This window comes from Ascaphus truei, chromosome 8 (assembly GCF_040206685.1).
Source record: "Ascaphus truei isolate aAscTru1 chromosome 8, aAscTru1.hap1, whole genome shotgun sequence".
Taxonomy (NCBI): Eukaryota; Metazoa; Chordata; class Amphibia; order Anura; family Ascaphidae; genus Ascaphus; species Ascaphus truei.
The window spans coordinates 64171563-64315741 of NC_134490.1; the positions used below are offsets into that span (position 1 = coordinate 64171563).

The window sequence follows — 144179 nt, forward strand, 5'->3', positions numbered from 1 at the left end:
AGGCAGGGGGCACAGGAGGAAAAGTTTGCACACCACTGGTGTAGGAACTGCTGAACATAGAATTTGGCGCAATGATTCCCTCCCCAGTAGAGCTTAACATCTAATTTTGCTGTCTGACACAAGGAGATAAACGGACTGGCCCAAGGTCACAAGGATTCAAACCAGGCTACCCGGCTTCAAAGTCATTGTGTTCAGAGTAAACGCCTTTACTCACAGAGCCACTCCTTCAACCATGAGCTCTTAATATAAATATGGGAACAAAAATCAAGGGTCAGGTAAATTCTAAATTGTAGAAGCAGGAAGAATGTGCAGGAGACATAAGCAATGACTGAAACTTTTATTGATGTATTATCCCAGTGAGTACAATTTATTTTTCTTCCTTTTCCTTTATTACAATCCAACACACAGTACAGTATATCCAGTATATTAACAAACATTAAGAAATTGTTGATCCTCTGTATTGGGTTAAAGAAAAAAAAAAAAAAAAACTGCATTCTGTATCAGGACTTTAAATGCTTTAATGAGAGAATAAAACAACTTTATTAAAGACATGGTAATTTTTTTAAATATAAATATATGTAAAATGTAAAACTATTTTTCAATTAATTCATAAAATGCTACTGTTTTTGTCTCACATTCATAACCAGTTTTGTAGCCAGGGCACTAATCCCCTTAGCCTTAATACAACCTATTCAATCTATATATCGTTTTGTGGTCTGATTCATTTTAATTTAATGTTCAATGACCAAGTGAGCAGCAGAGAAAGCCACAAGCACATTTTGCGCTGTTTCTGCTATGTAGAGTGTATAGGGTGTGATGCTTTACTAACAGGAGTTATTCAAAAATTAATTTATAGTGTCCAATTTTCAAGTCCTCAAATGTCTCTTCTTCAAGGGTACAAATGTACAGTTCTGACTAATATGTACAGTAGAAGTGGGCAAGCATGAAAACTTGTGTGCGTGAGCGTACAGGTCTTTCTATGTAGCCGACTAGATTACAAGGTACGTAGATGGCAATGTGCCACACTATGAGATGACTCCAGCATATATTTTCCAGTAGTTTCTCAAATTAAAAGATCCCTAAATAGAAGTGCTAATGTATACTTAGTGGTATTAGAAATGCACTTTGGCGGTCACAAATAATCATGTTACATTGTTTATGTATTTTCCCCTTCTAAATCAATCCAGTATAGAAATAACAAATATAACAGAAATAAAACACAACAGATATTTACTTGGCAAAAGAGTTAAACATGAAACATTGGTTAGTACAATGATCTGAATCATTATTTTTCTAGTACAAAAAGATATGAAAAAAAACTAGTTAAACCCAAACCCCCCCCCCCCCTTTTAATCAAAATGTGCCAGCTGGAAGTATTATCTAGACCACAGGTGTACATCCAAACCTAGTCAATATGGTGAAAAGCAGGGTAATATTCAGTGCATTAACACCCATTCAAATTAGTGGACGTTAATGCACCGTTAACAGCACAGTACACCCTACTTGTCATATTACATAGGGATTTTGAGATATTGGGAGTAACTCATTAAATCAAGATATTACTGATCTAGAGACCTATCGCATAGAAACTCCCACTGGAGCCAGTTTAATGAATAACCCCTATTATATCCAGTCAAACATATCAGAGCCCACAGAACACCCACATCCGCCCATTTACACTGCCACAAAGAAAAACAAATGGAAAACATGTACATTTCTGAAAATAATGCCCACATTTAAAATGAGGGGAAAAACATTATAACAAAAATAATCTTTTAGTTTCCTTGGAAAAGACAAACTGATGCAGAGTACAGTATTTTCATTCTAAAAAGCATCACAATAAATATAATTTGTAATTATAATAAATAAAACCTTAGTGCTCATAACTTTTCCTAGAAAGTTCATTAGAGGTTAAGAGAAAATTAAAATAGTTAAAAAAAAACAAAAAAAAACACACACACACAACCACACACACACACACAACCACACACACACACACAACCACACACACACACACACACACACACACACACACACACACACACACACACACACACACACACACACACACACACACACACACACACGAGAGATCATTGATTCGTCCTAGTTTGATACAGATGTAGCAAACATTATTGCAACCCGGGGCGAACTCCTGCAGGTGAAATGGCGTGACGCCCCGCCCCCTTCTTGCTGACGGCCGATTCAAAAAACAATGGTCCCTTCTCCCGCTGTCGCCTTGTGTATTTCCCGCTGCAGCGCATCACGGGTTGCAATAACGATGGCTACATCTGTACATTGTCTATCTTTCCTGGGTAAGATTTAGACTTGCATATCTAAATTTCACGGAGTGCTGGAGGATTCACCCGTGTCCTTTGAGTAGCCATTAAAATCCAGTGTTACTTATAATATATTATATATTGTGCTTAACTCAAGTCATAAATACGCTTCTTCCATATATTACCTCTATGCGTTTCCTGGCACACACAGTTCAGGCAAGACATTTCCTCTTCCTCACTATTGACTGTAGATCGAGGGCAGTGTGATTGGCCAGTCAAGATACAGTTATGTTTAAAAGGCCTTGGGGTCCTAATCATCTATTATATTTATTAAAGGCAACAAAATAACCGAATGCCTTCACCTCATCAGCAACCATTGCACAAAGCCCCATTGCTTTGCATACGTAACTCTTTCAGGGAAGTGGCTGCTCATATGTAGCGCTATAATGCACAGGCTTCCACAGTGATACAAGTATTTAACAGGATATTTAAAAATGATTCATTAGGAAAAGTACTGATCACCAAAAGATATTACATTCACGTTAACAAGCAATACTGAAGGAAGCAAAGAACTTGTTAAAAGCCTAATTTCCTTCTATGGTATTTTCTAACCTTGTTAATGCTGCAGCCAAATCCTGTGGCACGGAAATGGTTAACTAATGAGCCATAGAAGTGCATGTCTGGTGCCAGCCAAACACCAACCCCTTGTCTCTCCTGAGCCTAACTATCCAAGTAGCAGGTCAGAGCGGTGACAGCTTCTCCAATAATTGCAGGTCACAGCCTGGGCTTTTGCTGCCCTTTTTCTTTTCCATCTTCTGCAATGTAACTGAAAAGCTATTAACTACCTGATGCTGATGCTTACAAGGCATCCGAGATCATGTTGTTGCACATTTGCAAAAGATGAATAGACTTGAATACACCAGCTTATAGGCTTAATCCTGCGCTAGCCGCTAACAGTGGGATCGGGTTTTCTCCCTATGACTCAATTTAACGGTCTATTTTCAATTTTTTTCATGTAAAGTCTGCCATAATAACCAGAATGCCACAAGTGCGCTGCCACAGTTCCACGGCAGAGGTGGCTGCATGACTGTGTCGGTAGTATAATTGCAAATCTCTTTTTTATAGTGTTGGAAGGGGTCTTCAAAAGGTCAACGTTATTCTTTTTAGGTAAATATAGGAGAAACCACATGATATTCTCCTTAGGCAAGTAAACAGCGAGAAGGTTATGGATGAATAAACCCAGAGAGGGTTATTAGTGTAAATACCACGCTCATACCAGAGATGTCATTTTCTATGGATGACTCTAAACGTAATTGGAGGATTGAGAAGATATTGAAGTTCTGTGTCCACAGAGATTATTAAAATCCTACTTGCTTAACGCCTGGTTGCAAACTGCACAAACAAACACGGTTTCTCTCTGTGCATCTGGAGCTGGGAAGAAAAACATATATATTTTTTTGTTTTACTTGCAGCATTGATCATATTATCCTCGTCATTGCCTATATAATATTACACTGAAGTATTTCAGACACCGTGTCTTACAAAATGAACGCGCGACAAATGGGTCAGAGCCCCAGATTATGAAACCCGAGTTTATAACAGGGGTGGCCAAGTCTAGCCCTCAAGGGCCACCAACAGGCCAGGTATTAGGGATATCCCTGCTTCAGCACAGGGGGCTCAATCAGAGCCACCAGTGCTGAAGCAGGGCTATCCTGAAAACCTGACCTGTTGGTGGCCTTTGAGGACTGGAGTTGGCCACCCCTGGTTTATCGCAGATAGGATGCCCTTAGCCCTTAACGCCATGCTCCCTTAAACAATGCAACATTGTTTTGATGACTACACTTATAATGCTAAAAAGTGCGATCGCACGGAAAGTCGCATTGAAGTCAATGTGGTTTGTCCATGCGAAGAGCCCGAGACTTAATTAACCTCATGTGTACTTTGTATACCGTACTTAGACAATGCATGGATTTAACATTTGCACCTATGAGCAGGGACCTGCTTACCTACAGTATCTGCATACGCTGTATAATAGTATTTTACAATGTATCCCTTCTGCGCATCACCCAGTGTACTACAACATAGAACATATTGGCAGCTTACAAATGAAAAAAATATATATTGATATCATTTCCATAAACTGGTGAATATTGTGTAAACAAATGAGTCAGAAGACTCATTGTTCAACATACAGCAACTCCGATTCCCTTCAGTAACCAATCTTTGCATGATGCTACATACCCTTTTCCCTTTTGTGCAGTGTTGGTACTATGATATGTTTACCAAGCACTGTCGTTTTGTTGCTTACATTCTGTAAAGCAGGGGTGCACAACTCCAGTCCTCAAGAACCCCTACAACAGGTCTGGGTTTTAAAGGAAATCTCTGCTTCAGCAGAAGGTGGCTCAATCAGTTGACTGAGCCACCTGTGCTGAAACAAGGATATTCCTAAAACTTGACCTGTTGGTGGCCCTTGAGAACTGGAGTCGAGCACTAGTGCTGTAAAGCCATGAGTTTACCTGGCACTGTACTGCAGCTGTACTGTACTCTGTACCGCAGCCAGGATTCACGTCTAGATCCCGGATTAAGAGTCATTGACTTTAATGGCAGTTTACGCCAGATCCATACAGCTAAATCGGTGCTCAGCGAATCTCCCATCATAGTCTCAAACTCTCTCCGCCATTTCTCTCTCACTTAACGTATGTACGTGATTTTAATTGTGGATTCTATTGGTCGCAATGTTTATATGTACATTTTGTACCCATAAAAACACAGGGTTTTTGTTTTACGGCAGTGTGGACATTATTTTTCATAAGGATAGAAAAGTTACCAGTTAAAACAACATGGTCACAGTCCTGCCTCACATGCAAATGTACTACACTGAATTTAGAAACAATTAACTTGCTATTTACCTCCGCACAATTAACCAGAGCTAATGAAAACATAAAAAAAAAGCTGTGTGTGCTGTGCACGCGCATAGTAAGTGAAACTTCTTTGACTTTTGTCACAGAAATTGTATTTGTATTGGTGATGTTTTAATTAAAAATCAAAATACAATTTCATTGACAAAACGCAAATAAATTTGACTTAGAACATGCGTACACATCCCTTGTATTTGCACTAAGCGTGAATTCCTCGTGTGTGCGTGACTGTGTGTGTGTGCGTGTGACTGTGTGTGTGCGTGTGACTGTGTGACTGTGCGACTGTGCGTGTGACTGTGCGACTGTGCGTGTGACTGTGCGACTGACTGTGCGTGTTACTGTGTGACTGTGTGTGACTGTGCGCGTGACAGTGCGTGTACGCGTGACAGTGCACGTGACAGTGCGTGTGCACGCGACTGACTGTGCGCGCGACTGACTGTGCGTGTGACTGTGTGTGTGTGCGTGTGACTGTGTGTGTGTGCGTGACCATGTGCGTGTGTGTGTGACCGTGTGCGTGCGTGTGACCGTGTGACGTATGCGCAGCCCCCCTGCACCTCACACATCCCCCTAACCTATTCACAGTCAGTGTGTGTATGTCAGTCAGTGTGTGTGTATGTCAGTCAGTGTGTGTGTATGTGTCAGTGTGTGTGCATGTGTGTCAGTCAGTGTGTGTGTATGTGTCAGTGTGTGTGCATGTGTGTCAGTCAGTGTGTGTGTATGTGTGTCAGTCAGTGTGTGTGTGTGTGTATGTGTGTCAGTCAGTGTGTGTGTCTGTGTGTGTGTATATATGTATGTGTGTGTGTCTGTCACTGTATGTGTGTCTCTCTTTCTGTGTCCTGCCCCCTCTCTCCTGACTCCTCCCCCCCCCTCACAGACAGGCAGAGCTGCGGACTCGCGGCGGCTCTGCCTGAGACTCTCCTCCTTCCCCCCCCCCCTCACAGACAGGCAGAGCTGCGGACCCGCGGCGGCTCTGCCTGAGACTCTCCTCCCTCCCCCCCCCCCTCACAGACAGGCAGAGCTGCGGACCCGCGGCGGCTCTGCCTGAGACTCTCCTCCCCCCCCCCCCCTCACAGACAGGCAGAGCTGCGGACCCGCGGCGGCTCTGCCTGAGACTCCTACTCCCCTCACAGACAGGCAGAGCTGCGGACCCGCGGCGGCTCTGCCTGAGTCTCTCCTCGCCCCCCCCACCCCCCGGCGAGACGCGGCCGCACCGGGCACCGGGCAGATACCTAATAAAGCCCCCCCCCCTCCGGAAGTGCTGCGTGGGCAGAGGCAGTGTCGGCGGGGAAGGGGGGCAGCGTGTCATCGTCAGCGGGAGCTGGCTTGGTGCTGTGGGGAACGTAGCTCACTCTACCCCCCCCCCCCCCCGTTCCATGCCTCGGCCGAGGGAGGTCAGCAGGAGTGGCGGCAATTAAATTTTGAGGGCTGCCGCCGCCGCATGTCAGCGGGTGGGGGGAGCAGAGCTCGTTATGAGCTGCGGCAGCGGATACCCTCCATGATCCCTGGGCTCCTCTCCTCGACCCCGGCGGCGCTGAGTCAGCGGGACGCAGGAAAGCGGAGGTAGGGAGGAGAGAGGCTGCGCAGCATGTCAGCGGCCGTTAGGAGCGGCGGCTATCGCCGCCGCATATGTCATGGTGTGTGGGGGGTGTGGGGCTGTGTGGGGGGTGATTAGGAGCGGCGCCGGCGGCTATCGCCGCCGCCGCATCTGATTTGTGGAGCGGGTGTGATGTCAGTGTTGGGGTCGGGCTGAGCCAGAACACAGGCCGGCCTCAACTGCCAGCACTGACGTCACATCCGTTTCATTTCTGTCTCCACAATTCTTTTTTGCCCCATCACGAATGAGGTGCCACTAAGGAAGTTTCACTTCAAAAACTCTGTCTCTCCCCCCCAACATGCAGGATGCTACTTTAATAGAAGAGTGCGCCCTGTCATGTCAAACAGGGAGGTGTCTGTATCCAGGACTAGCCACTATAACATTTATACATGCTGTATAAAAGATGAACTGGTCCATTTCAGGATATACCTTTAATGAGATTACTCAACCAAATCTGAATGTATGCGCTTGTTTTGCTGCAGGTACAAGTTCTGGAATACTGTCCCAAAGACATTCCATTCAGAACAGCAGCTGTCCAAAGATGCATGCTGCAATGCAGAGACAATTCCCTTTAACGGCCTGAAGTGGATACCCGAGGTGTTCTGATCTGGCAAACCACTATATTAAGCTGTACAAGGGCAGAATATTAGAATAGTTTGTTTCTCCCATCTTTCCTATGTAGGTTGCCATGCATAACATAGCAGGAAAAATGTGCAAAAAATACACACAGCAGCGCAATGCCCCCCAAAAAAGGGATACCGGTGATAAAAGTGAAAATGTATTGCCAAATCAAAATGACAAAAAAGGAGGACCCTCCTACGCGTTTCACACAAAAAGTGCTTTATCAAGTAAGTTCATGCCTTATCGTTTGGGCATTCTCCCTTTTAATAAATCCCCTATTATATTACAGATTTATGCTACGGAGCTTGCGCTTCTTTTTGTTTATTTTTCTGTAGGTATGTTTGTGGTTGGCTAAACCACATAAGAAGCTGCAGTCTGGCTCCAAGTGATCAGCTGTTTGGACTAATTACACCGGAATTTCCTCTCAGTTTATTACTATTCTGTGGTAGCTGGTTGTGGTTGTTGGGATTTAAGTAACCATCTTATTTTATTAACATTTATATTGTATTTATTTAGACTCATTGGCAATTGATTAATATTATTTATATCTATATTTTATTTCACATTGTCACATAGTGTTAATAGTTGACCTAGCACTACTTTGTGTGTGTGTGTGTGTGTGTGTGTGTGTGTGTGTGTGTGTGTGTGTGTGTGTGTATATGTATGTGTATGTGTGTGTATATGTGATTAGTTTGTTTAAGATACACTGATTGGCCGTGCAAATTACGTGATGCAGCCGTCGCTTGTGAAAAACAAAATCTCAAATCTCTTCATGAGACAGAAGATTTGCAGCACGTCGTGGCGCTACCGTCGCGATTGGTATGTGCGCTTTCATTGCATTTTATTGTATTGTTTTGAAGCTGCGTGGCGTCGCGTACGATTTCTGGTATAATCACGGGCTAAGTCAGGTTTGCTCAATTCCAGTTCCGCAAGCCCCCTCAACAGGTCAGGTTTTCAGGATATCCCTGCTTCGGGACAGGTGGCTCATTCAGTCCCTGCTTCAGCACAGGTGGCTTAGTCTTCGACTGGAGACTGAGCCTCCAATTAAGCCACCTGTGCTGAAGCTGGGATATCCTGAAAACCTGACCTGTTGAGGGGGCTTGGAGTTGAGGAACCCTGGCATAAGTAGCCAACACTCAAGTAAAAATGACATTGTTTATGCAGCATTTATATCAAAGGTGAATCAATGACATCTCATTAAACTGCTCGTTACTCACCTGTGGCTCCCATTACAGATTTTGGTACTTTATAACAGCAGCACCTTGAACAGAAGCTATTCCCACAGTTACTGCAGCTTCGCTGTTAGAAAGAAGGCATTATATAACATGTGATAAAAACAGGAGGCCTCACTTCTGGGAATGTCTGATGTTTCTGAATGTCAGATTCACCATTATTTTCTATTTGCAGTAACATCTGGAAAACAAGCTACAAATAATGTGGGCTACAGTTTCTCCGAGAGAGATATATTAGCCAATAGCAATATTAACATTACATTTTTCAGCATCTAGTAAAGCACACATTTGATTATCTTCCTGAAAAGATATATGTTTAAAATGTACAGTATGGTGGAAATCAAGTTAATGAATTAGTAATGTCAAGAAAGTCAGACATGCAACCACTTCAGCCTTTAGGACAGGGGTGTTCATCTCCAGTCTTCGAGTGCCACCAAGGTATCAGGTTTTCAGGATATCTCTGCTTCAGCACAGGTGGCTCAACCAGTGGCTCAGTCATTCTGATTGAGCAGGGTGATCATATTTGTCCCTGGACAAAATTTTGCGCATGGGCGGCCAGCACCGTTAAAAACCAGGACAGTGGCCAAAAAAGTCAGGACAAAGTCCAAAAAACCAGGACATCTGGTGACCCTATGATTGAGCCACCTGTGTTGAAGCAGGGATATCCTGAAAACCTGACCTGTTGGTGGCCCTTGAAGACTACAATTGGCCCACCCTTGGTTTAGGTTATTCAACCATATTTTACAATCCATTAAGAGCACATTTAATGGTATATACATAATAGCAGAACGCAAAGCGCACATACCCTCTTTTTCAGTACTGAGAAGGAAGCTCCGCAGCAGCTGCATGCACCTGCTAAACAAGAACACACAGGCCATAAGCAAAAGAAATGCAAGACACGCATTACAAAGCGTCACACGGCTCAAACGCTCAAGTTACAGAACAGTTCATTAACCTTCAGACACCGACTGCTCAGTGGCAAATCAGAACATCGAAATAATGCTCAAAAAGGGTCAAACTCTCTAAAACTCCCAATCATTCACATTGTAGATAACACGGAAATGTCCTAAAAATGAACTGAGGGAGAAGAGGGGCAGGCAATAAATGTATATTCCCCACATGCCTTACACCAGGGGTTCTCAACTCTAGACCCACCAACAGGTCAGGTTTTCAAGATGTCCCTGCTCCGGCACAGGTGGCTCAATCAGTACTTGTGCTGAAGCAGGGATTTCCTTAAAACCTGACCTGTGGGGGGAGCTTGAGAACCCCTTAACGCTACAAAGTGTGTCATGTATTGAAGAAAATGGTGGAACTAGCTCTGCAAGTGATCGTAAGTGTTTCAAAGGGATATTCTCAAGCACTTTCACATACATTTAGCGCAGCTCAACAGTGTGAATTGGGATTTGAAACAGTGAGCTGTTTGTTACTCTTGAACATTCAGCATGTCCTTATGTGAGTGGCAAAGACCTCCAAAGAGATCACTATTCTGTTAGTATTCTAATGTAACAATATAGTACATTGTTTTCAAAAATAACAGTACAGTTGTCCTCGCTATCCAACGTTTCACTTTACAAAGAATGGCATATCCAACGCTTTACAATGCAACCCTATGGGCCGTTTTTCGACGCCGGAATGCGTTATCCAACGCTCACCGCCACTTATTAACATGGGACTCACTTTACAACGGTTTCACTATCCAATGCTACTTCCAGAACGGACTCCGTTGGATAACCGAGGACTGCCTGTACTGTACTTTGCTACAATACAGTGACTTGTACTAGTGCAAAAGATTTTCTCTCTACAACCCTTTATTTGCCACTGTGATCCAGGCATTCACTTTTTACACCATGCCCATATAGCTTCATAGTGCGATTAGTTCTATTAAAAAAAAAATCACCATTCACTTTTTGGGTTAATTCAATTAGGTCACTCATTCTTAGCACAATATTTCTCGGTTAATATAAAACCCTCTCAGGTCAGTGTGGTTTTGATATCCATATAACGCAGTGTAGCCACTGATGGAGTTATATCATGCATTCTTATATTATAAATCATTTTTGGTAAAACACAGTTCAATGTCTTGTACCAAACTGCTCTTAGCTGTAAAGTTACTTTTAAAGTCTTACAACGAATGGTTTGTCATTAAAAGGCTGATCAGACCAGCCTTACAACCTTTATTCTTCCTCACGGCTGCACCTAAAACTAAAATGTAATGGTTCACCTTGTAGCAGTTGACTAGACGTACAGTGTGCCCTGAGACATCACCGGGGTGGCTATAGGGCAAGGAATGTGTCATTTAGTACATTTGTCACCCTTTTTCTGGCTTTTTTCATAGCCTCAAGCTGTTTGACAAGAATCCGACATATGGTTATATAGACAGGTTAAGACAAAGACCCCAAGAAAAAGTCCTCAACGCAAGATGTTCCATAGGCTGCTGGGTATAATAGCGGCCATTTAAAGTGGCAGCACCTCCTAGGGTGAAAATGAACAAATGGCTGTTGTGCTTAATGTGTTAATTAGTGGTGATTGACAATATATATTTTTTTAAATATCACAAGAATACATTTTTTGTAAATTACTTTTAATGTCTCCACGATAACCATGACCTTTACCCAATATATTTTCTGATTAGACTGTTTGTAATGTGTTGTATACTGTACACTGTTGGCCCAAAATTCGTTCCCTTTTGTTGTTCGTTTGAATCGAATTATGCAACCATTATTGGCCAACAACAAAAACCCAATAAAATCACCAGAAAGATAAAACCTCGAATTTTGCGAAGGAGGGAAACATTACTTTAAAGGTGATTGCGGCTGTGTGAATACCTCCGAGGTGTCAGGGTTCACCAATGTAGAATCAAAAACACAGCCAGCACATATAGAAACACAGAATTTGACGGCATATAGTCAGCTGTAAGACCTCAGTTCTAGCATGCCTCTTTCTTTGGAATATTCTACCCTCCTACATTTTATGGAATCCCTTAATAGATGTGAAAGTTTCTACCATATCCTCCCTCTCCTTTCTATCTTCCAAGTATACATGTTAAGGGCAAGCCCCCTCCCCCCACAAAAAAAAAAAAAACAGATGTTTTCAGGATATCCCTGCTTCAACACATGTAGTTCAATCAGTCCCTGCTTCAGCACAGGTGGCTCAATCTTCGACTCAGCCACTTGTGCTGATGTTGGGATATCCTGAAAACCGGACCTGTTGGGGAAGCTCAAAGACTGGAGTTGGCCACCTCTGCAGCGAAGATCTGGTAAGGTTAACGCACAGACTTATTATGTTAGTAAGGTTATAACTAAAAACGTGCTCTTTCTCGCACAAAGGACCCGGAAATATGGGGTTTGGAAGAGGGAGAGAAGGACCAACTGTGAATGCCTTTACAACCCAAGAAATAGACTAACTTGAATATGCAAAGAATATGCAACTGATTTCAAATTTGGTGTACTCAGTCATTTCTCTACATGTTGTATAAATAAATTAGTCAAGGTGCGTCAGGCTGACCAAAATGCACACTGAACAGCTGTATCAATGCCCCATGTTGGCATTCACTGCTCGCTATTTTAGCCTCAGAACCAAATTGTAAAACTTTTTCCCGTCTGATATATTTGACCCCATAGATTAGGGACACCTACGCCCCCCTCAGAGCTGCACACTTCTTGCATAAAAAAAAAAAGAAGGAAAAAGACACATTCACAAATAATAATATTGAAGTGTGTCGAGTGACTCCGTAAACCGCAAAACAGATGTGAATCCCTTGGATGCGTGACAGACATGAATGTCAATTAGAATAGAACAACCAGCCTGGGGCGGTCAGATATAGATTAAGTCAACTTTTAGTAAAATGTATTATTTTTAAATGTGACCTTAAAACTGAAAATGGTCTTTATTATACCTGTACCATTCTCTGTAATATTAAAAAAAAAAAAGTAACATGGTCCTATATATTTCTGCAGTGCCCAGACATCCCTAAAATACAAAAAATATAAATTAAACAACTTATATTCCCCCCCCCCCCCCAATATGAATGTAACATCAGAGAAAAATCCTGTGTGATTTCAACAGGTTTTTTTTCTTTGATATAAGTGGAGTTTTTTTGCCCCAGAATTGCACCACCTTTCGGTTGATACATATGGGCCATAAAGTTAAGACATTGACAGCAGCCAACACAATGTTCTTCACATTTAAATGTATAGATGATGTCATCACTTCTCCTCCCAGCCCCTGTATCAATCCCAAAACTGGAGTCATTTGCACGGATCGCCTGTTTGCTCAGCTGCATTATTAAAATAGACTGTTATACAGGTGCAGTTAACTCCAACTGACCATTGAACACCGGTTTATAATTATCATTAGTTTTAAACCAATTACAAGTATTAAAACAGAACAGTAAAAACAAATAAGAACATAGAACAGAAAAAGTGAAAAATCCCTCCTAATAAAAACCATCAACTCTGCATATATTTAATTAATAAATATAGTTATTATATGGTGCATCCCTCAGCAGTTCTAATGAGCTGGAAACATTGAGCTCTACAACCTATGAGAGCAGAATGGAGACAGTATTACTGTCTGCTCCGTATATTCCCCCCAACATGCAGGTGTGATAAAACCAGATGAGCGCAGAAATCGTCACGGTAAATGCTAATGTTCTTTAAACAGAATGGAGAAGGCAGGACCATGGTCTAGAAGTGGGGTGGCCAACTCCAGTCCTCAAGGGCCACCAACAGCTCGAGTGTTCAGGATATCCCAGATTCAGCAAATGTGGCTCAATCAGAACCTTCGACTGACCCTCTGATTGAGCCACCTGTGCTGAAGCTGGGATATCCTGAAAATCTGACCTGTTTTTAGGGGGGTGAGGGGGAGCTTGAGGACTAGCATTGAGCTCCCCTGATCTAGAACTGTAGACAAATCTGTGGCTAATTATTTTGTTTGTAGAGGTTACTGTAAATTAATTGCCTGTGGGTGGAATGAAAAAGATGTAGCCTTGTAATTCAGTATGTCCATGCTTTGTAAATTGGTATTGCTTTACATTTAAGGCAGAGGAGGCATGAATTGTTCACTTTCACGGATTGAACCACCTGTGCTGAAGCAGGGATATCCTTAAAACCAGAGTTGACTAGCCCTGCCGCAGAGAGTTTGAAGGGCTCTCTCTAAAGCCCAGATTGACAATAGCGTGCAACGTTTTAGCACACCATCTCTCCCATTCAAATGAATGGGGTAAAGGCGTGCTAAAGCTTAGCAACCTATTGTGGGTCTGGGCCCAAGAGTACTTTTCCTGCAGCTTTACAAGCCAGTTACATGGAGCTTTTTTCCCATTTAGAGGTTTTAAAGTAAGTTTACCACTGACGTATATGTTAGTAACAGTCAAAAGGGAATGGGACTCCCTTCAACACCAGGAATTATGAGCCCTTCTACTTCAGGGAAATCTGTGACTACGTATCGACAGAGAGAAGTGTGGTGTGTTTAGGGGCACGGCGTTGTTTCTTGGAGCAGAGTTGTGGTATATGCAAGAACAGTTTCTTACATCTGATGCAGAATGTAAGGCTGCGTCCATAGAAGCACCGTCAGCACTCCTCTGCGCTGACGCCGAGGCTCGCCTGCTCAATCAGGAGCGATTACATGGACTAGCAGGCGAGCGCGATCGGAGGCGGGGCACTGACATCACTGGGCCAATAGCCCGCGAAGCGCCTACGTCAACGTGACGGCGCCGACTTCGTCAGGCTGCTTTGCTCCGATTGGGTGTTTCAGCCGACAGTGCGCTCAGGAACAATTTCAGCTATCGGCTGAAAATCCCAGCGCTTCAGCGCACGTGGGGACACTCGCGGAAGCCCCTTCTGAAGATATCCTCATGGAGGATGATGGGGCTCATCGCGGAGCGAAATCACTGCTCAGCGCTCTTGGTGCTTCTATGGACGCAGCCTTAGACTTCCGCCACTTCAGACATGGAGGATTTTGAGGAGTAAATAAAAGGGGGGAAATAATGGTGCAGACACAGTCATCTCCATCATCATCTGTGCACCGCGTAACTCCCCAACTCCTCCTACTGACAGCTCCCAAGTCGCAAGCCAAGGCAGGTGGGGTAACATTGGAGCAAACGGCTTTGATACATAGGTGCAGAACCAAAATGCCCCGTGGTTCTTTTTACTTTTGACTAGAATCCATTATAGCAGGGAGGCCAACTCCAGTCTGCAAGGGCCACCAACAGGTCAGATTCTCACGACATCCTTGCTTCAGCACAGGTGGTTCAGTCAACGATAGCCACCACTGTTGGCCACCTCTACGTTACAGCAACTCTAATAACAATGGATAACTCGATGTCAGAATATGTACAGCCTTGCTTTCGGCCATTTCTGATCAACACTACTGGATGCTGTATAAGCAGACTTGAGGTTTTTAAAAGCAAACGCCATCTGTTTTAGTGGTAACCTCCCGGGAGACAAAGCAGGGGCTACAGTTCTATTTGTGTTATGTCTTCACTGCTCATATATACCCATTTCTTTCAATGACTTCGACACACAGTGAAAAGACAAACCAGGCTTCTGTTAATATGGACAATGGTAAATTGAGGTAATTCAGATTTTCTTCTGCTATACACACACCATGCCAATAGGAAAGTCTATCATTAGAAATTCAGTCTGTTTAGGACTTCTACAATTAGTTTTTTTCCAATCGTCATAGGTGTTGTCATGTTTGAGATTTTGGTTGGGATATTGGGAAGTTGAGAACTAGAACACAAAAGGTATTAACTTATATATCTGCAGTTTGAACACTGTGTTTGAGAGATTAGAGCAGGGTTAGAGGACCTGTGGGATGCACGGATATTGAAAGCTTCATGTTACAGTATTTCTGCCCTTTTGGCCCAGTATAAAACATATTCTGTTTGTCTACTGGTGACCAACTCAGATATTCTATGGTTATGTTCTATCTGGAGAAGGACTGATTTAAAAAGGCAAAATAACGGTCGAGTTGAATTAATTACACAAATAGGCCAATAATGTTCTAAAACGCAACTGTGTAAGGTCTCCACTCTATATGTCTTCTCCTTTATTTTTTGGTTCCTCTTTGGGACCCCTTTTCTCTGCCCAACGTTTGAATACCCTCTTTTTGCACTGACAAAAAAAAAAAATACATAAGAGTAGAATTTTAAAAGTGCTGCTGTATGGGAGATGTTCTCACGAGGTTCACACCTAAAAAACAAAACAAAAACATTACAAAAAACTATTACGTTTGCAATGACTAAACATACAGATTGAGAACAAAAATGTGATTTTTTTTTTTTAAATGTAGGTCACGTCCTGCAAAACATTTTTATGGAGTAATACAGATACTAGGCCACACGGACACACACACGGACACACACACGGACACACACACGGACACACACACGGACACTGCATCACACCTTACTCCCAGGCTGATGCGTAACTACCCATTCATGAAAAGGGCGGTGCTGAAAACCGAAATAAAACATTTTAATGCACTTTGTAATCCACAATTCCCTTCGTCGTCAATAAAAAAGGTCACACTTCTGGTCACCTCTGACAAGCGCGTTCATCACTGCAGTCTCTGGGACACCATAGATCACAATGCAGTATAGGAGCAAGGCTCCGACACCCAGCCTCTAGGGAGATCAGCTTTATAACACCAACACATTTGGAACACGAAATTCTGTTAAGGCCAATTTTCTACTGCTCAAAGATGTCAACTGCACAGCTTCCCTTAAGATCCAGTGCCGTGTTCTCCCAAATATGTAGAGAGATGGATGAGAGGCCGATCCAACGTCAATGGTCATTTATTAACTGCATTTTTACTCAAGTCAACCAGGATTGCAAAATAACAAAAATGTTGGCTGCAATTAATGCAAATACCCTGGGATTATAACATTGCTAAACAGAAAGAAAGAAAAAAACGGGGTTAAATAAAATGTCATTTCTGAAATATTGTGAGTCAAGAACAAAGAACATTTGAGTCCTGTTGGTAATGAGAAAAGCTAAGGGTAGGTCAGATAATTTATATTTGTTCTCTTGCTCACCAACTTACACAGCTGCTTTACATACAGTAGTTGTCAAAAATGTCTCATTCTCCATCTAGTGGGTTAGTTGCTCTAATTTTTTTTTTTTTTAGGTGCAGCCTCCAATACCCAAGCTTCTACCGATTGCTTGATCCCTTAACATGATGGCAACATTGGTCGTAAAGAAATGACACACAGAATGATGGAATCGTTTTATCGCGTGCGCAATAAAGCCGTGATTGCTCCAGTTTGGAGCTAACAGAGATGGACAATTCGAGTAGCAAGATGAGAAGCACGGTATGAATATATGAGTAGGAAGATAATCAACAGGGCCCATTTAATGCAATGACATATCGGGGTTTTGGAGACAGCAGAAGTGAACGTTATTGCTGTGTGAACAAGTAACTTAGGTGGCGAGAGGCTCTATAAATATACGGCAAGTAATCCAGTTACATTAACCCATTTTTTAATTTCATGTTTCTCTGCTGGCTAAAAAAGGACAAATATAGCACCTTCCCCCCCTTCCAACCCACACGCGTTTATGTATATATACAGTACTGTATACAGCATGTGTGAACACACAAACACACACTATTTAATGCCATGTGACTTTTCAGATTACTATTATAGACTTATTAGCCCATTTCACATTGATTACTGGTTTAACTTTGGACGTGTTGACAGCTTGTCATTGGGGTCTTTAGATATTGCTTTTTCATTGAAAAAGATGCCAGAGAAAGTAATTTCCGAGGTATCTTACAATTCAGTATTCTCCGCCATCACATCTGCATGCTTCCCTCTCCCGTTCTATTGTCTATATTTACATGGAGAGATCGCTACACCCGTACAGAAGGGTTTGCAATGTGTTTTTCTCAAATAGCCACATGCATACTATCCCCTGCCAGGAGAAAAATCGGTATTTTAAAAATGCAACATGTACAGATGTAACTAAAACCACACAACAGAAGGTGAAAATAAAGCGGCTACACATTGCTGAAGTGTAACTGAACTTCCTGCCTCAAGACGCCTCCTGATATTTCTCCAGCAGCTAAGAGGCAAAGTATAAACACAAACGCTGAATGTGATTTCCCCTGGACATAGAAGAATAATGAATGGACAGGAAGTATGTGTTATGTAACTTTTGGTAAAAGTTTTAGTTTTGACAGCTTTAAAAAAATATGGAATTGTTTCCTCACATCTGCACCAGGCCTGGCCACTTTCAATTCTACCCTGAAATGATGGGCAACATTAACTGCATCTGCTGAAGAAATGGTGACAGCACAGGTCAAATAATCAGCAAGGACAATACTGCCATAACAGAATGTAACAGGATGATCCACAACCACTTAAACATTGCGATTGCCTGCACTACTTTGAGTAAAACATTTATTTTGGTCTATTACTACAGGAAGCCTCAGCTTAATAAAACATACTCACGGCCTGCCATAAATACAATCCAAGCCATAAACACCACACATACTGTGCTCTCACTCACCTAAAGAAGACGTAAAACGAAATTTATGTTTAAGCATGTGTGTTTTTCTACCTGTGTACAAAAACTTTTGAATAAAACGGCAAATCTTATGCTCCTATTTAGTCACTACAAAAATAAAAACCATATTACACATTAGAAAATTAATTTCCAATAATTAAAAAGACCTGCTGTGGAAAAGGTTGAAAATAAATGTAACACATACAATATCTTGTATATTCTTCTGTGAATTTGCTGCTACCAAATAATAAACAGCGCTCTTCTGTGAAGAACTGTAAAAGGGCAAAGCATGTGCCAATAATGCAGAATAAAGCAGAATAAAGCAGGAATCCCGGCTATTTTTTTATTTTTTTTTAGGATATGAACCGGGCGGCCCACACCCAATGGCAGATGAATCTCAGGATAGTAGGAAGCCACAAGGATGCGTTTTTCTACAGAACGGCCTTATAAATGCCCCCGCAGGACATAGTGCCATCTTCACTGGTAAGATTCCGGGAAACAGGGTCAGTCCCCAGAAAGAATAATATTGCAGCTTAGCTCTGTTGGAAGTGGATTGGGGGGGATTCTGATGTTCTCCTGTCAAAACCCAGCTCCAAAGATACCACGACTAAGACTGAACCTACGCGTTTCACAGGATCACTCTGCTAATACTGTGGGTGGAAATCTTCCTCTATTTGGAGGAAGTCAAGAGTTTAACTGCACTATTGGTGGTCCGCTGTAATCTTATTTGGTCTTTTAAAAGACAAGCAATGCATGCAAAGTGCAAAACCCAGCCCTTCATTAACAATGAATGCTGCTCTGGACTCTTCAGTGCATAAACCCCAGGAGGTTTGTATCTGAGCGAGCTTCAAAAGCAAAAGCACACACAGAACAAAGCTGAATGCAAGCAATCAGGACTGTCCAATAGGTACGAACTAATAAAATAATAATGGAGACAAAGTGTTGTATCAATACAACGTATCAAAAAATCATTGATCATTTATAACCATCAAGTACAAATGTAGAGTAGAATCATTTCTGACATCTTTCTGTATTGAATGGTTTGCTCTATGCTAGGGTTATATTTCCCCAACACTTCCTCAGTGCCATCACAATAGGCATTAGGAGACGTGAAGAATCTTAGCGCACTATACAGTACATAGTCTTATTTTAAGCAACCTTAGTCACTGCATATAAAAACGCTAGGCCTCCTACTGCATAGGCGCTAGATACACATTGAATAGCAATGGAATAAAAGAATACACCGTAATCTTGATACTTTCACTTCTATTTTACTTCCACTGGTGTTTGGAAGGAGAACGCCGCCACACTTCTTTGGATTAAAGTTGCACGGTGATGCACTGCAAACCCCCAAGAGGTTAATTGCCAGGGTTGCCCGAAACCTAATTCTCTGTAGTACGGGGCTGCCACTTTAACCAGTACTTTGACCGTCTTCATGCGAACTGTACTGGTTACATTTATATGCGGTAATACATTTTGACCTCTGCTGAAAGTGAACAATTCATGCCTCCTCTGCCTTAAATGTAAAAGCAATACCAATTCACAAAGCATGGATATACCAGGCTACATGTTTTCACTCCACTCACAGGCGATTCATTTACAGGAACTGCCACAAACAAATTAGCCACAGATTTGTCTACAGCTCTGTATCAGGGGTGCTCAACTCCAGTTCTCAATCCCTCCCCGCCAATAGGTCAGGTTTTCTGGATATCCCTGCTTCAGCACAGGTGGCTCAATCAGAAGCTCAGTCAAAGACGGAGTCTCTGATTGAGCCACCCGTGCTGAAGCAGGGATATCCTGAAAACCTGACCTGTTGGTGGCCATTGATGACTGGGGTTGGCCTCCCCTGGTGTACACCGTCACTGCTATATAAGAAAATAAATATTAAACATCGGGATGAGCAGCTGTAGTTATTGGAAGTGGCCAAGGCTTTTTTAGGGAGCTTTCAATTCTCCAAGTAAATGATACTTACAGCACAGAGTAACAGCATTTACAGCACATACATCACAGAGTAATAGCACATACATCCTCATAAAGCACAGAGTAACAGCACATACATCCTCATACAGCACAGAGTAACAGCACATACATCCTCATACAGCACAGAATAACTTACATCCTCATACAGCAGAGTAACAGCACATACATCCTCATACAGCACAGAGTAAAAGCACATACATCCTCATACAGCACAGAGTAACAGCACATACATCCTCATACAGCAGAGTAACAGCACATACATCCTCATACAGCTCAGAGTAACAGCACATACATCCTCATACAGCACAGAGTAACAGCACATACATCCTCATACAGCACAGAGTAACAGCACATACATCCTCATACAGCACAGAGTAACAGCACATACATCCTCATACAGCAGAGTAACAGCACATACATCCTCATACAGCTCAGAGTAACAGCACATACATCCTCATACAGCACAGAGTAACAGCACATACATCCTCATACAGCACAGAGTAACAGCACATACATCCTCATACAGCACAGAGTAACAGCACATACATCCTCATACAGCACAGAGTAACAGAACAAGCGGTAAACCGCACACAACAACCTCGATTCACTTTAATTTAAGCTGATGCATTGCCATGTATTATCTTGCGTCTCAACAAACTGAATAAGGGTAAAAGTGTCTAGGGCAGAGGGTGGCCACTTCCTGTCCTCAAGAGCTACCAACAGGTCAGGTTTTCAGGATATCCCTGCTTCAGCACCGGTGGTTCAGTCTTCGACAGCCACCTGTGCTGAAGCATGGTTATCCTTAAAACCCGACCAGTTGGTAGCTGTTGCGGACTGGAGTTGGCCATGCCTGCTCTAGTTATTCTTGGCACTGCATTTTCTGAGCAGCACATTCAGGTCCCAAACAAGAGAGTTACAGATCATAGAAAAGATGGCAATTCTGATAACAAAATACAATATATTTTGCTACGTTTCTGCTCTGTGGTGGGTCCTGTAAAGTAGGAGAGATGTCAGGAGTTTGAGGCAGCAGCTGTGGCACAGCACAATTTGTACAACATTGAGGAGGGAGGAAAAGGATACATTTTCACTCCTGTCCAAGTAAGAAAATGAAAAGAAAACAAAACAAAAAAGTTTCTTGGGAAAATGTATCATTTGCAAACATTTTAGGTCCCACGGCAGGAAAACGCATGTTGTTGTAATGACTATTGCACTAAAATTAAATAAATAGGAAGTTGGCAGCCTGTATGATAAAATGTGTAAACTCTGACTGCACATACATACATACATACATACATTTTAAAGCTCCCTTCTGAAGTACAGTACTTGCATACAAAAAAAGGTAATTTATAGAAATAGAAATAAAACTTGCTGTGGAAGTAGGCACTGCAGGTTGATCTACAAAAGTCCTATACACCTCTCCTAGTTGTGTGTGCACACACACACACACACACGTCTTTTTAACACCTCTCCTAGTTCACTGGTCACAAACACCTCTCAGTTCACTGGTCCTATATTACACCTCTCCTGGTTCACATCTTTCCATTTGAAGATGTTAAAACAATGAAAATGTGCGAAAGAGCACAATAGTCAAAGTAGGTCAGATACAAATTGTTTACTTATTTGTTTTTCCTGTAGCCTTTCATGGCAGGACGTCTATGAGATGTCCCCTTCTCCCCGTCAGGGAGGCGATAGGGCACATTCTGTATCACGTATGGGAAAATTCTTAAACTTCTTACACTACCAAAGCCCCAGCAGATATCAAAATTAACATTATTATTATAATTACAATAAGCAGAAAACAGTGAAGCCTTGATAAGAAAATTGGTTCCAAGTCTCTGAGAAATGAAGGACTTTGCTCCCAGCAGCTCGTCACACAAGAGGCTCCAATAACCAAATAATTTTGCTAAATTATGGTATTTGGAAAAAAACACAGTGCAACACAGAGCTGGTATCACTAATAAAATGCCATCATTTTAAAAGCTTCTTGATGGTTACAAAGGCCTGCGAGAGACATTTTAGTCTTGAGACCTCTCGGTATCTGCAGTGGAGGGAGGCAGTGAGAGACTCTACATACTTTTGATCCAACAAGGTTTTGTATGACACTTGAGGAATCATCTTGGAATGTACAGTATGTCTTTACTTACAAGATAACAGAATACCTTTGCCAAAACTTCCATTAGGGCAGGAGCAATACCCCCCCCCCAAACACTATACTAATCTTCAATAATAAAATGTTGCCTTCCAACTTATTTTGAACAATCTTCCAGTACTTGATAGTTGGAGAACACTCTTCCAATGAAAGTAGTGATGAATGTTAAGCAACTGAAGATCACTTGCTGTTTGTAGCACTTCTCAGGAACCTGATGTGAAACCTTTAAACCAGGGGTGTCAAACATAAGACTGGCATGGCTGACTTTTGTCCGTCCCGCAGAGCCAGATCGGAGGTGCAGCATGTGGCGGAAGCTTAATCACCTGATTTTGCCCGGAGATATTCTAGAGCCAGCGTGGGGGAGGGGCCTGTGCTGCCTCGTCACCCTGCCACGCTGCTATCCCGTTAGACTTCAGCAGGAACTATCGCGAGGCTTGCCGGCCCACTAGTAGTACCCAGTTAGCCTTCACGTATCCCTGCTGCTGCGACACTGTAACACCACGTCTCGCATGGATTTCACCTCATCCCCTCTGCTCCTAATCAGCACAGCGGAATCTGCTCTGTGAGACACTGTTGTTGAGGGTAAGTAAGGCTTGGTCCCTGTTGCACGGGTGCTGCAGGGACAAGAGCCGCCCCTCAATGGGGCCGGACCCGCTACCCACCTTGCCCGCCGCATGACCAGATTTCTCTGAAGACAGGAAATCTGTGTTCACAACTTGAGACGGAGCTCTGGCCACGCCCCCCCCCCAGCGGTTAAGCCAATGAGGGTGAACCTGTCGGGAGACTTCATGGCTGCGCCCCCCGCCACGCCCCCTATCTTTTCCCCTGCAGCTCAATTCAGACTGGGGATCTCAGCAGCACGCGCCGCCAGCCTGGAAGGTCACACCGGGGCCTCAGCGCGAGAGGGGAGGTGTAACATGAAAGAGAAAGAGGGCGAGAGTCAAAAGGAGGGGGAGGATACGTAGAGGAGTAGCATGAGAGAACATGTAGGGGAGAAGCCGGGGGCAGAAGCTGGAGAAGAGCACGTGGGGGGGAAAAGATTGTTTAATGCCGACATCTAGCATACAACAATACTACTATGTATTATTGGCATATTTTGAAACTGTATGGTATGTATGAAGTACAGTGAAATCTAATGAGGCCCGTCATATAAAGTGAGTTTAACACTCTTGCTTGAAACTTACTGTAACGTAACTACACCAAAAGACATTTCATCGACCTGCTATCTTTTAGAAGAAACGTTCTCTGAGCAGGGAAGTAAAGAAAAACACTGAAGTGTGGATCCTGGAGGAGAGTATATAAACACTGCCAATTTAAAATGACCACCATGAATGCTATGATCCCCGGAGCATTGTGTAGTAAATACATTTCCACACATATCCCTACTATCCATACAAATATTGGTGACTAAATACAGTTATTTACCCAAGTGCTAAAAACATAGAAGTTACCTAGTTCCTATATTATACGCTCAATATTGGAGATGTTTAGAAGATACAGGTTTCCTAAGGTGCAGTCAATTTACTGTAAATAGTCTAGAACAGAAATAGAATAAATAGGCATTTAGAGATTAAACATTATATCTTAGAGAGAAAATAAATACGATTTAAAATGTTACATGATATTTAGAATAAAACGGATTTTCATGACTCGTGGTCCAAGGAGTGGCCAACTCCAGTCGTCAAGGGCCCTCAATAAGTCAGGTTTTAAGGACATCCCCGATTCAGCACAGGTGGCTCAATCGTTGACCGAGCCATCTGTGTTGAGTCAGGGTCCATCCTTAAAACCTGACCTGTAGGTGGTCCTAGAGGATTGGAGTTGGTCACTCCTGGTCCAATGTCGTAGAGGACGAGTCATTTCTCACTACAGAGGCGCCAGCATGAGATCTACACATATCGCTCATGCTGTATTCCAGGAGGACTCCTGGCTAGTGTGGCCAAGCATTCAACTTAAAGAATAAAATGCATCTAAAATATAGCACAGCAAGATACCACAGAGGGAGGTTTTAAAGTTGAGCTTTCTGCCACAAACACAGGAAACTATTCCAGATGGTACAAGTATGTGTTGAGCTACAAAGCGACAGCATTTTACTTCTAGGTCCCGGGATATATCCGACTCAAGTTGTTAGCGATGGAACTTTATCGCGGTCTGAAAGCCATCATTTTGGATGAAATTAGTGTTCTTAATTCAGTTCAGTGTCACAATTGCGGCTATGAACATCCCTCTGGTAGTCTAAAAAGACAACACCACAACAAGTGCGTTCACTTTTGTTTGACTAAAATCAACCTAAGAATTAAACTACATATCTTTGTTTTAACCTTCACAACATTGGAGAGATAGGCAGGTGGCATTTAGCAACCAGGGGGTTAATCTAGTTACAGTTATATACTGCTCCCAATTAAACTTAATGTTGGTAAAACCAGCTTACTCCATGTTTATTTTAGATTCTTTTCACCAACCAATGTGTAAGAGCTGGCTCATGTTTCCAGTTAGCAGCCTAAGCCCAAACTTAACTCGTAATCCATAGTGAAACAGAATGAAAAGAATGTCTGTCTGCTATTACATTGCTTTCCTTGCATGGCCTGGCAGTGTAACATTTCACATCTCTCAGGAGATGGCAAGTATGTATGTCCCATATTCGGCCATTCTGGCAAAGCATATTTTACACAGCGGCCACAGACCAGGGCAAATCTCTTTCAATTAAACAAAAAAAGGTGCATTTGTTTGAATACTACGCCTCAATAAACCAGAACAGGGTATTTTACACACAAACTAAGGTTACCTCACATAGTCCGTGTTATTCTGGCAAACTGGACAGGACGGTGTTTCAGAGTGGAGACAAATCTCACACTAGCTCACTTTGCCAGTTAACCACAGGGGTGGCCAACACCAGTCCTCAAGGGCCACCAACAGGTCAGGTTAAGGATATCCCTGCTTCAGCATAGGTGGCTGAGTCATTGACAGAGCCATGTGCTGAAGCAGGGATATCCTTAACTTGACTGGTTGGTGGCCCTTGAGGACAGAACTAGATCACATTTCCATCTTGTGCTATGGTACACACTAGCAGTTCTCGCTAAAGAATGAAAAAGTCCACATACCCAAGTTATTGACGGGATATCGTTTGCGCAGCTTTTCTGTCAGCTTGGACATTTTGCTTCTGAGGACATCGTTTTTACTGAGGAAACCATTGTCCTGCAAGCTCTGGTCATATTCTACAGTGCACTGGGACACGTCATCATCCTCCTAACAAACAAGACGTACACAAACAAGTCTGGTGAAAAGTTTTAAAACACGTAGATCAGACAGGGTCACCTAGTCCTTTGGCGTCTTTATTACTGCCACTAAGTGACCATATAAAAGGATAATATTAACAGGCACACCAAATAAAAAGCAAGAAGAAAATGTATTCAGTACATACTGCAAACAGGCCTATGCGTTTCAGTCCCGCCCAGGACTGCCCTGAAGAAGGTCGTGGCTGGGACCGAAACGAGTAGGCCAGTTTGCAGTATGCACCGAGATTTTCTTCTTGCTTTAAGCTGATATTTTCCTTTTATATAATACTATTTGGGGGAAACTTTGGCTGGGTGGTTCCCCTTTGGCATTGCTGCGCCACAAACGGTCATTTTCAGTTTTACTTTGTTTTGCGTGCATTGAACTCCCACGTCTTACTTTTGATTTCATATAAATTCCTCTGACCACACATGGTAAAAAAATAAAATCAAATACAAATAAGTGATGTCAGAAAATAGTGCATCTGGATCAAGGTTTTAGTTTTAAGGATATCCCTGCTTCAGCACAGGTGGCTCAGTCAACGACAGCCACCTGTGCGGAAAGAGGGATATCCTTAAAACCTGACCTGTTGGTGACCCTTGACGACTGAAGTAGGCCACCCCTGAGCTAGATATTATACCGACTGTGGCCACTACCCTAATGAAGCACTAGTGTATAAAAGAATACACTTTAAGCCGTCAGCCTCCCTATTCCCCAATATCTCTAAGTGGGAGGGTTCATACTGGCTGACAGCAATGCGGGTAGTGTAGACACCCAGGCAGAACAGCACGTTCCACCGTCTACAAATATTGTGAGCCTATACATCTAGCCCACCATAAGCAGCAGGGGATGTTGTGCTGCGGTGGTCTTCATTAGTGCTGCCTCCTTGGCTATCTACCGCAATATGTCCGAGTTGGTGGTACTGCTGCTTCAAACACGTTCATTTCCCCCAATATATTATTAGCAGATCAGAGATGCACAATTCTGGCTTCAGACTGCAGCTTTCAAACGATCACGGCATAATGTTATATGAGCATCTGCGGCTATATGGTCTTCCTCGTCGGCCTGCACTCACCATTGTCATCAGTTGTTGTTCCTTTCTCAAGCAGCATGGGAAAGAGAGAAGATTATGAACGAGACATTTTCAGTCATCACTGCTCCAAAGTGCACCGAACAGTGGGGTCTCTAAAACAAGGGGATTTCCAGCGCCTCCGTATTAGCCGCTTCATCACTACAGCAGTGAAAGTCTAGGAAGCAGCTCCTTGTATTACTCAACCCTTACAAATGTTTCCCAGGCAGTTTTCCGTTGCAGCAGAGAATGATGTGACTTACTTGATCCCTTTTTGATGAAGGGGAGAGTCTGGGTTTATGCATATTTGAAACAGGATTTCAGGTGCATTACATTTACAGGTTGGGTTCAATACATTCTAAAATTACAAAACGGGACTGGCTGGTTAATTCCTTTTTCAGAGTTATTCAGGAATGTTAGAATGATTCTGCATTATGGGGAAAAAAAGGGGGGGGGGTGAAGGGGCTTATTCATTAATGTGCAATAGTGCCAATTTAGCCCCATTCAAGTCAATGGGGCAGTAGCGCTGAATCAGCTTTAAATCTCATTTTATGGAGTGAGACCCAATGAATACATACAGTAGATAGGCTTCAAATTTAGAAAGGAAAAGGGAACAAATTAATGTGACCTTTTCCTTACCATGATCTGTGACTTTCTTTATTACATGAGCATTTTTGGTTTTATTGTTATTGTTTTGCTGCTCCACATGGTACTCCCTCTATTTACAAAGCAAATGCTTTAAAGTAAGATTTTGTGTTCGGCAAGAAAATATTTTCACCCATAAAAAAAACCATACATGCTTCAGTGAATAATCATACAAAGTAGATGTGTACAAGCGTACTGGGCTGCTTCTTCGTAAAAAGTATACTAGTTTAAGTAGCTCCAAATACAGGTTTTACATTATCCGGGATTTACAGTCTGGTTCTTCGTCTACGTGCAGTTTTTCAATAAAAACACCATGTCTAACATATGCCATGGGAAGGTAGGTAGATACTGGGATAAAAACAACAACAACATACTGGCAGAGGGAACCCCTTCAAGTGTGAGATGTAGAAGAGGCTTCAGGACATTCGTGTTCTAAGAATTGATAAATCAAGCAATGCAATGAAACACACCAAAACACATCCGAATAGAAGAACACATAGATAGATAACATGCGCACCAAGGGAAAGTATCAAAAATATAATATATTATCAGAAGTATGCTTTCTGTAACTTAGATATGACATCCCTTAAAAACCTGGCCTATCAAAGGAGAATGGGCAGCGATTTAAAGAGGAAGACTAAAATTGCTATATCAGCAGTGGTACTAAAAAAAATTGTGTATATATCAAAGTGAAAACCAGTAATGCTTAATCTTAATAGCTAAAGAAACCTCTCCAATGTAAATAAGCAGTCATCCAATGATAACATTCAGAGAAAAACCACACGCGCTGCCTAAACAATACTTTTTGTTTTGTTTTAAATAAAAACAGTGTAGACATTCCTCCAACAGTGTTAATAGTCTAACCCACTGGTTCCCGAGATATGTACATGCAACAGGAAAGGTGTCGCTTGTTGTTTCCTAGTATTAAAAATCCCGCAGGCCAATAGGAAGTCGCAACAGATTATGCCGTGGCTTCCTGTTGGGCCACTTAACGCAAGAGATTTAAATGCCATTCTGTTTCCCCTGGAGGGGTCGCTACTGCCAGCAACTTCATCAGGAGTAGGGAGTCCGCAGAGCTGAAATGAACGCATTGTAGCTACACAGAACTCCTGCTTCGCGCACACACACAAAAAAAAAAAAAAAACAGGGGCAACTACTACTTTAAAGACGATGTGGTGTTTTATAGACTAGAAGAGACTTTGGCAGCCTGTGTGGACGTGAAACCAGTTTTGTTTATGGTTTGGTGGAGGAAACTTTGTTTCCCCTTTTGCCTAACGCTGTACCACAATCTCATTGTGTGTCAGACTTGAGATATCCATCTTCAGCCCTTGCCAACCCATTGCTGGATGAAGGCCTCCCCCAATGATTTTTCAGGTACTGCGGTTGCAAGCTTCACTTCTCCACATTGTTCCAACAAATTTTCAGATTTCATCCTCCCATCTTTCTGTTAGTTTATCTTGGAATCCAGTAGACTAACATCTTTGCCCAACGATAAGTCATTTCTTCTTGTGATATGTCCGGCCCACTGCCATTTTATATTTCTTCACCCTCGTGATGAGGTCACAGACTGTTAGGAAAACTAATGAATAGGTTCGAAACCAATCTCTTCAGGTAAAACCCAGCATACAGCTCTCCATACTTCTCTTGCATTGTCTGAAGCTTCTGAATTATCGTATTTAGGGTCCAAATTTCACATCAATATGAGAGCACGGGTAGAATACACTGGATGAAAACTTTCCTCTTGAGCCACAGTGTAAGATTCCCTTGAAATATGGTCTTGTTGCTTCCAAAATGTGCTCCATCCCATCTTCATTCTATTAGATTTCATTGAAACGGTTCCTATCCATTGTTACTTGCCGACCAAGGTAGACAGTCTTAGACTTCTATTCCATTTATTTTGATCTTTGCAGACTTGACACATTTGTTAATTGCTTTAGGATTCATATGGTTGCCTACTTACTTGCTATGGCGAGTTATCCAATTTGAGGACTTCTGCCAAAAATAACAATGTCATCTGCAAATCAAATATTTACCGTTGATTTTGATTCCTTTTCTCCAAGGTCTTGAAGAATTGTTCAAGTGTTGCTGTGAAAAGCTTTGGTGACATGGTGTCTCCCCTGCCTGCACCCCCTTGCTGATCCTCATCTTGCTTGTATCTTCATGCAATCTAATGGTTGATGTGGCTTGCTCGTAAATGTTATTTATAGCATCAATGTACGTTTCTTCAACACTTTGTCTTCTTAATGCATCCAGGACCGGTAAAGTGTAGATAGAATCAAATGCATTTTCATAATCTACGAATCCTAAACTGAATGATAGATAATATTCATTACTTCAGGAAATCACTTCTTGTATGACTTGGATGTGGTCCATTGTGTTGTATCCACTGCAGAATCCCACTTATTCTCTAGGCTGGGCAAGTGTCTAAGGTCTCGGGTCTCCAATTAGGGAGTATCTTAATAAAAATCTTGTAAGTGATTGGAAGTAGACCGGTTTGGTCAGTAGTTCTTGAGGTCTTTGGTGTTTGGTCAGTAGTTCTATAGCCAGCGCAGCTTCTGTGGCTTCAGGGGTCTGTCAGACACTTGGAAAAAAAGAACCAACTATGCGAAACACGTAGGGTGCTAGAGGATTTGCTTTCAGAGACTTACGTGGAGGCCAAAAAGTGATGTCAGATGCCATCAGCCCAATGGGGCTCATCGAGACGCCGCCAAAATCGCTGTAAGTGGAGTGTCTCTCCTGTATTCATTCAGCCTCATCCTGCATCCGAAATTAGTTCAAGCCTGCTTATACAGGTATTTCTAAAATGGTGAGTGCGATGGAGTCAAAATCCCCTGTTTCAATATATTTGACATACTACATCATGGGTGTCTTTATACAGCTCAACACCGTTACAGCGCGATCCTGTACAACGCAGATCCGCTTATAACGCTGCCTGAGCGTGGCTTCCGATTTAAAAACATCTCTAACGTTTTTTGTTTTTTTTTAATAACATTCAATGCTTTATTGCTAACGGACATGGAAACACACACAGGAATTGAACCCTTGATCTTTCATATGCTGGTGCAATTCTCTAGCTGCTACACTGTGCCGTAGATGTTAAGTTTGTTTATAGAGTCAGATTTATCACACCAACCCTGTGGTGTAGCAGCTAGAGAATTGCACTTGCATATGAAAGATCATGGGTTCGATTCCTGTATGAGTATTATATCAAATGTATTCAATTTTGGGGTGTCATTGCTTGAAAGTGAAATTGAAATGTCTCCCCAAGCACCAAGCTTGGGAGACTGTATGTAAACACACGTGGACGCAGCCTGATGAAGCAGGGAGAGGAGAGCTGCAGATGCCAGGTAAGTCGTCGCGGGACCCCCGATTGTGACAGCCATTCCGCAATCCCGGTTATAATGCGGTCTCATTATGTGGACCCCGAGCACCGCGTTATAACGGGGTTCAGCTGTATTTATTTGCCCTATATGAGAAATCTTGGTTACCTCCCAGTTTTGATTCATGAACTGAATTAGGATATTCACCATTTCAGTGCCTGTTTTCTATGCACTCTGAGTTTATTACCAATCACAGCACAACTATTTCCCACCATTTGCCAAATATACTACAATATATTTGTCTTTTTCCTCCCCCTCAATTTTTTTTAAGCTGACGTGGCTTCTCTTTTTTTTTTCTTTGAAACTTTGTGTTAGGACTGTGAAACATTCCTCCTTTTCCAGCAGCAACGTCAAGAAGTATAGGGAAAATGTAGGATTTGTAGAGATGGATGGTGAATGGTGCTCACAAATCACATGTATTCTCTGTGTGAATAATCAAATTGACTCCATGTGTGTCCAGGGTGCTGTGTAAATGCCACAATAAGGCAGTCCATGCACAAAATGACCCAGCAGAGATAGGGACCCAACGATGTCCACCTAATATCCACAAATAATGGCCTTTGATACTTTCCTCCCTGGGAAATAATGTATAATAATCAAGTACTAGCATAAGGTAATATAGTAAGGACTATTGCCCATTACCTGCCAGTATCATGCCAGCACAGTCAAGTCACTCCAGAGCATACAGTCCTTGAAGGTAAGGTCAGAAGAGTCAAATAGAAGCAGGAGCACAGCCAGGATCCAGGATGAACAAATAAACGATTCCAGGGCAACTCCAGATATCAATAAATCTATTTATTGAATGTAGCTCACATTGGGGGTGAAAAAACGCACCTATGCGCGTTTCATCCGTGAGGACTTTATCAACACACCTTGATAAAGTCCTCACGGACAAAACGCGTAGGTGCATTTTTTCACCACCATTGTGAGCTACATTCAATAAATAGATTTGTTGATATCTGGAGTTGCCCTGGAATCTTATTTTTTTCACCCTGGATCCTGGCTGTGCTCCTGCTTCTATTTGAATCTTCAAATTTTAGGATTACACAAGTTTTGAGGTTTTGAAATATTCACTAGAACATTGAAAGTTTTTTTTACTTGAGTTTAAGGATTTCCTCCATTTCTTCTACAGCTTCTTTCAAGATTTCAGTTGTAATTCCATCTTTCGTGGGAGCCTTTCCATTCTTCATGGATTTGATTGCTTTTGCCACTTCTTCTGGGAGGATGCATGGTACATCATTGGTGGTTTCTTCTTGCTTGTCCTCTGCTGGATTGTGCCCTGTGTAATCCGTGTTCTCATATAACTTTATGTAGACGTCCACCACTCTTTATGATAAGTGCACAGCCTTTTATTCTTGATCCATTGTCATGTTTGAGTGCAATGATTTGCTTGTAACAAATCATAAATCGCTACTTTGTCTTTCAGCTTTTGTTATCTTCAATAGTCTTCCTCGCCATATCACAGTTACATTTTCTTACATCTTCAGTTATACGTTCGTGGATTGTCTTGCACAGCTCTGCATATTCAATTCTTCTTTCATTTTGAGATTGCTTCATTTCTTGTCATCTCCTCAGTAATTGCTTTGTCTCATCAGATCTTTTCTATCCTGGTTTTTGTTTAGTAATTTCTCCAGTTTTTTTCTGCGCTTTCAACTACAATCTTCCTTGTAAGTTCTTCATTTTAGTTTGTTAACGCGTCTTCATGCAAGCTGAAGCAATTTCAGTTGCAGCTGAAATGCGGTATTATTTTTGAGGTTATTGATATGTCTTTTTTTTTTTTTTTATTACTTACATTTTTATTGAGCATTTTTTACATACGAAATAAGAATGAACAAAACATATAACAGATAGAAGGGGGGGGGGTCGGGAATTTGGGGGAGGGGTAGCATTTGTATAAATATAGCATTGTACACAACAATTTAATTACCACATGTATCACTCTGTTCCAAATATTCTAATCTATATATGGGGATATACCTGCATAGCGAAACCAAGGGGCCCAAATCTCAGAAAATTGCGAGGTAGAGCTGTTCAGATAGGCTGAGAGTTTTTCCATATAAACTATATGCCAAATGTTGTTATTTATTTGGTTTAAGGACGGGGGGGCAGGTTGTTTCCAATTTTTGGCAATTGTACACCGTGTAGCATTTAACATTTGGGCTTGTACTCTAGCTTTTTTTCGGGGGATATTGTCTATTGGCTTGCCTAACAATATATATACAGTGGGACAGTGATTTCTAGGATCTTGTGTATTAAGGTGAACACTTCCGTCCATGTTTGTTGGATTTTGGGACATGACCAGAATAAATGCAGAATATTCCCCACTTCACCACAACCACGCCAGCACAGAGGGGAGACCGCTGGGAGAAAAGAGTGCAGTCTGGCAGGAGTCATATACCATCTGAATATTAACTTGTAAATATTCTCTTTTATTACAACGCGCGATGAATTTTTGGAGGCAACTTCCCAGATGTCTTTCCAGGTATCGAGATCTATACAGACGTTAAGATCTTTTTCCCAGGATACCATATATTTATCGGGGGTTTGATTGCTCTTGATAGAGGATAGACTTTGATATATTCTGGAGATAATGCCCTTTGTGTGGGGCTGGTGTAGACACCAGTCCTCAAACAGAGTTAAAGCATGGGGTTGACTTGATTTGTAGACTGATTGAATATAATGCCTAATCTGGAGAAATCTGAAAAAAAATCAGAAGAGGGGATATCATGATTCATTTGTAGAGAAGCGAATGGGGGGGACTTTCCCTTGAACGAGAATATCTTTGACTCTCGTGAGTCCTTTTTGAACCCAGGTATGGGAGAGCGGGTTTTCTGTGTAAAAAGGAAGAGAGGGGTCAGAGAATAGGGGTTGCACGAGGGTAGGGGTATCGGTTAGTTGGAACTTGAATTTGAGGGAGTCCCAGATATTACAGGCAAAGGATATCACCGGGTTCTTGAAACTCTCGGGTGGTCTAGACTTTTTGTTGAGCCAGAGAAGATTTTTTTATTCTGCATGGGGAACAAATCAAATCCTCTCTCGACCCACCTCCTTTAGGTTGGGTTTGAATGCCAGCTAACAAGTTGCCCTAATTGAGCTGCTCTATAGTAGTTTTGTAATTGGTCTTTTTAATCATTTATTTTTGTTTGTTTTTTTACTTTGCCTCCAGATGTAATCTGCAGCGAATCAATCGTTGATCACTCCTTATGTCAAAACGGTTAAGAACTATGCAGTCTTCAATCACGCGTTTCGTGTTAGCTGGGATATAGTCCATTTCCTCTTGGTTCCATTGGGTTAATTTTCTATTTGGATTCTTCTTGATGAATTCATGATGTAGAAGTTCGCAACATTCTACAAATTCTACCAATCCACGTTAATTCCGGTTATGATAATCATACTTACAAACAGGAGCTTTGCCTTTCTGCTGGGCACCAATCTTTCCATTGAAAGCTCCCATAATGATCTTGGGAGGTGACAATTTCCTTTATTGGTTGATTGTGACTTGATGTTGAGGCATACACTTGGATTATTTGAAGCCTGTATCTCTTTGTCAACTGATTGACAAGAGATAAATGCTCTATTTTCATATACATATATGAAAATAGGGAAATAAAATCAATATACTACCCATCCACTAACTAGACAGTCACATCATCCATCCAACTTGATGAATATGTTTTTTTTTGACCCACCTCGATGGCATCTTTAAATTCTTCATAGGGTTCAGCCTCCTCTGCTTCTTCCACACTCCCAGGTGAGAGGTCCTAGCACACAGAACAGACACTGATTAACTCATAGTTACTTTGACTCAGACTGGTACAGTACATACACAAGTTGACGTGGGGTGTTAATGGGTTCCACTACATTTTATACACAGAAACCTAAAATACCACTATTTGTCATTTCAAATGTCCAGAGCCCCATTCTTTAAAACATTTTTTTTAAAAAGGATAAAAAAATAAATAAGACTATCCCCATTTCTATTTTAGAGCACATGGTGTACATACAATTTTTAAATGAAGGTGACAAAGTGTGCTCATTTGCATGTCATTTCCCAGAATCCCTGGCTATAGTGGAAGCATTATATGTTAAGAGATAATAGTGAAAAGCAGGGTTGCAGACATGAATTTGCTCAAAGTGGTATTTTTATTTGCTAAAGGAGATCCGAAAGTTAAGTATATATAAATTAAGTATCTATATATGCCCATAGATGTCATTTTTTTCCTGGCATTTTGACCACCAAGTATAACTACTTGATGCATTCTCCTGACCCACAGTAAAACTATACCTCTGGCTGTGTTTTAGGCTACCTTTGCTCCAGTGGTGCTGGTAACAAAATTCAAAATGCTTTCATTTGAAAGCAGGATGGCACACTCTGAAATCCTACCAGTTTATGGCTTGTGAACTCTGAGCTGTCCAAGCAGGAGGGGAACTGAGGAGAGAGCAGATGAAGAAAGAAAACAGAACAGTGAAGAATTAGAAGGCAGAAATGCTTAAAAAAAATAGGGAGGGAGGCAGCAAGCAAAATGACTGGGGAAAGAATACAGGTAGTGGTTAGATAATATAAATAAGCAGCTAACGAAAAAGATAGCAGCAAAGAGGAAGAAATGGAATCAACGTTATGCAAAAGGGGTATACCTTTCCTAAAAAAACATTCATTATAAAAATAAACTCAATATCTCTGTCCCAAAGGAAGGCTGGGCTTGGGGCCAAGCGTGGACACAGCACACAGGCGCTGCCGGGCTGCAGATGATTTAGGAGACCTGATCCAATCTCCAACGGTAATGCAGAAATAAAGAGAGATCCCAAGGTCTCCATCCAAGTTACCAGATGGAAAGGAATCATAGGGCTTGTGTGGAGGAAAATAATTATCCAGGGAGCGCTGGAGGAATGTGTGGAATAATATGAAACGATAGCAAAAAAAAAAAAAAAAAATTATGTGAAGAAATGTAGTTTTAAAGTACTATATGGTCCTAGCTAAAAACCTAATTGTATTTGGAAATTATTAAACAGTGGAAAAGCGGCATAACATTGTCGTCATTAAAAAAAAAATCTGCTTTAGGTGTTTATTCTAGATTTGCTGGGATTTAGGTTAACATTCCTGGCTACTGAAATACACATTTGAAAAATCCTTTTTGACTACAAATACATGATTTTGCATTGCCCCACACAGTATATCCACTTAGGAAAAGACCTCAAGTTTTATAATGAGTTGCATACATGTTGATTGTTTAAAAAGCATTGATTGTGTCACAAAACACTGCACTAAACACATACCTGTATGTACTATAAAAGTGACGGTAAAATTTGGAATGTCCATTTATCTTCTATAACCTGATGGATATCCAACATCTTCCAAAAATCACACGATGCAAACACAACACTGAGATTTAGATGGCAATTTTGGTTCAGCAATGCCCAAAAGTTACTTGGTACACCATCATGTTACCTTTTAGTTGGGGGGGGGGTCATTTTCCATCATTTGGAGAAGGAGACAGATATTTTTTACGATACTTGGTGTCACCTGGTCAGACACCAGCACCATCATTTTCTGCACATTAAGTCTACAGGACCATTAACAAAAAAAAATAAAAAATGGATACGTTGTGGCAAGCTAAGATGGAAGTCTATATGAACATCGTTTCCCCACAAATCTATAATTTTGTTGCCATATTTGCACCGAAACGTTGATTCTATAAAAGGCGATCAATCTGGAGTAGCCTAGCCGGTAATATTTGTAAGCTTTGTAGGAAGAGTAGCAGAGTAATACAGCTTTTGAATAGAGGAACTTTTAGCAAACGTGTGTGTCCTGAGACTTTACGATTCTAAGATGCTGCGACAGGCAAATCTTTCACCTACCGCCCGACAGCATTATCTCAGTAATGCAATTTGTGTATAAATCTTAGGGTGCCACTTACATCTGAGCTGGTTGGAATAGGTGTAGGAGTGCGATCCAAAATGGTGCCACTTTCTGCCTCTTGGGGTTCTTGTGATGAGCTTAAGGAAGTGCGGTCACTGCTGCTTTTCTTCTGCAATGAAGCTTTGCACTCTGCTACAACTAAACCAGGAAGGCAAATATGGAATAATGCGACAATGTCAATGCAAAGAAAACACATTAAATTGTGGGCAATTAACCCAATTTATTAACAAATAAACAAACGGCCCGGTTATGAAGCGAAACATTGTTTGGAAAGTTATCACTGCCCAGAGGTGTGCTGCCATTCGACATTATTTTACTATACTGTATTAACAAATAAGCCATTTATTAAAGAGATCCATATTTAAATATCAAGATACTTCAACCCGTGGGATAAATTACTTTCCCTTTGCATAAACTACTCCATAAGTTAAGCCAGGGGGTCGCAAGATTTTTCAGGGGGGCACGGTGGTTGCAGAGTCCCTGCACGCTTCCCCAAGGTATTTAAATGAAATGCCGGGGGATCGCGTGAGGTTTCTGCAGTGTCTCCTACCTAGTCCTCGGTGACGCGTCACCATGGCAACGCTTGTCAAATGACGCTGCGGCTCACGTGATGTCACATGACCCCGCGCGTCATTTGACGCTGGATCTTGGGTAAGGTGGGGGCGCAGCATATATGCGCACCCCTGAGTTAAGCAACAGACAAGCAAATTGAATTATACAGACTCTTTTAGACCTAGCATGTCAATGGTTTCAGCAGTTTTTACTTTGGAAAAACTGTTTTACATAAAGTAATATGTCCTTGTCGATATTAGTAAGAGTAGGTTGACATGCTCCAGGGCGACTCTTCTTGTAATTTTAGGCTCCTTCACATCTGTCTCTTTAGATCTGTGAATTCTCCAATAAACTCACCACACACATTTCCATATACATGGAGGCTTTCCGAAGCGTTATACGACACAGCTAATGAATAAAAAATACCTAGAATAATTTAAAGGCGGAAACAAAAAGCAGTTTTTTTTCCTTACATTTTGTACATAGGATTGAAGCAGAAAGTCTCCCAAGCTAAACCCCATTCATTTCAGCTCCGAGCACCCCAGGTTCCAGAGATTCTTAACTTCGTAGGGGGTTCCGGTAGCTGCTCGACTAGCAGGATTCACGTAATGGCGGACTTTCAGAGCTCCTGCGCCCTGCGGGCCAATAGAAAGCCATGACATCATCCGATTCAGTTTCCTATTGGACCATGTGACACGGGTGCTTTAAACACCAGCTAGCTCAGCCCGAGTGGCTACTGGCACCCCATACTGAAGTAAGTATCTCCAGAAGCAAGGGGTCCCTAGAGCTGAAATTAATGGAGTCCAGCTCCGGACCCCCTGCTTCAAACCTGTGTTAACAAAAAAAATCATTCAAACTTGCATTAATAACAGTGGAAACATAACATTTTATTGCACACGTCTATGCCCCAAAGACATTTCAATCTGGCCAGATGGAACCATAGTTAGAGTTTGGTGCCAGTGACACAAGGAGTTAGAGTTAGGAGTTAGTTACATAGTTATAGTTACATAGTGGATTATGAGGTTGAAAAAAAACGACATGTGTCCATCAAGTTCAACCTATGTTAAATTTAGACAACAGATACTTTATCCTTTATCTATACTTACTTATTGATCCAGAGGAAGGCAAACAAAAACCCCAGAGTCATATCATCCAATGATATCTCATAAGGGGAAAAATAAATTCCTTCCTGACTCCAAAAATTGGCAATCAGACTACTCCCCGGATCAACATCCTTCCCATGTTTACTTATTTGGTATATCCTTGTATACCTTTCCCTTCTAAGATGTCCAACCTTTTTTTGAACAAATCTATTGTATCTGCCATCACAGTCTCCATGGGTAATGAATTCCACATTTTAACTGCCCTTACTGTAAAGAACCCTTTCCTTTGTTGCTGGTGAAATCGCCTTTCCTCCAACCTTAAGGGATGCCCCTGTGTCCTTTGTACTGCCCGTGGGATTAATAGTTCTTTTGAAAGCTCCTTGTACTGTCCCAGAATATATTTGTATATTAGTTATCATATCCCCTCTTAGACGTCTCTTTTCTAATGTAAATAAATCTAATCTAACTAATCTAAATCTAGCCTCTCCTCGTAAATTAGATTGTCCACCCCCTTTATTAATTTGGTGGCTCTTCTCTGCACTCTCTCTAGTTCCATAATGTTTTTTTTTAGGATTGGTGCCCAAAATTATACTCCATATCCAAGGTGTGGTCTTACTAATGCTTTGTAAAAAGGGGCATAATTATGTTTACTTCCCTTCCATCGCCCGTTTAATACAAGATAAGATCGTGTTTGCCTTTGCAGCTACTGCATGACTTTGGGCACTATTGCTAAGCCTGCTTTCTACAAGCACTCCTAAATCCTTCTCCAACAAGGATTCCCCCAATGTATCCGCATTTAATTTGTAAGTCGCCTGTTTATTCTTGCTTCCCAAATGCATAACCTTACATTTATCTGTATTTAAACCTCATCTGCCAGTTACCTGCCCACGTTTCCAGTCTCTCCAAGTCCTTCTGGAGAGAAATTACATCCTGCTCTGATTCTACTACCTTACACAATTTAGTGTCATCAGCAAAGATGGAGACTTTGCTCTCGATCCCAACCTCAAGGTCATTAATAAACAAGTTAAAAAGCAGGGGTCCCAGTACCGATCCCTGACGTACTCCACTCACGACCTTAGACCAACCATCCATCCATCCGAAAAAAGGAATAACCCTCTACATTAATTGTCCAGTCCTGAGTTTCATCCCACCATGTTTCAGTAATGCTTATGATATCATACTGCTCCCTTGCAGCTATTAATTCAAGCTCCCCCATTTTATCTGTCCAGCTTCTTGCATTAGCAAGCATGCATTTAAGTTTTTTTTCTTATCTGCTATCTTATCTGCTCCTTCCTTTCTGCACTAATTTGCTTTAAACTCGCACTTGCCCCCTATTTAGTTTGTTATCCGTTCCATTCCCCTGAATTGACTTGCCCTCAAATCACAAGAAGCCAACACAGTTGCAAACCAGGTTCACTCTCTCCAAAAAGGTAGCGTCACAAGCCTGCTCCCTGCCAGACCGTATTGCTGTCCCGCTCACTCTACACTATATTAAAAACAACAGGGTCCCCAACCATGCCTGGGTCCATAATATGGGTTGAAGTACAGAGCTGGTAATGGCTTACATGGCGGAGCTACTACGGAAGCATGCTGCTCAGAGCTAGTCTCAGATTATTCATGTTTCACTATGCAGCACAGTAAAAGCGCATCGTTAATACAGCTCTACGCCCTCTCAAAGAAATTAGAAGGACAAAACGCTGCTTTAAAAAAAAAAAAAAAAGTACTTTTATTATTTTATTTTTTGCATCATTGGTCTAAGGCCAACTCACAGCACTGCCAATAGACAATTAAGTGATTGGCAGACAGTACTGCAAAATTCTTAAGCATTCATATCTTTTCTAAATAAGTACAAAGATAAACATGACTCAACCTTCAAATATCTCCACATTTGGCCTTATCCAGTCAGTATGAGATATTGCAGTTTCAGACCCCGCCTTCTGTCAGTCTCACTCTAGGGTTAATTTCCCTTCAAGGATTTATTTATGTTATCAAAGTTAACAGTAAAACGTAGGACCCAATTACACCGGGTCCGCCTGTAATTACTTGCCTTGCCGAAGGCAGCCATAAAATTACACAAACTCAAGTGCTTGAAATTGTGGGTCTCAGATTTCAGCCTTTTTAGTTAAAGCAAAGATAGCAACCATCAGGTTGGTTGTCCGTTGAGTGATCTAACATGTTTTCACTGTCCTCCTACTCTCCTGGCCCTAGTTTATAGTACTAGATATGTTATCAACGTCTTCCCAAGGGCCATATTTAAAACAGCCCTAATAGTATATTTTGATAACAATTAAGCATCCACATTACAGACGAGATACAATGTAGTTAACAATCTGCAATACAATTTCAGTGTTATGTCTTGCCTGTTCTGTAAAGCTCTATGAACATACAGTGGCGGCCGCCTTTATCCTAATGCAGCCGTATCTGATTACCGCGGGCAGATGCAGTATTTTTTCCCCCCCGGAATATGCTCCGGTATTGTGACGCAATCGTAATATTGAATGCATGAACGTGAATGCGGTATGAATGCGGTATGAATGCGGCATGAACACGGTGAAGTGCGTGGCATTCGGAAAATATCCCAGAAAAAATTCAGAGATGTTGGAGAATAAAAGGGGTTACAACCAAACATATGACCTGTTCCAAAAGGCAACATCAGGAGGTGGGAGGTCTTTTGGTATGTTGCTATGCACAACTCAAAAAAGTCTCACCTCCTGGATGTCTTATGGTCTCAATATGATACCCATTTCAATATATTTCAGTGCCAGGTAAGGGATATTGTTAGTATTAAAGAGCACCGTTCATATAGAAAATATATTAGGACATATAATGCATGTGTAAATTAAACTGGCAGCAAACTAAAAGCTGGAAACTTTGGACATTGTAGCTCTGTGTTTTTCAACAGGGGTTCCTAGGAACCCAAGGGTTCCCCGGGCATTCCTAAAGGGTTCCCAACAATTTTCAGGTCATTTGAAAAGTGTACCAAATACAGAAGAATTTACAATGCATCTGATCTCAGACGCGCTATTAGAGAGGGTTGGGGGTTCCTCAACCAAAAATAAAGTTGGAAATCACTGTTGTAGCTATACAGAACACTCAACAGAAAGAAAAAGGTCAAAGAGTAGAATTTTCCAGAAGAGATGATCGATTTCCCTCATGTCAATATCACATACTGTACCAGTTATAAAATGCTGTAACCTGTTGTGTTTTTCCACCTTTGTGTCTTCACAGTTCCTGGGCATTTAAAAAAATATATATTTTATTGCATTTACTTTTTGATTTCAGGCGCTTCCGTTTGTGTACAGCTACAACTCAAGAGGAACGTTAACTGTAGTTATCTACAAATGAACATTTTACAGGTATTTCCGGATTATGTACGTACAAGAGGAGAAACTGATTCCTCTGTTATTGTAGCCAGCCACAAGACATCTGTTGTCTCACCACATTCAGATCGGGAGATTTTGTAAGACAAATACTCACAGTATACATAATTGCCCATGTTTCAGTCCATCCTTAATGCTTTTGCCTACATTAAAATGACATTTCGACAAATTGCACAAAGTCCCATCAACCATTAAAGTGCTGGCCAGATGGAACCATGCATAAAGCCTATAATTACTAACACACACATGAACACTATTATGGTCTCCAGACTCAAACTTCATCCAAAAATTGATACTCTACTCTCCATCTGAGACAGACTGAAACTAAAACCAAATTCACCATCTGAGCAACATCCACAAACAGACTTCACAGTAGCTATGCAAGAGGCATCCTGCTTTTCACATTGGATATAAATGCATCTGTCCAAGGGACACCACAATGCCAAAATAAAAAGTGGATGTAATGTACGTTCCAACATCCAAATGCAAACATCTGCCTCATCTTCATGCTTGGGGAGGCTGGAGCACGGAAAATATGAAGGAACAAAAACACTTGAATTGCTGCAGAGATTTGTCAGTGTCCAGATTTTAATCATGCAAGATTTACACTCAAATACATTTACCAGGATACCGTGCGTTTAAAAAGTAATTGGTGCTGGGTTTTACACAACCCTGCAAATCTCTGACATAAATGTACCAAATAAAAGGGTAGTAATTAGGATTTTTTTTTTAAATCTCAAACTATTATATTAAGTAGCGGTCACTTATTAAACAGACATCCTTAAAAACCAAGGCAGATGTCCGGTTTAAGAAGACCAGTATTCAGAGCCACTTTGTTCTGTAACCCCTTCTCATTTTTCAAGATGAAGGATCAGTCAATTGTCATGTTGATAGAAAAAGGTTTTCACTTTTAATAGCTTCCATAGACTATAAACGCACATGCAGAACCAGGATGGCCTCTCTAGCTCCCTACACATCCTCCTAATAGCTATGAGGTACATTTCTTTTCACGCTATGTAAGAAAAAGAAAAATAGATCACCGGAAAAGGATGGGGATTTGCGGCTGTAAAACCAAGTTGAGTTACGGTGGTGCCATCTAGTGCAATTCTTTTGCATTACATCCGCAATACGTTTCTAACATGTCAAATTTGAAGTATGCATCAGAATGACCATTTTTTCTTCATGCCAATGGGTGAGCTACATGTGTGTCATATTTAAAAAAAATGCTGAACTTTGTGATATCACACTGACATGTTATTTAAATAAAAAGGTAAAGTGTTAAAAAAAAAAAAATCCTGCCTGGTCCCTGATCTTAATACTTTTCCTCCATCACAAAAGCAAACAATATAAATATGACTGACAATTTACCCATTTGTAGTAATTATCCTGCAGTCTTCTACAGCAAATCTCTTTTATTTCAGAAATTAAATTAAGTGTGTTCAATACATTTTCAGATCTGATCTGAGGACCAAAATGAGAAACTAGAAGCCTTTCCCCCCCCTCCCCCTCGCATATCTGAAACAAGTGTTTTTTATTGATTTGTTTTAACGTGAGACTTGGGATGCTTTGATTTCCTCTGGATACTCCGTGTGAGGTCACTGTGTGAGCAGCAAGTGCTTGTACAGCCAGATCCCCCTTATCTTTATTGGCTCTCTGATAAAGGACAAGGTTAAAGAAAACACTTGATTAACACTTCCCCATTCAGAGGCCCCTTGTGTGTGTGCTGCAGGGAAGGGCATTGTGTGTTTATACGGTGCGAGGGGGTGCCGTGTATGTTATGTTCTGCACGGGGAGGGGGGGTGCCGTGTGTGCGCACTGCATGGGGGGGGTGATTAAATTTGGTGTAGTGAGGAGAGGGGGGTATTATGTTTATGAAGAGAGGGGGGTATTGACGCGAGAGGGGGATATTATGTGTATTGAAGAGAGGGGGGTATTGACGGGAGAGGGGGATATTATGTGTATTGAAGAGAGGGGGGTATTATGTGTATTGGGTGAGACGAAAAATGTAGGGACGGCAAAAAGGTATGGGCTTATGGGTGCCAAAACTGTCAATCCGCCACTGCATGGAGGGGAACCCAAAATGTACCTTTTGCTAGGATAAACTGTAAGACCTGGTCACTCAACCACGTGCGAGATTAAAGTTAAAGGCAGGATTCCATTCCGCCTCCTACAATTCACAAGAAAATACTTTAAAGAAGAAAATTCCCCCCGTTAGTTATTTATTGGTTCTGAACCAGAATCTCCCAGTGTATCATGCACAAGGTAGATATCATGTTTGCAAAGAATATTTCCTTTTAAATTACAATACTAAACATGAAACATGGCCACCAGAAACATCCTTTCTAGCTGATGCCTTGTTCATCATTAGTGCCTAACACTAGGCATTAGAACTGCATAGGCGCTTTAAGGAGCACGTCTATCGTGTTGCAAGAGGTGTGACCAGTGACTTGGATACCAGCAAAGTTCCCTTAGTCTTCCTGAAAAGCCAATAACTTACAAAGCTGTCACAATAACTTAACATAATATAATTACAATACAACGAAATCCCTCAGCAATAAGACATGTTTTGTTACCATTGCATTTCATAATTCACGATATTTTTGTTTTTCTAATTGACGCCCAACAATTTAATTGCAAAATACACAATAAATATGGCTTTTGTTAAGCTCTATAAAAGCAGCTAAGGGCACACTGAGGAAGGAAGGTATAACATTTAATGAACACAACACCAAAGACGCACACTCTAAGGCTCTAGATTAAAAATAAATATTGAGAAACAGAATCTCTTTTTGCAGCAAACAAAATGGCCGTTGTCTGGGTGTGTCCTCCTCTCACTCAATGCTCATGTCAAAACAGGATTTGCAAAATGCTGTATATATATTACCAACAAACTAGAATTGCTAACGTTTCGTGGATTCAAATTAAATCGTGTCAATTGATTGAGCCCATTATCATCCTCTGTTCTCTTATCTAATGAACCAAGGAAAGAATGCAGCAAAAAATCAGGACTATTACATTTTTTTCTAACTACAATGGCTGCCATCTTTAGGTGGACTTGAAGAACATGTTTTCACATCCATTAAATTCTTCAAAAATAGAAAACACTTGAATGATTTCACAATGACGCATGTGACGGATGAAAAGGGCAAAGTAAACAAAAAACATTTTTGTTTGGATTTTGACAAGCTGTGTGGAACGGACTTACAGGTGGAACGGACTCCGGTGGCGTTTCAAATCGTTCCTGATAAAGATGCACTAAAAAAAACCTCATCCCACAGTAAAGGACAAACCACACTAACTTTAGTTCTTTTCAGTCAAAATACAAAAAGATTTCCAAAATTAAGCTAAACTTTAAAAAAAAACATAAGTTCTTCACCTCGAGTTATATATTTCGACAGTAAATTCATGATGGGTAACGCGAGTCAAAACATGTTCATTCTAATTAAATCAGTAAATATATGTATTGGGTACAGTGAAGTTTAAATTGAAAGTAACAGCTAACATTTGTTAATATTGATTGAGGCATAATATATCCTGATAGTGAAATGAATAGACCATTAATCTTACTCCTCGCTATCAAGAAACAATGGAATTCATAACAATTACAGTATGTATTTCTGTGCAAGAGGCAGAGTTTAACAAAAATTATACAATGCACACTGCCCCCTTGTGTTCAGTTTGTTTTTGGACAATTGCATCTTTTTCTTGATCAAAAATGTATTAATAATGTTCTGTATATAAAGTTCAACCTTATGCGATACTCCCATTTACACGGTTTTTGTGTTTCTTAGTGCTACTGGTTTTTGTTTTTCACAGATTCTTACCTATCATTTTACATTTGAACCATAATAATAAAAAAAAGGTATAATTTAACCCAGTTACAGAGGAAAGGCTAAAAGGCAAAAAAAAAAAAAAATTCGATGCTATATGCCCCAAAAGCCATCCAAACAGCTCAGAACAATTAACATCAAGTCACGAGATGCTAGAGAGAAAACTATATATAAAAATAGGCAAATGTCGGCAGGTGCACGAGTCATACACAAGAAATATACTCCACCAGGTTCCAAAGAGCAAGAAAGAAGATGATTCAGCACGCCAGACCAAAAAAATAAACACAAATACTAGTTTAAAGTACAAAAATAAACATCTTTATTTTTGCACTTTAAACTTGTACTTTATTCGAACTGGCGTGCTGAATCTTCTCCCTCGATCTTTGGAACCTAAATATAGAATTGAAGCATGGGGCCTCCGGAGCAGAAAGCCGTTAATTTCAGCTCCGGGGACCCCCTGCTTCCGGAGATACTTACCTCCGAAGTAGGTGCAGGTAGCTGCTCCGGCTCAGCAAACAAGTTGAAGTTTCAATCGCCCGCGTCACATGGGCCAATAGGAAGCCGCACCGGTGACGTCCTGGCTTCCTATTGGCCCACAGGACGTGAAATCTCTGGACAACATATTGTGAACCCTTGCAGCCGAGGAGAGCGGCTACCGGCACCAATTCGCAGGCAAGCATCTCCGGAAGCAGGGGGTCCCCGGAGATAGAGAGATATCCGCCACCTTGGATTGCCTCTTCGTAAAATAAAAGTAATTTTTAGACATCTCGGTGCCCAGTGGAACTTCTCTCAAGCGTAAAATTAAGTCTGTTACACGAATATATACACATTAGCATAGAAGCCGTCAAAATGACAGCTTGGGTTTAAAAAAAAAAATAAAAAAAATTATTATTTATTAAAAACTTTAGTATCAACGTGAATTACTTGCGTGACTTTTCTTTCTCCCCACTCCTCATCGCTTTCCTTTAATATCCTTATTTCCGCCTCTCCCCTTCTCCAGCATTCTTGCTTTCTCCTCATGTGGAGACTCTCTCTCTTTCTGTGTCTGCTTTCTGTCTAAAGTTATAGCTTCCCGAATCCCCCCGACAGCAGGCTATGTGCATTATGATAGAGAGGGAAGGAGCGGCAGTCCCGCCTGGCCTTATTACAGTTTGGGCATCTGAAGCTAAACCGCGCTATTTCCAGCTTCGGTTCTTGAGCTACTTATTGGTGCAGTTACCGGTGTCCTTACTCTCTGAATATTAAAATGGCCAACAAACCTCGCAGGTCTTACAGGCCAATAGGAAGCCTCATCTGCTGCAGTATCCTCTTGGGCGGCCATTTAACCCATCGACCCCGCCCCATGATTTAGTAGCTACGTAAAACATAAATGCTGGTTTTGCTAGGGGAGATCGCGTTTTGCGCTCCCTGTGAATGAAGAACGGAAGGGGGGGTGACTTCTCCTGCTGCTCCCCCCCGTTACATCATCAGCGATGGAGCAGTCGCGTGATACCGAGTGCTGGAGGGGTCTCGCACTCCCCTGCGGCCACATTGGCACTCAAAAGGGTTAAATCCTCAGCAAGTTAACCAATAACGTCACCAGCAAATATCTTGGGAACCTGGGGGGTCCCCAAAGCTGAAAGTAACATCGTTCAGCCTCGGAAGACTCCCAGATTCCCATAGTGCAAAAAGGAAAATTAATATAGCTGGTGAAAGGTACTTTAAGGCAGCCTATATTTTACAGGCCCTAGTAAGTTTTCATACCTATTGCATCTACTACTTGCTCTCTGGAACGCGTTCACCATTGATAATCTATCCAGTGTTTTTAACCAGGGTTTCCTAGGAAGACTTGGGTTCCCCGGGCATCCCTAAAAGGGTTTTCTGCAATTTTCAGGTCAGTTGAAATTTGTACCAAATACAGAAGAATTTACAATGCATCTGATCACAGACGCACTATTAGAGTGTTGGGGTTCCTTACAATGCATCTGATCACAGACGCACTATTAGAGAGGGTTGGGGTTCCTTACAATGCATCTGATCACAGACGCGCTAGAGAGGGTTGGGGTTCCTAATGTAGCCATGTTTAAAAATGGTATACAGTTCTCTCTCATGCTGGCAGTAAGCCTGGTAAATATACAGGATTGCCAGCATTAATCATGGAGGTTTGCCCTCACACCCCTGTGAGGTGTCATATGTATCTGAGGGGAGTGGTAACAGACCTTGTGTCCATTGTTAGTGACACAGGAGGTGGAGCTATTCCTAGGGTATATAAGGCACAGCACTGCCCAAAGTTAGTGTGTTCAAGTCTATGTTCAAGGTCACTGTGTTAACTAAGAGTTCAGAGAGTGGTTCTACAGCAAGTAGCTGGGCCTGCAGCAGTAAGGCTGGCAGGGCCTACACTGTGTCCAGGGACCTGGCACAGGTGGTGATCTCCCTGAGAGGAGAGGTGATCCAACTCCATTGGGAGGGCAGATCTTCTGAAAGGAGAGTGCTGTACAAGATGAGTGGCTAAGCTGTTTGCTGCGAGGGACAGTCTGCCTATACCATCAATAAAAAATGCCCTTGTTCACCCCCATGTGTGAGTGTGAAGTTATTCCACAGCGGAAGGCACCACAGAGGAGTTCCTCATCAGAACCATCTCCCTGCGGACGCAGAGATCCTGATGAGGTGGAGGCGCTGCACTGTATGTAGGTAGGACTCGCGCACACTACCTCAGCTGCCTGTCTGGGTTGACATTCCCCATACACCATCATGCGGGAGACTCAGGAGTCCTGTTGCCAACAGGTGCACCACCGGACACGACCATGTAATGGGGACCGGTTAGACCACAGGGGCCAATGTGAGATTGGGTGGGTCAGGAAGGTCCAGAAAAACCGTTACACTTAAAATGCACCGGATCTCAGACGTGCTATTAGAGAGGGTTGGGGTTCCTTACAATGCATCTGATCTCAGATGCGCTATTAGAGAGGGTTGGGGTTATACAGAATTTTACATTAGAATTATAGGGTTCCTTAACAGCAACAACAACATTGGAATCCAGTCACCTATACCCTCCCTTTCTCTCAGTCTTCAAGACTAGACTTAAAAAGTTCCCTTCTCATGAAAGCATCAGGAAAACACTAAAACATTTCAACATCCTGTAACCACATTTAAACTTGATGACATTTCCAGGAATATTTAATGAATTCTGGTTTACTTCTGCCGTCTCTTCTGTGAAGCTGTAATACTGCCTGCTGGAAAATATGTTTGTCCCATTCATTTGAATGTGGTTCCCACCACTGGAAGCTACTTCCCTACATATTGAATAAGGGTCCAAGTCATCCGACATACAAATTAGATTAACAAAACACAAAACCCCAGCAAGCTCTTTTTGGGAACCCCTGAGCCCCCACAAAATATATATATAGATATATATATATATAAAACAAACAAATTGGAGTAGCGCCTTAGGAAGCTTGACAAGGATAAATCAGCTGTGTAAATCAGATAGAGTTAACAAAGCTATTGACCAAAGAATCCCCAAAAGGGCGAATGTGTGATAACAACTGAAATCTATAGCAAAAATAAAAAATATGAAACAAAAAATAAAATAAAAACCAGATGTCAGTTGAAATTTCAAAAAAATGTACTTAGTCCACTGGAGTTTTGCTGCCCGTATATAAGGATCACCAAATCCCAAGGATATCTGCAGAAAACAAGAAGAAAAAACAGGCGCACTCCTAGTGTGATAAAGTAAAACATTATTTATGGGGTTTTAAAATATAAAAAGCGCACTCACAAACAGAGTAAAAATAATAGCATTTATGAGATATACTCAATCGCCTTGAAGCTGTGAAGGGAATTATACTCAATCGCCTTGAAGCTGTGAAGGGAATTTATCAGCCTGTCCCGTTGGTGCCACCTCTGGTGTATCCGTTGGTTCAGCAAGGTGCACTGGAGCCCCCGCAGCCAGATGATGTAATAATCAGCAACACGGTCAGAAACTCCCTCCAGATACACCTCCCACAGCTCTCACTGCTCACCAGCAGGCAACTGCAAAACCGGAAGCGACAGCAGTCCCAAGCAAAATAGTAACAGCTCTAAGGACTTAGTGACGAAACGCGTAGGGCGTTTCCCAAAGAGGCGAGTTTGTGGCTGACATTACTGCACGAACGGAGAGAGTACCTTGGAGCTGTTACTATTTTGCTTGGGACTGCTGTTGCTTCCGGTTTTGCAGTTGCCTGCTGGTGAGCAGTGAGAGCTGTGGGAGGTGTATCTGGAGGGAGTTTCTGACCGTGTTGCTGATTATTACATCATCTGGCTGCGGAGGCTCCAGTGCACCTTGCTGAACCAACGGATACACCAGAGGTGGCACCAACGGGACAGGCTGATACATTCCCTTCACAGCTTCAAGGCGATTGAGTATATCTCATAAATGCTTGTATTTTTACTCTGTTTGTGAGTGCGCTTTTTATATTTTAAAACCCCATAAATACTGTTTTATATTTTCACACTAGGAGTGCGCCTGTTTTTTCTTCTTGTTTTCTGTCTGTAATATATATATATATATATATATATATATATATATATATATATATATATCTCAGGGGTGGGGAACGTCAGGCCGAATCAATTGGTCTGGCCCTGCTAAGGCAACTGCTATAACCGGGGTTGCGCTAATTTAAAAAAAAAATGGCCGCCGCACGCCCGATCGGGAGGAGGTGGTGTGAGGCGCCGGCAGCCCTACACGATCCCAAGCAGCCACCGTACTAGCCCCAGCAATCCCCCAGCAGCCACCGTACTAGCCCCAGCAATCCCCCAGCAGCCACCATACTAGCCCCAGCAATCCCCCAGCTGCCACCGCACTCCCCCCGCAGCATTCCCCGCACTTACCCCAGCATCCGCCCTACACGATCCCCCCAGCAGCAGCAGCAACTACCAGAGGTAGGGGGGCGGGGTTCTGTGTGGCTACATGCCTGCCGTGTGCCTGTCTGTGTCTGTATGGCCCGCAAACGATGTTATAAATATCCAAATGGCCCTTGGCAGAAAAAGGTTCCCCACCCCTGATATATATATATATATATATATATATATATATATATAATCAAAAAATAAATAGATGATATCGTTCTGTGGCTAACGAAATGCTTTTATTTGTGCTCGGCTAACACGGTACTGATACCTCTACATACATACATACATACATACATACATACATACATATATATCAAAAAGGAGTGCTATTGAGCGTGGCATATGTATACAACAGATGACAGAAGCCCAATGCTACATCCAACATGACAAAAATACACAGTAAAATACTTATATATTCTCTTGAAAAATGGTCATTTCGTTTAACCCTTTGGCCAAAGCGTTGTAAGCTTGCGAGCCACGACAAGGCAGACACCTGTTCGCAAGTCCTAACACTACCAGATAAAATACTAACCTCTCAGGATTAAAATTCTCATTTGCCTCTATTAGGAGGGAGAAAGACCACATTGGATCTATATCCAGTAGAATGAAAGGACCTACTAACTTGGGAAGTGGGGAGGGGCGGGCTTAAAACCTGGGAAGGAGGAGCCACTAACCTCCAACAGCTGAAACAGCTTCTCTGTCATACAAATTAGATTGTAAGCTCTTCAGGTCAAATTCCAGCCCCCCGTGTTTATTTTACATGCCTTGTTCTCATACATGGAGTAGGAAGGGTGGTGAGCGCACATGTAGAATATATAGGAAAAATATATAAATCAGTTGAAATTTCATCTGCATCAGTCTCATGCAGATAAAGAACACAGTTCAATATATAGCAGCCCTATGGTAAAGGTATACACCTCACTCTGGGGTCAGGGAATGACATAAACTATTACGCCAGAGCTGACGAAGGAAGGTATTTCCGAAACGCGTAGTTCCTGGTCGGTTACGTGCTGTAGTGCTGTACACGGAAAGCCACCATAGCCGTCACGTGTTTTGCCTGTTGCGGTCCTGCAGTCGGACGCGGAAGCAGGAAGACACCGCGCCAGAGCTAACAAAGTGACTGTCCGGAGCTGAAGCATAAACTTGTGTGTGAGTTTATATTAACTTCTTTATTGTAATAAAGTGTATTCTTTAACTCCCCGCCTATATCACCCTTATTGGGACGGTACGCGGGATAAGGGACATCACACATGATAGATGACAACATTCTGTGCACGGAAGACGTTGTAAAGATACTACTTGCTGAGAATGGGCTCACACACGGCCGTGTGAGTACAGCTATACTATTACATATCTTTAATAGTTTATATCATTTCCTGACCCCAGAGTGAGGTGTATACCTTTACCATAGGGCTGCTATATATTGAACTGTGTTCTTTACCTGCATGAGACTGTATCACTGATATATATTTTTCCTATATATTCTACATGTGTGCTCACCACCCTTCCTACTCCACTACCGTTTGAGGATCAAGGGATGATCCCCCTCAGATTGAGCTGCAGAACCAACAAAGGGCCAGTACAAACATCACCATATGGTTTTCTCTTTCCACGCTGTGCATATTTTGATCTTGTCGCCTGATATAGAGGCAAGGATATTAAATCTGTCCTAAAGTATTGTGAGGGAGCGCTGTAGTGATCTCTATTTTCACATCTTGTTCTCATACATATATCTGCATCTTCAACCCAGTCCTTGCCTCATGCTCTCACTCTATACTACAGAAGTGATACACATTTTATAAAAAAAATAAAAAATATTGGCAATTATTCCTCAAATAAATCATTTCATTTTTTTCCATTCTAATTTAATTTAGTGTTATAACAAATCAAGAAGCAGCACTGGACAAGTGGAAAATTAGGACGGACGCACACACGCTTCAGCGGTGAATTCTAAGAGAAATGTAAAAAGACCAAGACGATGACCAGGATGGAGGATGAAATCAGAAAATGTGTTCGAGCAACGTAGAGAAGAAAGGCTTGCAACCGCAGTACCTGGAAGATCATTGGGAAGGCTTCATCCAAGCAGTGGATCCCCAACGGCTAAAAATGATAATTATTTAGTAACATTTCAGACAATATAACTTCCTTACCTCTGTAGAAGTCAGAATTCCTCAAGAACAAGGTGCTGTTGACTAGTGCCAGAACCCAGCATAAGGGAAGGAGATAGAGAATGCACATAGAACCCAGCAGCAACCCATAAAACCTACGAAACATAAGGGGAGATATTTAAGGGTTATAGATGTGAATTCTCCAGAATCATCATATACAGTACATAGCAATAAAAGACTATCCTCTCCCAAATACTTCATCCTTAATGGAAAAAAAGCCTGCACTGCACATTGCCTTCTATGGTAGGGTCTCGGGAGGCGTGACCAGCCACATTAAATTCTAGCGGAAATCTCCCAAGTGATGGCTATGGTGGACGGCAGCCAACGCAACTGGCAGAAGCTGGCAAGGCCTATATTTACAGCACTACAATTACTCGATCCAAACGTTGTAATAGGCAAATAAACAGGAAACTGTAATGAGAAGGTTGCAACGCAATCCGATTCAGAGGTTCATCTTAAGACAGTTTCGATTGATTGATAGACATTTAGGTTTTTAAATAGTGTGTACAGTGCTGTTCATAAACAGTTTTGCAGGCACACCAAGTCCGTGCCCTGCACAACTTACAATGTAATGTTAGTGCCGAAGGCCTGGGGAAATGACGAGACTGGTCCAAAAAGTCATAAGGGGAGCGGATACTGGGACTTGAACTGGGTTCACCCACTTCAAAGACCGTGAAATTACCTATGCAATGTGCTACTCCAGTGGTGGCCAACTTCAATTGTCAAGGGACACCAACAGGTCAGGTTTTAAGAATATTCCTGTTTCAGCACAGGTAATTCAATCAGTGGCTCAGCCAGAATGACTGAGCCACTGATTGAGCCACCTGTGCTGAAGGAATAATATTCTTAAAACCTGACCTGTTGGTGTCCCTTGACAATTGGAGTTGGCCATGTTCGAGCTACTCCTTCTGTAAAAGTAACAAGAGACAGTGTGTGGCACTAATGTTCTGCTTTTAGGGGGTATATTACCAGGGATCAGCTCATCAAGATTTGCAATGTAGTGATCCAGAAACAGGTACATAAAAAAAGGTTTATTTAGCTTTAAGATATACAGTAAAACAATTAAAGACATTGGACAAACCTAATAAGGAAAGGCAGTAAAAAAAACATCATAAAGAAACCTGATGCAAAAAGCGCGGCCTTGAAATGTTGACTGCCTGCTTTACAGCAAAGGGTTAATACTGGATGCGATAAAAAATAAATAACTGGCAGCTTAGCACGTGTCACATATCACACAGACGGAAAGGGAAAGTGTTAGAGCATGATCTATGCAGAAACTATTACACACACACCCGGACACCCAAACTTTTCTGTTCTAGGATTGAAGCAGGGGGTCTCCAAAGCCGAACTGTGTTAATTTCAGCTCCGAAGACCCACTCCTTCAATCCAAACACTAAAAATAATAAGGCGATGCAGTGCAAGGGGTTTTGCTGCTTTAAGTATGGAAAGGTCAGATTGTCTGTTGCCTTTAAATAGAAAACGCTGTTAGATAATTAAAAACAAAACATTACGAGAATTACATTTTAAGGCAGCAAAGGCTGTTCAGTTTAGCAATGTACATATCATTGCGCAGTTTCAATTCAGCAATAACATGGGTTTAATGCTAGATTTAAGAAAAGAATGCAGTGCTCTCAGATACAGTATAGACATATATACTCTTGCCTCTGCTGTGGACAGTTTATGTAAATAAAATACCTAACTTAATTTTTATAAGATGCATCCCGTCACAGAATCGATCCCAGTAAAATGTGAGACTCAAAATAATGTGTGTAACTAGCGCTGTGACAGATAGAAAGGATTTATAAAGAACAAACAAGAATTAGGGGGAGGGGAGGGGAAAACTTAGTAAACCATAATTGCAGAAAAATTACAAACATATACACACACAATTTTTTTTTCTAATAAACACACACACACACACACACACACACACACACACACACACACACACACACACACTTCAGGCTTAGCATCGCTTTCTCACACAGACCGTTAGCTTCTCGGCATTTGTCATGATAATATCATGAAATATTATGTTTTTTAATTAATCTGGTGTTTCAGGGGTTAATGTGGTTACCAGTTGTTTTGAAAATACAAATATTGGGTTTATGGAAGATCAAGAATCTTCCTGGTCTGTCCAGAGCTTCAAAGAGGACTTAATTGGTGGGTTATCACTTACGGCCCAGTAAAAATACAAGGTGTGTTTATGGGGCTGATGAGATAAGGGCAGTTTTGCTAGAGATGGCTCTCGACATCTTTATAAACAGGATCCTTTTAACGTTACCTTCAAAGCTTTCTCTGGATGGTTCTGCAAGGTTCAGGGGGCGTGGCTAAAAAAAAGTTGTGTGGGCTGAGCACAGGCATTGTAAGTGAAACTTCTGTATTTTGTCACTGAAATTGTATTTTTGATGGTGATGTTTTTAATTCAATGAAAGAGATGAGTATAATTTATTGTATTTAATTTTGCGCTGAAATTTCCATACTATCACTTTGAATACATGATATAATTTACTTATAACTAAAGTAAGATACGTATATTTTGGAGTGTAACGTATCTAAATGCCGTTACTCTCAAAAGTCTTTCATTCAATGTAAATCAAAATACAATCAGTGGCAAAACTCAAAGAAGTTTGACTTAGAACGAGCGTGCTCGGCACACACCCACTTTCTTTTTTTTTTTTGGTACATTTATAACATTTTTGCTATTTGCACCATTTGTAAAAACCGTCAACCTGGCAGTTGATTTACGACAGGGGTGGGCTCATGTGGTTCTCAATGGGAAAATAATGTGTATAAGGCTTGCCTTGGAATTATGAAATCAGAATTCAACAGAGGTGTGTTTGGGACCATCCACGGGGATTTCCATTTTTCTACACCAGTGACCTCTCTGGGGAAAAACTCTGTCATATGGTAATGTAATGTATAGGGATTTCTGTTTTATCCTGTTATTTTAAGATACGGTTCTGCATTTACTGTAACAATATTCTTGTAATTATATTTTTCTGTAATTTGAAGCACTGTGTACATGTATAATATACACACACACACACGCACTAAACAATTCTTTGATAAGAAATGCTTTGGGGCTCTGAATGAACTGTTGCACGCTCTGGAGAGACTATTTACAATTTTTGACCTTTTGCTACAACAGATTTTTGTGTGTTAAGTGCATAGGTTTTTTTTCTATAATAAACAGGGACCCGAGACCCTGGCAGATATTAATTTACATATTTTGCATAACTTCTCGGGTGGTGGAAGCATATAGATATGATTGCAATTGAGTAAGGGGTTAATATTAACTCTTTGAAAGTACCTTTCAGAGAAGAAAGGTGAGTTGGCTACAGTTGCCGTGTGTATTAACCCTGGTTGCATATCTAAGTCACGTGCTCACTTGCGTGCTGTTCGTGACAGATGGTATATGGGGACGGATTGAGGGCAGATTTTGTTCATTTGAGGGACCTTTGCGAAGGTGAAAAGTGGGGCAGCTTGAGAGCTGTGTATTAACCCTTTTCCTGTATGCGGTCACGTGCTTACAGGTGTGCCATACGTGACAGCGTTGATTTCTCATACAGACCCTAAGCTTTCAGACTGGGCACCGCTTTCTCATACAGACCCTAAGCTTTCAGGCTGGGCACCGCTTTCTCATACAGGCCCTAAGCTTTCAGGCTGGGCACCGCTTTCTCATACAGACCCTAAGGCTGAGTCCCCAGTCTTCACTGTGGCACGCGCGCCCGGCGGCGCGTGCACAGCGCTACACCGCAAACTGTGGTCTGGGGGGGAGAGGGAAGGTTTGCGACGGGAGGGGGCGTGGCTGTGGGTTTGCAGGGGCGTGGTCATGGCGTCCCGCGGCTGGTTCGCCCTTATTGGCTGAACTGCCGGCGGGGGCGTGGCCGCAGATGTCAAGGTCAAATTCTCCTGCCTCCCTGAAAACCTGTCGCGCACCGACCGCTGGGGAAAGGTGCGCGACAATGTAGGGACTGGGACCGGCCGGACTGGGGGGGGCAGGGCTTGATAGCAGTGGCGGTGACTGGGACCGCAGCCTAAGCTTTCAGGCCTGGCACCGCTTTCTCATACTTACAATATGCCTGGAGACTGTGCTAAGTTTATGTATATATCTTTATTGAGGACTGATCTGTGTACATGGTCATTGTTAACAAAAGTTTAAAATAGTAATAAAAATAGTTTATTCAAATCAGCCAGCCCTGTGTCTTTAGGTGAAATACTATACAAAGGTTGGTAACATGTACACTGGTGATTATCCCTCTAAACGCTAGGTTATTAGTAATGAAGTAAAGTATCATCTCACAACTAATAATTGCATTCACCGTTTTTAAACATGCCACATTATTCCTGGCTGCAAGTAGCCTCTTTTTTGGCCTTTGAACCCATGACCAATGCTTGGCGCTTCAAATATTGACAGGTTTCACATGTGGCAGGCATGACAATAAGGCACTACAGGAGTTAGTTTACCGTTCTACTGTATGTTTGTGTTCAAATTGGAACAATCATCTGTGGCAGCAAACCTAAATTCCCAGGTCTCCCCCCTACAGAACAGTGGACCAAAGCAAACCGTATGAAGAAGCCAAACCTATGCAATGTCTTGTATATAATGTATACCCTGCTCATTATGTAACTGTATTTGTAAACATGTATTATTTGTCTTAACTCTGTGCCCAGGACATACTTGAAAATGAGAGGTAACTCTCAATGTATTACTTCCTGGTACAATATTTTATAAATAAACAAACCTAGGAGTGGGTTATCCCTCTGAGACTGTGCATCACGCAACATTCCACGGTTTGTACCATTTGCCGATCTAGAGCTTGTTGTTTGAAGGTGTTACAGATAAATTTAAAAAAAAAGGTCTAATGCAAGTAATTTCTTCTGCTACTTACTGAAACGAGTCGGATGGATTCTGCCAGTACAGAACTTGGTAGACTTTTTCACAGCTACCGCAGATCATATTCAGTAGGCCCTCAAGGTTTAGTAAACTGCAGAAAACACAGAAGAGACATCAGCGCTAAAGGTTTCTTGTTCTCATACAGAGGATTCAGCTTGAAAAAAGGTGTCAAGAGATTATCTTCCTGCAACAACACAAAAAGGTATACACAACAGCAGACCACAAACAGCAGAGTTTGTGAGTCTGCACAAACTTAAATATTTTATTTTTACCAATTGTTTTTTTTATTTAAATAAATAAATAATAAATGTCTCTCTCCAGTCTCTCCCCAGTATACTGCCCCTCTCACTATATTTACGGAAAGCACGCGGCACGTGCACGCGCGTTTGCATAGGGCCGCATGCTCTATATAACAGCCCTAACACATGAACGAGCCTGGGCCTTGGCTTTTTGTCTTCACCCACTGGTAGAATTAAAGGCTAATGACTCTGGTTCTGTGTCCCGTTTGTATCAAAAATCCTTCTTTTATTTATACATTTGCTGGAAATTATGGGTACGAACTAGTTTAAAAACCCACAGTTAACACTGATCACAATTTTGCTTGCATTTTGTTTCCTTTAATATATCACTTTGTCTCCCTTTCAACCCGTGTCTTTTTTTTTTTAAATGTATTTATTTTTTTTAAATGCGATGCTCTGTTCAAGAGATAGGAGCGTATTAAATATTAATAATCTGGGAAGTTAATAAGCTCTCCCTAGCGCAGTATGAAGGCTCCCGTGATAACCTCAAATCACTGGACAGTAAGATAATCGTGATTTTTTTTACCACTAAAAAACAAAACAAACAAAAAAAAAATATTAATTTTTTGGTTTAAATGAGCAGGATATGCTCAGGGGCACGATACTAACGGTATACGATTTAAATGCAAATGCAGGTTTAAAGTAGCGGGTTCAAGGTCCCACACAAGCAGTGTCTTCATGACAATTGTTGATGTCCCTTTTTTGTTTTCTCCATGTGCCACAGGTATCATAACAGTGCTAGCATAGTTCTTCCTGCAATAAATGCCAGCGTTAATGCCATTACTTCAAGTGGTTGGAACAGCAGGAAGACATGGTAGAAGCTTTAAAATGTTTATCCCAAATTGAACATAAGAGACCTATAACACAGCGTACGTTGAGGCTACTTTTGTTTTTAATTGCCTGCTGAATTATTTACCCCCTCTACCTGCCTGAATTATTTACAGATCTGTTCTCTAAAAAGGCTGCGTTATCATTACTCCGTAGTCGCCACCAAACCAAAATAATACGAACAGCAGGAACTTACAAGTTTTTAAATTCCGTGACGGCCTCCTGGCGGGAAAGCTGGACTTTCTGCAGCTCCTCACGCCGGACACTGTAGTATTTCCTTCGGGCTAGGTCGGGTTCAGGAAGCTGGACTTGTGAGATCTCCTGGAGGTATCCAATTAGGGCAGGTATGGAGACGAGGAGGGCACCCACAGAGAACCAAGCCACTAAGGAAACCCACATTTAGTCAATCAAAATGCACCAATGTGACTGCTCAATAATCCATCAAAAATATAATATTCAATGTATGTATGTCTTTATTTATACAGCACCATTAATGTACATAGCGCTTCACAGCAGTATTACATGTCACAATCATTTAAATAACAATTACAAAGAACACAAAAGGGTGAAGTTCTTTGGTCATAAAAGTAACATTTAGGAAAAGGACTTCCTGCCCCAAAGAGCTTACAATCTAATTGGTAGTTAGGAAGAACGTACAGAGACAGTAGGAAGGTGTTCTGGTAAGTGCATCTGCAAGGGGCCAAGGTCGATGTATGAGGTGTAAAGTATCAGCCATGCAGATGCTTCGTTAAGGAGGTGTTTTAAGATGGGTCTAAAAAGGTGGATAGAGGATGCTAGTCGAATATTGAAGGGAAGGGCATTCCTGAGGTGTGGGTCAGTCAATGAGAAAGCTTTAAGGCGGGAGAGGGCTGTGAAGACATCTTCCCCGTGCTGGGGAAGAGCTCACTTCTATTTAAATTAATGAGACTAAAATCTTCTCCAGCACGAGGAAGCTGGCATCACAGCCCATTGGATAGATGCCAAGTGTCAGTCTTATTATCCTAAAATTTAAAATAATATGTATATAGCGTTTATCTCCCAATAGGACTCAAAGCGCGTCACAGTTACAAAATAAAAGAAAACATTTAAGGTTATAAGAGAGACCAAACACAAGGAAAGATACAATACAGGGTGAAGTACGTGTGCCAACAGGTATTCATTAAGCAGACGTTCGTTTTTGTAGACAACCAATTACTTTTTTTGTTCCACCCACTTATGGAAGTAATGCTGCGGGTTTATCTATTCATTCTAATAGAAAAATGCACCTGGAAGACACATCTAAACAAAAGTACATTGACCACATGCCTTTCAACTCTGACATATTGTGCTTGTAGTAATAATCCACCCATCTCCTGGCAAGGCATTCATAGCACAAGTCTTTTGTGGATGTTATTGTTTGCCCATCCAATATACGAAGCACACAACCTGTCTATTCCATTATAATCACTAAGCTGTCATCTCTAAAGCTTAGTCAACACTTGCCACCTATTTACTCTAACATGGCCAAAAATTGGCTGCATTCACAATATGCATAGTGAAAGCTCATTCCATGTTGTTACCTTTTCTTTCTTAGGTTAGAGCAGGGGTAGCCAACTCCAGTCCTCCAAGGCCACCAACAGGTCTGTGAGGACTGGAGTTGGCCACCCTGGGTTAGAGCAATCATTATTAAAAAAAAGGAGGGGGGGGGGGAGAGAAATAAAAATAAAGATATATATAAAATATCTTTTCTATGACGTATTGGACTTCAACAATCTTCAAAGGGAAATATTGTATTTTTCTACCTTTTTTATATAAAAAAAATTATATATGTGATATGTGTGTGTGTGTGTGTGTGTGTGTGTATACACATACTGTATGTGTGTGTGTGTATGTGTGTGTGTGTGTATGTGTGTGTGTGTGTATGTGTGTGTGTGTGTATGTGTGTATGTGTGTGTGTATGTGTGTGTGTATGTATGTGTATGTGTATGTGTGTGTGTGTGTGATATATATATATATATATATATGCGCAAATGAACATACAGTAATATTTACAGTTGATATATATGTATAGATATATATATATATATAAAATAGAAAAAACACAGTACTTCCCTTTGATGTGGATTATTGAAGTCCAATACGTCATAGAAAAAAATAGTCTCAATTGTTAATCAGCAAAACACGGGCATCTGGAATCCACAGACTCCTAAATAGCCATTTCTGAGAGGAGTAGTTGGAAAGGTTTTCCGGTAGCATGCCGATCAAAGCATCCGTCATGTTCCACCTTTGTGCGGACATTATTACTTTTTCACTTTTTGCTGTTTCTTTAGGATTTATCCATATGCGAGATGTATCCATTTCAATAATTTAAAAATTCCAATACCTCAAATACAGAGTCGATATACTTTATCTTTAGAGTGCAGGGAACATGACTGTATTTGTAGGAATTTACAGGGATTCCCCCTTGTTCCCCTGCATCACATGTTCAGAGATTTTCTATATATTGTCTTTTTGGTGGTGCCGTTTGCAACTTTGTATATCTTTCGTATTATTCTATGTCCCCTAGTTTTCATTATGTAGCATCTGTGTGGGAAACACAAAAAGCTCGCTACACGTACAGGACAAGCAGAGGCGACTTGATATGTTCGTGCCTGGAGAAAATGCATCAAACTTAAAATTATGAATTATTTTAGTGGTCTAGATGTTACTCTTACCTTCATTTAGAGTGAGCAGCAGGATATTTACTGTAAAACACGTGAAAATAGAACAAAGTGGCATTTGCCACCTGTGGGAATAAAAACAAAACAAAATGTCAAAAGGGTTATTACTGTTCAATTAAATTATAACAATATCACAAATACGCCTGGTAATGGTGACAGCAGCAATAAAGTGTGCGATTCTGTCAATTGAATTTCTATAGCAAAACGGCACCAATTTATATAGCAAAGTAAACAGGGAGAAAATCGCTTTACTTTGTCATCGTCAATTTAGCAGAAAACATTGCGCGGATTACCCCACCTACTCGGATGTGTAAGCACCGAGTTAGGGTAAAGTTTCTTGTCACTTAATACATGTTGGCAGAATAAGTAGCAAACCAACCAGCTGCTAATTGTGACTGTTCCTTCATTATGTTGGGAAGCTGCTTCTGTGCCACAGACGAGTTCAAATAAAGGGGATTTAAAAAATAAATAAATAAATCACAGCCTCGCGGAATATCTAATAAAAAAAAGGACTGGTGTGACAAAGCGCAGGAGTGAACATCTGCTGCAGACCGCAGGTCTCACGTGCGCAAGCCGGGACCCCATCAAGTAAAAGGTGCAGAGAGAAAGGGAGAAGCAGGGGGGGGGGGGGAATCATCATCTGAGCTAGAAAACAAAACCATTCTCCAGGCCAAAAGCTGCCCGAATGTCAGATCTTCTATAAAAGGAAAAAAAAAAAAAAGGAAAGAGAATAAAAATATCCCTGTTTTGGTAAAACAAAGTCGGAGACTGGTAAGGGAGGTAACTGATGTACACCTGGGAGTCGCAGCAACATGTTTCAGCAACAGGAGGAAGCGAATTCAAATGACAGCATGTACTGCAGTGGGGAGCACAGAATATTATGATGAAATGCAAGTTCCCTAAAGCAGGGGGTGTGCAAACTTTTCCCCCTGCACCCCTCTGCCTGCTCTCCCCCCCACCCCCCCTTACCTTGGCTTCGGCGTCAAATGACGCAGCGGGGTCGTGTGACTTCACATTGCCATGGTAAAGTGACGTCATTTGATGCCGCGTTGCCGAGGACAAGGTAAGGGAAGTTGAAGAGGCCTCAAGCTATCCCCCGGCCTTTAATTTAAATGCCTTGAGGAAGAGTGTGCGGCCTCTGACTGCTGCGACCGCCCCCCCCCCCCCCCCCCCCGTAGAAAATCTTGCGCCCCCAAGTTTGCACACCCCTGCTCTGATACCGCTCAAAAAGTGACAGGACTGGAAATCGACACTATTAAGAAGAGACAGTTCTCTGGAGGTATTGGGAATACATCATGATTGATTTCCTGGTTAGATCAAGCTTTGCTTTCCAGAGTATATGTACCAAGTATTGCATAATAATATAAAAAAAGTGTTTTGTGGCTGTTACCTCAACAAGTATTTGATTCCTTCCCACGCATCTTTGAGGGGCTCCAAGTAAATGTCTATTCTCTTGTATGACACCACTAGGTTGAAGAGGTCAAACGCTTGAGACTTGTTCGTGCATTTAGGGGACTCGGAGTGAGACTCTGTTCTTGCTGGGCTACTCTCAGACCAGCTTTTGCCCCCCGTAGATACACCATCTCGCTCCATCGTCTGCATTCTTACATAAAAAAAAACAAAAAACATATCACATTATTATTGTATTATACCGTAGGGCAGGGTAGCCAACTCCAGTTCTCAGGGGCCACCAACAGGCCAGGTTTTCAGGATCTCTCTACTTCAGCACAGGTGGCTCAATCAGTGGGTCCTGAAAAACCTGACTTGTTGGTGACCCTTGAGAACTGGAGTTGGCCACGCCAGCAGTAGGGGCTTTGAAAAACAGATACTGTACATCCTGGCACCAGGGATAGAGCAGAGGAAATTGATTGTAATTGGTTTAGTTTGAAACCAGATGATGTAGCCATTCACTGCCTTGTAAGGCTGCATCTCTAGTGCAGGATACGGCGCAAGCGAAACAAACACTAGGACGCCAATGCATATGAACATGCAGTGCAGGAAAATATTATAAGGTATTTAACATAAACCAGGTGTTGGTCACAAGTAGAATTCTTGTGTCGGTCATTTTAACATCTCCCACGAGAAACTGCTCAAGGTTCCAATTAATAAGAAGAGTTCCGCCCAGGGCACTAGATAAACAGTTGATGTTTTTACAGTATATTTGACTGTGTGTGGGGGGTGCATTTCTGACACATGACATGCTTTAATTACTCGCCAAAGCAGCACACAAAAGCCATTTCTATATGTGCAACAAGTATTTGGGTAAAAGAATGGATATGTACACATTGCAATTTACTTCCGATCACAATAAAAACAAACAATAATGAGGTCCGTTTTAAAGTCTGACCAGAAACACACATTATATTGGCCATAATTTTAAGTATTCAAACCTTAGGGGAGACATCATTACTAATCTAAAAAGGTGAGATCTTTATTGGGATTACTGTTTTTGACTTAGATCAGGGGTGCTCAACTCCAGTCCTCAAGCACCCTCAACAGGTCAGGTCAGGTTTTAGCACAGGTGGCTAAATCTTCGACTGAGCCTCTGATTGAGCCAGGATATCCTGAAAACCTGACCTGTTGTGGTGGTAGGGGTGGTAGGGGGGGCTTTAGGACTGGAATGGAGCACCCTTGGCAGATAAACAAAACCATTGCAATTACAAGCACTGCCAATTAGGTGACCCTCGGTATGTCTTGATTTAAGCGTTTTCCTCAAGAGGTAGCCTTTCCTAGAACGAAAGTGAACTTAGGACGGTGGCATGTTTGTTAGGTTAACTTAAAGTGTCCGCATGCAACACCCTTCAAGTTGTTCTTTGTATAACATGGAATCTACTACTACACGTTGGGAGCATTTTATTCATTCTCGTTCCTTTCGTTTGTGATATATTGTGGCTACTGTTTAACTGGGCATCTCAAAAACAACGGACACATCGTAGGAGGTAAAATAATTTTACAATCACTGAACCACAAAGGTGGTTTTGCATTACAAGACTGTTCCATGTGTCTAACTGTGCTCCATTCTGCAACGAAGTCAGGTTAATTAATTTAAAAACAGCAGAAAGGGGCCATTCTCAGACACTTAGCCACCAGCATCTCACTGCATAGGTAAGTCCCTAACCCCTTACCCTAAACCGGACCCCTTAACTTCACCCCTTATCCATTCCAACTCCAGACACAGCCTAGATGTGTTGAAGGGTCTTAACTTTTGCAATTTGCTCCCAAATCAAATTCATGCATTAAAAATCAAAATAAATGAAGCCCCTTCGCTGCCAGATGGGACAGAACCCATTGCAGACTTCCATAAAAATTAAAAAAAAAAAATTTTTTTGCATGAAGTATCACAGGGATTTCATGTTTTCAAACAAGTCTCTTAATCACATGTACCTGAACAAGATGAGACAAACAAAACTATTCCCTGATGCATGGAGTTACGACAACTCACGCTTCACCTCACTAGGGGGGTCTACGTATGAATGTAGAGACACGTGCGTTTAGACGCTATGCTCTGGTGTTTGGCGCAGAGCTGCGGCTTTAGAACAGTTCCTTACATCCGATGCAGTATTTTAAAGACTTGCGCACTTCAGATATGGAGGATTATTGGAGGCAAATAAAAAAAAAAGGAAAGAGAATGGCGCGCAGACACATCTCACTATAATCTCTACACTATGTAACTTCTCCCAAACTCTCCTATGCATACTCCCCAAGGAGCAAAATACTTTGATGCGTGGGTGCAGAATGTAAATGTCCTGGTTTTGCCCCGAAATGGTCTTGGTACACATACCCCATGATACTGCTATGTTCTGATGGTCCTATATAGAGATGGCCGAACCTGTCAAGATTCGATCCGCTGATTTTCCGCACTGGTTTTACCAAAATCGGATTTCCGTGTGCGGATCGGAAGGTTGATTGGGCACTAAAAAATGCGGATTGTCAATACTTATTGGTAAATATCCATTTTATTAGTCTTCATTTGTTAGAAACATACATATTTTTGCCACCTATTTGTTATTGTATTGGTGTAGTACAAAATAGTTGGAAAACGGAAGTATTTTTATGCATTAAAAACGTTGAATTAATATTCTCACCTAAAATATGTACCCGGATTTGACATTGCAAGTTTGATGCAAAACGCGTGTCAAATTCTATATTCGGTATTTCTGGTGTATACAAATAAATGTATTTTTCTTAAAAATATGCCCCCTACGTCTTGGTAAAATATATTTCATGAAAATATATTTTTCTGATAAAACAAACAAATCTTAGACATTAAAATAAAAAAAAATACTATAACTTATTAGCAGTCATGTTTAATTATAACATTTAAAAGGGATACTAAACCATTGATCTATTATTAAAATGTATTGTTTATATACATTGCACATGATCAAGTCTATTTGGGCACAAATGCCACAATAACCCAGTCTCTGTGCCTTTTACGCTACCTTACAGCTGGAACAGTTGCAATTGCCAAATTTCATAGGATCACTGCAGGTGAATATGTGCAACAAGCCAAACCCCCCCCCCCCCCCCCCAAAAAAAATCTTACATGTACAATACAAGGCAAAAAGAAATCATTTTATTTCTGCATTAGTTTCCTAAGCATTGCCCCCTTCAAAACTGACCCAGAGTCACTTCTACCAACCATTGTGGCCAAGGACTGCCATCTACTGCACTTATTCCCTCGCCTGCTGTCTCTACAAGTCTCCCAACATAGCACTTAGATTGTGAGCTCTCCCGGGCAGGGATTTAATTTTCTATTGTCTGACTTTGCTGCACTTATTGTATTATAATTCCCTGTACTATGTTGTCTCTTTTGTGAAGTGCCGAGTACACTGTGGGCACTATATAAAGATATATATACTTCCTATATTGTACATGACACATTATGTCCCTGAGCAATACACAGGTGACATGATCCTTTATAATATAAAACTTCCCTATTTCCCTGCCTTGTTGCCTGGACTGTATGTCGTTTGTATAAGGCATCTTCCCCATGTCAGGATCCCTCTTACCTTCTGCCCCCCTAGCACAGGCTCAGCATTCTCCCTGTCTCAGTTCCCCTTCTTCTTGGCTTCCCTTAGCATTTCCTGTTTGCAGTCATTGTGACGTCGGGGAGCAGCAGCTCAGCCAGTGAGTGTGGCTGTGTCAGGGAGGCTGGGCCACATGGTGTTAACTCTGCCGCTGCTGTAGGCAGAGACACTAGGCAGAGAAGCCTAGCTCCACGTCATCATGCACTTGAAGTCCAGTCCTGGGTGTCCCACTTCCCCCCATGGAAATGGAGGACTACATCAACCAGAATGCTCTGGGATTGGAGCCAAAAACCAAGGACTGGAGCAGAATGTGCTGCTGACACGGAGCCGGGTGGGCGGCGTTTGAAAATACAAACCTTCACTGCACAGAATCCTACCAGGCATTCCACAGCAATGCCTCAACTTGCAGGGAGTGAGCTGTCAGTGATCAGTCACCCAAGTTCAGTGACACCCTGTTACATTGTGTAAGCACTGTAAATCATACCCTCCAACTGTACCTATGTGTGTGTGTATGTCACTTGTGTATCTATTTATAAATTTTTTCATGTTGCAAATGTTGGATGGTCTAATATACTGTAAATGTGTGTAAGGGATTTGCCTTTAAAATGACTCACTGGGGCACACTTGTTCTGCAGCAATTGCTTATTTTTTTATTTAATTTACATGACTTGCTTGCTGCAGAACTAGAGCAATGTGGGCTTCAGACCCCTCTAACGAGGGTGACCATATTTGTCCCGACAAAAACTGGGACAAATATTGCGCATGCGCAGTTGAATGGCGAGTGCTTACGCGCGATGAGTGCTTGCCGACCGCTCGTGCACATGTGCGATCAAAGATTGCCGGTTGCACATGCGCGATCGGAGCTTGCCAGGTTGCGCATGCGCGAGCGGAGCTTGCAGGTTGCACATGTGCAATGGGAGCTTGCCGGTTGCGCATGCGCGATGGGAGCTTGCCGGTTGCGCATGCGCGATGGGAGCTTGCCGGTTGCGCATGCGCGATCTGAGCTTGTTGGTTGCGCATGCGTGATCGCAGCTTGCCGGTTGCGCATGCGTGATCGCAGCTTGCCGGTTGCGCATGCGCGATCGCAGCTTGCCGACGCTGGTAGAAAACTGGGATATTGGCCCAAACAGTTAACGGGAGTTTTACAAATCTGAAGATTTTCTTCCCCTGACGAAGTACCTTTGGAGTACGAAACGTGCAGGGAAATCTGGGTAGCAGAGACGGCACTTCCGGCCCTCTGCTCGCGCCATCGGTCTGTTGGAGTTCCCTTCTTCCTAGCCTTCATGTATCCACTTGCTGTCTTGGCCACTTGGCCACTTGGGCACCGGCCCAACTCCTAGTAGAAGGGACTCCTTCCACTTAGGGACCATGGTGTGAGCCATGCTGTATTTACTCACATGCTAGTGAGAATTGAATTGTCTATGTTTTAATACAAATATTTTATATTCACCTGTGGTGCACTTTTTTTCTTTTCTTTTTGTATTTGAGTTTTAGAAATCTCCTTGAAAGAAGCTGTCAAAATATTACCCAGTTTTCCCTGTAGTAATGAGCGATATTACATTTATTTCATAATTAAAAGCAGCTCCCTATTATGCTTGTAGCACTGCTTCCGCCACGCCCCCCCCCCCTTCCCCCCAGGAGATCTTGCCAAAACTACAGGTGTCATGGTGCTTGTTACCTGTGAAGGGTTCAGGAGAGATGAGTGTCCGCGGTGGTAAGGGGAAACAGGACAGGCTTTTGTTGATCCTTCAGGCTTTTCTCATGGTGTCAGTGCCTCCAGTCATAGCAGGCTCCAGGTGTACTGGAGACAGTCTTCAAGCATACCCCTACCCAATAGACTCTAGACTTAGGCAGGGGTATATAAAGCAGGATCTTTTATTGCATCCACTGCAGGTGTTGTTCCAGCGAAAAAAGTTGGCAGCGTAGGATCCCAGGCCTCTGGATGGTGCCTGTCCTTCTCTGAATTGAGGCCTTGCAGTCTGGTAGATCTACTATCCTCAACCCCCTAAGGGGCTGAGAGCACGTCTCAGGGGACTCAGCTTCACTCCTCAGGCTAGACTTTCTAAAATTTAGAATGAATCCTCTCCTAGTACGGAGGGGGGGGGGGCGGGGCACAAGTCTGCACTGATTGGCAGTGCACAGACCCAGTTCACCTCCACCCCTGTCACTCAAAGAGGCTGCATGAGGGGGGGGTAAACCCCACAGGATAGCCTGCCACTGCCTATAGCTACTAGGACTTACGTGACAGGAGACAGAAAGTATAGCCTGGACCAGCCATGGCTACATGCTCATTTGTTTTTTCGGCATTACCTAACCCCTGTTTCTTGACATAACCGCGGTTGTATCCCCCAAACTAGAACACTTGGACATCGCTTTCTATTGGTGACCACGACAGCTATGTTGCTTTCTTTTCATCATCGGAAAATTGTACGGTGGATATTCTGTGTCTCCCCCTGAGCTTATCTGCAGCATATCGATTTCTGGGGACACCTAGTTCAGTTAATATAAGGGAAAAAGTGAAATGTGGAGAGGAAATGCAGCATTAAAATATGTTAGAAATGTCCGCTTCCCAAGATCAAATGATTTGCCTTGTAGACCAAATCTTTTTTTCTGCCACCAGCCGTTATCTATTCTGTCCATGGGTCAGATACACAACTGGTCATTAAGAGACTTATAGTGATGTTAATAATAATAACTATTTTATATAGCGCTTTTCTCCCAATGGGACTCCGAGCGCTTCACAATGACAGTATAGTGCACAGTACGCAGCACATAGGATTGTTACAGACACAGTCTCTGCCCCGTGGAGCTTACAATCTATGTTTTTGGTGCCTGAGGAACAAGGAGATAAAGTGACTTCCCCAAGGTCACAAGGAGCCGACACCAGGAATTGAACCAGGTTCCCCTGATTCCAATGCAAAGTCTTTCTTTTCACTGTACTCTGCTCACTGAGTCACTCCTCCCATGTTAACCTAAATTAGCGTCATGTTATGCCTTTAACCAGCAAAACGTGAAATCTCATATATATATATATATATATATATATATATATATATATATATATATATATATATATATTTTTTTTTTAACAAATCAGTTCTGTACAGGGCCGGATTACTTAATAGGCAGACTAAGCATGTGCTTAGGGTACCAGCAAAGAACAGGCACCACAAAAAAATAAGATTAAAAAAAAAAGAATTTGATATTTCAAAAAAAGCATTAAAGTAGTCACCATGGGAAAAATCAAACCTTTGATGGATTTTCTTACACTCCACAACTGTATATACTTTTCCCCATTTTTCTGTTCTCTTTTATAACTTATCCCAACCTAAACCAGGGGGTGTACTACTAAAGTAGATCGAAAGAATGCGAGGAAATCAGATCCTGTCATGTGTTGCAATAAATATATGTTTAATTATTTATATATTTTTCTGAATTATATATACTTGATTCGTTTTTTTTCCCCTTATATATTTTATATACTGAAAACTGTGGTAACATTTGTGGACAACTTTTGCCCACCATGCAAGAAAGTTAAGCATTTTTTTTTTAATCGAATATTAAGTGCGAAATTTGGACGTGTTGATTTGTAGGTCACATTAGCAGCAACATCTGCCGTTTCTAATATCATTCTCATTCTCACCGTTAGATGTCAGGACCGACGCTATATTATCCTATGGTCCTCTATGGCTTGTTGCTGCATCTCTACTACATGGCCAATACACGGCTTTGCGTAACCTCCACATTTCGCGCGTAGTCTCATTGCGGTTTGGTTTTGGGCGACGCGAGCCATAGAACGGTGGAATCCCTATACTAAGAATTTGTTTCAAATTTGTTTGCTTGTTTGTTTCAAATTTGTTTAAAAATTCAGTATTTCGTATGTACAAAGCTTTTGTCTAATTTTCAATACTGCAATTATTTACAAAGCAAATGTAAGCAGTACAGACGGTTTAAAGACACTCACTTTAAGTACACTCGCGAGTAAGGACATATCACCCAATAGGCAAACGGCAGCTCACACATGCGCCTGCAGCACGTCCTGAACAGCAATACTGACTCCCTACCTGTACCGAAGCGGTGAGCAAGCGGGGAGACTATAGAGCCTGTTATAAATGCGTTATTTACATCAGTTATACACGTATATGACGATTGCAGTCCAGTATATGCATCCGATAAGTGGAAAAAAGGCAGTGTTTCACTTTAAATACATTTTCGCTTTACATACATGCTCCGGTCCCATTGCGTACGTTAATGCGGGGTATGCCTGTATACTGTTTTACTAGTAACTTTAAAAAAAAAGTGTAGTCCCGGTAAGAAATGGGGGCTATATATCTTTCTCCTACTGGTGTAAGTCCTGTTAAGGGCAGGCCGCCAGTGGTTATCGTAGGTTTTTCCCCGCTTCAAGCCCTGCCTTGAGTGATAGAGGCAGGCCCCTGACTCTGTATGCAGGCCTGAGACAGGCGGTCCTGCTGACATGAGGGGTGGGGCTGACTAAAGTGAGTTCTGCCTGTTCCTGTAAGTGACAAGTAGTTCTGTCCTGGGAGGAGAGAGTGCTGGTGTGTCTGATCGGAGAGGCCATGGTTAGAGTGACACCTGTGATTGGAGAGGAGGCAGCCGACCAGCCTGTTTAGAGCTGATAAAACTAAGTGGACCAATGCTCCTCACCCTACTCAAGGGGTGAGGGGGGAACCTTGCCTCACCCAGAGGGTATACCCTAGGGGTGAGTGTCGGGGGAATATTGGAACCTCATACAGCCCATCCTGCAGGGATACAGCTTGGAGGAAAAGGAGAGGAGGTCAACATTCTGTACACTGCATATGGACTGCTGCTGTGCATGAACTGCTGCTGTGTGCTGTTGTAAGGACAATTAAGAGACATTGCTGTTTTATACAAAAGACTGTGTGTGAGATTTGGATCTCTCGCCCTGGGACCAGGGCTTCTCTGGGAGGATTCCAGCCTATTCCTTAGGTTTTCACCAGAGATGGAGGCGCTGCACCACCACCACTAAAGATGAAGGCATATACCCCAGAAGCCTGTCCCTGTTATCCCCGATACCACCGCGGGAGACTCAGGCCCTCCTGTTCCTCACAGGTATGCACCACCAACATGCATGTAGCCAGCCCTCACTACACCCTAGAGGTCCAGTCTGCGACCAGGGGGGGGGGGGGGGGAACATGGGTTACAAAAGTAATGGTAATAATGCCAAATATTTATGCATTCTGTATACATTTTTGGTAAATCAAAAATGAAGCAGTTTTTATTGAAATTGTAAATAAAAGCTATTTTAATTTCAGCATACATAAGTTTTATGTCATTTTGAAAAAATACAAATTTTATTTTACGATTTAGTATTGTTTTTTTATTTTAAATTACATATGTGGGGCACCATAATATTTTCAGTGCTTAGGGCCTCTAAAGGTTTTAATCCGGCCCTGGTTCTGTAGTATTAGATAATAGTGACTGGGGTTTTATTGTAATGAATCTCTTAATGCCATTTTTAATGAGTTTTAATATACTGAGTATCCTTTGATTTCTATAGCAGGTTTAGCCCACCTCCCCAGCAGTGCAAGATCTCTGTAACACTTTCCTGTTTGTGATAACTTGTTGTCAGATTTATAACAGGACCACCAAACAATTGCCATCTTAGGTAAGGCTTGTCCTATGGTAGGTGCGGGCGCGCGTGACGTGTGTGTGTGTGTGTGTGTGTGTGTGCGTGCGTGCGTGCGTGCGTGTGTGTGTGCGTGCGTGCGTGCGTGTGTGTGTGCGTGCGTGCGTGTGTGTGTGTGTGTGTGTAGATTGTGTGAGTTAATAATGAATTAAATAATATTTTTAAAATAAAATAAAAGTTGCACAATAAAAATAATTTTTATTTATTTAACTTTGATACATACACACCCACATACACACACCCACATACACACACCCACATACACACACCCACATACACACACCCACATACACACACCCACATACACACACCCACATACACACACATACATACATCACAGCGCCGGAATTCATTCTTTTCCCCGTCTTCTCCTCTGTTGGCCGGCTCCACGCTCACTGCCGTGTGCGCGCGCGCGCAGCCCTATTATAGAAAGGCTGACTAACCACAGCCAATTATAAGTGCCGCGGCCACTATATAACAGCCCTAAGAGTCTTCGACTGAACCACTGATTTAGCCACCTGTGCTGAAGCTGGGATATCCTGAAAACCTGACCTGTTGGTGGCCCTTGAGAACTAGATTTGCCACCCCTGTGTTAAGTTGATGTAAAGCCTGTGCTAATGCTAACGCTAATGAGATACACAACGGCCGTTTGTGTATATAATTAGCTGTGTAGGTAGGTGCTGACCTCGGAAAAATAACATCTGTTACTGTTTGAGGTCGTGTTATGAGCCCTGAGTTAACGGAGTGGGGGGGATCAGTTTATGCGTTTGATGTCACTCTGTGGCGCCACTGTACCGCGCTGCGGAATATGTTGGCACTTTCCAAATAAAGGATAATAAAAATAATAATAATCTAACCCTATAAGTCTAATAAGTCTCGGTCGTTATTAAGTTCTGCAAACTACCGTCCGTACGTCCGAAATTCGCATCACTGGTGGTTCACTAGCGTTACACATGCATGGACAGTAAAGTGTGTAAAGTCAGATATAAAGTAGCTTCCTAAGCAATACTTTGCATTGCTGTTGAGGCATATAAGTGCATATAAATGCAAATTGACATTAATATTTAATTTTCTTCACAAGTCATTTGGTGTTAAAAAAAAATCAAGCAGTTTTATGCATATGAGGGAGAATCAGTAATAAACACTGAAGGCTCATGAAAGACTTTGCCAGTAACTTTTGTTCCTCCAAAAATGCTAGTAGGACCCCGTGGGCCTAATTTATACAAAATGCAAAAGTACATGGTACAAATGATGTTTTGCAAAGTTGTTGGATATCTTTGTAAATTAGCTACTTGTGCCAGATTCTAAGCCATGTGGGAGTTCTTCATCGCTGACCAACAGTCAACAAAATAGACAATAAACAGTCAGTGTGTGCCAATTTGCATGCATGTTATATATTCTGTATACACAATTCACAAGCACCTCTTATTTATTTTATTTTTTCAAATATTTTTTTTTAATATTTATATTTATCCGTTACCTTTCTCTTATCCTGGCTATTTAACACTTTTTCAGCAGCAATTAGAAACATGTTTGACTTTAGAACAATACAAATGTTGTTCTTTTCCTGCTGGTTTGGTTCTTGAGTTGAAACAACTGCCTTTCATGTGTATTTTTTTTTAAATAAATCAGTTCTATACTATGAGAAAATACTTGTAGCATTTAAAAAAACACTACTTTGAATTACATTTTTAATGTATTATAATGTAACAAGTATGTTTTGTTTCTATAGCAACCATTTACAAAGTCACATCCCCTTCCTCTTCTGAAACAGGCTCTGGCACACCCCTTTTTGAGCCCTGCCCTGTCTCTAGCAGTGCACCAAATGTATCTAGTGACTGCCTGGTCACATGATCTTCCCCACAGAACGTTTGCATGTTTGGTCCTCTTCTGCTGCACTGACAACCATTTAGTGAACCCCCGAGCCGAATCTTCGCCGATCGATCACAGGAGAACGGATCGATTGGCAATTTAGTTTTTACTTATCATTGTTTGGATTGTATTGATGCCCATATTAAAGGGGGGATTTTTTCCCCTGCTGCTTCAAGCACTGTACTTACTGTAAGTTGCATGTGCATTAGTTACTACACATTAATATACAGGACACCTACAAGCTCATATTGAACCCCCAAAAACATTACACATTAATATGCTAATCCGTATCTTGAGAACATATTCTTGCAATGGTAATTCTTTGGTATCTTTCAGTGCACAGTTCTGCAGACTCTTGTAAGCTTAAACTTGTTCCAAAGATTTCAGTTCATGTCACAGCCCAATAATGAACTCTCAGGCTACGGCCCCAGAGTTTCCTGCTGCACGCACGCCTGGCGACGCGTGCACAGGTAAAAGCCGTGATCTACGGTCTGTAGGGGAGCCATGGGATGCGCGGGGGCACGGCCATGATGGGGGCGCGGCGATGACGGGGCATATCTGCCCTCCCATTGGCTGCCCGCCGACCACGTGAACGCGTCGCAGCACGGGACGAAAAAGTTCTCGTCTTCCTTCCCAGCGCACGTGACATCGCGATAAGTGAGCGCCCACACAAGATGCTACTGGGGCCTGCCTGATAGAGGTGTGTATCTGGAGTGCGGCGCGCACGCCATAGCGCCCGCCGCAGCGGCCACAGGGGACATAGCCGTAGCCATGTCAGCAAACTATGTCGAGGAACCTCCATTGTGGAAAGGATATATTAATGTCATTTTAATGAGTTGCAGGCTTCTGTTCAATGTGCTGAGAAGCTGCTTCCCCACGATGGAGAAGATTTTAGTCGTATTTATTTGAATGGAGCTTATGTCTTCTCCAGCAGGGTGGAGAAGACATCTTCAAAGCATATTGAATAAGGCCCATGAAGATGGGGGGACCTGGTAAAGGGAAGACTGTCTATGTTAGTGACACTTGATAGCAATGAGTATACCAGAGACTAAAGAGTTCAGGCGGTGTAGGATTTTACCAGCTGCAGGACAACTCATTGGCTAATTAACTGTACCTCTGCAGATCAGGGCTGTAGGTTAAATTCCCTGACATTACTGTACATTAGATGGGGCAGACGCCCAACATGGAGCCTTGGTCTCCATAAGGGAAGTGGGCGACAGCCTGCAGACTCCAGGCTAGATGGGCCCTGTCACATAAGGGAGGTCCTCTCGATCACAGGGGAAGAGGCAAGAGCTGGTCCCCTATTATATTAGCTAATGCATCCAGGTGGGGGGTTCCAGCTGGGCGTACGGTTCTTTTTTAACAGCTGGCCAGCAATTTGGATTTTTGACCTGTTTAATAAAGCGGTGACCTATTTTACTCCCACTTATCCAGCGTCAGACTCTTTTAATTGGGGAGGCAGGATGCAGGGGTTGGTAGCCAAGGGAAATGAAGGCATTTGTTAGTCACCCTATTTACACATACTGATTATGGTGAGATGCAGGGTCATTTTTTGGAGTCATACTGTTCTTGTGATAAGACTGTTTCTTGTTTCTAGGAACTACAGGTAAATTGTACATTTACATTTTTCCTGTTTGGCTATTCCTTCTTAAAGTAATGACAGTATGTTGCCATCAGATGAAGGGGAAGGATAATAGGTATCTAATAAGCATGACATTCAGAGGACCCAGTTGCAAAATATAAATGATACAAATAATTACAATTTATTAGTAATGTGACCCTCCCTGCCCGTTTTCTAGGGAGATTACATTGGGGTGTAGTATATGGCTACCCCGCATGGGTTACGTTGACTCAGGGGCTGGATTCAGGCAGCGGGGCGATGAGGAAGCAGGGTTGTATAATAATGGGTGCCAGGAACTTTTGAAGAACAACTGTAATTTATTCGTGTCCCCAGCATGGGGAACGCTCATACACATTTTGACAACGTTACACTGTATTTTACATCAGACATACATGAATATGGTTCTTCCATTAGTACCCTCTCCTAACACTTGAACAGAGGTACATTTTCATAGTTGCTTAGTTGTACATTTGCTTAGTTGCCCGACCCCCTTCTCGCTGGTTTGGGACATCTCTCCTCATTAGCTCGGAAATACTAGGTCCATTTGGGGATCCTAGCTGGTCCTGTATACGTAACCCAATACCTTTGGCCTTTATGGTAACTGCCACTTCTGCCTTTAACGAATGCCCATGCAGATCTGCGGTTAGAGCCGATCCCCTGGCATCCAGGAATACTGAGGCCCTCTGTCACAATACTGAGGCCCTCTATCACAATACTGAGGCCCTCTGTCGCATGCCGTTTCATACTTACGTAGCAGCTTATACTGGACTCCATCAGTCTTCTCTAGGGATCCTAACTAACAAGGTTCTATCCCGATCTATAACATAATAAAGAAGGTGGCCTGGTCTATACTATTACTGTAAGAACATTGGTGTCTACTCTCCCCGAGGCGCCTCTCCTCTTGTCCTCCTAGAATATAACCTTCAAGAACAGTCTCCCCTTCCTTAAATACCCGATGTGACGTCTGATCCCAATAGCAACCCAGGGTGGGGCCCCGCAAACACTGACACTGCTAGTAACCCTTGACAAGGCAGGGGGTTACACTAATTTATGAATAATTACAATTGTATGAGTGATTGCATTTTCAATGGAAGACAATGACATCAATAAGTTTCTTTTATTGGTCCTTTATGCGGGACATCGTCTAGCAAAGCGGAGCAGCTACTGGCACCTCCTACAGACCAGCAGCTCCAGTGACCCCTGCTTCAATCCAATGGGGAAAAAAAAATACTGAAAAGAAAAATCGCAAAAATAAACAATTCCTTGCTTGGATTGGTTCTTTAAAGCAGTTCTAGAAAATAGACTTTTCAGTATTTTCTCCAGCAGGTGGCAGCATTGTTTCATGGAATCAAACCGTCATTATTTCAGGACCTACAGTACTTGTACAATACAACATACTGTACTCCAAATTGAACAACAAAGGCCTAACTAATGGCATGTAACATTCGTATCAGGATGGGTTATTAAAAATGACCCTGTGTAAATGTAAAAAAGGACGATGTGTTGCTTGCCAGCGCATCTAACGGATCTTTACTGGATAACTTCAATTTTACGGGTACATTGTAGATCAGGGGTGTCCAACTCATTGCTCAAGGGTCACCAACAGGCCAGGTTTTATGGGTCTCCTTGCTTCAGCACAGGTGGCTCAATCAGTGGCTATGCCACAGTTTGACACCCCTGTTCTAGAACAGCGGTGCGCAAACTGGGGGGCGGGAGAATTTTCATTGGGGGGCGCGGCTGTTACAGAGGCCTCACGCTCTTCCCAACCGCATTTAAATTAAATGCTGGGGGAGGCGTGAGGCCTCTGTAACTCACTTACCTGCTGCCCGCCAGGTCTTCGGCAACGCGGCGTCAAATGACGCAGTGGGGTCACGTGACGTCATTTGACTCTGAGCTATTGATAGAGCGGGGGCGCAGACGTTGCGGCTCCTGGGAAGGGGGGCACTGCTCAAGAGGTTTGCGCACCCCTGTCCTAGATACTCCGAATCAGCTCTTCGTGGTCTCTTGGGCTATACTTCGGGGATATATTGTATTGATTACTGGCCAAATATTATGTAATAGTAAACTGTAGGTCAATCTTTAGCATTTACAATTCAGAATATTTGGATTCCTTTTGGGGGTGCCCCAAATCGATTAACATTTTAGGTTTGTGCCTGTGCTCATTATTACTGCTATTAGACAGGAAGAAGTGACTGCTTTCTGTCGCTATTTATTCCTGTAAGGAAATAGTTACATGCATGATGTCACTATTCTATGATCACACGTGTCATGCTATAAATAGTGCAGCTGTCCATTAAATGTGATTACTTGCTCCCTGCTGGGTTAGCCATCTTCTGTTTTCTTGAAATTCGGGGTAAGGAGACACTTGTGTTTGTAGCATTTCTGTAAATTGGGGAGCTTACTAATGAAAGTTAGTTAGTGTAGAGCGGGAGTGGCCAACTCCAGTCCTCAAGATCTACCAACAGGTCAAGTTTTCAGGATATCCCTGCTTCAGCACAGTCTTTGACTGAACCACTGATTGAGCCACCTGTGCTGAAGCAGGGGTATCCTGAAAACCTGACCTGTTGGTAGATCTTGAGAACTGGAGTTGGTTACCCTTGGTGTAGAGCAGCGGTGCGTAAAGTGGGGGGCGCGGGAGATTTTTCTGGGGGGGCACGGGCCATTGCAGGGGCCCTGCGCTCTTCCCCAAGGCCTCTGCAATGCTATTACTTACCTTGACTCTGCCGGCGTCACTCGTGTCCATGGCAACACGGCATGAAATGAGGCGGCGGGGTCATGTGACGTCACATGCGTCAAATGATGCTGCGGGTCACATGACGTCACATAACCCCATGGCGTAATTTGACGCCGTATCAAGGTAAGGGAGGGGGCGCGAGCACCAACGGAGGGAAGGCAGGGGGGCACAGCTGCAAAAGTTTGCGCTCCCCTGGTGTAGAGGCTACATGGTTAGATAACAAATTTAGTAGCCATCCAAAAATATTTGCCAAAATATTTAATTGAAGATTAAGACATCCTGGCTCTCACAAGTCTTGCAGCACTAGTAAAATCTCTCATTATTGCAAGAATATATTTGATCTTATGAGCTATATAGAGCATTTACATTGCATTCTAGAGTTTAGGAAAGCTGTTAGGTTTTATTTTATATTACTTCTTAAACCCAGGCTGTGCTGAGAAGCTGTGTAATATTGCAAGGATACGCTCATAGGAATCCATGTTAAAGGAACAATCCATGCAATATTCTACATTTTAAAAGAAAAATCAGTTCTGGAGTATTAGATTATACTTACTACCTTTTTTCAATTTTAAAATTCAACTCTTAATGCCATTTTTAATGAGTTATAATATACTGAGCATCTTTTGATTTGTATACTGAGGCAGGTTTCGCCCACCTCCCCAGCAGTGCAAGATCTGTGTAACACTTTCCTGTTTGTGTTAATTCAGCTGCAAACTGTAACAATAGATAATGTTACCTTAGTAATATAAGAATACAATGTAGCTGCTGAGTTAGGCTGAGTCCATGCTCCCTGCTTGCTCGCTGAGGCTCAGGGAAAGCGGGTGCTTTCCCTGGCCTTGCGGTTGCTTACCGCACGCGCTCTCAGCGGCCGTCAGGGGGCGGGCCGGGGGCGGGCGCGTCACTGGCCGGGGGCGGGCCAGTGACATCACGGAGATGGTTAGTCCTCATTGGGCGAACCGCTCACGTGACCGGCCTGTCGCGCCGGCAAGGGGGGGAATTTTAAAGCGGAAGCGCAGGTGAGCCTCTACTAAAGCCGCTCTAATTGCAGCCGTAGGGGCTCAGTGCTGAGCGGGAGCGCACCTCAGCGCGCTTCCGCCAGCAAGCAAGTAACATGGCCGAGGCCTTACACTGACTGAAGGATTGATTGAAACGGAAAGGCAGCCATTTAGTGAACCCTGGGAAACAGGATGTTGCTGATTGATCACGGGAGAACTAATCGATCGGCAGCTTAGGTAATTAGTTTTCAATAAAGGTTTTAAATGCTGCATATATTAAAACAAAAATTTTAAGCTGCTTGGCTTGCCTCTTTAAAATGAATGAGAAGTAAAGAGTGACACACTGTGCTCATTTGCATGCCATTACCCAGAATCCCTGGCTGCAGTGGAAGAAGCACTGTTTGGTAAGTGATAATGGGGGAAAGAAAGGGTTGCAGAGCTGTCTGAGACATGCAAATGCCCCACAAGTGGTATTTTTATTTACTGTAGGTTTTATCTCAAACCAACAAACAGGTTTATCATTAAACAACAGCACACGGCTGATTCCTTTGTGTGTTACCGAAACGTCATGACATCATAAACACTATGATTCATCACCTAAAGGTCATACTGATCAAAGAAGTCAGTGCTCATGGGATACTTTAAAACCAAAAAAGTTGAAGGTTACTTGAACTGCTCACAAGGCCAATATGCATGGAACCACACCCACGCCAAGGCCAATATGCATGGAACCACACCCATGCCAAGGCCAATATGCATGGAACCACACTCATGCCAAGGCCAATATGCACGGAACCACACCCATGCCGAGGCCAATATGCACGGAACCACACCCATGCCAAGGCCAATATGCATGGAACCACACCCATGCCAAGGCCAATATGCATGGAACCACACCCATGCCAAGGCCAATATGCATGGAACCACACCCATGCCAAGGCCAATATGCATGGAACCACACCCATGCCAAGGCCAATATGCATGGAACCACACCCATGCTTAGCCAATATACATGGAACCACACCCATGCCAAGCCAATATACATGGAACCACATCCATGCCAAGGCCAATATGCATGGAACCACACCCATGCCAAGGCCAATATGCATGGAACCACACCCATGCCAAGGCCAATATGCATGGAACCACACCCATGCCAAGGCCAATATGCATGGAACCACACCCATGCCAAGGCCAATATGCATGGAACCACACCCATGCTTAGCCAATATACATGGAACCACACCCATGCCAAGCCAATATACATGGAACCACATCCATGCCAAGGCCAATATGCATGGAACCACATCCATGCCAAGGCCAATATGCATGGAACCACATCCATGCCAAGCCAATATACATGGAACCACACCCATGCCAAGGCCAATATGCATGGAACCACACCCATGCCAAGCCAATACACATGGAACCGCATCCATGCCAAGGCCAATGTGCATGGAACCACACCCATGCCAAGGCCAATATGCATGGAACCACACCCATGCCAAGGCCAATATGCATGGAACCACATCCATGCCAAGCCAATATGCATGGAACCACACCCATGCCAAGCCAATATACATGGAACCACATCCATGCCAAGGCCAATATGCATGGAACCACATCCATGCCAAGGCCAATATGCATGGAACCACATCCATGCCAAGCCAATATACATGGAACCACACCCATGCCAAGCCAATATACATGGAACCACATCCATGCCAAGGCCAATATGCATGGAACCACACCCATGCCAAGGCCAATATGCATGGAACCACACCCATGCCAAGCCAATATACATGGAACCACATCCATGCCAAGGCCAATATGCATGGAACCACATCCATGCCAAGCCAATATGCATGGAACCACATACATGCCAAGGCCAATTATGTTGCCACTCTCCCCCTCGAAAAAAACAGCACTTAAAAAGAGAGGTGCTGGACAAGGACATTTTCTGGGCTGCGGTTGTGAGTGCCATGCAAGAAACAATGCCGCTTGCTTGATTGTATATTCAAATTGGTTATGAATAAACATGTGACTGTGATGTAGCTGTACCCTATGGATAATGCTAAGGAGTACACAAGTATATAATGGGGGAAACAAATATATATACATTTCTCCATACACATATATGGTCCAGTCATATTATTAGATAATGAAGCATATTAAAGAAATGCATTGCTGGCAGAAATGGGTTTAAGATCCATAGGTGGTGCTATGCCCTAAGACTCCTTCTGTAGCTGAATATCACCTTCAGGGCAATTGTCTTGTATTGTATGTCTTTATTTAAATAGCGCCATTAATGTACATAGCGCTTCACAGTAGTAATACATGTGGTAATCAAATAAATAACAGATAATATAAATAACAGATCATGGGAATAAGTGCTTTAGACATAAAAGTAACATTTCGGAAGAGGAGTCCCTGCCCCGAGGAGCTTACAGTCTAATTGGTAGGTAGGGAGAACGTACAGAGACAGTAGGAGGGAGTTCTGGTAAGTGCATCTGCAGGGGGCAAAGCTTTATGTATCGTGTTCAGAATATCCACAGTGCTATTCATATGCTTCTTTAAGCAAGTGTGTCTTAAGGTGGGTCTTAAAGGTGAATAGAGAGGGTGCTTGTCGGGTACTGAGGGGAAGGGCATTCCAGAGGTGTGGGGCAGTCGGTAAGAAAGGTTTAAGGCGGGAGAGGGCTTTAGATACAAAGGGGGTAGAAAGAAGACATCCTTGAGAAGAACGCAAGAGTCTGGATGGTGCATAACGAGAAATTAGGGATGAGATGTAAGGAGGGGCAGAAGAGTGTAAAGCTTTAAAAGTGAGGAGAAGAATGGAGTGTGAGATGCGGGATTTGATTGGAAGCCAGGAGAGGGATTTCATGAGGGGAGATGCTGAGACAGATCTAGGAAAGAGTAGAGTGATTCTGGCAGTAAGTCTTGACTTATTGTGTATAGTATAGGTGTTTTGGCACCAGATGGTGTCTAATTGAGTAGCACTGCTTACTATATATGGCTCTAAATGTCTGCGTCAGAAGCATTATGCACATCAACATGCAAAAAAAATGCACATATGATTTCCCAAATCAATTAGCATCAAGGTATAGCAGACCATAGCAACCTCTTCATTACCAAACTCTAACGTCAGTCAATATGGGACTCCAGGGAAAAGTGATGCATAAATCAAGCGCGTATGGTGAACAATCAACCTCCTTGGTCTAGAGTAGACCCACCATACAGGTCAATAAGTAGCAAATGTAAACATGAAATGGATAGCACATCGATATAAGAGCACAATGGCTCCAGCAAACGTATTCAATGAATTCCCATTCACAGCAGAAGACATAACATTTTGCTTCGGGGCATCAGTCCCTTTATCAGGAAATGCCCCCAAACAGCCGTGTTATTCCACTCATCAATGTATGTAACGATGTAACTTTGTATTACAGGAACTGCTATCGCATTTACATTTACAGATGTAGCCAATGATCATGCAGGCGTTGGCACCGCGCGCTGTGTCACAGCTAGCGCAGAGATTTGGCACTGTAAAAATGAAACATATGTTGATGAGCGCAAAATGGTGCTCCAACGGGCGTCAGTTACCACTTCTGTTTTTACACCATTGAAGTGTTAACGGTGCAACAACGTTGGCTGCATGTGTAGTTGGCATATCCCAGGTGAAACAGGACGGATTGTATCACCCTGGGTAGTTACGAGACATGCCATGTGGTGTATGGCTTCAAAAATGTTACACCGGTCAGTTCTTTCAGTATTTTGTCACAGCAATGCAGAGACAGGATTGCATTTTCAGAGTGATACATTATTTATCAAACAGTTTCAACACACAGCAACATCAATTACAGCCCTTCTTCTACCCAAAGTGTACTTCACTTTCAAATACATCCCAGCACTGAAATGTTTACAGCGCCTCCTGGTCCTGGATGTGCTTTACAAATCTTTGCGTGCTCATTTGCATGTCATTACCCAGAGTCCCTGGCGGCACTGGAAGCACTGTATGATGTGGGATAAGGCAGGTTTGCGGCGGGCTATAGCGTTTCGTGCGGCCATTTCGCCGTAGCTGATCAGCTGCAGGCTTTTAGCCGCTGCCGATCAGCTGCAGGGGACAGCTACAGTAGCCGCCAGACATTTCACCACGTAAGTCCCTAACCTGGACCCTTACCCTAAAAACGCTCAACCTAACCTTAACACCCCATACCTGTTAACCCCTAACCTTAACTTAACCTTAACACCCCTAACCTGTTAACCCTTAACCTTAACACCCCTAACCTGTTAACCCTTAACCTTAGCACCCCTAAACAGTCAACCCTTAACCTTAACACCCCTAACCTGTTAACCCCTACCCTTAACTTAACCTTAACACCCCTAACCTGTTAACCCTTAACCTTAGCACCCGTAAACCGTTAACCCCTAACCTTAACATCTGTAACTGGCTGCAGTGAAAGCACCTGTGTGAGATGTGTTCTTTGTTATTCTTTACCCAATGAAGAGCCCTGAGAGGTACCTGCAACATTTCAACTACTGGTTGGTCCAGTAAGAGGTATCACACCCCCTACTCCCTCTCCCTCCTTTCTTACTGTCTTCTTTACAAATCCCAAATTTATAGCAACGAATACATCCGGCACTGTTTATTATCACACCATGCTAACCTATTTTATGTATATTATTTCTACTCTGATTTTGCCTAATTTGCTGGACTTAAAAAAAAAAACCCAGCAACAACAAAAAACAAGACTTTTTTTCTGCTAAATTTATTCCATTAATGGTTCTTTATTTTATCATTAATGTGTTTATTCTGCTGAAACGTTTCCTGACTCTCCAAAAATGTTTCCAATGAGGCATTGAATCACTGCTCCAGTAATAAAACATTATGCAGGGCCCCAGGAGACATCTAATGAAGTGATTTCTGGCTCAGCCAAGCTGCTTCCAGCTTAAAGTATTACTAATAATGATCAGATTCACATACACTAAAAATGGCAACACACTATAACACAACCAGCTCATAATATACAGTCACACTACAAACAGTTTGCCAGCTGATTGTGACATTTCCACATAAAGGGCCCATTCTGGCATTCACTCAGACGTGAGGTAATTAGGGATTTATTTGTGTAACATCCGTGTGCATTTGACTATTTGCTACAGATATATGCTACGTACCTCATCCAATGGTTGAAGGCAAAAGTGGCATAAATGACATACTTGTTACCTCTGTGCTCTCCCTTGCTCTACTAAGGATTTGTATTTAACCTTTTACCCAGGGGTTCTCAACTCCAGCACTCAAGGCCCCCCTCCCACAACAGGTCAGGTTTTCAGGATATTCCTGCTTCAGCACAGGTGGCTCAGTCTTTGTGTGAGCCACTGATTGAGCCACCTGTGCTGAAGCAGGGATATCCTTAATCTGACCTGTTGGAGGATCTTGAGGACAGGGTATGCGAACCCCCTGCTTTAACCTGTTCAACTGCTCAAACATGTTTTGGGCAATTAATTATGATTGTATCCATAATGTCAAATGTTATGATTTGACCTAGCTAGTAATATAATGAAGATGATTCGAATGTAGAAATAGGAGGAAAAAACAGCAGTTACTTCAGGAGTTATAAAATATGTAGGGCATTTCTTATTAAAAAATGACAGCTCATTCATAAACGGGCTCCTTGCATTTGCCGGTGACTTTCCTAGTTCATAATGATTGAATTCGTGGAATTTTTATACAGGTTTCCTTTCAGTGACCAATGAGAAATTAATTGGAAGTGTCCATCCAATTCCCATTGAACAAGTATTTCAATTAACTGCCACCCCCGGAGTTAGAATTCTAATAAATTAAGCTATGGTAAAGGAGATGTTCTCTTATCTTGTGGTTCTCAGCCCAGGGCTATTAGTCCAGAGTGGGGAAATGTAATTCCTGATATTGGATTATCGGCAGTGTTTAAAAACTAGGGTTAGCCAACTCCCGTCCTCATGAGCGACCAACAGGTCAGGTTTTCAGGATATCTGAGCTATAGCACTGGTGGCTCAATCAGTACCTGCTTCAGCAGAGGTGGCTCAATCAGTACCTGCTTCAGCACAGGTGACTCATTTAGTGCCTTCATCTTTGACTGAGCCGCCGATTGAGCCACCTGTGCTGAAGCAGGGAAATCCTGAAAGCCTGACCTGTTGGTCTTGAGGACTGGAGTTGAGCACCCCAGGTTTAAATAGTAAGAGATCTTCCACAGAAATAAAATAGGAAGTTGCTTTTGTGCCCTGTGCTCTTTTCTTTGCCTACTGAGATAAATATATAAATTAAATGTCCCTGGCGCTGTGACAAAGTCCAAGATACCGTGAACCAATAAGGCAGTCTCTAGTGCAGGCTTCCTTAGGTGGATTGATGGTCTTGACAATAGGGTTCCAGACGGGGAAGGTGTCCTTTAGGTGATATTCCACTGCTTCTGAAATCACAAAAAAACAGGGCAATTGCGTAGTTCGTTTTATCAACCTATCCCTATCTAGAGCCACAGAATCCTACTTACAGGATATAGGCTTGTAAATTCAGTGGAGAGAATCTGTAACACACTTCCCGTCTCCTCAGAACCTCTCACGGACCCCTCGTGGTCTGGTCTGTGGAGTCCCCCTCAGTCGGCAATTGCGTGGATACAGGTGTTGATACACGTGATGCACTCCAACGCTCCCACAGATAAAGGGGGGGGGGGGGAAATGAACCAAAACTAGTGTGATACCGTACAGAAATTTAATGACTGTTAAAAAGGATTAAAATCACACTCACATAAATGGGGGATAACAATTACCGCACACGGATGCCGTCCGCAACCTGAACAGCTCCTCGATCGACGGAGGGGAGGATCGCCGCGTGCTACACTCGATACCGGAAATTCGAGTGACGTCAGCGGTACAGCAACAAGAACTCTCCTCACGTCAGGAACTATGCATGCATGGACGGTCCAAAACACTACGCTCCTCCTCCCTATGCATTTCGTGACTCGTGGTCACTTCCTCAGGGGCTAATGGAGCTTAGTGGTCAGGATACTTATAGGCAAACCCTAAGTGGAAAGACCTTCCTACAAGGGGAGGGGCTAGGGATTGAGGCTATACCATACATGCGTCCGCAATTAAAATAATTAATAAGCAAATGGGGTCAAAATCTTGGTAAAACATCCACAATCACCTAGATGCCATGGATTGCATATAAATAATAAATACATTGAGTATAAAATCTCTAGGTTAAAACATTGCCAAATAATATAACATACACATTCACCTAAATACCATAAATGCATATAGATAATAAATACATTGGATTATACAGTGATTGCTCTAAAGGTTTAAAAAAGGGGGATTGACGATACAGGATACAAATAAAGCTAAAAGGAACTGAACACAAAAATGTATCTGTCATGTCCCGGATATAGCCTCAATCCCTAGCCCCTCCCCTTGTAGGAAGGTCTTTCCACTTAGGGTTTGCCTATAAGTATCCTGACCACTAAACTCCATTAACCCCTGAGGAAGTGACCACGAGTCACGAAATGCATAGGGAGGAGGAGCGTAGTGTTTTGGACCGTCCAGGCATCCATAGTTCCTGACGTGAGGAGAGTTCTTGTTGCTGTACTGCTGACGTCACTCGAATTTCCGGTATCGAGTGTAGCGCACGGCGATCCTCCCCTCCGTCGATCGAGGAGCTGTTCAGGTTGCGGACGGCATCCGTGTGCGGTAATTGTTATCCCCCATTTATGTGAGTGTGATTTTAATCCTTTTTAACAGTCATTAAATTTCTGTACGGTATTACACTAGTTTTGGTTCATTTCCCCCCCCCCCCCTTTATCTGTGGGAGCGTTGGAGTGCATCACGTGTATCAACACCTGTATCCACGCCATTGCCGACTGAGGGGGACTCCACAGACCAGACCACGAGGGGTCCGTGAGAGGTTCTGAGGAGACGGGAAGTGTGTTACAGATTCTCTCCACTGAATTTACAAGCCTATATCCTGTAAGTAGGATTCTGTGGCTCTAGATAGGGATAGGTTGATAAAACGAACTACGCAATCGGCGTGCCCTGTTTTTTTGTGATTTCAGAAGCAGTGGAATATCACCTAAAGGACACCTTCCCCGTCTGGAACCCTATTGTCAAGACCATCAATCCACCTAAGGAAGCCTGCACTAGAGACTGCCTTATTGGTTCACGGTATCTTGGACTTTGTCACAGCGCCAGGGACATTTAATTTGTATTTTTACTTTGATTGACAGATTTGGAATAGTCTGTTTTTTTTGTTCCTTTAGGGTGCTTGATTCATTCATTTTGTTAATCACTCTATTTTTGGTATCACCATTTGCACTTATTTATATTTGTGTGTAGGTCAGCGCTTTTTAGAGGGCTTATATTTGTTTGTTTGCGATAAATATATATATTATTATTTTTTAACTATTTACTGTTTTGCACGTTGCTATATGAGGCCACACGATTCAAAACACACGCCCTGCTAATCTGATAGGAGCAATAAACCTGATGGGCATATGTTGCTGTTTTTATGGAGAATCTCTTGAGAAGTGGGCTACATTTTGAAACTACATGTATAATGTACAAAATGTAACAATTTACTTATTCATTTTACTTTGTTCCATTATCATAGAAAAGTTAAAAAAAATAAAAAAAACTCCCATCTCTAAGATGAGGTAACTAAATATAATAATTTATGCATTAGTGCTTTCCTCCCCCCCACCCCCCCCAGTGTGTGGTCTTGTAGGCGTGTGAATTTGGATGCTACAAATGCTCTTAAAGGCATTTATAATGCCAGCATGTACTTAAACGTACCATCTTGGGAGAAAATGAAGATGTTCCAGGTAACTTTTCTGGGAAAAAACATTACTGCCAAAGGCAGCGGTGAGATGCGCCTGACCATCAATAGTTATGGAAGTTTGTTAATTCAGTGGAAGCAATGAATCAGATTAATATGGATGAGTTTATCTCAACAGTATTCCCCTCTGTTTGTTTATTTTTCTGACATTTTCGTGTTTGCTGCCCAAGGTAAAGCCGAAATCAAAAGCATCTGTTGAAATAGGGAACACGTCTCTTTTAAACAATGCTTTAAAATGTGTGTTCCTCTGAGCGTTGTACAGATCATAATCTCCACCGAGTTATTCGCATTCTTTGCAGTATATGAAAACACAACATGCAAAACATCACAGGCTACAAGAGTTTTTTGTCAGCTCTGTATGTTGCAAACTTGGCCACTACACTGTGTAATCCTTTTTTGTTTATTTTTCAACTATAGCGGGGTCCGTCAGGGAAAGTTGGAATTGAGTATTAAGTACTAGAACGTATTATCTTCTTGGAAAATATTGTGGAGGGATGTGGCATGTGTGTGTGTATATATATATATATATATATATATATATATATATATATATATATATTGTATGCTCATCTGCATGTCTTAGGCAGGTCTGCAACCCCGCCTTTCTTGCAGACCTGCCTAAGACATGCAGATGAGCATACAGTTGTATTTGCATATTTGCTTTCCTGTGGAGTGTTTTTGTCACTTTTTTTACTCACCATAACTTAACTCAGTATTATGGTATATATATATATATACACTATAATAGTGATGGGTGTGTATCTTATTGGGATTATTATTGTTGCAATATGTTTCAGGCTTTGCCACAATTGAATTAGTGGCAGTGAGCATCTCACGTGCTTGTGCTTTGACAAACGTTTTATGCCTATTTAAATTTCACAACAGACTTCTACAGTGCTTAATATAAGAGCTAATGGGCTCATTTTCTCCCAATCTCTTCTGTGCTAATGTCAAATCTATAACCCATGTAAATAAAACATTTATAAGGGTGTAAATTTAAACAGAATAATCTACTAATCTACTAATCTATAGTGACCATTTCCATAGAGAAAAGATTTGACGAACAAGAACAGATCATTGTGCTCCAATAATAAAATAGCAAAGGGAATGTATTGATGTTAGAAATAAAACAGTCACGCTGCTTTTTCTAGGAATATATAGTTTAATAATATACAAGCAACACGATAAATGAAGGGTTAATATGGATTACAAAGGCATTATGGTGGGTGAATATTGATCATAGGCTAAATGGGGGTGTTGGGGTGGGTGGTATGGGGCTATGTTACAGCTGCTGCCTAGAAAAGCAGGGGTTGTGGGTTCTACTGTTGGGTCATTAGGTACTTTAGGCTTATCAACTCTATATAGTTTGTATGTCAATCGTTTCAGGAAGTTTAGGATGGGACTCATTTAAATATACTTTGAATAGTCATTAGCATATCTCCCAGGGTACCTCAGGTGGGCTTCTTTTTCAGCACAAACATCTCTGCCTAATTGATTTGGAGGGAGGTTTGGGAGACACAGAAATGGAAAGTCTTCCTTCCATATCCTTTTTTGAGGCTGATCCGTGGAAAACCTGCCAGCCAAAGAAACTGGCCGATCCGAGGCGGGTTCAAAGTCCCAAAAAACCCCGTCTCTAGTCAGAAGTGATTCATGTGGAGGAGCATGGGAGTTTGTGAAAGGGAAGAAGGAGCTTTGATCCAAAGGGGTGGGTGGCAGGTGAATTGTTCCAAATGAGTGAGTGGGAGGGAGGTGATTTGACGTAGAGAAGGGCAGGAGGTAGGTGATTTAATTCAGAGGAGCAAGGTGGTTGGTGGGAGCCTGGTATTTTGATCTGGATGAGTGGGAGGGCGTTAATTTGGTCGGGACAAGCAGAGTAGAGATGTGTGAGACTTTCCAAAATGAAGTCGTGAAAATGTTAGCTGTTTTTTTTTCAACAATCAATTCCTGGTGAACTGTTTCACCAAACTTTTAACGGCCAAAAGATTCTTAGAAAATAACACATTTCCACCATTAATAGATTTGTCAATTTTCTCTTCTCCAGCAAACCCCATATTTCAGACTCTGGATGGGAGTACATTTCCATGGTGTATAACAAAAAAATGACTACAGTACATTCCGCCAAGCCCGCCCCGACCAGCAGCCACGAACCTGCGTAATGTATTAGTACCCCCTAAAAATAGTGATTCGGGTCAAGTTTCTTGACCTCTCTTCCGCCCATGTCTATGACCGTGACGTGATAGTGCCTAGGCAGTCCCCTCTCAGGCCTATGTCACCCTGTGCTTATAAATGTTTCTGCCAATGCCCCATACCCGCACTAAGTGCTCTATGCGCTCCTCGGCCTTCTTCCCTATCACGGAACTCCCTCTTCCTACTAAGTGCATTTCAATGGCCTCCCTAAGCCACCTATCCCGGTTGTCCTCTATCTCATCCATAAGAGGCTCAGGGACATACGGGTACTCCAACCCGTGGGATGATTTATACCGAGCCATTATGGTTCTCTCGGCCCTACTTATCCTAGTCAGGTCAGCCTTACCTGCCCTCCCAGGTAACACCCATGATAGGGGCTCATCAGGGTCCACGGGGTCTGGTAGGATGCTAGGACCCATGGGTTCTATCTCCCTATGCTCAATCTGCAGCCACCGCTCCTGCAACTCTCTGTCCCTTTTTCAGGTGTGAATTCTCCCACAGCCCACCAGTAATCCACTACATCTTCTCGCCGGATGAGGAACCGAGTGCGGTCCATCCAGGCGGAGTACCCTTCGAATAGTGGGGCCCACCAACGGTTCTCTCTAAATTTATTTGACCTCCCTGACTCCCTATCATCATCTATAGAAAATACCCCCGATGACCGTGCCGATCGTAGTAGAGACCACCTGGAAGGTCCCGGGGCCTTTATCACTGGCTCGGGTGCTGTCGTGGCCACTCTCAATTCTCCCCCTCCCCGAGAATCGCCCTCCCTAGCGCCACTGCGCTGTCTCTCCCCAGTCCGTCTCCCTTCTTCCCCTGGTGATATGTCCACAGATTGCAAACTAGGCGGGGAACCCGGGGACCGTGTGATTGGGGCAGGGGTTTTAGCTAGGGCGTGGGATTGGGCGTATGGGCAAGAAATTGGACCCCACGGGGTTACAACCCGTTCCTGGCTGTCCGTAGACTGGTCCAATGAGGATATCTCACCCTCCTCAGTTCTTGGATCGCCCATCCAACTCCTGGGCCTTGTAGGTGATCGGGGACCTTCCCCCGATCGCCGAAGCGTCGCTGCATGCTTCCTCGGGGTTCCGCTGTCGCCACCGGAAGTGATGTCCTCCCCGGAACCGGAAACACCGTCATCTCGGGTTGGACCCCCATTCGGGATCTCTTCTTCAATGACGACATCCGGAAGCTCCGCCGTCGTCCTCACCGGAAGTGATGCCGTCTCTCCACGTGCGCCTGTGGCCTGGCATGGCCTCTCTGCTCCTACACCGTCTGCTGGGGCAAGGTAAGTGAAGGGACCCCTCTTACCCGTCCGCAGGGGTGCCGGCGTCTCTCGTCCGTTGCCGCCACGTTCTGAGGCGGAGGGACAACGTCTCTCGGCTCGCCGATCTGCGGGGGACGTCCTGTCTTTCTGACAGCTGCTGGTACCACGGGGTGTCGTCCTCCCCGGTTCTATCCTGGCCCTCGATGTCACCTCCGCTAATTCACGGAGATCCTCGTCCGAGTATTCTCCCTTCTCGGTGCGGTCAGGAGGTGACCCGACTGTCTCGGTTGCGGCCGACCCAGCCGACTTGACCGGCTCCAGTCCCCTTTCTCCGGGACTCGCACGTCCTATCCACAGTGCGCCAGGGGACTCGGCGGCTCGCCTAGCCTGGTCCCCCGGGGGGTCAGCCGATTGTATCGGTATAAATGTTGGCATAGGCCATAAGTACAGTGTCCCGCAATGTGGGCAATGTGCCGCCGTGTTGACCGTGCCTCCGGGCAGCCCGCATTGTAGGCAGAGCCCGACCACCGTCTCGGTGTTAGCCACCCTTACTACTAGTAGCCCGCCGGGTACTGAGTAGGGCTGGGTGGAGACCATAGTTCCCACAGCGGAGGGGCAGGCCATTCTTTTTGTAGGGACTACTTTCAGTGTGGGTCTCTCCAGGTCAGTGGTTCCTCGCAACTGACCGGTAGAAGCTTCTGGGCCAGCCACTTCCTGCTTCGGCTCCTCCTTCCGCTGACATAGCTGGAACCCGCCCCCAGGGGTTGCAATTATGGGCGGGTCCCACAGGGGAATATCATGCCCCTTAATTAAGGCCGCGCCTCTCTCAGTCCTGGTGGGCGCGGTCTGCGTTTTCGCGCCAGTTTCCTCCTCAGAGCTGGATTCTTTTCCCGCGGCTAGTTCCTGCCTTCTCCTTGCAGCAGCTTTGCGTGCAAAATATCCCTCTTTCTTGCAAATCATTTCCGCGGCCGGAACTACTTTTTGTAGTGGCGCCGTCTGGATATCAGTCCCTGGGCCCAGTGGGTGCATTCCCACAGGCCATAATTGAAAGTCACTCCCCCTGGTGGAAATCAGGGGAGGGTCCCATAGACTAAGCGGTTGACTCAGCACTGGGGCCGAGTGAGTCACTGTCCATGAAGGCGCAGCCATAGCTTTCGCGCCATGCCCCCCATCAGGGCGGGGCTCTGCTGTTCGCGCCATTCCCGGCCAGCTCTTGGCAAGTTCTGCATCAGCCATTTCCTCTGTGACTGTCCCATGCGGTTTCCCTAGCAAGCGGGAACCGCCATTTTGGTTGGCTTTTAAGCCCAAAAAGTCAGTTTGTTTGCTCTCCTCGCGGGGTTCTCCCCCAATTATTACAATTTCCTCACACTCTTCAAGGGTGGCCCCTCGGTGTCCCAGACAGGATAAAAACGGGGCAGCCACGGCCTTCGCTCCGCTCCAGAGCAGACTGGTTAACGATAACTCGGCGACAGTTTGCTCTTCAGTGGGGTGCACGCCACGGGTGCCCTCCCCATCAGCCTCTGGTCGCCATTTTGTGTTCTCCGCACCACGCGGATCCTCCATTCTCTCGTAACAGTTATCGTACATGGGACTCCGCTCTGCGGGGCAGCCTCCACATCAGTACAATAAAGAGTTGCTCAGATGCACCACCACATGTGTACCTGAACTAGGCTGGACTCATGTTGCACTACCTCAGGCTAGGCTCACTCTCTCAGTGTCTGCTGTGACTCCTTCCTCCCAGTCTGTGCTCCCTATGGTAAGTGTCTGGAATGGGCTAGGTACTCTGGCTCTGCCATGCAGTACTTGGGGCGTCTACCTCTCTTGTTCAGCCTAGCGCAGACCCTCTCCAGGATTCCTGACCAAGTTACAGGCTATCCCTTCTGGCGTCCTACCAACTAGCACTGCCTCAAGGTGACTCGGTCAGCTATAGCCCGGCTCCAGACCCCTCACTCCTTTCAGGCCCCTAGGTTGTCCCTGCGAACTGACAATATCCCGTCAGCCCCCTGACCACCCCTAGGTCCGTCCCTACGCAGCACAGAGTGGCAGCAGACTCTCTCCCTGTTTCCCAGTGTGCTTAGCTAGAGCCTGTCCTGATGACAGATCTGATCTCAGCAGCTCGCCTCCAAATGTAACGGTATTTCTGAACCGGCCTGACCCACCTAATCTCACATTGGCCCCTGTGGTCTAACCGGCCCCCATTACAGTGTGGTAGTGTCTGGTGGTGCACCTGTTGGCAACAGGACTCCTGAGTCTCCCGCATGATGGTGTGTGGGGAGGACCCGTCCAGACAGGCAGCTGAGGTAGTGTGCTGAGTCTCACCTAGTTCCAGTGCAGCGCCTCCACCTCATCAGGGTCCCTGCGTCCGCAAGGGGATGATCCTGTTGAGGAACTCCTCCGTGGTGCTCCTCTCTGTACATTCACTCCACACATGTACACGAGAGGGTTTGTGAATGAGAACATCTTTATTGGTTGATGTGGGCTAGCTGCCCCTCGCAGTATATTCTTAGCCACTCATTCTCCAGTCAGTGCCTCCCTTTAAAAGGTGTATTTCTCCTTAGATAGGGATTCCCTATCCCTGCAGGGATCACTGCCCTGTGCCAGGTCCCTGGACACAGTTTCCTCTCAGTTACTATAATATAACTAGAACTCCTATTAACTCAGGCTAGTACTTGAACTTGAACTCCTTTCAGAACTGGATGCAGATCTCTGGCAGAACTAACTTTAGACTCAGTGCTGTGCCTTATGTACACTCTGGAAGCTGACACACCTCTGACATCACTAACCATGGAGTCAGAGCATGTGACTACTCCCATCCATACACAGGGCACCCCACCAGGGGCAAACCTCCATAATTACTGCTGGCATGCCCACAACTTACCAGGCCTTACTGTCAGCAGGAGAGATGACTGTAGCCATTTTACATGACCGCTACATTCTCCCCCTGGTGAATCCCATCGCCCTCGCTGGGACCTAAATTTGTATACCCTTTTCCAGGAAGCACTGAAATACAACACATAATTAGATTAACTTCACGTACATTTCCATGGTGTATAACAAAAAAATGACTACAGTACATTCCGCCAAGCCCGCCCCGACCAGCAGCCACGAACCCGCGTAATGTATTAGTACCCCCTAAAAATAGTGATTCGGGTCAGGTTTCTTGACCTCTCTTCCGCCCATGTCTATGACCGTGACGTGATAGTGCCTAGGCAGTCCCCTCTCAGGCCTATATGTCACCCTGTGCTTATAAATGTTTCTGCCAATGCCCCATACCCGCACTAAGTGCTCTATGCGCTCCTCGGCCTTCTTCCCTATCACGGAACTCCCTCTTCCTACTAAGTGCATTTCAATGGCCTCCCTAAGCCACCTATCCCGGTTGTCCTCTATCTCATCCATGAGAGGCTCAGGGACATACGGGTACTCCAACCCGTGGGATGATTTATACCGAGCCATTATGGTTCTCTCGGCCCTACTTATCCTAGTCAGGTCAGCCTTGCCTGCCCTCCCAGGTAACACCCATGATAGGGGCTCATCAGGGTCCACGGGGTCTGATAGGATGCTAGGACCCATGGGTTCTATCTCCCTATGCTCAATCTGCAGCCACCGCTCCTGCAACTCTCTGTCCCTTTTTCAGGTGTGAATTCTCCCACAGCCCACCAGTAATCCACTACATCTTCTCGCCGGATGAGGAACCGAGTGCGGTCCATCCAGGCGGAGTACCCTTCGAATAGTGGGGCCCACCAACGGTTCTCTCTAAATTTATTTGACCTCCCTGACTCCCTATCATCATCTATAGAAAATACCCCCGATGACCGTGCCGATCGCAGTAGAGACCACCTGGAAGATCCCGGGGCCTTTATCACTGGCTCGGGTGCTGTCGTGGCCACTCTCAATTCTCCCCCTCCCCGAGAATCGCCCTCCCTAGCGCCACTGTGCTGTCTCTCCCCAGTCCGTCTCCCTTCTTCCCCTGGTGATATGTCCACAGATTCCAAACTAGGCGGGGAACCCGGGGACCGTGTGATTGGGGCAGGGGTTTTAGCTAGGGCGCGGGATTGGGCGTATGGGCAAGAAATTGGACCCCACGGGGTTACGACCCGTTCCTGGCTGTCCGTAGACTGGTCCAATGAGGATATCTCACCCTCCTCAGTTCTTGGATCGCCCATCCAACTCCTGGGCCTTGTAGGTGATCGGGGACCTTCCCCCGATCGCCGAAGCGTCGCTGCATGCTTCCTCGGGGTTCCGCTGTCGCCACCGGAAGTGATGTCCTCCCCGGAACCGGAAACACCGTCATCGCGGGTTGGACCCCCATTCGGGATCTCTTCTTCAATGACGACATCCGGAAGCTCCGCCGTCGTCCTCACCGGAAGTGATGCCGTCTCTCCACGTGCGCCTGCGGCCTGGCATGGCCTCTCCGCTCCTACACCGTCTGCTGGGGCAAGGTAAGTGAAGGGACTCCTCTTACCCGTCCGCAGGGGTGCCGGCGTCTCTCGTCCGTTGCCGCCACGTTCTGAGGCGGAGGGACTCCGTCTCTCGGCTCGCCGATCTGCGGGGGACGTCCTGTCTTTCTGACAGCTGCTGGTACCACGGGGTGTCGTCCCCCCCGGTTCTATCCTGGCCCTCGATGTCACCTCCGCTAATTCACGGAGATCCTCGTCCGAGTATTCTCCCTTCTCGGTGCGGTCAGGAGGTGACCCGACTGTCTCGGTTGCGGCCGACCCAGCCGACTTGACCGGCTCCAGTCCCCTTTCTCCGGGACTCGCACGTCCTATCCACAGTGCGCCAGGGGACTCGGCGGCTCGCCTAGCCTGGTCCCCCGGGGGGTCAGCCGATTGTATCGGTATAAATGTTGGCATAGGCCATAAGTACAGTGTCCCGCAATGTGGGCAATGTGCCGCCGTGTTGACCGTGCCTCCGGGCAGCCCGCATTGTAGGCAGAGCCCGACCACCGTCTCGGTGTTAGCCACCCTTACTACTAGTAGCCCGCCGGGTACTGAGTAGGGCTGGGTGGAGACCATAGTTCCCACAGCGGAGGGGCAGGCCATTCTTTTTGTAGGGACTACTTTCAGTGTGGGTCTCTCCAGGTCAGTGGTTCCTCGCAACTGACCGGTAGAAGCTTCTGGGCCAGCCACTTCCTGCTTCGGCTCCTCCTTCCGCTGACATAGCTGGAACCCGCCCCCAGGGGTTGCAATTATGGGCGGGTCCCACAGGGGAATATCATGCCCCTTAATTAAGGCCGCGCCTCTCTCAGTCCTGGTGGGCGCGGTCTGCGTTTTCGCGCCAGTTTCCTCCTCAGAGCTGGATTCTTTTCCCGCGGCTAGTTCCCGCCTTCTCCTTGCAGCAGCTTTGCGTGCAAAATATCCCTCTTTCTTGCAAATCATTTCCGCGGCCGGAACTACTTTTTGTAGTGGCGCCGTCTGGATATCAGTCCCTGGGCCCAGTGGGTGCATTCCCACAGGCCATAATTGAAAGTCACTCCCCCTGGTGGAAATCAGGGGAGGGTCCCATAGACTAAGTGGTTGACTCAGCACTGGGGCCGAGTGAGTCACTGTCCATGAAGGCGCAGCCATAGCTTTCGCGCCATGCCCCCCATCAGGGCGGGGCTCTGCTGTTCGCGCCATTCCCGGCCAGCTCTTGGCAAGTTCTGCATCAGCCATTTCCTCTGTGACTGTCCCATGCGGTTTCCCTAGCAAGCGGGAACCGCCATTTTGGTTGGCTTTTAAGCCCAAAAAGTCAGTTTGTTTGCTCTCCTCGCGGGGTTCTCCCCCAATTATTACAATTTCCTCACACTCTTCAAGGGTGGCCCCTCGGTGTCCCAGACAGGATAAAAACGGGGCAGCCTTCGCTCCGCTCCAGAGCAGACTGGTTAACGATAACTCGGCGACAGTTTGCTCTTCAGTGGGGTGCACGCCACGGGTGCCCTCCCCATCAGCCTCTGGTCGCCATTTTGTGTTCTCCGCACCACGCGGATCCTCCATTCTCTCGTAACAGTTATCGTACATGGGACTCCGCTCTGCGGGGCAGCCTCCACATCAGTACAATAAAGAGTTGCTCAGATGCACCACCACATGTGTACCTGAACTAGGCTGGACTCATGTTGCACTACCTCAGGCTAGGCTCACTCTCTCAGTGTCTGCTGTGACTCCTTCCTCCCAGTCTGTGCTCCCTATGGTAAGTGTCTGGAATGGGCTAGGTACTCTGGCTCTGCCATGCAGTACTTGGGGCGTCTACCTCTCTTGTTCAGCCTAGCGCAGACCCTCTCCAGGATTCCTGACCAAGTTACAGGCTATCCCTTCTGGCGTCCTACCAACTAGCACTGCCTCAAGGTGACTCGGTCAGCTATAGCCCGGCTCCAGACCCCTCACTCCTTTCAGGCCCCTAGGTTGTCCCTGCGAACTGACAATATCCCGTCAGCCCCCTGACCACCCCTAGGTCCGTCCCTACGTAGCACAGAGTGGCAGCAGACTCTCTTCCTGTTTCCCAGTGTGCCTAGCTAGAGCCTGTCCTGATGACAGATCTGATCTCAGCAGCTCGCCTCCAAATGTAACGGTATTTCTGAACCGGCCTGACCCACCCAATCTCACATTGGCCCCTGTGGTCTAACCGGCCCCCATTACAGTGTGGTAGTGTCTGGTGGTGCACCTGTTGGCAACAGGACTCCTGAGTCTCCCGCATGATGGTGTGTGGGGAGGACCCGTCCAGACAGGCAGCTGAGGTAGTGTGCTGAGTCTCACCTAGTTCCAGTGCAGCGCCTCCACCTCATCAGGGTCCCTGCGTCCGCAAGGGGATGATCCTGTTGAGGAACTCCTCCGTGGTGCTCCTCTCTGTACATTCACTCCACACATGTACACGAGAGGGTTTGTGAATGAGAACATCTTTATTGGTTGATGTGGGCTAGCTGCCCCTCGCAGTATATTCTTAGCCACTCATTCTCCAGTCAGTGCCTCCCTTTAAAAGGTGTATCTCTCCTTTGATAGGGATTCCCTATCCCCGCAGGGATCACTGCCCTGTGCCAGGTCCCTGGACACAGTCTCCTCTCAGTTACTATAACATAACTAGAACTCCTATTAACTCAGGCTAGTACTTGAACTTGAACTCCTTTCAGAACTGGATGCAGATCTCTGGCAGAACTAACTTTAGACTCAGTGCTGTGCCTTATGTACACTCTGGAAGCTGACACACCTCTGACATCACTAACCATGGAGTCAGAGCATGTGACTACTCCCATCCATACACAGGGCATCCCACCAGGGTGTGAGGGCAAACCTCCATAATTACTGCTGGCATGCCCACAACTTACCAGGCCTTACTGTCAGCAGGAGAGATGACTGTAGCCATTTTACATGACCGCTACACATATATATTTAGGCACTGTACCGTTTATAAGTTTCACTGGATGTGCACTGAGCTCTGTCTGTGTTTCATGTTCCGCCTCTGGTTTTAAATATATATTGAGATGCTCAGTAGCACTCCTCTGTGACACTTATATATATATATATATATATATGTGTTGTGGCTATTTTGGGGGTTCAATATGAGCTTGTAGGTGTCCTGTATGTTTTCCTATACTAATTACACTTAAGTAATACAATAGTGCAACATGAATTCATACTAATGAGCCAAGGCTGCCTGGAGAAACTGACCAAACCAGATCAGAAAACAGGTGTGGAAAAACATACAAACCGGCGCCTTAGAAACAAAGTCCAAATAGGCTGATAGATGAACAGCACGGAATCCTTGTAGGGAGATAAGATCTTGTAGACCTCGACCAGCTTGGAAATTCCGTGGATGGCGTCACGTGACATGTAAAGTCATATGGAAAGAGAATTCATAGTGCATACTGCTAATAATATATTACATAGACAGACCACAAACGTACACACATAAAACTGGAACAACACTTAACATACACCACGCAAACAGACACAGGCTAATAGAAACAATTAAACTGATTTAATAACATATAATATCAATAAACATCAACAGATAAAAGGAGAAAACTTCTTGTAGGCGATCCGGTGGTAAAACCAGAATCCTACTTCCAGCACAGCAATGATAATAAGCGTGGTAGTCCAACAATAGCAAAATAGCTCCTGCTCTTTCCTCTGTCGCCGGGGGTGGGGGCAAGTTCTGCAGCACGTCCCACTGACCGGTACACTCTTTGGGGAGGAGCGGTTGTTCGCTTATTAATGGAGATATCCTCACTCATAGAGCGCTGCGCATATGTTTCTTCAAAGTCACCACGACCTCTGACCCTATGCGTTATGTTTCATCACTTTCCTTACCCCTGAGAAAGTGACGAAACGTAACGCATAGGGTCAGAGGTCCCAGCACTTCAAGACCAGACAAGACTTGAAGACTTTGACTGTCTTCAGGAAAAACTGGTTGTTTAATTAGAGTCGGTTCTTGTCTTAGCGCGCTGCAGCAGTCACCGGAGACCTAGCCTAAGGGATGACCCTGAGTCCTTTGTACTGCCCGTGGGATGAGTAGTTATTTTGAAAGCTCCTTGTATTGTCCCCAAATATATTTGTATATAGTTATCATATCCCCTCTTAGACACCTCATTTCTAATGTAAAATAATCTAAATTACATAGCCTCTCCTCATAAATCAGATTATCCACCTCTTTTATTAAACAATTCTCAATTCTGAATGTTAAATGCAGTCGTTTCCAAGTTTTCTCCTCCCTACGTTATGTCAGCTCGTAGCACTGGGCCGCAGGGGACTTGTACTGAAACGATCCTTTGCAAAGGGTCAGCTTTTTATCTGCTTCTCATTGCAAGCCAGTGGGTGCATAGCTTCTGCACAACATGCAATGTGTATGACATTTGCCACTGGACAATATATGTTCTATATTTTCAGCTGTAACGAGTATAAAAGTACTAATTAAAACTGGGAATGTTTGTAATAGTGTCTCTTAAAGCAGGGTGCTCAATTCCAGTCCTCAAGCTCATCCATCAGGTCAAGATTTCAGGATATCTCAGCTGCAGCACAGGTGGCTCAATCAGATGCTCATTCAAAGACTGATCCTCTGAGCCACCTGTGCTGAAGCAGGGACTGATTGAGCCACCTGTGCTGAAGCAGGCACTGATTGAGCCACTTGTGCTGAAGCAGGGCTATCCTGACAACCTGTTGTGGGAGCTGGAGGACTGGAGTAGAGCACCCCTGCCTTAAAGGGAAAGGATAGATTATCAGATGCACGTATACGTTAACTTTCCCTCATCATACAATGTTAGGGGGAGGGGGGGGGGGGAGGGTGCTAGGCTATTCCTTGAATAACTACCACATATACTTGAGACCCCCTGCTTATTTTTGTTGCTGTTCTCATATTTTCACATTTGTGTTGTTGCATGTTTCCATATGGCCGTAATAGACTATTTTAATACTAAACAACTTGAGGTTAACTATGTCTACTCATTAGCATGTGTGAAAAATTACAAACAGGGTTCAAATGTTTGACATCCGTTAAAATGAAAGAGAAATAACACAGAACAAGGGGTGTGTTGAAGCCTTTGTTTGATCTAATTGCCCTTTTCATTATTTATCAATGGCTGATGTTTTAGGCAGAGCATGGCTCCAGCTTTTGATGGGGCTATATACAGTAAGTATGCAAGCAGGCATTTAAACGCATTGAGAAATTTTAATGATCTGAAACCATTAAGCAGATCTGAGGGCCACAGAACACTCTGAAATCTTTTCAGGAATTAGGCGCTATGATATTCTTGAGTGCACGCTGCCAATGAATATGGGCTATAGCTAAGGTTGCTAGGTGGCTTTTCCAAAAATATTGGACACAGAGGTGACAGGTGCAATGTGCTCGAGACACACACACGCTCGAGACAAACGCTCGAGAGACATACACACATCTCTCCGCTCCATGCTGTTTCCTCCTCTCCTTGGCCCCACAATGAAGCTCCTGACACCTCCTCCTGAGTGGCTGCATTACCCAGCAGCCGCGAATCAGGATGGAAGAAGCTGCCCAGCCCCCTAGCAACAGCCCTGCTCTCTCCCTGCTCTGGGAAATCCAGCGCCCCCCCTTAAACCGGTCAGGTTACTATGGCCAGAGAGGTAATACCGGTATACACACATATATGTCCTGTATTACCTCTAATCTTTTACTGGACAGTGTGTCCAAATACAGGACAGTCCGGTTCAATACTGACACCTGGAAACCCTAGAGCTCGTTTTAAAACACATACCAATTTAGCAGTTCTAACACTTACTGCATTTTCTTTCTCCTTGAGTCCCTGCTGGTGTTTGACTTGTGGTTATGTATCCGTGTGATTGTTAGAGCGACAGCACAACCGAAGCCTGAATCAGATTATGGATTTTAGTTCTCATCCCAAATCATATTAGATAGTGTGCTGACATCATGACCGCATGACAGCTGAAAGTAAAGATTTATTTATAAAGACATTACAGATGTACTGTATATAGCATAATATTAAGCTGCTCCACGTACAAGGTTTGTCCTATATACCCTGACGGATATAAAATCAATCTTTTGTATCAAGTCATATTTAAATTTCAGTTGCACATCCTGCATACAGTACAGTATATTTGACTTTCTGGATGCATACACTGGAATCCTGGAAAAATATGACTATATCAGCTCTAGAATACTGTGCAAGACCAGCTGTTCTCCATAATGTCATTAGCAAAGCGTTTCTCATCTTTCGCCAATTTATTTATAATTGCCTTGATTTTGTCTTTTTTTTTTTTACTGTACATGTTATTCTGTCACTGCCAGGCAGGTGGCTTTGGTTTGCTTTGGATGCAGTTACGTTTAAGTGAAAGGTTTTAATTATTCAGACCGAGTGTTTTATTTTGATCCCCATGCTTGACAATTTTCTCTCTATACAGCACATTAATTAACAAACCACCACAACTTTGTTTTTTTTTTAATTCATCCTCCGCTTAGCTTTTCAGATTAGGGTCGTATAAGTGTGCGAGCGATTGATGAGGATACAGAGAAAATTACAGTACAGCTTTGTTAAGCCGATTCCCTGAAGACTATCCTGGCAGTCATTCAGTGCTGAATGGTTATGTCATGCTCCCATACATTTGAAACAATCAAGATGCCATCTGCAGTAGTGTTGGTGAATACTCTACTCACAGCATGTCTGAGCTCAATCAATCAAACGTCCCTGGAAGGAGAGAGGAAGGATTCATTTCAAAAGTACTGAAGTTAAGGGGGATTAGCTTCATGTTTTCAAACAAAAAAAACAACTGTCAAATTCTCACAGTCATTCATTTAGTTGCTGTTTTAAGGATTTTTTGCATACTACCTACCGGGGCAGATTGTACAAGAACACATTTGGCCAATTCTATCTCAATGTCTTGTATTCAATTCTTAAAATCAGCATTCTGTATAGTAAATGAAACAAGTAAGTGCAAGGTGTACACAGTTGGTAGTCTACATTAGTGTTTTTTAACCGGGGTTCCCCGGGTGTCCCTAAAGGGTTCTCTGCAATGTTCAGGTCATTTGAAAAGTGTACCAAATACAGAAGAATTTACAATACATCTGATCTCAGACACGCTATTAGAGACAGTTTGGGTTTCTTACAATGCATTCGACCTCAGACGCGCTATTAGAGACAGTTGGGGTTTTTTACAATGCATCTGATCCCAGACGCGCTAGTAGAGAGGGTTGGGGTTTCTTACAATGCATTCGACCTCAGACGCGCTATTAGAGAGGGTTGGGGTTCCTTACAATGCATCTGATCTCCGACGCGCTAGTAGAGAGGGTTGGGGTTCCTTACAATGCATCTGATCTCAGACACATTATTATAGAGGGTTGGGGTTCCTCAGAGTTTCACAATATAATTATGGGGTTCCTTAACAAAACAAAAAGTTGGTAACAACTGCTCTACATACTTCAATCATCTGAAGGTCTTTTTATTATTTCACTTGCCCCACCTTAAAGCAGCGATCTACTTGTCAGAAGATGCATGGAAGTTCATTGATCATTCAATGCGTGTGCAATGGGGAATCACATGTCCACTCAGAGTCCTTACACTCACGTTCAACTAGACAGCAACTGGAATTGTCGGGACTTGATTTGATGTTCCACCTGCCCTTCTGGTGTCAACACGTGATGTCACGTAGCGTCCCATTGCCATGACAACTGGACATCACAGCGCCATAAGGCGACCCATTGCCATGGCAACGGATCGCCGTGCGACATCCCGTTGCCATGACAAATGGGTATCACCTGACACCTCGGTGTCATAAGGCGTCCCGTTGTCATGCCAACTTGACGCTGTGTGATGTTACGTTGTCAAAGCAATGAGCGCCATTTGAAGTTGCGGAGCCATGCTGACTGCACCTCACAGGGGAAGATGGTGCCAGGGGGAGAGAGGATAAAATAAATACATGTAAAAAAAAATGATTGTAAAAAGTCTCTGGGTTAGGCTTCAATAGAAGGTGGCAGCCCTGGTAATGCACGAATATGATATATTATTTTACTATAGAATAATCTGTGTTTTGAATCACAATGTCCAAAGAAAAGGACTCACGTTTCTGTGAAGATCTGCCACGTGTGGACGTCCAACCACGTTCTAATCCAGGGGGTAATATAGCATTAAAAACAGAGAAAATAGCACTATACCGGTCTAATAAACATCAGAGACATTTAAGGGGGAAAAAAGGATCAACGCCTCGGTCCTCCCTAGGACCTTTGCCAGGCAATCTTCTACGTGACAATCCGTGCACTTCCGCTCCATTAGCCCCTTACTTTCCTGCCACTCGCTCTTGCTCCCGCTGTCATTATGAATCTTCTTCTCGAGCCTCCCTGCCCTTGGGTAAATGGCTTTTGGAAGAATAGAGACTAGCCCCTTTTTTAGGGATGGGAAGGGACTGCAAAGAGTTAAAAGTATTAAGAAGATTGGAGCGCTGGTCTTCTGCCCAATGTCATTTCCAGGGCTTTGCTAAAATGAGCAGTAGTGATTTTTGTTGATTTAAATCTGTCCTCTATAGTAAGATATTTGCTTGAGGCATAAAAAAAATAAATAAAAAAAAGGTCTGTCAAAAAGAATCAGTTTTATCACAATGCTAATAGCAGTAACAGGGGCATCTGGGGATTTATAAAGTACATTTGCTGATGCTACATGCTCTTCAGTAAGCAGCAATGTTTTTAGGAAGTTGATATTAAATGGTTTTATAGATACTGGAGTTGTCTGGGCCTGTCTTTGCTTTCAAATGTTTGCATAAGGCAGGGGGCGCAAAATTTTCTCCCCCCGACCCCTTACATGCTCTCTGGCATGGGCGGCGTCATATGACACCACGTTGTCATGGCGACACATCACCGGATGTGAGAGAGTTAGGCCCCGTTCACACTGCGTACATCGCGACGTGCGCACGTTCGTCACCCCTACCTGGCGGCCAGTGGTAGTGTTCACTCTTGAAACTACCATTGGCTGCAAAGCACGGCGTATACGCTGCTGCAGTCGGGGGAGTCTTTTGAAAGTGTTATTCCTGGCGGCAGCAACGTGACGTCAGTTTCAGCAGCCAATCAATGCATTCTGGTAATCCCTTAGCATACCCCTTATCGTGATATTAACGTCACAATGGAGTATTTTAGGATAAGAGGTAGGTTCTGGAAGGGCAGTTCCTGAAGGACAAGAGGAGCCCCAGGGAGAGTAGATAGGGATGTGTCCATAAAGTTACAGAAGAGACCAGTCACCCCCTTATTTATCATGTTATAGACAGGGACAGTGCCCTCTAAGTTGGGATCCCAGAAGATAGCTAGTGGAATCAAGCAGGTCCCAGAGAGGTGAGACCGACATGCCACAGAAGGCCCCAGGCAGAGGGCTCCCGGGTGTCAGCGGACCGGCTCTAGTGGTAGATCCATATATGTATTCTTTTCCACCTGTGTGAAAGTGGCAGTTCCCACACAGAAAAGGGTACAATCTTCACCAGCGTAGAACCAGCCTGTAAGGGCCCAGTTTAAACTGGGTATAACGGCCGATACTCCGCAGGTGGCCGGGGGGCAAGTCCAATTCCAGGAAAGTAACCAAGCGGATACACCTCCCTCTGAGTGTTAAGGCACTTAAGGAAGCACAGTAATCATGAATAACCACTAGAAATTAGTACAATGTTGTTGTATGTGTGTGATGTGTCTCCGTGCCTGGGGACATGAAGAAAGACTGATGTTGTATTACAAAAGTTCCTGGCACCCATCATTTCCCCCCATGCTTCCTCATTGCCCAACCGCCTGGATCCAGCACCCTGCGTCAAGGTAATCTATGCTGAGTAGCCAAAGATTGCACACTGATGTAATCTCCCTAGAAGCCGGCAGGGAGGGGTACACTTACAACATTTTAAGAAAATGGGATTGCATCTGTAATGTGAACAGTGTAGGATTCATATATCAAAGCAGCGTTGTATCTACTCCTTTACTATCATATTGGGACTAGTGACCTGGGGCCTAGGGATGTGTCTTTGAAGTGTAGACCCTGGTTTGAATCCCACCACCAGTTGTGATGACTATGGGCAAGTCACTTTAGTTCCATAAACATCAGTCACAGTTTGAAAAGGGTTTGAAGTAGAAACGTATTGTTTTTCTAAACTTCCATGAGCCGTGCTGCATACATTGCAGTGCTGTGTAAGAAAGAAAATAAAAAAATGCACTATATAGAAAGCACTATACATGGCAATATGAAATGTGGTACTTAGTATAATACCCATAGGGCGTATGTTTAACGAGTCCCACATCTCCCTGCTATCCGGCTCTCCAACTGGAAATCTATCCTAGCTCAAGCAGAAAGTCTACAGCCTGTCATCCCAAACCACATTATTTTAGGTCTTTATCTCCGATTACTATGATTCATATGGCCACATATAGTTCTACCTTCTTAATCTTTTTTCCCACATGCCCAATGGCCAAGGGCCCTATCATTAGTGTTCACAGTCTGGTCTCAGAGTACCTATTCTTTTTTGCTAAGGTACAGTATAACTGAATATAATATTACCGTACCATTTAGCACTTTTCTGACAGCTACATTCACTGTGAATCGTATGTAAAAGGCTGCAGTCATATAGCATTTATGGGCACAGTGGGGTAACTCACAAACTAGTTCAACTTCTGCCATTGTGAAGCATTATTTTCTTCTACAAATATGATTTCAATTAACCACACATTGAATATTCCTGGCAGCTGCAATCAAGTATTAATTGTTGGAATGATTCTCCCTTTGGCGTTTCTGGAATTACCTACAGATGTAGCAAGATTAATTGTTTCCGGCACCGGGGAAGCTGCAGTGGCATGACCGCGGCTGTCGGTACGCCGGCGGATTAATGCTGTGGGAGGTCCAATCTGGAAGCATGGACCCTACCCCACTCCCACCCTCCTCCCCCCCCCCCCCACTCTCCACACTGCACGACCGCAGCAGACACTGTCTCCGGAGTCGCAGCTTTTCCTGCCGCAGTTCTGGAGACAGAAAGTCTTACTTCTCTATGTTTTGATGTTCAGTATGTTGTCTCTTGAAGTCTTATGCTTGTGATCGCATCACTGAGGCCTTTTACATTGCTACCGTGTCGAAAATTGGCTCTAATTTTAATAATAAATAATAACTTTGTTTCATACAGCGCTTTTCTCCCAACGGGACTCAAAGCGCGTCACAATTACAGTACAGTGCGCGGAAAGAAGCATTGAACATAAGGATTTTTACAGACACAGTCCTTGCCCAGATGAGCTTACAATCTATTCTTTTGGTGCCTGAGGCACAGGGAGATAAAGTGACTTGTCCAACGTCACAAGGGGCCTGGGATTTGAACCAGGGTCTCCTGATTGAAAACAATGACACTGAGTTTGAGAGTCCGTGCCTTCACAAGTTCATTGTCTTTGAAGTCAGGGCTGCCGATAGGGGGAAGAGTCAGGTCAAGTGCCCAGTGCCTGCTTGGGACAAAGCCGGTTGGCACTGGAAGTTGGGCCCAGCCAGAAGTCAGGCCCAACTTCTGCTTCCGGCTGCCGGACCTCTGGTTGCCGCAAGCCACTGGCTCTCCCACGCTGCTACCGGCTCCCCTCACTCCTTCACTCTTCCACGGCAGGCCTCTCTCATATGTCGGTGTGACAGAGGGGCCTGACACGGGAGAGTGAGGGAGACCTGCAGCAGTGGGAGAGCCGGAGCCTGGCGGCAACCAGAGGCCTGGCAGCCGAACGCAGAAGTTGAGCCTGACCTTTGGCTGGGCCCAACTTCCAGCACCGGCCAGCCCCCCCACAGCCACCGACATGAGAGGCCTGATGTGGGAGAGTGAAGGAGGCCCACAGCCTGAGATCATCCCCAAGGTGTGTATGTATTTGTGGGGGGGTTAGTGTAAGTATGTATTGGGGGGGGGAGGGGTGTTAGTGTAAGAATGTATTGGGGGAGAGGGGGGTTAGTGTAAGAATGTATTTGGGGTGGTAGTATAAGTATGTATTTGGGGCAGTAGTGTACACTGGCGACACACTTTATTCGAGCTTGGCTAGTCCCACGAATTCGGGTATACCCGGGTGTATTGAGGTTTGTGACTGTTTTCTGCCCGAGTGCATTGAGGTATTTTCCAAGCAGGGATTGAAGCATTTTATTCCCCCTGGCTGCAATACTGCACAGTATATATATATATACTGCATTACAATTCATGAATTTATGCCATCTGGTAGACACGCGAAGCATTGCAGCCTATTAAATCCTAATCATTATCATTTAACAGATCAGCCGCCCGTCAGCCAGGCATGAACCCAGGCTGGGAAGGCAAACGCAACGGGGCTTGTCAGAGGTGAGGAGCGGCGCATTCCAGGTATCTGCCAGGTACATACTGGGTATTTGCTCGAATAAAGTGTGTCGGTGCAGTAGGTATGTATTTGAGAGTAGTGTTGTAAGTATGTATGTGGGGAGAGTAGTGTTGTAAGTATGTATGTGGGGAGAGTAGTGTTGTAAGTATGTATGTGGGGAGAGTAGTGTTGTAAGAATGTATGTGGGGAGAGTAGTGTTGTAAGTATGTATGTGGGAAGAGTAGTGTTGTAAGTATGTATGTGGGGAGAGTAGTGTTGTAAGTATGTATGTGGGAAGAGTAGTGTTGTAAGTATGTATGTGGGGAGAGTAGTGTTGTAAGTATGTACTGTATGTGGGAAGAGTAGTGTTGTAAGTATGTACTGTATGTGGGAAGAGTAGTGTTGTAAGTATGTATGTGGGGAGAGTAGTGTTGTAAGTATGTATGTGGGGAGAGTAGTGTTGTAAGTATGTACTGTATGTGGGAAGAGTAGTGTTGTAAGTATGTACTGTATGTGGGAAGAGTAGTGTTGTAAGTATGTATGTGGGGAGAGTAGTGTTGTAAGTATGTATGTGGGAAGAGTAGTGTTGTAAGTATGTATGTGGGGAGAGTAGTGTTGTAAGTATGTATGTGGGAAGAGTAGTGTTGTAAGTATGTATGTGGGGAGAGTAGTGTTGTAAGTATGTATGTGGGAAGAGTAGTGTTGTAAGTATGTATGTGGGGAGAGTAGTGTTGTAAGTATGTATGTGGGGAGAGTAGTGTTGTAAGTATGTATGTGGGAAGAGTAGTGTTGTAAGTATGTATGTGGGGAGAGTAGTGTTGTAAGTATGTATGTGGGGAGAGTAGTGTTGTAAGTATGTATGTGGGGAGAGTAGTGTTGTAAGTATGTATGTGGGGAGAGTAGTGTTGTAAGAATGTATGTGGGGAGAGTAGTGTTGTAAGTATGTATGTGGGAAGAGTAGTGTTGTAAGTATGTATGTGGGGAGAGTAGTGTTGTAAGTATGTATGTGGGAAGAGTAGTGTTGTAAGTATGTATGTGGGGAGAGTAGTGTTGTAAGTATGTACTGTATGTGGGAAGAGTAGTGTTGTAAGTATGTACTGTATGTGGGAAGAGTAGTGTTGTAAGTATGTATGTGGGGAGAGTAGTGTTGTAAGTATGTATGTGGGGAGAGTAGTGTTGTAAGTATGTACTGTATGTGGGAAGAGTAGTGTTGTAAGTATGTACTGTATGTGGGAAGAGTAGTGTTGTAAGTATGTATGTGGGGAGAGTAGTGTTGTAAGTATGTATGTGGGAAGAGTAGTGTTGTAAGTATGTATGTGGGGAGAGTAGTGTTGTAAGTATGTATGTGGGAAGAGTAGTGTTGTAAGTATGTATGTGGGGAGAGTAGTGTTGTAAGTATGTATGTGGGAAGAGTAGTGTTGTAAGTATGTATGTGGGGAGAGTAGTGTTGTAAGTATGTATGTGGGGAGAGTAGTGTTGTAAGTATGTATGTGGGAAGAGTAGTGTTGTAAGTATGTATGTGGGGAGAGTAGTGTTGTAAGTATGTATGTGGGGAGAATAGTGTTGTAAGTATGTATGTGGGGAGAGTAGTGTTGTAAGCATGTATTTGGGGGGATGGTAGTGTTGTAAGTATGTATAGGGGGGAGAGGAGAGTAGAGTTGTAAGTATGTATGTGGGGGAGAGTAGTGTAAGTATGTATTTGGTGGAGAGTAGTGTTGTAAGTATGTATTTGGGGGAAGGGTAGTGTTGCATGTATTTTGTGGGGGGATTGTGGGGGGTAATTATTGTGGGGGGACTTGTGTGTGCATGTGGCCGGGGGGGAAGAAGGGAATGAGTTTGAGAAGGGGAGTATTGAGGGAGCGGGATTGGGTGAGACGGAGGTAATTGAGTGATAGCGGAGGGGGCGAGAGTGAGAGGGGGTGTAAGAGGTAGTGAGGAAGAGAAAGCGGGGTGAGTGGGGAGAGTGAGTGTGAGTGTGGAAGAGAGGGCGTAAGAGTGAGACAGGGGAAGATAAATACATGGGGAGGGGTAGGAATAGAGGAGGGGGCTTGCAAGGAGGTGTGAAATGGGGGTGGCTACCAAGACCGTCGAAACAGCGGGGTGTGACTAGGGGGGGGGGTCCTGGCGGTCAAAACTCTAGTCCTGGGCCTCGGAAGATCTGTCAGCGGCCCTGCTCGAAGGCTAAAACTTTTGCAGTCAGAGGAGGCTGCAATGCTTTTCAATAACAAGATAACAATGCTATTGACATTGTGTCATTACTAGAGCTGTGCGAATCGCTCCCAGTTTCCTTTCCAAAAGTTCCTGCACGTGTAGTAACAAAGGAGGGAGAGGGAGTAGGGAGTGTGATACCTTTTATTGGATCAGCAAGTAGCTGATACGTTACAAGCTTTTGAACCTCTCAGGGTCCTTTATCGGGTCCTTGAGAATGCTGAGAGGTTCGAAAGCTTGTAACAGATATACTACTTGTTGGCCCAATAAAAGGTATCATACCCCCTACTCCCTCTCCCTCCTCTGTTACTACATGGAAGAAAGGACCAACACAGCCCCCCACCCTTCTTTCCTGCAAGTAAAAAAACAATGCTAACGAGCAACGTTGAAACAAATACTATTTGCTGACTTCCAGATTTAAAAATGAATACTATACTTCTTAACGATCTATGCAAATGTTTCCAAAATCATATTGACAATTGTCAGCAAATCTTAGTGAAAGTTGATGTCTTGGTGCTTTCTAAGAAAGATAGTCACCACTGGTGGTTTCTGGCGCGGTTTCATATCTTTTCAAGTCTTCCCCCGATGCAAATATCCAAAGTGAACCAAATTCATAAACGTGTGAGAAAGTTGTGTCCGTCGTCACTGCGGGTTCCCTAATATTTCCAGAATGATGCAGTATCCGCGTCGTTTCTTCCCATAGCTCTGCACTGGGGAGGGGGAAGAGTATGAAGAACACATGGATAATGTATCATTCTGTAAAAACGAGGCAGCAGGCGGTAACAACATGATAACAATGGCATTGTTATCTTGAGTAGTTTGAAATGCATTGCAGGTCTGTCTGGCAGCGGACAGGCCGAACACTCAATACAGTACGAAAAAACCAGCGATGACACGTGAAATTATAGCAAAATTACCAAATAAAAGTAGAGTTACCCTGCAGCCTGACAATGTCGTTGGAGGATTCTGTGAATTAACCTAGCTTAATTTGTTATGCTTTGCTATAAAAAATAAATACATCCCGTGCTTGATAAGGACTTGATGGGACAGGCAGCATTGCGTGATTTCCCAGAAAAAGAACAGGGAAGATGGTTGCCTGGGAAACCACTGCTTAAGACTTCCTGGGGCAGCCGGAGAGAAGCCCAGTTTTATGAGGTGATATAAATTAGGTTAGACAGCAAAGTATAAAAGGGGAAAATTGAATAAATGAAACTATGTTTTACAGTGTGCTAGATAAGTAACTTTCACTTTATACATTTTTAACAATGGTCTGCACTGTCAGTTTCCCACTGTATCTATTTCTATCAGAAAACACTGATCCATAATGCTGTTTTGTAACCTGTTTCTTCTTCCAGGCAATATTTCCCCCCTAACATTGTTTTGTTTTGTTCTTCCTCTGATTATGGGCTGGGGAACTGTATGTGAGAAAAGGAGCACTTTGATCCCCCTGAAAATCGTTCTTTGCAGACATCTGATGCCAAACCTTAGGTTTAAAAACTTTTACACGCAAGAGTAATGTACAGAAATCGTGCATATTATTTTTATTTAAGTAGCAGATTATATTTGAGGGGGACCGCTGTGTGGAAGCACATCATCGAAGCTACCCAGCTGGACATCCCACACCTCTAGCTGCGAGATTGGAGCTCCGTACCAGCAGGAGAATCACAAGGGGACCAGAGTTCATGTTCAATGCGCATAATTCACTGATTTGTTGGAGTGACCTGATTTTTAGCATTGCGGTACTAAACCTTTTACTATTTACACTATGGAACCCGCGCTGTCCTCTTTTGTTGTATATGTATATGTGCATATATATATATGTATATGTGTATATACAGTATATATACACAAGGCCAATGCAAAACTCGATTTTGATGTAGATCTCATCTCATCCCTTAATTCTTTTTGTTGACTTTTCTGAATACATTTGATGCTGTGTTTTTGCTCCAAGGTGAACGGTCAAATCTTTATTCACTCACAAATCAAATAACGTGAATGTGATATAAAATAACATTGGGGGAGACTAGGAATTAATATATTGTATTAAAAAAAAAAAAAGGTCAATCGAGCCTACAGTGCTGCCACTTTAATTCTGTGCACTTATTTATTTGTATTTTGTGGGGGGGTCTCTAACCACAATGCTAATCAACAAGACCAGGGGGGGGGGCAACTCCAGTCCTCCAGGGCCACCAACAGGTCAGGTTTTAAGAATATCCCTGCTTCAGCACAGGTGGCTCAATCAGTAGCCCAGTTACTGAGCCACTGATTGAGCCACCTGTGCTGAAGCAGGGATATCCTTAAAACCTGACCTGTTGGTGGCCCTTGAGGACTGGAGTTAGCCACCCCTGAATCCACACAATCCTTTCCCACAATACAGATTATTTTCACTGTTTAGCGATGTCAAGAGGGAAGAATGGGGATCAGCTGTGTTCCAGACTATAATTACTGATGATCCACGTTGCCTCCTCTACATACACATCTTGAAACTATGTTTAACAATAGGGTGAGGAGAGACCGTGCATTCCCATAGTTTTTCTCACACACCAAATCCTATGTACACTGTTTGTGTAAGATCTACGAGACGTACATGAGTTGTTGTTTTTTGCTGTAGATGCTTCACTTTAATAACATAAATGCCCAAATGGCTCATGTGCTACTTAAATAGCTTCAAAGCTAAAATGATGCAAATTGTATCAATTTCGCATCTGCGGTACTCCCTGGGCATTGATAAATGACCTTCTGTATATTTAAGCTGATTACTATTTTTAAATCCATTACAATTTTCCAAGGCTATCCAATAAAATAATCACATTTACAGTTGTTTGTATTTGTTTTGTTTTACATTTAACAATATCACACATTTTGTTTTTCTCTCTCTTCTAAGCAATTCTATTTCTCCACTTTCTCAATCTCCCTATGTCACACAGTATAACATTATTTTATTTACCATCTGGAACTTACCCTCCCAAGACAAGATGTTAAATTTAAAAGAAATAAAACAGTAAAAAAAAAATATGGAAAAATAAATAAAATAAGATCTTGTTCAGAAGTGTAGGAACGTCTCCTTTTCAGATTGATTGGGCTGAATATGAAGCTCTTAATATGTAAGCATTGCTATTCCTCGAGAATGTCCCGCTGCACAGATTTGCCCTGGAATTAGATCTAATAAATCTTGTAATCAAGTTTGACATTTGACATAGTTCTGTCAGCCAGACCAAGTTCACACCACCTCAGGCCTAACGTTTTTGAGATACACAAACAAGAAAAGGAAGCGAGATTAAGATGCAGAGAATGATAGATCAGATTATGGGCCGTGTAACAGGGGAGTTATCCCTGTTCAGGTAATGTGCCTCTAATCCAGCAGTGTGGTGGTTAACTGCTGGTAGTCAATTAACAAACACCACCTGCCTGATTAGATTGCTTAGAAAAGCCTGTCTTTTGAGAAAGGAAGTGAGACTCCTTAGCTCACACCTGAGCTGAACTTGGAGACAAAGTAGAAATTGTCCCTTACTCTCACAACTTGTGAGACTGACATGGGGACAGACATCTTGAGTCTACTGTACCAGAAGAGGCTGCTTGCAAGACACAGAGGAAACTTCTAAACCTGAATGCTGACAAATCCTGAAGAAAAGGTAGCAACCAGGAACAGAAAAGATTTTCCCTCCAAACCACAAGGAACAGATAAGACTTTCATTTATAAGACTTTTTTATATCTGTTCATTTCATGCTATATGTTTGGGACTGGGAGACATGCTTATCTAAAGGGAGTGGTGGATTGCATAGTATTTCACTAGAAATACTCCCAAGTGAATAGAAGCTTTGTTTACCCCTTGTTTGGATGGTTTCCTGATGTTAAGGAAACAGGCACAATAAAAGCCTTATCTAATTTCACTATAACCAGACTCCCTTGCATACCTCTATGAGCGTCCGCCTACATATGGTGTTAGAAGTGGGATGAGAGGGGGTTCTTGAAGTTAAGGAACCCGGAGTTTGGCTGTGAATTTTTTTAATGCTTTTTGCCTACAAACAGTCTGAGCAACATAAAAAAAAAAAAAAAAAAAACTCATGCAACAGAGACCAGAGTTAAAGTGATACACACCCATGCAGGACATTTACACTGCACTAAAACTTACAAAACCACAGATGGACTCTTTTCCCCAATCCCAAGAGGAGAGAGAAAGAGACTGCTGAAGCAGGTAAACCTTATTTGCCTATCACTATAAAGTGTAATATGGTCATTGAAATAGGGGTTTTGCCTTCCAGCCATAGTCAGGGTTCAAGAAGTGAGTTAGCCCTTAAAGGGATAGGCGTTTGTTGTTTTCAAATGTTTAGCTGAAGCAGTGAATACAGATGGTGACCCACGAGCGGTACTGATTCTGCAAGTAAAGTCTGCCACACCGCATAGGACTACCAGTTGTGAATGGAGTATATGCAGAAAAATGTGAAAATTGATCCAAGACTGTGCTGAAGCAGGGGAATTTTCAGTAAACAAGTGCTGAGGGTAAAATTGCCTACTATAAAAAAGGAATTGCTGAACTGTGTAAAAGGTATCCCAAAGTGTGAAGAGTGAATGTCATAATACCCAAAGTTGAGACTGAACTCAAGCAGAAAATCGCATTATTTGGCTGAAGCAGAGAGATTGCACCTAGCAAGTAAATGGTGTAAAGCAAACAGAAGTTTTTACCTAGCAACTACACATCCAGCATACCTAATGAGAGAAAATGCGTGCACAGTACTGCTGATATTGTAAAACTTATCCAAGAAAGAGAAAAAGTTTACAGAGATGCCTGTGAGAGCTACGACCTCTACAAGCAAAATATGCCCACCTGTAGGACTACCACAATTGGGGGTTCTAGCAAATACAGTGGCAACAGCTGCAATAGCGCCTCCTGAGGTCAGGAAGAAAACTACACCTGAGAGCCCCAAAATGGAGGACAAGATGCAGCGTTCCTGTAATGAACCCTAACTCACGGAAGAGTGGCCCTTCCAGTCCAATAAGGAGGAAGACATCTCTTACGGGGAACCCGAACCGAGTCACATCCACAAAACACCCCAAGAATGGTGGGGGTGCCTGAACTCGGCACAAACAGAAAAGACCGCCCTCTATGATGACGAATATGGTCGACAAAAGAAAGAGTGGGAGCAGCAGATCACCCAATATTTCTGTCAGCTAAACCAACTGCAAGAAAAGCCTGGCGTATATAATGAAGCTGCTAAAGTATCAAATAAAGGAGACCCCAGTATTCCGGATCGGACGGAGTCATCCAAAACAAAAAAGCGGAAAAAGAAAAGCGGTTCTTCACTTACCGTGGAAGGAACAGACACGTCCGCAGATCCTGTGGAGGAAAAGGGGGACCGAGTTGCCCTGCAGCCTAGAGAAAATGGAGAATTCGTCCCGCGGTTAATCAAATATCCAGAGGGCCCAAGGCAGAAGTCGTGCACCCCAAAGAAGTGCCTGTCCGGTGCCAACAGTGAGGAACCCTCAACCAACCATCCCAGGGAAGTGGAGCCGGAACAAGTGAGTGATGATCCCTTGACCAGCCCTGAAGATGCCCTGCAAAATGCCAGGCATGACTGTGATATGCTCCATGAACAATTGAAACAAAAGAAAGATGGTTACACAGAGCTACAGAAAAATAACGTGAGGCTACAAAAAGATGTGCTCACAATTTACTCTTTAGCCAGGACATGTAAGGAATCCACACCTCAGTTTACTGCTTACCTTGCCTCACAGACCTGTGCAGTCATGGAACACTCCCTCTGGTATCTACTGCAGCTGTGCAAGCTATCACTGCAACCTAGCCTTGTACTCACTCATTGGAGCAGTGCCTTCACACCCTCCTCAGGGGATTGGCCCGCTGGCCTTTAAGTACTGCATCCCCACAATCCTTCTCTGCCAAGCATAACCCTTCCTGGTTTTCACAAGTGTTCTGCCACAAGCCCTATGGCTTGGCTCTGTTGTGTTCTAATCTCTCTAGTTCACGCAGAGTTCTGTTCCTGTCTCCTGTGCTGTAGCGGAGTACTCTCCTTGTTGACTTCAGCTCCCTGTCTCCTGAGACCGGCTACTAGTCTCACGCAGCGGTCAGTTCCTGTCTCCTGTGCTGAAGCGGAGTACTCTCCTTGTTGACTTCAGCTCCTTGTTTCCTGAGACCGGCTGCTAGTGTCATGCAGCGATCTGTTCCTGTCTCCTGTGCTGAAGCGGAGGTTTCCCCAGTGTTGTCTTCAGCTCCCTGGTTCCTGGGGCCTGCTGCTCATTCTCTATTGCAGAGGCCGTGTCCTGGTTCCTGCACTGAAGCGGAGGATTCTCCAGCCCGCTCAGGACTCTTGCACTGAAGCACTGATCTACCACTGCTGCCAGGCGGTGTGCCCACTCCGGTCTACCTATCACTTCCTGAGACCAGTATCATGAGCCATGGTCGCCGCACGTGCAGAGTCCACTCCCGCGCTCACGCTCCTAAGCTGAAGCAGGGAGCTCCTGACTACCTGTTGCTGAACTCCTGCTTGAACAACGTTTACCCTGATGTCTCCAGTCCTGACCCTGGCTTGATCACTGACGATGCTGCCTTCTCCAGTCCTGACCCTGCTACGTACGACTACGAACTGCGCAATCCGGATCAGCCTGCACGGTCTAAGGTCGGTGTTTTTACAACCCCACCTCAGCCCCGCGGTCCGACCCAGGTTTGTGGCGAGCACAACCGTGACAGGACAGAATTGGATGATCTCAAGACTGAGCTAGATTCTGCAAATGCTACTATTTCCGCCATGGATGAAAAGCAGAGCCAATCTGATAAAATGATGGCTACGCTAAAGCGGAAGTATGAGGAGGCACTGAAGCAGATGACAGTCTTCCAGTAAGAGGTTCACACTCTTCGCATAGAGCTGAATGCCTCACAACAGGAGGTCAACAATGTCCGGACAGAGGTGGACGTATCTCAGAAAGAGGTTTAGACACTCCGCAGAGCATTGGATGCCTCACATCATGAGACCAACAGCTGCCGCACAGACCTGGAAGTTTCCAGAAAGGAACTACACAGTCTCACTGAGGAGCTGGACATTTCTAAAGAAACGATTGTCAATCTTAATACAGATCTCCAAGTCTCCCAGAAGGAGTTTCAGACCCTCAACCTAGAGAAGGAAGTCTCACGCCAGGAGACTGTCATTCTCAAAGCAGATGTGCGTAAATGGAAGGAGGACTGCAAGGAGGCCCTGAATAGTACAGAGACTGAAAAGGGAGAAAATTTAAGATTACAAAGAAAAAACTTAAAACTCAAAGAAGAAAATTTTAATTTGACAAACGACGTCAAGGAAAAAAATGAAAAGCTGCACGAGCTTAAAGAAATAAATAGACTTTTGGAAGGTGAGAAGTTTGAAGCAGAGCACCGACTGCAGAACCAACTGCAAGGTCTGCGTACGCACCTCGAGAAGGCCGAGGAGAAGCAGCGAACTCTGCAGGAAGACAATCTGCAGGCTGTTAAAGAAATTCAAGTGCTGCAAGAACGTCTGATTACCCAGTATGTCCCCGCAAAGCAGCATGAGAAACTGAAGGCTACCCTGAGCGTCATCAAAGCAATGCTAAAGGCCAAGCTTAGAACCCAGGTGACGCGGCACAAAAGGGAGCACAAGAAGGTCCAGAAGCTGAAACAAGTAACTGTGGCCCAAGCAAAGAAGTTCATAGTGCTTCACAATGCAATAAAAATGTGGAAGCAAGCTCAGAGAAAGCAAAGCATGCAGATAAATTCCCTGAGAAGAGACTTGCAAGACGCCCTCAAAAAACAGGGATCTCTCGCGGATGAGATGAAAGTTCTACAAGGACAAGTATTGACCCTGACTAAGCATCAGTATCCCACAGCCACAAAAAACCCATGAAGACAAGGGTACAGTGAGAGCTGGGAATACCGCCCGTCTGAAAGACAAGGTTGCAAAATATGAACCACCTAAACAAGCACTAGCAAAACCTTCAGCCACCCAACAGGCAATAAAAGAAGGTACACGTACTGAATCAAAACCAGAAGAATCTTTAGCTGATGAAGCTGAAAAGATGGGACATTCTCTGGAAGTGGGGGTGGAATTACAACTTAATCCCAAAGAGGCTGAACTAGCAACCCCATTGAGTGGAAAAAGGGCAGAGAGACAGCTTCAAGAGCAGAAAACTCAAAGAGCTGTTTTTAAATGCTCTGCAAATACTGCCATACAGTCTGCCTACAATAACACAAGCACCCGATGCGAGGGAAATCTCATGACCGCGCACATAGCAAAAAGACTATACTTAGAAAAAGTCCTCCTCGAGCGACTGAGGAGTGCTGATCTCAAGCACCTTCGGGAGGAGACGCGAATAAACTGGAGAAAGGGCTCCAAACCCAGCGGGACTGAGGGTTCTCTTCCTCCATCCACTCTCATTCAAGTCACAGAGATATCTAGAATGAGAGTGGAAGGATGGGCTTTGACCGTGGCAAGCCCGAGCTTCCCACAAACAGGGGAGGTATGTAACAGGGGAGTTATCCCTCTTCAGGTAATGTGCCTCTAATCCAGCAGTGTGGTGGTTAACTGCTGGTAGTCAATTAACAAACACCTCCTGCCTGGTTAGATTGCTTAGAAAAGCCTGACTTTTGAGACAGGAAGTGAGACTCCTTAGATCACACCTGAGCTGAACTTGGAGACACAGCAGAGAGTGTCCCTTACTCTCACAACTTGTGAGACTGACATGGGGACAGACGTCTTGAGTCTACAGTACCAGAAGAGGCTGCTTGCAAGACACAGAGGAAACTTCTAAACCTGAATGCTGACAAATCCTGAAGAAAAGGTAGCAACCAGGAACAGAGAAGATTTCCCCTCCAAACCACAAGGAACAGATAAGACTTTCATTTATAAGACTTTTTTTTATATCTGTTCATTTCATGCTATATGTTTGGGGCTGTGAGACATGCTTATCTAAAGGGAGTGGTTGATTGCATAGTATTTCACTAGAAATACTCTCAAGTGAATAGAAGCTTTGTTTACCCCTTGTTTGGATGGTTTCCTGATGTTAAGGAAACAGGCACAATAAAAGCCTTATTTAATTTCACTATAACCAGACTCCCTTGCATAGCTCTGTGAGTGTCCGCCTACAGGCCGTATTTACTAAGTTATACTTAAAGGGTGTCAAAAGTAAAAAAGGGAACAAAAGTCCGTTTCGCGTCCAGCTTGCCACTTTGTTGGTTCTATATACTTGGTCCTTTTTTGGTTCTTCATACTGTACATGCTGCGAGATTTTCGCGCTCAAATGGAGTTCCAAACGATCAAGACAAAGATTAAAGATGCGAGTACAACATTGGTATCAACTTTGTTTCCTGGATGGACTTATTGCATTTGTGATTTTTGTATTGCTTGTATGGCAGTTCTAGGACGCTCATTATCCGGTGGTCTGTAGGTTTCGCAACACTTGGTGGAACCGAGTGATCGGTTACAGCCGATGTTTCGTCTCCTAGTTGCCCTGTTAGGTGTCCAGCCGCTACTTTTTTTCCTGGGCCCTACCAGTGTAAGCCCTGTTACGTGCTTTTGCAGCCTTGGGTGCATTTGATGTATCCAAGGGCGGGCCTAGCAACAACCAGAGAGTGTCAGCCTGGGGGAGGATACTAGCTGGATGACATGCAGGATATGTGATGCCTATTAGTATCCAGACCTGCCCTGTTATAGGAACAGGTGAAAAAGGCAGTGCACTGCCTAACAAGCAGGAGGAGGCTCACGGTATCATAAAAACAATTTATTCCATTAGAGGATCAGACATAGCCCCCAACAGTAGCAGCAGGTAACACACCTATGCGTTTCGGGCCATGTGCCCTTAATCACTTAATGGAATAAATTGTTTTTATGCTAATGTGAGCCTCCTCCTGCTTCTTAGGCAGTGCACTGCCTTTTTCACCTGTCCCTGCTGCCTTGCTTTGGTGGATTGCACGCCACTGAATACTGCTTGGGGACCGCACCTGTGGACTTTGGAAGCTAACAGTGAGTTATGCCTGTGGGTTTCCATACCCTTTACTGTATGGGACATTCTATGTACTGTACATTTGTGCTCAGGAGCACCAGGTACTAGTCCCCCATCCCTATTAGAGAATTTATATTATATACAGTTTATATTGGAGTGGACCTAGTGCCGATTCTTTATACTTCAAGGGACTTGTTCATGTCTGAAGCACCGGTTTCTCACACACCTGCCCTGTTATAGGACAGGGCTACAAGCAAAATTCCAGGGTATAAATACTGGCACTTTCCTAAAAGAGGTGTGTCTCTTTCCTACCTCTGTGGCGTGAGTAACAGCTACCGTGGGTCTCACTAGGAGGCCTAAGGCCGCGTGTATAGTGCCCGCGATGGGCGACGGGACACATTATATTTTGCTTTGCGGCGGCGTACTGACATTTGATTGGTTCAGCGGCTGACACGAGGCGACAGCCCTTGAAAAATGAAATATTGCCAGCTACCAAAATTCGCGACGCGACGTCACTCCGTCGCATTGTCGCCGTCACGCTTACTATATGCGCACATGGCGGCGGCAATGCATTCGTTTTCTGGCGACGTTGCGCCGCCCGTCGCGGGCACTATACGCACGGCCTAAGGAGGAGCACTATGCAGGAGGAAACTTGGATGGGCCTCAAGCCTTGAAGTGACCTTCTTAGAGGAAGCGAGGAAAGATATGTACCTGTCGTAATATCCTGAGAATGCAATAAACACCCTTGTACCATCTATCCGAGTGATTCACTGTCTAAGGACAAAGAAAGGTGTTAGTATGGACCATCCTTCCATCCAGAGGATCCATGCTAACTGGAGGCGCTGCAACGACAAATAAGGTACCCTGTAAACCCTGTCCTGTTCTCCCCACAACACCGCGGAGCACTCAGCCCTCTTGTTACCTCACAGGTACGCACCACACAGTAATATGGAGTAGCAGACCTAATCTCATTTAGGGTGGGGATCCAAGGGCTGCACATATATTACTATTAAAAACATTTCTACTCCACTGCCCTGGGATCGTATTTATCTATACTCACTGTTTCAAGAAAGGAATCATCACTCCGTTTATACAGACATGTATTTGTTTACATTTTTTATATGGTTCATATATTTTACTTAGGCCATGCATTTTCTCTGAAGCATCAAGACAACCTATTCTATGATGAATCTTTTAATTCTAGAGAGCAATGACCCCAGTACCTGCTTCAAAATATAGGTAAATGCAGGCTGGAAAATGCCTTCAGATAAATGCAATGTGCTGAAAATACAGTACTGCCAATATTTTGCTCGTTGGAGGGATAGATGTTCTAATGCAGGGGTGGTCAACTTGAGTCCTCAAGGGCCACCAAGAGGTCATGTTTACACTATATCCCTGCTTCAGCACAGGTGGCTCAATCAGTGGCTCAGTCATTGTGACTGAGTCACTGATTGAACCATCTGTGCTGAAGCAGGGATGTCCTGTAAATCTAACCTCATGGTGGCCGTAGAGGATTAAAGTTGGCCACCCCTGTTCAAATGTGTTTTAGGCTCTGGATCAGCCTGGATACGCTTCAAACGTGCCACGGTGATGTGAGCTACTCTATTAGGCAGTATTTCTGGAGCCAAATACATTAACTCAAATCCTAGTCATTATTTCCCTTCTTTTCCAGTCTTGGCTTGTTCTCAAGAATACCAAACATTGCCAGATAACATCTGGGCATCAATTGAGCAGCAACTGCAGCCATGTCTCCAGAAAAATGTGGTTGGCAAATGCTGCGTTCTTATATTGTAGTCTGATTAACGCCTTGTCCTAAAAGGCACATCCTTCAAAGGGGTCTTAAATTAAGAACAGCTGTTGATCCAACTCTAAATTGGATGCTAGACAGGTGCCATTTAATGTGTGTACGCCGATGTCAAGCTCATTTAAATAAATTAGGAATAGACACACTTCCGCTCCACCTGTTGAGACATGTTAATAGCCCCACGCAAACTGTCTTCTTTTGGGCATATTTGTGACCACTCTAAGGGCCTCATGCACTAAGTGCCGAAAAAATCTCTTCGGCAATTGTTGCCGATAGGCATCATTTTGGCGATTTGCCCTCGCAGTATTCAGTAAGGGACGAATCCATGCCGATCCCTGCCGAATCTCTGCGAAAGCAAAACGCAGATGAGCCAGTGATAAGAAATCCTGGCTCCCGATAAGCTGCCGATAAGCCGTTTCTGCCGATATGTGTTTGCAGCAGAGAGAGACCAGCCGCTCTCTCTGCGCAAACATCGGCAAAATAAAAACATATCAAAACAACTTTTACTCATAGTGTACATGTGCAGGGGGTCTCCCGAGCTGAACCGCATTGGTTTCAGGTCCGGGGACCCCCTGCTTCCCGAGATACAGGCCTCTTTATGGGGTGCCGGTATCCCTCTGCATTTAAAGGTCCCGATTACGTGACCGCGGAATGTAAACAAAGCAGAGGGATACCGGCACCCCCCGAAGAGGCCTGTATCTCGGGAAGCATGGGGTCCCCGGACCTAAAACCAAAGCGGTTCAGCTCTGGAGACCCTCTGCACAGCTACACTATGAGTAAAACACACATATCAATAAACAATCATTCCTTACCTTTGCGGCTATCTGCTATGGTAACGAAGCAGCATGAATATATTTTTAATAATAGTGTACTGTGAGCAGGGGGTCCCCTGAGCTGAACTGCATTGCTTTGTGGACCAGGGACCCCCTGCTTCCCAAGTTACAGGCCCCGGTATGTGTCTTTGGGTGGCAGTGTCGCTACCATCTTTATTACGTAACATTCGCGCCGTGGCCGCTATAAATATGGCGGCGACACTGTAACCGATGCCCCAAACCGGGGCCTGTAACTCGGGAAGCAGGGGGTCTCTGAGCCACAAATCAATGCGGTTTAGCTCAGGGGACACCCTGCTCCCGCACAATATTATTAAAATACATAAATGCTGCTTCATTACCATAGCGGATAGCCGCTAAGGCAATGAAGGGGTTAAGGCAGAATAGCATGTTTATTGGGGACATTTGCCCCCAATAAACATTGCAATAAACACCATACACACCCTGTGTATTTAAAATACATAAACACCAATCAATACATTAAATACATATAGCACTCACCCATTTCCGGCTGCCACGATGAAGGCCATTCTCATATTCATCCTGTTCATGCCCCGTCCGCTGCCACAAAACTGACACAAGAATAAAAACATCCAATGTAATGTCCCCTAACCCCTTAATCACCATAGCGGTTATTAACCGCTACAGTCATTAAGGGGTTAACCCACCCTCACCCACCAATCGGGGGGCCTACATACCCTCCGACACAAACCCCCCACCCCGTGAGGCCTAACCACCCTCACCCACTACCCACAAGGGAGGCCTACCCACATACCCTTGGGGCCAATACCCCCTCCCCCAACCCCCAGTACCCACAATAAAAACAATACACTGCCCCACATTAAACATCATTCCATTTATTAAATACAGTACCCACCCCCTGTGCCCCCCCCATAAATACATGATTTATTCTTTTACATACAGGGTTCATACCCCAGCCCCACGCGAGTCCCCGGCGGGCTGGCGGGTCACCTGACAGACCTACAGGGTACCAGCAACTTGTTTGACACAGGTCCTGGAAGCCTGTTGGTGGGTCCCGCCAAGTGCCATGGCCCCCAGGTGGTCTCCTTGGGTCACCATGGGCCACAATTGGGTCCCCACGGTAGGCCCAAGGATGTCTGGGAGCCCCGGGTCAGACCCACAGGTGTCTGCAGGGCCTCGGGTGGTTCTCACGGGGGTCTGGGGAACTCACGAGTGCTCACTACGGGTCCGCGGTGCCCCCACAGATGTGGGACCACCACTTCATCCCCACAGACTACGGGTCAGCGGTGCCCCCACAGATGTGGGACCACCGCTTCATCCCCGCAGGTGTCACCCGTGGAACCACCAGCCTGATACCCGTGAGATACCCGAGGAGACCGCAGGTGGTCTCCAGAGGTCTCACGCAGAACCAAGAAACCAACCCTGAATGTAAAATAAATAAACCTGGCCTATACATTCAAGACATACATTCCCCCCCCCAACACCTACAGTACAATAATGTGCAAAATAACTATTATCCAGATAGGGATAATAGATTATTTGCCCATTATTAAACACATTAACTAGCATATTAAAATAAATAAAGTACTACTGACCTCATCAATAAGAAGCCCCCGTCGCCAGCAACATCCTTGTCTTTCGTTGCCCACAAAATACATAGCCAATACATGGCAATTACATTCAGATATCAATTAACCCCTTAAACACCTTATCGGATAATAACCGCAAAGGTAATTAAGGGGTTAAGCCACACTGGCCCGATACCCACCCTTCACCCATTCATTTGTACAGTGGCTTCATCATGCAACTATATATATATATATATATATATATATATATATGGTAAGAGAAGGAAAAAGCCCCAAACAAAAGCACTCTAGTATACCAGTTCAGAGTACAAAATACATAATATCTTTATTTAACAAATGTCACAGAACAAAAGTAAAAGAAAGCAAAGAATGATTAAAACAAGGCATGGAACCCCTGTACGTACAGAACTAAGCATTCAGCTTCCAACAATGATATCCTAATCAGGCATAATATCACTATAGAGTGCCTAATATGGTGAGTGGTAAATGCAGACAGGGAGTCCACTCCCAGTAGAAGGCTCTTGGCCGAAACGCGTAGGAGCAGGTGCAGTAGGCAGGACCCCCTGGTTTGTCCCCCCCTAGGAACACGTACACATGATCTGAACTTTTGCTCCATGCTTCTTCCATGATCCTGCTGTGTGTCCTATACTGGTGATGTATGACTATTAGCTTTGGCAATGAGTTGTGCCTTCAGGTTGTTTATCTGTGGTCTTTTTCATCACTTTGCATTATGTCACTTGTAATTCTCCCAGAGATGTAAATGGGAATATATGCTTTGAGTCTGTGTGATTTGACCTTAGTGAACACCGTTACTGCCTCAACTCCTGTCTGCATTTACCACTCACCATTAGGCACACTATAGTGATACTATGCCTGATTAGGATATCATTGTTGGAAGCTGTATGCTTAGTTCTGTACGTACAGGGGTTCCATGCCATGTTTTAATCATTCTTTGCTTTCTTTTACTTTTGTTCTGTGACATTTGTTAAATAAAGATATTATGTATTTTGTACTCTGAACTGGTATACTAGAGTGCTTTTGTTTGGGGCTTTTTCCTTCTCTTACCATATTCATTGGCCCATCCAGCACCACCGATGTAATACTGTTATTTGATTTATTAGTCGGTATTTAGTAACCTTTATATATTTTGTGGATGCGGGGTCCGCTCTTTCTCTTATCATATATATATATATATATATATATATATATATATACATACAGTGTTCGACAAACCTATACATTTGCGCGCCCCGTGCGAATGGATTTAACCCCCGGGCGAGTAAAAATTGGCCCAAGCAGCACACGTTTGGTACTAGGTGGCGAGTAGATTTTTTTGTGTGGCGAGTAGATTTTTTGGTGATTTGTCAACCACTGTATATATATATATATATATATATATATATATATATATATATATATATATATATATATATATATATAACGGTATTTCTGGCCCGGCCTGACCCACCCAATCTCACATTGGCCCCTGTGGTCTAACCGGACCCCATTACAGTGTAGATATGCCTGGTGGTGCACCTGTTGGCTACAGGACTCCTGAGTCTCCCGCATGATGGTGTGTGGGGAGGACCCGTCAGACAGGCAGCTGAGGTAGTGTGCTGAGTCTCACCTATTTCCAGTGCAGCGCCTCCACCTCACCAGGGCCCCTGCGTCCGCATGGGGATGATCCTGACGAGGAACTCCTCGGTGGTGCAACCTCCTGTGCAATCATTGGACTCTCACACATAGGGGTTTCTCCGATCAGCTCCATCTTTATTGTCACGGTGGGCATAGCTGCCCTCCACAATGGGTGTATTTAGCCGATCATCTCGCCCGTGCTCCCCTTTGATAGGTATGTCACCTAGATGAGGGATTCACTATTCCCGCAGGAATCACTGCCCTGTGCCAGGTCCCTGGACACAGTCTCCCATGGAGTTACTAGAACATAACTAACACTCTGCAGAACTTGAACTCCTTCCTGAACCTTGCAAGAACTTTCCAGCAACTGTACTCGCCTTGAACTCTGACAGAACTAACTCTTGACACAGTGCTGTGCCTTATGTAACTTCTGAGGCTGACACACCTCTGACATCACTAACCATGGAGTCAGAGCATGTGACCAGTCCCATCCATACACAGGGCACCCCACCAGGGTGTGAGGGAAAACCTCCATGATTACTGCTGGCATGCCCACACTTACCAGGCCTTGCTGCCAGCAGGAGAGATGACTGTAGCCATTTTACATGACCGCTACATTCTCCCCCTGGTGAATCCCATCGTCCTCGCTGGGACCTAAATTTGTATACCTTTTTCCAGGAAGCACTGTAACGGAAAACATAATTAACATCACACAAATTTCCTCATAATGCAGTACACATGAATACAGTCATCCGCCAAGCCCGCCCCGACCAGCAGCCACAGACCCGCGTGATGCACAGTACCACCTAAAAATAGTGATAGGGGTCCGGTTTCTTTACTTCTCTACCCCCCATATCCAGAACTGTTACTGAGAAATGCCTGGGTAATCCCCTCTCTGGTCTATATGTTACTCTGTGTTTATAGATATTTCTCCCAATGGCCCATATGCGGATTAAATGTTCTATCCGTTCCTCGGCCTTCTTTCCTATCACGGAACTCCCTCTCCCCACTAGGTGCATTTCTATGGCCTCCCTAAGCCACCTATCCCGGTTGTCCTCTATCTCATCCATGAGAGGCTCAGGGACATACGGGTACTCCAACCCGTGGGAAGATTTATACCGAGCCATTATGGTTCTCTCGGCCCTACTAATTCTAGTCAGGTCAGCCTTACCTGCCCTCCCAGGCAACACCCATGATAGGGGCTCATCAGGATCCACGGGGTCTGATAGTATGCTAGGACCCATAGGCTCTATTTCCCTATTCTCAATCTGCAGCCATCGCTCCTGCAGCTCTCTGTCCCTCTGTTCTGGGGTAAACTCTCCCACAGCCCACCAATAGTCCACTACATCCTCTCGCCGGATGAGGAACCGAGTGCGGTCCATCCAGGCCGAGTACCCTTCAAATAATGGGGCCCACCACCGGTTCTCCCGGAATCTGTTTGACCCTCCTGAGTCCCTATCATCGTCCATGGAAAATACCCCTGATGACCTCTCAGATCGCGGTACGGACCACCTAAACGACCCCAAGGCCTTTACTACGGGTTGGGATGCTGTAGTTGCCACTCTCAATTCTCCCCCTCCCCTTGAATCGCCCTCCGTAGCGCCACTGCGCTGCCTTTCCCCAGTCCGTCTTCCCTCTCTCCCTTGTGAATTGTCCACGTACTCCAGGCTAGGCGGTGAACCCGGTGACCGTGGGATGGGGGTAGGGGTGTTAACTATGGCGGGGGTTTGGGCATAGGGGCACGGAACGGGACCCCACGGGGTTACGACCCGCTCCTGGCTGTCCGTAGACTGGTCCAAGGATGATGTCTCACCCTCCTCAGTCCTGAGATCGTCTCTCCAATTTCTGGGCCTTGTAAGTGATCGGGGACCTTCCCCCGATCGCCGAAGCGTCGCTGCTTTTTCTTCATGGGTTCCGCCGTCGCCACCGGAAGTGACGTCCTCCCCGGAACCGGAAACGTCACCATCTTGCGTGGGACCCCCATACGGGATCTCTTCCTCTATGACGACATCCGATTGCTCCGCCGTCGTTGCCGGAAGTGATGCTGTCCCTCCACGTGCGCTTTGGGCCTGGCGCGGCCCCTCCAGCGCATCGCCGTCCGCTGTAACCAGGTAAGTAATAGGGCTGCTTGGCTTACCCGTCCGCAGGGGTGTAGGCGTCTCTCTCCCGTCTCCGCCAGGTCCTGGGATGGCGGGACTCCGTCGGTCGGGTCGCCGATCTGCGGGGGACGTCCTGCCACTCACCCCACGGGGTGTCGTCCTTCCGGTCTGCCTTTTCAACTCCGCTTTTACCACCGCCAGCTCACGGAGGTCCTCGTCTGAGTAATCCCCTTTTCCTGACTTAGGGGTCTCCGGGCGGGGTGACAGTCTCTTTTCCCCGAACGCGGGGGTTGATTCAGCCGCCTCGATCGCTACTGACCCAGCCGACTTGACTGGCTCCAGCCCCTTGTCTCCGGGACTCGCGCGGTTGATCCATAGCGCGCCCGGGGACTCGGCGGAGCGCCTTGTCACGTCCACCGGGGGGTCAGCAGGCTGTATAGGAATAAATGTGGGCATAGGCCACAGGTACAAAGTCCCGCAATGAGGGCAACGTGCCGCCGTATTGACCGTTCCTCCGGGCAGCCCTCATTGTAGGCAGAGCCCGACCACCGTCTCGGTGTTGGCCACCCTCACTACTAGCACCCCGCCGGGCACTGAGTAGGGCTGTGTAGAGACCATTGTGCCCACAGTGGAGGAGCAGGCCATTCTCTTTACAGGAGCCACTCTCTGTAAAGGTCTTTCCAGCTTAGTGGTTCCTCGCAACTGGCTGGTGGAAGTTGATGGATCCGCCACTCCCTGCTTCGGCTCCTCCCTTCTCTGACAGAGCTGGAACCCGCCCCCAGGGGTTGCAATAATGGGCGGGTCCCACAGGGGAATATCATGCCCCTTAATTAAGGCCGCACCTCTCTCAGTCCTGGTGGGCGCGGTTAGCGTTTTCGCGCCAATTTCCCCACAAGGATGGGGGTCTTTTCCCGCGGCTAGTTCCCGCCTTTTTCTGGCAGCCGCCCTGTGTGCAAGATAACCATCCTTTTTGCACGGCTCTTCCACGGCCGGAACTACTTTCTGTAGTGGCGCCGTCTGGATATCAGTCCCTGGGCCCAGTGGGTGCATTCCCACAGGACATAGTTGAAAGTCACTCCCCCTGGTAGAAATCAGGGGAGGGTCCCATAGACTAAGCGGTTGACTCAGCACAGGGGCTGAGTTAGTCACTGTCCATCCCGGCGCAGCCATAGCTTTCGCGCCATGCCCCCCATCAGGGCGGGGCTCTGCTGTTCGCGCCATTCCCGGCCAGCTCTTTGCAAGTCCTGCATCAGCCATTTTTTCTGCGACTGGCCCATGCAGTTTCCCTAGCAAGCGGGAACCGCCATTTTGATTGACTTTTACGCCCAAAAAGTCCATTTGTTTGCTCTCCTCGCGGGGTTCTCCCCCAATTATTACAATTTCCTCACACTCTTCAAGGGTGGCCCCTCGCTGTCCCAAACAGGATAAAAACGGGGCAGCCACAGCCTTCGCTCCGCTCCAGAGCAGACTGGTTAACGATAGCTCGGCGACTGTTTGCTCTTCAGTGGGGTGCACGCCACGGGTGCCCTCCCCATCAGCCTCTGGTCGCCATTTTGGGTACTCCGCGCCACGCGGATCCTCCATTCTTTGGGTTGTCTCACTCTCGTACCAATTATCGTACATGGTGCTCCACTCTGCGGGGCAGCCACCACACCGGCACAATAAAGATTAGCTTCAGATGCACCACCACATGTGTACCTTATCTAGGTGTGACCCAGTGTTGCACTACCTCAGGCTAGGCTCACTCTCTCAGTGTCTGCTGTGACTCCTTCCTCACAGTCTGTGCTCCCTACGGTGAGTGTCTGGAATGGGCTAGGTACTCTGGCTCTGCCATGCAGTACTTGGGGCGTCTACCTGTCTTGGTCAGCCTAGCGCAGACCCTCTCCAGGATTCCTGACCATGTTAACAGGCTATCCCTTCTGGCATCCTATCAACTAGCACTGCCTCAAGTCCCTGCGAACTGACAATATCCCGTCCGCCCCCTGACCACCCCTAGGTCCGTCCCTACGCAGCACAGAGTGGCAGCAGACTCTCTCCCTATTTCCCAGTGTGCCTAGCTAGAGCCTGTCCTGATGACAGATCTGATCTCAGCAGCGCCTCCAAATGTAACGGTATTTCTGGCCCGGCCTGACCCACCCAATCTCACATTGGCCCCTGTGGTCTAACCGGACCCCATTACAGTGTAGATATGCCTGATGGTGCACCTGTTGGCTACAGGACTCCTGAGTCTCCCGCATGATGGTGTGTGGGGAGGACCCGTCAGACAGGCAGCTGAGGTAGTGTGCTGAGTCTCACCTATTTCCAGTGTAGCACCTCCACCTCACCAGGGCCCCTGCGTCCGCATGGGGATGATCCTGACGAGGAACTCCTCGGTGGTGCAACCTCCTGTGCAATCATTGGACTCTCACACACAGGGGTTTCTCCGATCAGCTCCATCTTTATTGTCACGGTGGGCATAGCTGCCCTCCACAATGGGTGTATTTAGCCGATCATCTCGCCCGTGCTCCCCTTTGATAGGTATGTCACCTAGATGAGGGATTCACTATTCCCGCAGGAATCACTGCCCTGTGCCAGGTCCCTGGACACAGTCTCCCATGGAGTTACTAGAACATAACTAACACTCTGCAGAACTTGAACTCCTTCCTGAACCTTGCAAGAACTTTCCAGCAACTGTACTCGCCTTGAACTCTGACAGAACTAACTCTTGACACAGTGCTGTGCCTTATGTAACTTCTGAGGCTGACACACCTCTGACATCACTAACCATGGAGTCAGAGCATGTGACCAGTCCCATCCATACACAGGGCACCCCACCAGGGTGTGAGGGAAAACCTCCATGATTACTGCTGGCATGCCCACACTTACCAGGCCTTGCTGCCAGCAGGAGAGATGACTGTAGGCATTTTACATGACCGCTACATATATATATATATATATATACATACACACACACATGATGAACCAATATACAAATAAATGTAGAAGGGTTATCAAAAACATGCTCTACTACAAATACCACTTCTCCATACAGACACACTACAATAAAATCCATTTTCTTTAATAATCCAATCTGATCTTCCAATCAAAATCCTCAAATGCCAATTAAAAGCCTCAAATGCCACTGAAAACATTGCATTTACACTGTATACATGATGCATACAATCTATGCACCATATACATTCTGCAAATGAATGTTAACAATAACATATTCCAAACAAAATATCAATACATCCAAACAAGTATACTATTTAAACCAAACCAGTAACCATAAATCAATTAGCATTCATTAATTAAATCCGTAAACAGTTTACATTCCATCCCTAACAATTAAACAATTAACTAATTCAATCGTTGAACAGAACAAGTTATCCTCTGAAAAAATCTAAGTACCAACAAGAATACAATATACAAAAGCAAGCCTCACTCACCCTGACCTCAAGTACACCATACAATAGCAAAAATTACATCTATCTAATTTTAAAATACATGACACACACATTTATGCATATCAGCATATCCAAAATAATGTAAAACACAGCAAATCAAGCTTTTAAAACAACATCATTTCTTACCCTGTATATATAAAAGGGGGCACAGGAGGTGGGTAATGTACTTAATAAATATAATGATGTTTATTGTGGGTCAGTGTATTGTTTTTATTGTGGGTACTGGGGGTGGGGGGAGGGGGTATTGGCCCCAAGGTTATGTGGGTAGGCCTTCCTTGTGGGTAGTGTGTGAGGGTGGTTAGGCCTCACGGGGTGGGGGGTTAGTGTGGGAGGGTATGTAGGCCTCCCGAGTGGTGGGTGAGGGTGGGTTAACCCCTTAATGACTTTAGCGGTTAATAACCGCTATGGTGATTAAGGGATTAGGGGACATTACATTGGATGTTTTCATTCTTGTGTCTGTTTTGCAGCAGCGGAGGGGGCATGAACAGGATGAATATGAGAATGGCCTTCATCGTGGCAGCCGGACATTGGTGAGTGCTATATGTATTTAATGTATTGATTGGTGTTTATGTATTTAAAATGGGCACATTCACTATTATCCATTTGTGGATAATAGTCATTGTGCCCATTACTATACTGTATGTGTTAAGGGGGGGGGGGTTATTTATTTATAAGTATGTATGTTTTTTGACATTAATTGGGGGCGGGCACATAATTGGTACTGCAGGCCTGCGGGTAACACCCGAGGGCCCCCGCCAGCCTATAGTATCATTGATGTGCATATATGTGTATGTTAGGGGTTATAGGGGTTGTTGGGGTAATAAATATATATATATATATATATATATATATATATTTAATATATATTTAATATATGTTTATATATATATATTTATTTATTTATTATTATTTATTTATTTAGATTTATTTATTTAGTGTGGGGCTGTTGTGTGTGATTTTTTTTTATTGTGGGTAGTGGGGGTGGGTGAAGGGAGTATTAGCCCCAACGGTGGTTGTTTAGGGCTTGCGGGTGGGTAGCGGGAGGACTTAACCCCTTCATGACCGTAGCGGTATTAACTGCTACGGTCGTGAAGGGGTTAAGTGCACCCGCAACCCCCCCGCAAGCCCTAAACAAAACACAGGGGCCAAATACCCCCTTCACCCACCCCCGCTACCCACAATAAAGCTGGCACGGTGGGTTAACCCCTTCATTGCCTTAGCGGTTAGCCGCTAAGGTAATGAAGTGGGCTTTACATGCATTTTTCCTGCCTCGGATGCATGCCGGGGGGCTCCGGTGCTGGTATCAGCTCCGGAGCCTCCCGGCATCAATCACAGACAGGAAAAAGGCCTGATTTTTTTCTAAGTGTCGCCCTTGCCGATGCTTCTCCCCACCGACCCGCCAACTTTGAGTTGGCGGGACAATTTGCTGAAAAAATGACTTTTCGGGACTGCCGATCAGCTCCGATCAGCACCGAAAACAGGATCAGGCCTACTAAAATACAGCCGAATTAAAAAAGTGCCGAAAGGTGCCGAAAAGTGGCTTATCGGCAGCCGCCTGCCGATAATTTTTTATCGGGGACAAAATATGCAGATTTGGCCAAATTATCGGCGCTTACTGAATACGAAAGGCATTTTTTGGCGATAAACTTTTCGGCGCTTTGTGCATAGAGCCCTAAATCCGGATCTTATGTTACAGAGAAGAAAACCGGCCATTTGCGCCCAAGCAATGAGTTTGCACCAACACTGTTAGCCAACTCTAAATCGTCCCGCTCTGCGATGGAAGACACCTTACAGCTATTCAAGTGAACGGGCCAGATGTACTCATTGCTATAGCTCCGTAGAGAGGATTCAGCGGCAATGGCCCCCGTAAATAAATCAAGTACATCGATTTGTGGCTCAATCATTCATTTAAACACAAAATTACGTTTTAAAATTACAAGCGCAGTTAAAGGGCTGTCCCATATACTGTAGCAGGTACAGGTTTTTTTTTAGTTTTTTTTTTTAGCTATGTAATCAGTTTCCTTTGGAAAATGTAATCTCCTTTAAAATAGAAACAATATTCTTATGTGTTTCTTATGGGAAGATAATAATAAATGGATGTTGTTTCTCTGACCTGGGGGTCAGTGTTATATCACAGGCAGCTGCCAATCTTTACTAACTATTGTACACTGCAATTCAGACCAGAATGTACATATATTTTGAATTTTAGCGCTACCTCTCTCTGTTTTTCAAGTTAATAATAAAGACATACAATACAATAACGCTTTTCTTTGGGTCCCCTTTGTCTCTTTAGCAGCATAATTAGTCCAATTCAATACAGCAAAACGAGTGCGGATTAACAATTTACTTTCATATAGAACAGTTTACAATGTTTTGTCACAAAGAGAGATCTTCAATGTATCTAATTGTTTAAGGCAGGGAAGTCCAAACTAAGGCCCCCACAGACCAAGCATGGCCCACCTCCTGATTCTATCAGGCCCCTGGAACAATGTAATTAAATAATTAAATAAGGCCCTTGCAGTATGTAAACTGAAAATCCATCAAGCAAAGGATAAATAGATGTGTACAAATGGTGTGGTGTAATAAAGAGGAGATCACTGGATTCACTTTAAATCCCAGGGAATCACATCCAAAGATGGCCGCCACAGTGTCACTACGGAACATCCAAAGTACCAGCTTGCAGCTCAAAACCCTGTTTTTTCTTGAGCTGCAAGCTGGGACTTTGGACATTTTTTGAGTTTAAAGCATGGGACTTTGGTTCAATGCCAGGTGTCAGCTCCTTGTGACCTTGGGCAAGTCAATTTACCTCCATGTGCCTCAGGCACCAAAAACATAGATTGTAATCTCATCTGGGCAGGGACTGTGTCTGTAAAAAAATTCCTATGTGCTGCGTACAGCGCACTATACTGTAATTGTGAAACGCTCTGAATTCCATTGGTAGAAAAGCGCTATACAGTATGAAATAACGTTATACATATATGCCATTTGTACATATCGATTTATCCTTTGCTTAGTGGATTTTTGCGTCTCTGAATCACTTTACATACCTTTTTTGGACGGACAAGGAGACCGTTGTTGGAGAGCTGCACTTCCCCTCACAACATTCACTTGTTTGTATTTCTGGTTGTTTAAGCGTGAGTGTGTGAGTGTGTGAGTGTGTGAGTGTGTGAGTGTGTGTGTGTGAGTGACTATTTACAATGTAGATTAAACTTTACGGTATTGATGGGCGACAGGCGGCCCCCCCTGCAACCCCCAACTTCCGGCTCACCCAGCAGCCCACTATCCCCACTACTCCTGTACTCCTCAGTACTACTGTACTCCTCAGTACTCCTGTACTCCTCAGTACTCTTGTAGCTTCTCAATCAGCTGCTTAAGAACAGCACACTGTACTGCCCTCTCCTCTTCTGTGTTAATCCATTTGCTTTGGTCCTTTCACAGACTGCCCTTTTAAAACCTCAAGAATAAACTGTGTCTATTAAGCCCAACAATCCTATTGGTCCCTTTCCGCGTGCAGCCAAGCTCGAAAGAATAGTCATTTTTTTGCCCCTTATAATTGATATAAATTCAATTTTTGCAGACAACTAAAAGTTTAGTTTTATTAAGGAATGCACGTTTCCGTCTGTTACTAAACAGTTTGAGATCTTGTGTAGCTGAGCCTTCACTAATGGTATCAGGTGGTCAAACATGCTCTTCTACACTGTACTTTAATGTGACAGATTATTCTGGACTATTCGATTTACCATTCCATTCCATTTTTCTTGGAAGATCAATATACAAGCCCTTGGAAATTATTGCACATTATGGCCACATTGTATCCCATTTTGAATGTAGAACTTGATAGATACGTCTTTCATCCCTCATCCCCTATCCCTCTAAACACAGGGAACTAATGACATATTCATCCCAGGTCACGATTTCTACATTATTTGACATGATATAAATAATACCGTTACAAGTCAAATGAAAGGTAAAGTGCGCATACATGAATAATAAGGGCATAATATATGTTGCTCTTATTAGCAGTGGTTTAAGATCTTATTACTGTATATACAGTACAACCATGATGTGAGTATGTGTAACAAGATTTATTATATTCTCTCAATCCTAATTACTCTAGCACAGGGTTTGGTAAATATTTAAAGACAAAGTACCCTTACAATTCTCAACAAACTGTATTTTATTCTTTTAACTGTAACTTTAATGTAATAAAATAACCATATTCTTGTTACTTTTATGATAGCATGCATGCCTTATATGGCAGACAAAAAAACAAATAAAAGGCAAAAGTATCCAAACTTCTACTTATCAGACTAAATGCTGCAATGTGGGAGTGCGTCGAACCTGCAGCAAGCTGGTCCTGCTTGCTAATAGTTGTTAAATTTACAAACTATTCTCCTTCTGTCCTTCTAAGTCTGTTTTTTTATTCATGTGAGGCTGCTTCGAAGTTTGTGTCCACTCCTGTCGTCAATGAACCATGAGTCACTGGTCCATGCCGGTGTGTTGATGCAGTGAGACTACGGGAATGCCTGATATGCAAGACTACCGGGGTGCCTGATGCGGAGGCTCCAGCTTGTGCAGAATGCTGCTGCTCAGACACTGAGACGTGTTTCTTGCTTTGAGCATATTACTCCCATCCTGCGCGATCTGCACTGGCTTCCAGTGATCTTCCATGTTCGGTTCAAGTGGCCATAATGCCTATCTGCTGTCTCTTTTGAAGCCTCAGAAGGATACTGACCATGATCTCAGGTCCTCAGGAGGGGTCCGCCTCTCTGTGCCAAGGGTACTGCACCCAACGCTGGCTGGGTGGGCCTTCTCATGTGAAGCTTCAGAGGTCTGGAACTCGCTACCGCCAGACCTCAGGTGTATATCGACTTCATCACTGTTTCGGGCACGGTGTAAGACCTATCTCTTCCATCTTGGCTATTCCTGTCTAACAAAATAACTGTGTATCATTTTAATTTGTTCTTAAACTGACTGTAAAGTATTGTGATGTCCCCTTAAGAGGAGGGGTGCTTTTACTTAAAAAATAAATGACCCTTCTCCACTTCTCCCCCCTTGGAAGGGTCCACTTTTTGTCATATCTATTAGGAAAGACAAATAGGGTTAAACTATTCCCAATAAAGCCTGAATACAAACAAATACAAAAGGAAAATAGCAAATAAAAATATCACTTGTGAGCACATTCACATGTCTCAAGCAGGTCTACAACCCGGCTTTTCCCCATTATCTCTTAGCTTACAGTGCTTCCACTGGAGCCAGGGATTCTGGGTAATACTGACATGCAAATGAGCACAGTGTGTCACGCTTTGCTTCTTGTCCATATCAAAAGGAAAATATAAATATTTTTCTTTTCGAGTATAAATCCTGTGGAAAGCTTAAATACGGTTGTTAATTGTAAAATAAAGGAGCACTCACAAATCCATTGTGAGCCTGCTACAGGTGCGGGTCGATCTTGCAAAGCTGGAGGATTGCATCACTGTAGAGAATGAAGGTGGCACACCAGTGGACTTTTAATGAAGACGACATTATACTAGAACTACAAAAAGGATCACTTGTAGTCCTAATAAAACGTTGTCTTCATCATACGTCCACTGGAGTGCCACCTTCATTCTTTACCCTTAAAAGTTTTGTGCCATCAAATAAGGAATGTTTATCTGAAAGATGAGTAGGGGCCTGACTGTTAAGTTACAGAATACATGATAAGCAGGAGTGTGCAAACTCCCTGGGCTGCACCTCTCCTCCCTGCTCTCCTCCTCGGTCGCGCCTCCCCCTTCACCTCTAATGTTGCATCAAATTATGCTGCGGAGTCATGTGATGTCACGTACATGACCAGTGGCGTCATGCACATGACCCGCGGCATCATTTGACGTCACGTCTCCATGGCAACCGGCATAATTTGACGTGTGACTGAAGCCGGCTAAGTACGTTTACAGAGGCCTCGCGCTCTCAGTTTGCGCACCCCTGTGCTAAGGCATTTGGGTAAATGGAAGAAACATCCATTGCAATGCATCTGATCTAATAGCGTGTTTGAGATCAGATGCATTGTAAGGAACCCCAACCCTCTCTAATAGTGCGTCTGAGATCAGATACATTGTAAGGAACCCCAACCCTCTCTAATAGCGCGTCTGAGATCAGATACATTGTAAGGAACCCCAACCCTCTCTAATAGTGCGTCTGAGATCAGATACATTGTAAATGTGTCACGCTGTGCCCACCACAAACTAGACGAGACCCTCTGTACTGAGGTGGGAATAGAGAAAACACCACCGACAGGCACGGGGATCCGGTCTGGAGTGTGCGTAGTTGATCTCGCCGGGTCAGGAGCAAGGAGAGCAGAACAGTCGTAATACTTGCCGAGGTGAGGGTAGGAGAAGTCCAGAACGTTGGAGGTACTAGTCGTTGAGGTTGGTGCAGGAGAAGGTAGAATGGTCGAGGTCCGAGAGCCGAGTTCAGGTTAGGAGAGTTGTGGAGGGTCGAGGATAGCCAAGGTCGGGGTTCCAGAGAAGCGGTGGTCCAAAGGCAAGCCAAGGTCAGCACACGGGAGATCAAACAAGACAAGGCAGGATATCTAGGAGACAAGAGAGGTAAGCACAGAAACAGGAAGCTTATGCTCAGCCGATGTGCCAGTGCACCGCTGAGCCTAAATAGGTGAGACGGTCCAATCCGAGCAGGAGGCGGGACCGGGGGAGTGTCAGTGCGGAGCCAGTGAGGGTGCTGAGGGCAATCAGTGCCTGTTGCCACGGAGCTCGGGTGCATGGCGCGCGCATGATGCACGTGCACCATGCACAGGGAGTGTGCGTCGCGATCCGGAGGCGGGAGCTCCCGCTGTGACCCCAACCCGCGTGCGCCCGCGTGGGAACACCGTCCGGCGCGAGGATGAGCCGCGCGCATGCGCGGAGTAAGCGGGAGTGCGCGTGAGTCCTGAGCCCCATCAGCGGCCGTCAGAGCAGGTAGGAGGACTGTGGAAAACAGAGAAAATACTGTGCGCTACTATCTAACCCAAAATTTAGAATATAAATATAGTGCAGTGACTAAACCACATAAATAAGTGACCAAGAAATAAATCACAATAACCACAGTGAGGGTGTATATATGAAGAAATTATATCACATAACCGTGTATTTGTAGAGGCGTCTGCTGCTATAAACACAGGGGGTGGCTCAGCACCCCCCACACTCTAAGAAATGGAAACAAAAGAAACAGCGCACAACGCCAAATAGTGAAGCAAGTAATGCTATATATTAGTAATTACAGGGTAATAAATCTGCGTACATCAAAACAGTGGAATATGTGCATTTAGTGTGTTTCACACAAGTTACCACTCAGCAACTGTTGTCAGAAGAGTCTGGAGCTTGCTTCTCTCAGCGGGGGCGCTACGTTGGTTCAGGAGCAGGATTAATGTCCAAAACCCCTCATCCCGCAGTACATCGCTCCCAAGGGGATTTCCCTTTACAGCAACCACGCTCTGTTGCAGGTATTGGTGCTTGGTGGGACCGCTCGCGCTTCCAAGCCGTCTGGTGCAGCTCGTGTGGCTCAGCGAGCAGATCCACTGTACGGGGGTGAGACCTCAGCTCTGCAAGGGTACACTCGGCGTGCCACGTTGTCGCTCCGTCACGGGATACTGCGTGATGACGTCACAGTCTCCGCAGCAGCGAGGGAACCGGCAGGGAGGCAGTCAAAGTCTCTCAAAGTCTCTCATATGCCCAAAATTACCACTGGGAGTAATACTAGCAAGGTGAAGCCAAAGGAGGCAATGGCAATATTAAGGCACTAGATAAAAATCATCCAACATGTTTCGTAGAATAAACTACTTCTGCAGGGATGTAATTACTAATATATAGCATTACTTGCTTCACTATTTGGCGTTGTGCGCTGTTTCTTTTGTTTCCATTTCTAGGAGGACTGTGGGCCTGCGGGTAAAGGTGCGTGGCACCTGGCTCCTGACAAAATGCTTCTGTATTTGGTACAATTTTCAAATTACCTGAAAATCGCAGGGAACCCTTTAGGGATGCCCAGGGAACTCAAGGGTTCCTAGGAACCGCTGTTGAAAAACATTGTGCATTAAATTTGAAGACCTAAACCATCTAATTTACCATTAATCAATAAAGAACTCTCATGAAAGTCTTTTCAAGAACATCACAACATGCAATAACTCTACTTCTCCAGGACCAGCAGATTCACTAGAACGCTGCCTTCAAAATCATAAACACACAGGTAAACCCGTCCCAAGTAGGTAGGAAAAATGGCATTTGTAATGCTAATGAGAAAGAAAACATACTGCCAATGAAACCTTACCAATAACCATGCATAAAGAGATAATTAGGCATGCTGTGGTCCTGATGAGCAGAATAATCTATTCAGCCTTTAGTGTCGTGGTTTACAAGTCACCAGCACCACTTAATAGCCTTATTATGCATTGTCGGAGGTCTATTACCAAATATATTATTTATGGAGGCTGACCACATCCCCATGACTGCAAATCCTGAGAGAGACGGTAATAGAAATAAAAAAGGCACAAACCATATATGTTAATAAAAAAACATTAGAGTTTCTGTCAGAAGCTTTTACTAATCTCTTCTAAAAGCAATCTCGTGGGAGACTAAAGGTTACTGTCTCGTGATTTTCTGTTCTATTCTATGCTCTACATATTTTGTATGCTCTGTCAGTTCAATGTAATTTGATAAAAATAAATGAAAACAACAAAAAGATTAGTGTGTAATGTTTTTTGACAGAATCCTGCTTTGTATCGGAAAGCTGATGGAAAATAGAGAAAAGCAAATCGTTAATGGTAATGAAATTGCACTTATTTTTTTTGCTTTCTTTTTTTCATCATTGTTATTTGAAATGTGCTCACTGCTTAGACATATATATAAGGCCATATTTCTCTTCTCACCACATACAGTATGTAAAGTTGCTGTCACAGCAGATCAAGTTGTTGACGTGCAATCTTTCGGGTCAATTCGGTTACAATTCCTGCTGTGATTTCGGAATCCGCTGTGACTGGCATTTGAAGCAAATCTTAATGTCGCAGAATGAGGATAAGAAATCCACTTGGCACTAATCACAGTATTTAACTGATATGCCACAAGTATAAATCTCCAAAAAATGTTAGGGAGCGTGTATGTTTAATAGCTGGGTAAACTTAGCTCATATTTCCCTTAGGGCAACTTGGGACAGCACATTATATTCATGGTACAATTCCATTTTTCATACCTTTCCTACTGGTGCAAAATGAAAGTAGGCCGATCCTAGATAAATATTAAAAGGGAATCAGAAAAGGCAAGTTGCTAAGACATTGCTCAAGTCAATAGTTGGATTTTAGGTTTCGAGTGACAGATATAGAGGACTGACTCCAATATCAGTGCTTCAAAAACCTCTATGGAAATGGCTGTAAGTTATAGCTCATATAGCTATGTTCTTATTGTAGTTAGGGAACATCTTCCGTGGCACTAGGGTTGTAAATAAATCCCGTTCGTGAGCATGTGATGTGAAAAATCTAATGAGAATGAAGTATGCTCAATAGTTAGGCCTGTATCGTGGCTGGTCCGGGTCTGAAACAGCAGTGCACCGACAAAGCGATACCGCGTGGCGTACACCCGCTCCCCATAAATAAAGCCTTAGAGTTGAAATCATGTGCAATAAAATTTGATAATTCATAGATAATCCAGTAATCGCTCCAACTGGGCATCACACAGTGCTCACGGGATCCGTGCCGGGGGAACGTTCCGTTGGCGTGCTCCTGCCGCGCGGAAGAGTATTGGAGAAACTGGAAAAGATAGCGGAGCACAGCAAAAAATACAAGAAAGGGCTGGAAAACAAAAAAATCTTGAAACAAATATATTTATTGGCACAAATCCATAGCAAGATGAGGGGAGTGAAACTGTAACGCGTTTGGCGCCTCCCTCGGCAGATAAATAAGCAGAATACTGTGAATGGGTGTAATAATGTTATTACTGTGTATATGGCGCTCTGAATTTCGTTTTTGAAGCACAAGTTCACGTCAATAGATTTCTTAACCAGATTTGTTCCCCGGGTCCTGTCAGTGCTATCTGCTATATTATTATTATTATTATTATTATTATTATTATTATTATTATATACTGAAGCTTGACATCCACTGTGATCTAACCGTTTATCACAAGTATATATTTTTTTCTTTAGCTGTGTTTTTTTCTGATTAAATTGGTTTATAGGTTAATCCTACATCCTTATATGACCTCTATATTTCAACCAGATGCATGGTCCATGCTGACCTGTCCTGTAATTCTTATAGGGAGAGATGTTCCTGGAAAATTGATGGAGCAATGAATTTCCATAGCAAAATGGGTCAATAATACTGTACCAGGTTACTAAAGCAAACCAGTAACCATGCATCTGAATGAGAATGATTGTGCTTCTGCCCAACATAGATAGATAAACCATGTTCATTCTGGTCTGTGCTATGTACTTGAATAAAACAGCCACAGATTGCTTGGCAGATCATTCGATTACGTTGAGAACGGCTAGTGGTTAAAAGGAATTTCTCATCAACATATAAACCCATTTATTTGAATCTAAAGTCTGTTCTCCAACAGTCTCCACGCGTTTCAGTGAAACATATCTTCTATCTGCTTTGTCGTCCTGCTCTTCCAATTTTGGGACAGGTACAATACATCAGCAGCTATCACCAAGTCCTTAATGAACTGGGTTTCTTGTCCAGTGAGGGGAAAAGTAGATTTCCATTATACATTTTACAAACAGCCTTCTTAAGCAATTGCTATTTATTATTTAAAATGGGTCACCTCTTTTTTTGTTGTATTTTAAAACGAAGCAGAGGCTTGCCAAAATAGAAAGTAAAACAGCCTTATCTCTGCTGTGCAGTTATTGGAATCCATTGTTGCAGTTCAATAATGGTTCTTGCTTTAATCATCGTTGTACACAATGTGACACTCTTCTCTCGCCATGGTGCCACTTTGTGTTTTGTTCCAAACAGCTTAATTATTATTATTATTTTAGATTACAAGGCTTGGGGGAATGTGTATCTTTGAAAAGGTAAAAAATAAACTGACTTTACATTTGCATGAGAGCTGGCCAACGGTAATTATGTCTCCCGCCAAACAGTTCCTCACATTTGGGTATATGTATTAATGCACAGAAAGTGTTCTTGGGTGAACAATAATTTGTGATTGCAGCTGCATCCACTGTCAGAAGCTTGTTAGTGGCATTTCTTTGGTTTGGTTCAGATACTTATGCAGAGAGGTGTATAGCAGGTGTATGACACAAAACCTCACTGTTGTTACATTTTATATGGAAAGTAAAGGGTAATACTAACAGTACACAGAGATGCACAATATGCTTTATTTCAATATGTAAGCCCCCTCCTTAAGGGTAACAAGAGGGTTGGAGTGTATCAGGCCCCCACCCTGTGTTGCCATCGGATCATGATGTCACAGAGAGTATATTAGAGAATGGGAAGGTTAGGTTCCAGGAGAGCATGAGGAGTAGAGCCTCAGGGAGTGTTGATTGGTATGTTCTTAAAGTGATATTACTTAGCAGGCCCCTTCTATTTTATTGTGTTGTAGATAGGGACATTGCCCCTATTAGATAGGCTCCCAGCAGAAGGTAAAGGAGTGCAACATAGCTAACGAATAGGAAACCGGCATGCCATATAGGGCCTCAAGTCAAGAGGGCTCTCGGGTGTCAGCGTATCAGCTCTAACTTCAGATCTGCATTGCCATTCCTCTCAATTTATTCATAAAATGTTTTACCAGGAAGTAATACATTGAGAGTTACCTCTAGTTTTCAAGTATGTCCTGGGCATAGAGTTAAGACAAATCTGTAGGGAAGTGGCAGTTCCCAAACAGTATAGATATCCAGGATTCGGAGAACGCAGATGGTAGAACCAAAAATGTAAACAAAAACCACTATATAGTGCAATATGTCTGGGAACCAACAAATGTGCAAGACTTTGATAGGGAATATATTCACATATTTACCAATTTCACAAGCATTTCCCAAATCAGTGGCAATGGTAGTGTGACTCGCTGGTGATCTTAGAAGAGAGGACCTTTACAAAGAGAACCAGAGAAGACCAATAGTGCAGACTGCAAAATGGTTTATATCAAATAAAAAGGATAAAATTCAACACTCACATTGTGTTAAAAATAAAAAAGAGTGGGTATCAAAAGAACAGCAAAGATCCGAGGGGGATAGCGCTCTCACCGCCTCCAACTCATTCGCGATCCCGGCGTCTCTGTGTGAAGCTCCCGCACTTCCGGGTTAAATCCCTGGATGCTTGAATCCACAGCACCAGCGTCCTTCTCTCTCTCAAGTGATGAGAGAGAAGGATGCTGTTGCAGTGTATTCAAGCAAATTGGGAAATATGTGAGTATATTCCCTATTAAAGTCTTGCACATTTTTTAGTTCCCAGACATATTGCACTTTATTGTGGTTTTTGTTTAATTTTTCTACG

General features: G+C 44.0%; 1 protein-coding gene across 11 annotated transcripts; it reads right to left on the reverse strand.

Moving 5' to 3' along the window:
* Window positions 1-1345: 1345 nt before the first annotated feature.
* ZFYVE27 (zinc finger FYVE-type containing 27) lies at window positions 1346-66401 on the reverse strand. 11 transcript variants are annotated; one of them, XM_075612355.1, is made up of 15 exons: window positions 66204-66401; window positions 64973-65104; window positions 62582-62794; window positions 61186-61256; window positions 58689-58875; window positions 57361-57456; window positions 52448-52560; window positions 36559-36698; window positions 35028-35072; window positions 34333-34404; window positions 26625-26645; window positions 25378-25522; window positions 9450-9496; window positions 8630-8711; window positions 1346-3710 (listed from the first exon to the last, which is right to left on the reverse strand). In XM_075612355.1, exons 2-15 carry the CDS (start codon window positions 64975-64977, stop codon window positions 3646-3648), a joined length of 1302 nt encoding a protein of 433 aa, XP_075468470.1. In that variant the 5' UTR covers window positions 64978-65104; window positions 66204-66401; the 3' UTR covers window positions 1346-3645. The 11 variants fall into 11 exon arrangements, with proteins under 11 accessions (XP_075468470.1, XP_075468468.1, XP_075468480.1 ...); XM_075612353.1 differs by having other exon boundaries at window positions 9450-9499; window positions 66204-66399; XM_075612365.1 differs by lacking the exon at window positions 35028-35072 and having other exon boundaries at window positions 66204-66400.
* Window positions 66402-144179: the final 77778 nt, after the last annotated feature.

Coding starts and splice junctions, on each gene's coding strand:
- ZFYVE27 (XM_075612353.1), bottom strand. Junction 36,699..52,447: donor GAATTCTGACTTCTACAGAG/GTAAGGAAGTTA, acceptor TTCCTGGTTTAG/TTGTAGCAGAGTGCAAAGCT. Junction 25,523..26,624: donor AACAACAACTGATGACAATG/GTGAGTGCAGGC, acceptor CTTGTTTGTTAG/GAGGATGATGACGTGTCCCA.